The sequence below is a fragment of the Felis catus genome, chromosome A2 (genome assembly GCF_018350175.1).
Source record: "Felis catus isolate Fca126 chromosome A2, F.catus_Fca126_mat1.0, whole genome shotgun sequence".
NCBI lineage: Eukaryota > Metazoa > Chordata > Mammalia > Carnivora > Felidae > Felis > Felis catus.
This window is the reverse complement of record NC_058369.1, coordinates 110,242,491-110,380,180: the sequence shown is the minus strand read 5'-3', so window position 1 is coordinate 110,380,180 and position 137,690 is coordinate 110,242,491. Positions and strand designations below refer to the sequence as shown.

Sequence of the window (137,690 nt, the reverse complement as noted above, 5' to 3'; positions counted from 1 at the left end):
TATAAAGAAATATAACATCCAGTTTTTACTGAGAATGCCCTAAATAATGCTTTGATTCTGATTTGGACTAAGGAAAACTGAAAGCCTTTTTGCTTTTCTTTTTCCTCTCTCTAAAATATGTGTGTGTGTGTGTGTGTGTGTGTGTGTGTGCGCGCGCGCGCGCCCGCGCACGTATATTTCTGTGTATTTATACTTTTAAAATATTTGCAACTTTATTGAGCTCCTGAACACCTAGACCAAGCTAACCTGAACCCATGACTGTGTTGTATTGAAACTTCTCTTGGATCCCTTCTACCTGATTAGTTTCAGGTCTTTAATAGCCTGGAGGTGGTGATAGTTAACATCACAAGGGGCCAGAATATTGGCACATGACTTCAAACAAGAGATCAAAGCAAATTTCCAAAGAAGTTCCAAGTGTGTTCTGTCACTGCTGGCAAAGAGCATCACACACTCATGATTTATTACCTTACAAAAAAAAAATAGAGGGGTGCCTGGGTGGCTCAGTTGGTTAAGTGTCCCACTTTGGCTCTGGTCATGATCTCGCGGTTTCTGAGTTTGCGCCCTGCCTCAGGCTCTGTGCTGACAACTTGCTCAGAGCCTGGAGCCTGCTCTGGATTCTGTCTCCCTTTCTCTCTGCCCCTCCCCTGCTCACATTCTGTCTCTGTCTCTCTCAAAAATAAATAAATATTAAAAAAATAGAGATTTAGTACTTGTCTAGTCATTAATTTGTTATCCACCTATATTGATAGAACACATTAATTTGTTAATGAACAGATCTCTACTTTGCTCTTTGTTTTATAGATGGTCCTAGTATATAGATGCCAAATAGGTTGTTTTGTCCATGTGCACAATTCTTAGGGAGAATTTTGGCCTGTCTAAACATTGCCTAGGAATTGTTTATCATGGCTGACTTAATACTCCCAAAGCATGTATACTATTAATTTCTGCTTAAGAATCTCCAACAAAGCAAACATTTACACAAAGAGGGTGATTCCCTTCTAGCTGCAGGGATGGACCAAGACAGCGGTACCCAAACAGATTATGACTGTATCTAGGTTCCCAAAACTTTAATCACATTTAATGACTGTACAAGTTGTACCAGGAGGAAGGAAGATGTGATGTCCCCCTGTGGCTATACAATACATCTTGCTTTTTATTTCCATGGCTATAGTAGAGGGGCTGTATCGTGGCTTTCCCCCAACTCCATTTACCAGCTATTAGCGGAAACCCATATTTGGTGTATTTAAAAACACTGAGAATAGAGCAAGGCAAAGGAGGAGGAAGGATGTTTGGACAAAAAAAAAAAGTTTCCCACAGGAATTAACAAGGATTTATTCAAGAGAGGAAGTCTTTCTCATTTGCTTCTTGCTCATGGAAATCTTTTTACCTGCCTTGCCAACTTCTTGATACTGATATCTGGGAGGTATTAAGCAATCCAGAAAATGTATTCATCAACTCAGTTCATCTTAATCATGAAAGGACAGAGTAATCAAAGTTACTTTCCTCCTCTCTTGAAGGTTCAGGATTTGTAAGGCCTAATGGTCTGCTCCCTACCAATAGCAAACACATTCATCAAATGTGATATACTGATTGATAAATCACACGCTAGGGCCAAACATATTCTGAGAAATCAAGACTCCCTCTTGACACTATAACTTCGCTCTAAATTTGAACCAGATAAACATCATTTATATGTTTAAATTCCACCTTTGGAAAGTAAATTGAAATATACAGGCAATAAGCGAACTCTTCATCTCTCAAAGAAATCATTGGTTTAAGGCAAGAAGCCTTGTGCTTTTGGGACTCCTCTCTGAAATCAATGCTCTTTTTCAGGGCTTCTGACCCAGTGAGTTTGAATTTGAGGGTAGAATATGTTCTTATGGCTCTGGCTGTTTCAAGGAAATAAGAGAAAGGCATGGAGTCTGCCTTGCAGAGGCAGCTCCTGGTCCAGTGTGAGAAGCATCCTTGTTGCTTGGAATTGAACCTCAGTTCTAACACCTCAGAGACCACCACACTTAAACTGTTGGCACCAAACCATAACAGCCCAGACGGATATAATACACATGACCTGCAGTCATGTTATTTTGGTAACTATGAATCAGCAATGATAGAAATAATCTTTTTTAAAACTATGTGAGATCTGAAGAAAGAGCTGACTAACAACTGACTCATGTGACTAATGGAAGGCTTCAAAGAAGTCACCTAATCAAGACAACATATTGTTTGGCTTTCTATAGGAAAAACAAAACATCTGGTACTTTTCAATTAATAATAAACCAAACTTAAAAGCAGAGTTTTATCTCTCTCTGAATCCTTTAACTTATGAGGATATAATATTAATCTCATTTCATTGTGGGAATTTAGGATTTTAGCTATCTTTATAGGTCACTTTTGATATCTATTTTTAGAAAAAATGTTTATTTGTTTATTGAAAGAGAGAGAGAGAGAGAGAGAGAAATAAAGAAAGAAAAAAAGAAAGAAAGAAAGAAAGGAAGAAAGAAAGAAAAAAGAAAGAAAGAGAATCCCAAGCAGACTCCAGCTGTTGGCACAGAGCCCTGCGTGGGGCTGAATCTCACGACTGTGAGATCATGACCTGATCCAAAATAGAGTCAGATGCTTAACCGACTGAGCCACCCAGGCGCCCTGCTTTTGATATCTTTATAGAAGTTTTCTAAATAGAGATATTTCCAACTCTTATAAATGTCAAAGCCACACTCAGCTGTCTCCTATGTCCTCAGAGATGCTTGTCCCTTGCTTACCACCTCGTTTTTCCTACAGTGTCTGGCTGACCTTTCTATGCCGAAGGCCATGAACACCAGACCTTAGTTAAGAGCCGTTAGAGTATGTGAGTAGTTACCATGTGACAGCAGACCATGCTTGCCAGAGGTGAGAAGCAAGAATTTATGGATTGTGGCAATATATTTGATGAAGCCGATTAAATTTGAAAATCAATTAATATTGTATCTATTGAATCATTCAGTTTTTTTAGCATAAGCATCCCCTGTTTGCGAAACACAATTCTATACTATCTCTTAGTGCCCTTGACCCCATACACTATGATATACCCTGAGTTGTTCCTTGATCACCTATGTTGACAAGAGCCTAGTCTAATGAAAGTAGGAAGGATTCAAGGCAAGAGTTCCAAGTTCATATTTGAGCACCAGTTCTGACTTGTGTGACCTTTTGCTACTTATATTACCTGAATCTCAGATTCCTGATTTATAACATAAGAATAAAAATATCTCCTATTTAAAATAGTTGGGAAATTCAGTTACCTTTTTTGGTGTTCTCATTTTATACACGAGGGAAGAAAGGGAAATGAGAGCAGTAAAAAGGAAATAAATGGGTGTAAGTTTAGAAAATACTGTTTATAACGGAAAATGAAAGACTGATTGTGACAAGTGCAGCTTATATCAAGGTGGGATGGGTTACCTAGGAAAGGACTCTGAAGGCATGCTGCTAAATGAGCCAATTGTATCCCAGAACTGGGGGCTGGAGTTCCCTGCCTGTGTATGTGGTTTGATTGATAAAAAATGGGCCATCCAGATGCCAGAACCATCTGTCATGGTACAGAGCTCATCCTTTATGTATAAGTAAGGTTAGGCTTGTACTCTTGGTGAGAGGACAGGTAGTTGGTATAGAACATTGCCCTGTGCTGAGTTGAGAGTTTGATATTTAGGGTCTGTGTTATCTCAGCCATAGTTGGGAAGCACGCTGTAAAATACCCTTGCATGGCCTTACCTTTCTTCCAAGGCTGCCCAAGTTTATGCAAAACTGAAAAACAGAGGGCTCTAGACAGACAGTTTCTTGGAAGGGAAAGAGATCACTTGTTAAATGTTTCTTTTTTAATTTTTCCAATTTTTATTTCTCTTCATGTGACATAATACGTCTTAATTTGTTTTGAAAAGTGGACATATTCTACTTAGCTGTCAGAGTTAGCACTGATCTGCAGGAGTCCAGCCAAGGGTGAACAATAGCAGTGTGTCAAGTCAGAGCTGTTGGCTAAAGGAAAGTGAGAATGGGCATTTCTGAGATCCACAGGGGTGGGAAGGCACAGAGTATCTGAGTTCAGAGAGTCAGCAAGTGCCTGCTTCATAAATGGGGTTTAATAATGATCCCAGCACAGGATCTTTTTATGTTCTGCTTTATTATAGCCCTTAGGGATGGGTACTGAGGCACAGCCTACAGCCAGAAAGTTGAATACCTACAGGTGCAATTTATCCCTGACCAACAAAACACTAAAATTGCTTCAATTGGCAGACCAGAGGGAATTGAGACTATGAGGAAGGAGATAGTCTGAATGAAGAGAAGGAATTCATAGTGTGTAATCCATGCAGAGGAAATTGAAAATTGATTATGTTCAGATGGTTCATGAAATGTTGATTAATTCCAATAGTGACAGTAGCCAGTTGCAAGAATGATGTCCTTTGGCACATGCATCATGCTAAGAACTAGTTCCCATGCACTGTGCTAAAAACAAGTTGAACTGGTTTCAACTGGAGGGGTGGGCTTAGAATAGTAGATTATCTGGAAGAATACCAGGGAAGGGAGAGCACCCAGGTAAAGACATAGGTGAATAGACCAGTGGATGGAGAATAAGGAAGGTCTCTTCTTATTGTTTCTAATTTTAGTGAAATAGGAAACCTTTGGAATATAAAACAGCAACTGGACAAGAAGGTTATAGGGAAAGTGGTGTCCTCAAAGCAATCCAGATTTCAGATATAGCAAAAAGGTTAAGGGAGCATTTACATAAGAGGTTGAGGATACATGGGCGTTTTGCTGATGAGATAGACTGGGGAGTACCCGAGAACAGAGAAGAGCAAGGAAGAGGAGTGTGGGCTGCAAAAGTGGGTCAACTTAGGGGAAGAACAAAGCCATATGGAGATGACAATCTGGATGATGAGGGCTGACCTGGGGTTTCATTTTATTTTATTTGTAATTTTTTAAAGTTTATTTATTTATTTTGAGAGAGACAGAGACACCATAAGCAAGAGGGAAGAGAGAGAGGGAGAGAGAGAACCCAAGCAGGCTCTGCACTGCCAGCATGGAGCCTGACCTGGGGCTTGAACTCATGAAACCATGAAATCATGACCTGAGCTAAAACCGAGTCAGGTGCTTAACCGACTGAGCTATCCAGGCACATCTGTTTTTGAAAATTTTGAAAAATTGAGTATAGTTGGCCTACAATGTTACATTAGTTTCAGGTGTACAACATGACTGATTCAACATCACTAAACCTTATGCTCTGCCCACCACAAGTGTCCCTACCATCTGTCACCATACAACACTATTACAACACCATTGACTATATTCCCTGTGCTGTGGCCTTTATTCTCACGGCTGGTTCATTCCATAAGTGGACGACTATATCTCTTGCTTCTCTTCACACATTTTGCCTATCTCTTACTCCTCTCCCTTCTTGCAACCATCATTTTGTTCTCTGTATTTATACAACCTGGGTATTTTAGAAGAATAAAAATAGAAGAATAAAAATATTCTTATGAACATCTTTTTGGGGGAGGAATCCAAAGGTTGTAAAATTTAGCTTTATCATCATCATCATCAGACTGGTTTAGCACTTACCAATTTGGATACATCTATATCAGATTTGTTCTGTTAGTTCTATCATCTGGAATATATTTATTACTATTGATTTGCTAGGTATGAAATAATCTCAGAGGCCTTTTAGTTCATACCTCTGTGTGTGCATGCCTGTGTTGGGTCAGTTTTATGGAGTTATACATAAGATAACAACTGAGATTAACCTTTTATCATACATATTTTACAAGTTTTGAAAAATATATGTACTACCAAATCAAGATCTAGAAAACTATTTTATTTTGTTTTGTTTTATCATTTTTAAAATTTAAATACAAGTTAGTTAGTATATAATATAATAATAACATTATAATGATTTCAGGACTAGAATTTAGTGATTCATCACTTATATATGACTCTCAGTGCTCATCCCAACAATCATCTTCTTTAATGCCCCTTGCCCAGTTAGCCCATCCTCCCCACCCAACACCCCACCAGCAACCCTGTTTGTTTTCTGTATTTAAGAGTGTTTTAAGGTTTGTCTCCCTCTCTGATTTTATATTATTTTTGCTTCCATTCCCTTATGTTCATCTGTTTTGTATCTTAAATTCCAATATGAGGGAAATCATATGATATTTTTCTTTCTCTGGCTGACTTATTTCAATTAGTGTAATACACTCTAGTTCCATCCATGTTGTTACAAGTGGCAAATTTCATTCTTTTTGATCACCAAGTAATATTCCCTTGTATATATGTACCACATCTTCTTTATCCATTCATCAGTCGATGGACATTTGCACTCTTTCCATACTTTGGCTATTGTTGATAGTGCTGCTATAAATATTGGGATGCATATGCCCCTTCAAATTAGCATTTTTGGATCCTTTGAGTAAATACCGAGTAGTGCAATTGCTGGATTGTAGGATAGTTCTGTTTTTAAATTTGAGGAACCTCCATTATGTTTTCCAGAGTGGCTGCACCAGTTTGCATTCCCATCAGCAGTGCCGAAGGGTTCCTCTTTCTCCACATCCTCACTAACATCTGTTTTCTAAGTTGTTAATTTTAGCCACTCTGACAGGTGTGAGGTGGTGTCTCATTGTGGTTCTGATTTGTATTTCCCTGATGATGAGTGATGTTGAGCATTTTTTCCTGTGTCTGTTACCCATCTGTATGTCTTTTTTGAAGTGTGTCCATTGATGTCTTTTGCCCATTTCTTCATTGGATTATTTGTTTTGGTGATGTTGAGTTTGATAAGTTCTTTATATACATTTTGAATACTAACCCTTTATCTGATATGTCATTTGCAAATACATTTTCCCATTCGGTTGGTTGCCTTTTAGTTTTGCTGATTGTTTCCTTTGCCATGCAGAAGCTTTTTATCTTGATGAGGTCCTAATAGTTCATTTTTGCTTTTGTTTCCCTTGCCTCTGGAGACATGTCAAGGAAGAAGTTGCTGCAGCCAAGGTCAAAGAGGTTGTTGCCTGTTTTTTTTTTTCCTCTAGGATTTTGAGATTTTCCTGTCTTACATTTAGGTCTTTTATCCATTTTGAGTTTATTTTTGTGTATGGTGTAAGAAAGTGGTCCAGGTTCATTCTTCTGCATGTCACTGTCCAGTTTTCCCAATGTCATTTGCTAAAGTGACTGTCTTTTTACCATTGATATTCTTTCCTGCTTTGTCAAAGATGAATTGGCCATACATTTATGGGTCCATTTCTGGGTTCTCTATTCTGTTCCATTGATCTGTGCATCTGTTCACATGCCAGTACAATACTGTCTTCACGATTATAGGTTTGTAAGGCTTCTTGAAGTCCAGAATTATGATGGCTCCAGCTTTGGTTTTCTTTTCGACATTACTTTGGATATTCTGGGTCTTTTCTGGTTCCATAGAAATTTTATGATTGTTTTTTCTAGCTCTGTGAAGAATGTTGGTGTTATTTTGATAGGGATTGCATTGAATTTGTAGATTGCTTTGGGTAATATCAACATTTTAACAATGTTTGTTCTTACAATCCATGAGGATGGAATCTTTTCCCATTTTTTTGTGTCTTCTTTAATTTCTTTAATAAACTTTCTATAGTTTTCAGTGTATATATTTTTTATCTCTTTGGTTATGTCTATTCCTAGGTATTATATGTTTTTTAGTGCAACTAAAAATGGGATCGATTCTTTGATTTCTCTTTCTGCTGCTCATTATTGGTATATAGAAATGCAACTGATTTCTGTACATTGATTTTATATCATGAGACTTTGCTGAATCCATGTGTCAGTTCTAGCACTTTTTAGATGGACTCTTTTGAGTATTCCACATAAAGTATCATGTCTTCTGTAAAGAATGAAAGTTTGACTTGCTGGTTTGGATACATTTTATTATGTTGTCCAATTGCTGAGGCTAGGACTTCCAACACTATGTTGAATAACAGTGGTGAGAGTGGACATCCTTGTTGTGTTCCTGACATTACGGGGAAAGTTCTAAGTTTTTCTCTATCAAGGATGATATTAGCTGTGGGTCTTTTGCATATGGCCTTTATGATCTTGAGGTATAATCCTTCTATCCCTGCTTTCTTGGAGGTTTTTATCAAGAAAGCATGCTGTATTTTGTCAAATGCTTTTTTCAGCATCTATTGAGAGGATCATGTCGTTCTAATCCTTTCTTTTAATTAATGTGATGTATCACACTGATTGCTTTGAGGATATTAAACCAGCTCTGCATCCCAGAAATAAATCCCACTTAATTGTGCTGAATAATTCCTTTAATGTATTGTTGGATCTGGTTTGCTAGTATTTTGTTGAGAATTTCTGCATACATGTTCATCAAATAAATTAGTCTGTAGTTCTCATTTTTAGTGGGGTTTGTCTGGTTTTGGAATGAAGTTAATGCTGGCCTCATAGAATAAGTTTGGAAGTTTTCCTTCCATTTCTATCTTTTGAAACAGGTTCAAAAGAAAAGGTGTTAACCCTTCTTTAAATGTTCGGTGGAATTCCCCTGGGAAGTCGTCCTGCCCTGGATGCTTGTTTGTTGGAAGATTTTTAATTTCTGATTCAATTTCTTTACTGATTATGGATTTATTCAAATTGTCTATTTCTTCGTGCTTCAGTTTTGGTAGTTTATATGTTTCTAGGAATTTGTCCACTTCTTCCAGATTGCCCAATTTGTTGGCATATAATTGCTCATAATATTCTCTTATTATTGCTTGTATTTCTGTGGTGTTGTGATCTTTCCTTTCATTCATGATTTTATTTATTTCGGTCTTTTCCTTTTTCTTTTTGATCAAACTTGCTAAGGGTTTATCAATTCTGTTAATTCTTTCAAAGAACCAACTCCTGGTTTCATTGGTCTGTTCTACTGCTTGTTTGTTTGTTTTTTATTTGAATATCATTGATTTCTGTTCTAATCTTTATTATTTCCCTTCTGCTGGCTTTGGGCTTTATTTGCTGTTCTTTTTCCAGCTCTTTTAGGTGTATGGTTAGGTTGTGTATTTGAGACCTTTTTTCCTTCTTTTGGAAGGCCTGGATTGCTGTCTACCTCCCTTTTATGACTACCTTTACTGCATCCCAGAGGTTTTGGGCTGTTCTGTTTTCATTTTCATTGGCTTCTATGTGCTTTTTAATTTCCTCTTTAATTTCTTGGTTAACCCATTCATTCTTTAGCAGGATGTTCTTTAATCTCCAAGTATTCATGGTTTTTCCGAATTTTTTATTGTGGTTGATTTTGAGTTTAATAGCGTTGTGGCCTGAAAATATGCCAAGTATGATCTTGATCTTGTTGTACTGGTTGAGGGCTGATTTGTGATCCAATATGTGATCTATTCTGGAGAAAGTCCCTTGTGTACTTGAGAAGAATGTATATTCTGCTGCTTTAGGATGAAATCTTCTGAATATATTTAGTAAGTTTATCTGGTTCAGTGTGTCATTCAAAGCCATTGTTTCCTTGTTGATTTTCTGATTAGATGATCTGTCCATTGTTGTAAGTGGGATGTTGAATTACCCTACTATTATGGTATTATTATCAATGAGGGTTTTTTTATGTTTTTGATTAATTGATTTATATATTTGAGTGTTTCACATTGGGGACATATATATTTACAATTATTAACTGTTCTTAGTGGATAGACCCCTTTATTATGATATAATGTCCTTCTTCATCTCTTTTACAGCTTTATTTTAATTTTTTAAAAATGTTTATTTATTTTAGAGAGAGAGAGAGAGAGAGACAGAGTATGAGTGGGAGAGGGGCAGAGAGAGAGAGAGGGAGACACAGAATCTGAAAGAGGCTCCAGGCTCTGAGCTGTCAGCACAGAGCCTGATGTGGGGCTCAAACTCACAAACCCTGAGATCATGACCTGAGCCAAAGTCGGATGCTTAACCGACTGAGCCACCCAGGCACCCCCTACAACCTTTATTTTAAAATCTAGTTTGTTTGATATAAGTATGGCTACTCCAGCTTTCTTTTGACAATCATTAGCATGATAGGTTGTTATCCATTTACTCACTTTCAATTTTCAGGTGTCTTTAGATCTAAAATGAGTCTCTTGTAAACAGTATATAGATGGGTCTTATTTTCTTATCCATTCTGATAACCTTTGTCTTTTAATTGGAGCATTTAGTCCTTTGATATTTACAGTGTATACTGAAAGACATGAATTTAGTGTCATTGTGTTTCCTATAGAGTTGTTGTTTCTGGTGATGTTTTCTAGTCCTTTCTAGTCTTCATTGCTTTTGGTCTTTTTTGTTTTGTTTTGTCTTTTCTCCACTCAAAGGGTACCTGTGAAAATATCTTGCAGAGCTGGGTTAGTGGTCACAAACTCCATTAGTTTCTTTGTCTGAGAAACTCTTTATCTCTCCTTCTATCTTGAATGACAGACTTGTTGGATAAAGAATTCATGGCTGCATATTTTTCTGATTTAGTATGTTGAATATATCCTGCTACACCTTTCTGGCCTGCCAAGTTTCTATGGATAGGTGTGCTTTGAACCTGATCTGTCTTCCCTTATTAGTTGAGGACTTTTTCTCTTGCTGCTTTCAAAATTCTTTCCTTATCTATGTATTTTTGTGAAAGTGACTATGGTATGCCTTAATGATGGTTGCTTTTTGTTGAATCTATTGGGAGTTCTCTGTGCTTTTTGGATTTTGATATGTGTGTCCTTCCCCAGATTAGGAAAGTTTTCTGCTATAATTTGCTCATATAAACCTTCTACCCCTTTTTCTCTCTCTTCATTTTCTGGGACTCCTATTATTGGGATGTTATTCCTTTATTTATTTATTTTTTTAATGTTTATTTTTGAGAGAGCGAGAGTGTCCATGAGAGGGAGGGGCAGAGAGAGGGAGACACAGAATCCGAAGCAGGTTCCAGCCTCTGAACTGTCAGCCCAGAGCCTGATGTAGGGCTCGAACACATGAACTGTGAGATCATGACCTGAGCTGAAGTTGAGTGCTTAACTGATCAAGCCATGCAGGTGCCTCTTGATGTTATTCCTTTTTAATAAGTCATTGAGTTCTCTAATTGTTGTATTGTGAACTTTTGCCTTTGTTTACCTCGTTTTTTATGCTTCATTTTTCTCCACAATTTTATCTTCTATACCAGTGATTTGCTGTTGTTTCGTCCATCCTTGCCATTGTGGCATCCATTCGAGATTGCACCCCAGTATAGCATTTTCAGTTTCATCCTGACTAGATTTTACATTTTTTATCTCCACAGAAAGGATTCTATGCTTTTTTTCAACCCCAGCAAGTATTCTTACTATTGTGGTTCTAAATTCTAGTTTATACATCTTGCTTATATCTGCGTTGATTAAGCCTCTGGCTGTCATTTCTTCCCGTTCTTTCTTTTGGGGTGAATTCCTTTATTTTGTCATTTTGAAGGAAGAAAATAATTAATAAAATTAAAAAAAAACAAAAAAAATCAAGTAAAGGAAGCTAGATCCTAGATGTGTTTTTATCTGCTTGTTGAAAGAAGCTTTATAGAATAGAGAATAGATAAAAAAGGAAAAGAAAAGGAAAAAAGAAGGTAAGAAAAAATTTAAAAATTAAAAACATTATATAATAAAGTAGAATAAAATTAAATAGAATAAAAAATTTTAAAAATAAGGTAAAAAAGAAAAGTTCTGTGGCTCAAGTTATGCAGATTGTTGTGCTAATTCTCAGATCAATTTCCTAGGTGTTAAAAATTGTTTGGTGCTGATCTAGCTGCATTTTAGGGACAAGACAAGCTCAGGATCTCCATGCTGCTTCACCATCTTAACTCCTCCCCTCTAACATCTAGAACAGTTCTAATAGCTCCCAAAATTCACTCACCCTTATGGTCAACACCTTATTCCTACCCTCAGCACCTGGTAACCACTGATCTATTTTAGTCCCTCTAGTTTTACCTTTTCCAGAATGACAACTAAATGGAATCATAAAGTACGTGGCCTTTGGGTCTAGTGTCTGTCACTGAAATATAATGTAGTAGAAATTCATTCTTGTGTGTATTAGTAGTTTGTTCCTTTTCCTTTTTGTGTGTTATTCCATTATATGGATTTAACATAGTTTATGAATTTACCAGGTGAACGAATTTTCTGTTTTTGGTGATTATGAACAAAACTACTATAAATATTTACATAAAATTCTTTTGGGATAACATGAGCTTTTAATTTCCTTGGGTAAAAAATAAAAAAAAAATATTGTTGAATCAGGTGGTAAATGTATGTTTAACTGACAAGAAACTGCAAAACTATTTACCAAAGTGGCTGTATCATTTTGCATTCCTACCAGCAATGCATGAGGGCTTCATTGCTTCTCATTCTTGCCAGGGTTGGTATTGTCAGTTTTGTGGCATTTTGTTTTTGTTTTATAGTCAGTCAAGTAGGTGTGTAGTGTTACCATGTTTGAATTTGCACCTTTCTAATGACTAGTGATGTTGAGCATATTTTCATGTACTTCTTTGCCATTTATTTGTATATCTTCTTTGTTCAAATGTTTTGCCCAGTTTTTAAAATCGATTTTTTTCTTATTATTGAGTTTTGACAGCTCTTTATATATTCTAGAGATTCTTTTTTTTTTTTTAAAGGCATTTGCTTTGAATTTTTTTTTTCAACGTTTATTTATTTTTGGGACAGAGAGAGACAGAGCATGAACGGGCGAGGGGCAGAGAGAGAGGGAGACACAGAATCGGAAACAGGCTCCAGGCTCTGAGCCATCAGCCCAGAGCCTGACGCGGGGCTCGAACTCACAGACCGCGAGATCGTGACCTGGCTGAAGTCGGACGCTTAACCGACTGCGCCACCCAGGCGCCCCTAGATAGAGATTCTTTACCTAACATTTTTTCAAAAAATTCTTATCAAGTTGTATTTTCATTTTCTTAACTGTTATTTTGAAGAGCAAAAGTTTATATTTGATAAATTTCATTTTATCAATTTCTTTTTTAATCGTTTGGCTTTTGGTTTGGTATCTGACAAATCATTGCTTATCCCAAGTCACAAATATTTTTCCTGTTTTCTTCTAGGTATTTTATTGTTTACAGTTTTCCACTGAGTTCTGTAATCCATTTTAAGTTAATTTTTGTGTATAGAGCAATATAAGGCTCAAGGATTACTATTTTTTATATATTGATATCCAATTTTTCCAGCACCATCTGTTGAAAAGTCAAATTTTTCTCATTTGAAATCATTTTACACCTTTGGCAAAAAATTAGTTGACCATATTTGTGTAGGTAAGATTGTGGACCCTGTATTTTGTTCCTTTGGTACAATTAATACCACACTTCTGTGATTAGTATTATTTTATAGAAAGTCATGGAATCGGGCACTGTGAGTACTCTAACAGTATTGGGTCTTCCAATACATGAATATGGTATATATCTCCATTTATTTAGGTCTTCTTTTATTTCCTTCATCAGATCTTGTAATTTTTAACATACAAGCATTGATTGTCTTTTGTTGGATTTATACCTAGTAATCTCATGCTTTTTGGTCCTATAATAAATATACTTTAGAAAAAAATTTACTATTATTATAATAATTTAATTTCCCATCGTTTATTATCAATATATCAAAATGAAATTGAATTTATATATTTGCTTGGATCTGTAACATTCTACAAGAGTTTTTGTAGAATCTTTTAGGGTTTTCTTTGTAGTCTGAAAATAATAGCTTTTTTTCTCTCTGTTCCAATTCTTAATGCTATTTATTTGTTTGTTTATTTTTCATTTTTTCACAAACTACAACTTTCAGCAGAGTGTTAAATAGAAGTGATGTCAGTAGTTACCCTTGGCTTTTTCATGATCTTAGCAGGAAAATATTCAGTCTTTCTACATTAAGTATAATTTAGCTGTACTCTTTTCATAGATGTAATTTGACAGACTGAGGAAGTTCTCTTTTATTCCTGTCTGAGAATTTTCATGATTAATGGGTGATTACTTTTATCAAATTATTTTTCTGCATCTATTGAGATAATCATATGGTTTTCTTTTTAAATCTGTTCACATGATGCATCAGACTGATAGATTTTCTAATGTTGAACCAGCTGTTTATTCCAAGAATCACCTGACTTGGTGGTGATATACTATTATAGTTTGTGTATAATGCTGGATTTTATTTGCTAAGATTTTGCTGAAGATTTTTACATCCATATTGATGAAATATATTGGTTTGTAGTTTTCTATTCATTTAAATTTCATCTGGTTTTGGTATCACGATAATGCTGGCCTCATAACATGAGTTGGAAAGTGTGCCCTTCTTCTCTAGTGTTAGTGAGATTTTGTGTATAATTCACATTATTTCTTCCTTAAGTATTTGGTAAAAGTTTCCAGTCAGTCCATCTGGTCCTAGAGTTTTTCTTGTTGGAAATTTTCAACTGCAAATTTAATTTCTGTAAGACATATAAATTATTTAGATTACCTATTCTTGATTAAATGTTGGCAGTCTTTCAAGGAATTTGTCCATTCCTTTTTAGTTGTTACTGATATTTATATCTCCTCCCTATCACTTTATCCCTCTCTTTTTTTCTTTTTGTTAATATGCTTTGAGGTTTATTAATTTTATTCATCTTTTTTAGAAACCCAGTTTTTGATCTCAGTGATTCTTTCCATTATTTTCCTTTTAATATTTAATTGATTTTTCTCTTCTCATTTTTATAATTTTCTTCTACTTGCTTTGGATTTAATATGTACTATTTCTAGTTTCTTAGGGTAAAAGCTTAAATAACTGATTTGAGCCCTTTTTTCTTTTTCTAATACAGACATTTAATGCTGTAAATTTCTCTTAAGATGTTCTCTGGCTCATGAATTATTTATAATATTTATGTCTGTTTAATTTCCAAACGTGGGTAGTTTCAATCTTTTTGTTACTGACTTCTAAATTAATTATTTTAGTATCATAGAACATACTTTGTGTGATTTTAATTATTACCAATTGGTTGAGATTTGTTTCATGAATCTGAATATGGCCTATTTTGTTGAATGTCCCTTGTTAACTTGAAAAGAATGGGTACTGTGTTGTTGGATGGTTTGTTTTAGAAATACTAATTACTTCAAGTTGGTTGCTAGTTTTGTTCAGGCCCCATATTCTCATTGATTTTCCTGCTACTCATTTTATCAATTATAGAGACAGAAGGATATTTAAATATCCAGCTCTAATTGTGCATTTGTCCATTTCTGCTCTCTGGTCTATCAGTTTTTGCATTTGTGTTGAATCTGTGTTGTTAGGCACATACACATTTAGGGTTGTAATGTCACTCTTCAACCCTAAAAATATTCCTTGTTCTGAAATCCATTTTGTCAGACATATACATAGTTACTACATCTTTCTTTTGGTTAGGGTTTTGTTGGTATGTCTTTCCTATACTTCGCTTTTAACCTATTTGAGTCTTTATATTTAGACTGGTTTTATTATAGTCAGTGTATATTTACATCTTGCTCTTTTTTCTCTTCTAATCTGAGAACCTGATTTTTATTTAGTTTGTTTTGACCATTTTTCTTTAATATAATTATTGGTTATAATATAATTATGGTTTGATTAAAATATATCATCTTGCTTGTTGTTTTCTATTTCATTTTTTTCTTTGTTCCCCTTAGTTTTTTGCATGTTTTTGGATTGACTATTTTTTAAATTCCCATTTTACATGTCTCCATTATTATAATTTTTACTACTTTTTAAAAATGTTTTTATCTCATGCCATAGCATTGGCAATATGAATCGCTAATTAATTCCGGTCTGTATTCATGCAATATTATACCCCTTAATGTGTTGGCTTGAGAAACGTACCAACAACAGTAGACTTTCACTTCCATTCTCCCAGCCTTTGATTTATTTTTGCCATATATTTTCCTTTCATATGTTCTATAAACACACAATAAATTTATACTGTTTTGCTTTAGACAGTCAATTTTCTTTTAGTGGCATTAAAAATAAGAAAAAAGTCTTTTGTGTTTACTTTCATTTTAACCATTTCCAGATATCTTTAGTTCTTGGTGTAAATCTATGTTTCTGTCTTGTAGTCATTTTGCCTAAGGAAATGTTTACATTTTATAATGTGTTGTGTACTGGTAATTAATTTGTTCATGTTTTCTTCATCTGTGAAACTCTTTAATCTGGTTATATTTTTATTTATTTTCTCATACTTTCAGATGAGAAATCTGTTGTCAGTTTTGCCTTTGTTCTTCTATATTTAATATGACCTTTTCTTTCTTCTTATATGATTTTATTTTTGGTTTTTATTTTTATTTTTTAAAATGTTTATTTAAAAAAAAACATTTTGAGAGAGAGAGCAAGGGAGAAAGTGTGTGCTCAAGCAGCAGAGGGGCAGAGAGAGAGGGAGAGAGAGAATCCTAAGCAGGATCCCTGCTGTCAGTGAAGAGCGGGAGCTCAAAACCATGAACTGTAAAATCATGACCTGAGCCAAAACCAAGAGTCAGACCCTCAACCAACTGAGCCACACTGCTACCCCCTTTTTTTTTTGCTTTTAACACCTTTTATATATGTCTGTTTTCTTTTTAGTTCTATTTATTCGGCTTAGAATTATCTGAGCTGCTGGGATCTACACATTGACCATCATCTCTTCAAATATTTATTCTCTCTTGTCTTCTTCAACTGGTGTATGTTACAACATTTGATATCATCTTGTAGCCTTTGGATGCTCTCAATGGTTTTATTCTCTTTCTCTTTGTGTTTCAGTTTAGGTAATCATTGATGAACTATCTTCACATTTGTTGATTTTTTTCTTCAGCTGCAAGATGTCCATGTAAATGACAGTTGAGGTTTTTCTTCATATCTGTTTCTGTGAATTTGTTTCTAGCATTTCCATTTGACTCTTACAGTTTCAAATTTGTTCATGCATGTTGACCACCTTTCCTGATAGTCTTTAATATGTTTGTTACAGTGATTAAATTTTTTTTAATGTTTATTTATTTCTGAGACAGAGAGAGACAGAGCATGAGCGGGGGAGGAGAAGAGAGAGAGGGAGACACAGAATCAGAAGCAGGCTCCAGGCTCTGAGCTGTCAGCACAGAGCCCGATGCAGGGCTCGAACTCACAAACTGTGAGATCATGACCTGAGCTGAAGTCAGTCGCTCAATCAACTGAGCCACCCAGGCACCCATGTTATAGTGATTTTAAATTCACTATATTATGGCCCAACATGTGGGTCATCTCTTGTTCTCTGAATTGCTTTTTCTCATATCAGTGAGTTGTTTTGTCCTTACTTTTTTGTATGTCTCATAATTTTTCATTGAATTGTGGGTATCATGTGTAGGACAGTAGAGAGTGAGGTAACTAGTATTTATGCTTGGAAGTAGGTTTATATGTCTTCTGCTAGGCTGTTATTGTGGGGTGGTAGGTCAATATGCTCAAAAGTGGCCTGGGTTTGGGTTTGGTTGTTGCTATGGGTGCATTCACTGTATCCCTGCTGACAAATTCCTCTTGCATTAACTTGTGTTTAGGATGGGGTCTCATTTGCCAGTGGGTTGTTCTTAATGTTGTTGTTCCATTCTTAGCAATAGACCATCTCTGTGTATCTCTACTTCAGAGAGTGTTTCTCTTTATTCTTGCGGCTCCCACAGTGGTAGATTGCTGTTGCTTTTTATTTGGTTCTTGCTACCCTTGGCAGGAAAGGTGTTCTTTGTTTTATTAGTGGAGAATCACAGAGCCATGGAGAAGAATAACTGAGATGGTATAAATTCATGATGTGAAATTTCTTGAATTTAAGGAATTTATTAAAAATTTTAACTGGGTGTTTCTAACCCACTTGTATGGCAGCCCTGACTTTCTTCTGTTCTCACCAGTAATCCCATGCTTATATTCTCTCTCTCCTTAAAGACATCATCTCTTCTTAGGCTTTAGACTGGCTGTATACCATATAAACTTTCTTCTCTAGGTTCAAGAAAAATCAAGATTTATAGTTTATCTAGCTTCTTCTAGTTGATGGTGTAGAAGTGACACTCTTTCCTCATTTCTACATCCCAGGATGAAGCCAAAGGTCTGTATAAGCTTTTAAATAAAAGATTTGTTAGCAATTTTCACTTGCATTCATACCAGAATGGTATGAATGAGTGTAGAAGTATTTTGATCTCAATTATTTTGGTATTTATTCTGATAAAGAAGAGTACAGATTATGAAGCTCTGAGCCCAGCCTGTACATTTTCACAAAGGAAACAACTGTACATTCTACAGAAGGTGATTACACATAAAAGAACCACATCCTTGGGCAGTGAGTTGTCTCCATAGCCAGTGGGGTAATCTGCCCCTATTTACTGCCAAATTATGGGCATAATGAGTCACAGGCGCATTTCTAAATATATCAACAGCTCTGCAAAGTGTTTCAGGGGCACATCCATCAATTATGGTCATGAGAAAGGTCATAATAGTACAGGCTTTCATCATAATTCAGCTCTCCCTACCCAGTTTGCCTTGGGTATGTTGAAATACTGTGATTGTTCACTTAGAAGCAGTGTTCATTTTTGAGAAAGACTTACTGGAAATGAGTAAAATATCTGAGAGAGGCCATCCCATTTAAAGGCCTACTTTCTCATTCAAAAGCTTTTTGTGTAATAAAAGTTTCTCAAAAACTCTTCTGTGAGATTCATCAACCTCATTCCTTCTGAGCCACTGATTAGAATCCACAACTTCAACTGAAGAAAAGATTAGCTGTAGACTTGGATGCCAGTCATTTTCACTGAATTCCCTCTTATATATTCCTGTTAATAACAAAAGCATTGTTAATAACATTGCTGTGCCCCTTCTTCCAAGTATGGTGGGTATTTCTGATAGTGTAACATTGGCATCGTTGGACAATCCATAAAGTCCTTTGACATTTTAATGTGACTATAAAATAGAATTGAACCTTATAGAAAGCTACCCCAAAAATTATGCTTGAATAAAAGAAAATTGTTCTAAATTCTGTTACTTTGAATAGTTTCCCATTCCTACCAAAAACAATTATCCTGGCAACTTCCCACAGCCTATATAAGCAAACTCAGGTAACAGAAATCAGGAAATCATAAAACATTTCAGAGTTAAATATTAAAAGATCTTCTAAAGTCAGAACTGTTAATCTAGCATTTTTTTTTGGTTTTATTTTCTTCTGGGTAAGCTATAATGTAAAGCATTTCATACTTTGCTAACTTTTAGTCCAAAATCATATGGATTTGTCAAACCTTAGCAGAGTGAGTATTCATCAGAATGTTTAATTTCAATAACCTGTTTCAATGTTTTACCCACATTATGGCATATCAGTTTCCTCCTAAAGATTGAGGGTCATATTTTTCATGGACTATTTAGATAAAGAATTCCAAAAAGAAGTTATACTTCTTTCTTGTCTGCTTACCATTTGCAACTCATCCATTTCCCTCTCCAATTAATTTAGAGGGTTTTTTTTTTTACAGTACTTCATCATTTATTAGTGTTCATTCTCAATGTATTTACACTAACAATGAGTAGTGAATTTCTTAAACTACTAAGTTTATGATCACTCACAACTCTATAAAGGTCTGGAACCACATCATAAGTCTTTTGACACAAAATTAGAACATATTTATTTTGGAAGAAAAGCAACATCAGTGAAGACCAAACCATTTGGACATATTTTTGTTTGTACTAGAAGTAAATTAATCAAACCAGAAAAAATTGCCTAGCAACATTTGACATTAAAAAGATTCCATAATAAAAACTAAACCACATGGAGGATAAGATAGAAGACAGCCCAAGCCTCCTCTAGATAAGAGTAACAGTCTTTAAATGGAGCTGCCTTAATCTTAAAAAGAGAAGATAGGAGAGAAGTTAGCACTAGATATGAAGAAGAACTAAATTAATATAAGCCAACATACATTGAGTGACTACTAGATTTCATATCCTGTGCGAGAAGTGTTCTATATCTCATTTAATTCTCACAAAACTGATTATCTTTATTTACAGAAAAGCAGATCAATTTCAAGACCAGTCAACTCTTAAAGAACATCTGTCTACTTAGATTCTTGCTAGATCTTCATCACTTACAGATGAAACTAGGCAAATTAATTATCTTCCACTTGTAGCCAGAAAGTAGTATTTTTTGGGGGGAATACATACATACAAAATATTGAAGTAGAAAGAGTTACACAGAATGTTAACTAGAATGTCTAACTTTTCAAACTTTCTAATTGAGTTATTACTTTTGAAACAGACACATAGGTGATTGGTCATATTCGGGCAGACTCTCACAGAGGCAGCACTGATGGACAAAGCTGTACATAGCTGCTGTCACTTAGGGAGGGTGATTTTGATAGTGTGAACAAAGAAGTGATATTTAGTGCCAGATTGGAGAGTCTTGCCAAGAATAAACTTTATTTTATTTTTTTTAAAGTTTACCTTTTTTAATGTTTACTTATTTTTGAGAGAGAGCACAAGCGGGGGCAGGCAGGAGAGAGAGGGAGACAGAAGTTCCAAAGCAAGCTCTGTGCTGTCACCAGAGAGCCTGATGAAGGGCTTGAACTCACAAACCATGAGGTCATCACCTGAGCTAAACTTGGACAGTTAACTGAGCCACCCAGGTGCCCCAACTAAGAATAAACTTTAAATTTTGTAACTAACAGAATTAAAGTTATTTCCTTTCTAATGAAAAACAAAATCATATAGAGAGATCAATATCAAGTTGTAGCAGAGGAAAGAAGATAGAAGCTAAAATTAAATGAAGGGATTTTTGTAGATGCTGCATTCTACTGGGGCATGGAATGGGGAATATGTGTGGCCTAACATTAAGGCATGCTTCAGTAGCAGAAACTCAGCAGTGTCAATACTTTGTGGCATAAATGACCTGGTTTCTGAGATATTTGTTTTATAGCACATTGATTTCTCTTCCATTTTTTGTGAGGCTATGGGGGAAGTAGGCATTATTGAAAAATGGGAATTTTGTGAGAATTGTGCACTCCTGGGTGATCTTAATATTTGTCATTTTATTGTTAATGAATCCTTTGTCATTTTGCTTTTAGAATGACTTGGCAGGCTGTATAGTCTTTTCTACATGGCAACATTCCTGAGAATGCTAATAGAATATACCAGAGAAGAAAGTAATAATCTGCCTAGGGTTTTCTGAATCTTTGACTATGATTGGCTTTCAACATGTGATCATCCATCTTGTGATTTGCATAGTTTTGGTATTTATATGGATTTCTTTGGATAGTTATGCTTTTGGTTAGTGGGTGCGAATGTTTGTGTGTGTAGTTGTTTTTTCCCTGTGTTCCATGATCTAAGCCACTCAACACCTTACAGATTTTTACCTTGCTGTTCTCAAGGAATTATGAGGTTCAGAACAAATTAAATTTATTATTATTATTATTATTATTATTATTATTATTATTATTATTTTATCTTTCAGAGAGGGAGAGAGAGAGGACAGGTGAGCAGGGGAGAGAGGCAGAGGGAGAGAGAGAGAGAGAGAGAGAGAGAGAGAGAGAGAGAGAGAGAAAGAAGGAGGGGGAGGGAGAGAGAGAGAGAGAGAAAATATCTTTAAAAAATTTTTTTTAAACGTTTATTTATTTTTGAGAGACAGAGAGAGACAGAGCATGAGCAGGGGAGGGGCAGAGAGAGAGGGAGACACAGATTCCGAAGCAGGCTCCAGGCTCTGGGCTGTCAGCACAGAGACTGTCGCGGGGCTGGAACTCAGGAACCGTGAGATCATAACCTGAGCCAAAGTCGGATGCTTAACTGACTGAGCCACCCAGGCGCCCCTAAAAAATAGCTTAAGCAGGCTCCATGCTCAGCGCATAGCCTGATGTGGGGCTGGATCTCACCACTGCAAGATCATGACCTGAACCCAAATCAGGAGTCTAATGCTTAACTTAGCCACCCAGGCACCCCAGAGGCTCTGAACCAAATAAGAAGGAGCAGACAGTCTTATAAAATTACCACCTTCTTGGTATACTTGCTTCTTCTTTACCAACCCCATTGCCTCTCCTAACTGGTTACCCTATTTTCCATAGAATAAAACTAGACTTTCCTTCAAACTCTTTGGCAATATACATGGAGCTGTCAAAAAGTTCATTTTATTCAGGCAAGGAAGCAAAGTCAGAATGAGTTAGGAGTGGGATCTTAGAAATTCTTAATGAGTTTAATTCTGCTCTTCAAACTTTGCAGGGGAAATATTTTGTCTCTCTTGGCAAAAGGGGAGAACATTCTCTCTGGTCATCTTCATATTGAATTCATCAAGAATGAACAGACTAATGAATTGGCTCCCCTGAGAAACACTTGGCCTAACTTCTAAGAGTATTATGAAAAATGTATTCTTTCTACTGAATCTCCTCAGCTTTGGTCTTTCTTCATCCTGCTTTGCACTTTCTCTTCCCTGAAAAACATACCCAAAGATATTTCCCTCATAGATAAAACATTCCACCCTGGGTCAGTGGATGCAGGGACACAATTCTCCCCTTCTTCTATCACTCAGAGTTATCTACAAGTACCCTTGGCAAGCTTCCTAGATCCTTTATCCAGAACTATCCTCAAGGAGTCTTTAATTCTCAAATTTATCCTAAGAATATTATAGAACAATTTTCAAGGTTATCAAAGTTTCTCTTCCAAGAGAAATCTAGTTGTTATGATAGTTTGGTAGCATGCTTTCTAAAAAATTACATAAAATCTAAAACATGCATATTATCCTCATGGGTAAAAAATATTTTTACTTTTATATGGATAAGGAAAAATAGTTTTCTGTAAGCAGAGATCCAGAGAAAGTTTGTCCTTGAAAAGGAAAGACTGGCAACATTGGAAAATGTTCAGTCACGTTTTCTAAGAATCCTGGGATTTTCCTTTTACTCCTGCTTTATTCATTTGTTTATTTTATTTTGTGATAATAACACTTAACTTAGGATCTACCCTCTTCACAAAATTTTAAATATCCAATACAGTATTGATAACTATAGACGCTATGCTGTACAGAAAGTCTCTAGAACTTACTCATTTTGTATAACTGAAACTTTATACCTTTGACTGATACTTCCCCATCTGTCCTTCCTTCGGCTCTGGAAACTACCATTTGACTCTCTGCTTCTATGAATTTGACTATTTTAGATTTTGCATATAAATGGTATAATATAGTATTTGTCATTCTGTGTGGCTTATTTCATTTAGTATAATGTCCCCAAGTTCATCCATGTTGACACAAATGGCAGGGTTTTCTTCTGCTTAAAGTCTGGAGAAACATATACACTGTATGTATATACCATATTTTGGTTTTGCATATGTCTATTGATGGACATTTAAGTTGCTCCCAAGTCTTGGCCACTGTAAATAATGCCTCAGTGAACATAGAGGTACAGGTTTCTCTTCAAGATCCTGATTTCAATTCTTTTGGATATATACTCAGAAGTGGAGTTGCTGGGTTATATGGTTGTCCTATTTTTAATTTGGGGGGAGAATTTCCATACTATTTTCCACAGTGGATGCAACAATTTATATGCACCAATTTATATTTCCAACCCTTTTCTCTACATCCTGCTATTGAAGGTTACTCAGAGTAACTCATCATCACAGTTCAGTAGAAACTTGGATATTTTAAATACTGCCATGTGGAAAATACTTTGAAACTTTACATTTAGATAGAATTCTGCATGCAGTGGTTGATTTCTAGAGAACCAGTTTGAGAAGGACTTATATACAGTGGGACCAGCTGTATGTCAGTGTTTGGGCCAGGCAGGGTAGAATGGGAAAGTAGGTGATGTTTGGTCTTGTCCCTGGACTGCATCTTTGTGTACACATTTGCTTCTCTTTCTTAGCAGAACGTTGTCCTTCCCAACAGTAATCTAAGAACTTCAACTAGAAGTGCCACAGAGCGGGCAGCTGGGTGGCTCACTCAATTAAGGGACTGACTCTTGATTTGGGCTCAGGTCATGATCTCATGGTTCTTTAGATAGGGCCCTGCGTCAGGCTCTGTGCTGACATTGCAGAGCCTGCTTGGAATTCTCTCTCTCTCTCTCTCTCTCTCTCTCTCACTCTCTCTCTCTCTCTCTGTCCCTACACCTCTCACGCATGTGCTCTCTCTCTCAAAAATAAAATCAATAAGCTTAACAAGAAAAGGAGTTCCAGAGAGAAGATGAAAGATAGCATGCTCCTGTCAGCATAACTGTGGGTGCCAAGCATCTTCAAGTCAGAATCTGGACCTTTCTTATTCAGACCCACCTCTGGTAATAAGTGGCCTTATTACCCACTAAAGATTTCTCTGGAAGTGTGTTTGTGTGTTATGTGTCTGTGCACACATGTGCAGATTCAGAAAACTGAATCATGGGAAATGTGAGGAAATAGAATAGTGCCTGTGATCTTCACACCCAAATGTTTATTAAGTGACTGTGGCTTTATTTTTACAGTCTTCACACACACCCAGGAGAGTAGATTTGTTAAGCACAGCACCACAGGCATGTTGGTTTTCTGTTTTCTTATTGCCAATTGACTAGGGGCTAATTCTACCTGGAACCCAGTTCAAACAACATAGAGCAGGTAGGTTGATGGCTTCGTTTGGTGAGGAGGACATAACCAACCCGTAAGACCTATTCTCCCTGTATCTAGACCTTTATTTTTTTTTTTAATTTTTTTTTCAACGTTTATTTTATTTTTGGGACAGAGAGAGACAGACCATGAACGGGGGAGGAGCAGAGAGAGAGGGAGACACAGAATCAGAAACAGGCTCCAGGCTCCGAGCCATCAGCCCAGAGCCCGACGCGGGGCTCGAACTCACGGACCGCGAGATCGTGACCTGGCTGAAGTCAGACGCTTAACCGACTGCGGCACCCAGGCGCCCCTCTAGACCTTTCTTAATCCCTGCAACTGAGGACACTTTTGGAAAATGTATCAATAATTACAACTGCATTCCTTAGTCACTGACAGTCTTCTTTTGCAGGCAGATACACTGTCATATTGATAATAAAGACCTTTTTAATGATGCTCATAAACACTACTCATTTTTTTTCTTATTCTAAAAAGAATAAAAGTTTAACTCAGAAAATTTAGATAATGCTAAAGAATGGAGAGAGAGAGAGAGAGAGAGAGAGAGAGAGAGAGAGAGAGAGAGAGAATCTCAGCACCCAGAAATAATTTTTATTAATACACTCGTGACTATCTTTCCAGTCTTTTTTAAAAAAGTCATTTTCTTCCTCTTTCTGTGGTTGTGTGTGTAAACAGAAATATTTGTCACAATGCTTTGTAGCCTCCTTCTTTCATCTTTTAGCTCATTGTGGACATTTTCCCAAGACCATAAATATTCTTTCATAACAGTGATTCCTAACCAGGCAGTTTTTACCCCCTGAGGATATTTGGTAACATCTGAAAACAATTTTTCCTTCTGGCATCTACTGGGTAGAAGCTAGGGATGCTGCTAAAACATACCACAGTGCATGGGACAATCCCCACAACAAAGAATTATGCAGTCCAAAATGTAAATAATGCTAAGATTTAGAAACCCTCCTTTATAATATTATTTAAAATAGCTACCTATTATTTTATCCTAAGATAGAATTATGCATTGCTCCATTGTTGGAAATTTAGAATTTTTTCCACATTCTTTTGCTATTATTTATAAACAATCTGTTGAATATTCTTGGTCACACATATTTGTGTATATTTCTGTTTAGATTGAATTAGAAAAAACTCTTAGACATGAAATTGGTGGGTCAAAGGAAATGAACTTTTTGCTTCTTTAACAACCATTCTCAAATTTTTTGTAGAAAGGTGATTTCAATTATTATTCCCACCAGGATGATATCCCTATCTTTAGGCCTCTTTTTTGTTACTAAAGTCCACCATCTTAGAATGTGTCCTAGTTTATTTGAAGGGACTTTCTAGCTTTTGCTCCATTCTTGCAAGATCCATTCAAGCAGGACAGGGAAAGTTAAGTAGCATTTCCAAGGCCCTGATTCTACTCTGACCACACATGGGGACTTCTGGGGAACAAAGAAGGTATACCTAGAGGTTTGTGACAATCTTATTAATTTCTGATCCACCTTTTGAGTTAGAAGATTGACTGTCTAGACCTTGCTATGGTCAGTGGGCAGGAAGAAAAATTGTTTGACCAGAATTTATGTATAGGCATTTATCAGACCCAAATCTAAATCATCAGATTAAAATGGAAAGACATGTATCAAGTGCTTGGCATAGAGCTCCTGAAACATAAGTGCTCAGTAAATTTTGTCTACTATTCCTTTTAAGGCTTAGAACAGTAAAGTTCTCTAATTTACCAAAATGTTTTCTTTTGGGTCCTACAGCAAGTCCATACCAGACCTCATTATTCCCTTGGTCAATATTGATTATTTCCATGGTCATTGATTATCCTTTTAGGAATGACACCTCTCTTAATCAACATCTTCCTTGCCAACCTGACTCAAAACACTGATATGTGCATCTGAGCTTGAAAAACGTTGACCATAAAACAAAATATCTAGCTTTTAAAAACACATTCTCCTATGATAACACATCATATATTTACAAAAAGACCAAGTGAATATAGGTATGTTTTTCTACTACCAAATTAGTCTTTTAAAATTTATTTCTTCAAATTATTAGTTTTCATTATAATCTAATTATATTTCTTCATATTTGTCTAGGAGGAACATATCTAGGAACCAGGCATAGGTTTATCATATCAATATTCACTGAAAATTCATTTTGGTATTAAACTTTTTAACATGGAGTATTAATAGTACTTCCCAAAGTGTCTCTTAACCTGTACTCACATGTCTGTAAAATGCCTTTTTACTTGCCTAGAGGGCAATATGCTTCCAATTTCCACTAAATTCAAAATCCCATCGGAGAATGATTCTTGTCTTTTCATCTTTATACCCGGTGCTCAACACTGCGCCTCAAGTATCGTGGGTGCTCAGTATGTTTATTGAAATATTGATACATCCCAGCGTTTCTAATATCACACATTATACAAATTTAAATAAATTGGAGAAAAATAGTTCTTTACTTTTCCTTAGCTCATTGAATTAATCTTTCTATTTCCCTCCTCCCTCCCCCATCCTCCCTCCCTCCCTTCCTTTCTGGCTTCTCTCCCTTCCTTCCTTCCTTCCTTCCTTCCTTCCTTCCTTCCTTCCTTCCTTCCTTCCTTCCTTCCTTCCTCTTTCTTTCTTTCTTTCTTTCTTTCTTTCTTTCTTTCTTTCTTTCTTTCTTTCTTTCTTTCTTTCTTTCCTTCTTTCTTAAAAAAACCCATTATTATATTTCTGGGATTAGGCAGTCAGCGAAATGTAGTAAAAACTCAGAATAACTGATTCTTTGTTGTTTACATTTAACCAGTTGTGTTTATACTGGACCTCCAGAATCATTTTAAAGTTACTGTTAAATATTGTTAAATATTTAAATACTGTTAAATTAAATACAATATTCATTGGCTACAATTTATATCTGTTAAGTATTTATATATATATGTATATGTGTATACATATACATATATATATATATATATATATGTATATGTATAGATATTTCCTTAAAGGATGAAGAAGCACTGACCACACACAGACCAAATTTTTTCAGTGTTCTGCTGTAGATTCTTGCCATTGTATTCAGAATATGAAGCCAGCCAATTCCAAATAATTCAAACTATTATCAGAAATAATGCATTGCCTAATCATGCACAGTAAACAAGGTTTACTTTGCACTGCAGAGATTGTTGGTAAGGTGTTGATGTTCCCTTGAAACAGCTTTTCTAAGGATATTGGAACCCCACATAATTCTCTATCCATTGCCTAAATGCAATGTAGAAACCCTCGTTGGTGCAAGGTAAGCACTGTGCAATTGTTAACCGCTGTGGGATGACAGCAGGCATACTTGTCTTATTGTTGGTTTTATGAAAGGAATGCATTCACAGTTTACCTTCAAGCACTTTATTGGACATAGCTTCCTTCTGTAGATACAATTGGTCAGGTTCCTTTCTATTCCAATATGCTTACAATTTTTCAAAATCATGGATGCCACTAAATTTCTTCTAATACTTTTTGTGCACCTGTTGGAATGATTAAATGATTTCTCTCCTATAATCTGTTAATGTATTCAATCATTGGTTTTCTTAAATTATGCTAACCTTCCATTTCAATCCAAACTGGTGATGATATATAGACTTTTATATGTATTGCTGGATTTGGTTTGCTAATATTTTAGTTAGGTGTATTTATGTTCAAGGGTGAATTTGGTGTCTAATCACCCTTCCTCTTAGAGAATTTTTCTTGTTTTGGTCTCACAGTTTTACCAATTTCAGAGACTAGTTGGATAGTATTCTTTGTTTTTCTTTTTTTCTGGATTAATGCTTGTTGGATTTATATATATGGACTTTAAAATGATTGGAGACCTTGCCTGTCACATCATCTACTCTTAGTGTTTTCCTTGTGGGATGACTGTAAACTACTGATCACTTAATTTTAATTTTACTGCTTTAATATTTTTAATATTTCTTCTTGAATTGATTTTGTTGAATTATTTTTAAAAATTTATTCATTTTAGCTAAGTTTTGGAATTTAGTGATATAAGTTGTTCAGAAATCCTCTTAATAACCTTTTGATTTCTGTCATTATGCCCCCCTTTTCCTTTCTAATATTTGTGAACTTCCCTGTCTTAATAAATATTCTCAGTGTTTTTCTATTTGTTAGTAATTTATTCTAAAAAGTTTCTAGACATTTGATATCTGTATTGTATCTGTTTTCTATTTAATTTTTATTCATTTCTGTTCTCATTAGTTTATTTTTACTACTTTTCTTGTGTTTTGTGTGTTTTGTCATATTGTTGCTTAGTTTATTAATTTTTAATTTTATATTATAAAATTTCTTAAGGCAATCAATATTTAAGTAATGCTTTACTTATGCTCTACAGGATTTGATGTGTGATACTATTGTATTTTATTATCTTTTAATTCTAAATATTTCCAATTTCCATCATGATTATTTTTTTATTTATTGGAAGTATGTTTTTAATTTCCACATATATCATGGCTTTCTAATTATTTCTGAATTAATGTGTTAAACTCAGGTAATGTGGTCTGCATGATATAAATCCTTTGAATTTTGGGGGGGCTTGCTTTCTAGCAACTTTTATAAATTTATCTTTATAGATAAAACATTTGTTAGGTATAATGGATTTTATGTGTCCATTGGATTAAAATAAGTAAATATGCTGTTCAGATCTGTAGCTTGATATTTTTTTTTATTTTTTTTAAATTTTTTTCAACGTTTATTTATTTTTGGGACAGAGAGAGACAGAGCATGAACGGGGGAGGGGCAGAGAGAGGGAGACACAGAATCGGAAACAGGCTCCAGGCTCTGAGCCATCAGCCCAGAGCCTGACGCGGGGCTCGAACTCACGGACCGTGAGATCGTGACCTGGCTGAAGTCGGGCGCTTAACCGACTGCACCACCCAGGCGCCCCTGTAGCTTGATATTTTTGTCTGCTTAATCTAACAATTGCTGAGACATTACAGAAATCTCCACTAATGGATAACTATGATCTTGTAGTTATTTTGTAGTTTTGTAAATTCTTTATATATTTTGATCTTTGTTATTAGTTGCATAAAACTTTACAAGTTTTGCATCTACCTAGTGATTTAAATTTTCTATTATTATATCATCACTTGATGTATTTCTTGTAATGTTTTATCTTAAAATCTATCTTATCTTTCATTACTTTAGCTAATCCAGATTTCTCTTGGCTTATGTTTGGCTGACATATCTACCATTTGCAGTTAATATTTGTTCCCATCTCCATGCACAAGTGATGTGTGTTTTCCCTCCACAAATTTGCCTGATAGGCATTTTCTATAATGCAATCATATACTATGCAGTTTTTTACATCTGGTTTCTTTTATGTCTGGTTTCTTTAACTCAGCATAATTTTTTGACATTTTTTCATTTTGTAGCAAGTTTGCTTCTTTTCATTACTGAATATTATTCTGTTTCTGGCTGTGTTTAAGATCTTTTCTTTGCTTCAATATACTATGATAGTATTATTTATCCTGCTTGAGGTTCACTGGGATTTGTAAATCTAAGATTCTCCAACTTCTGTAAAATTCCCAGTCATCATCTTTTTGAATACTAACTTCCACCCTATTCTCTCTTTTTTGTATTACTGGAACTCTGATATACATTGATATTAGGCTTTCTCATTTTATCCCTCATATCCTTTAATTTTTCACCATATTTCCTATCCTATTCTATTTTCTGGACTATTTCTTTATATTTTTCTATGAATTCATTTGTGTTCTCATCTTCCATTTTTAATTTCTTGTTAAACAAATTTGTTGTTAATTTTTTGAGGTGTCTCTTTTTCTTTTTCTTCTTTTCTTTTTCTTTCTTTCTTTTTTTTTTTTTTTTGAAAGGGAATGTTACAGAGGCAGATGGGGAGAGAGAGAGAGAGAGAGAGAGAGAGAGAGAGAGAGAGAGAGAGAGAGAATCTCAAGCAGGCTCCATCCTCGGCAGAGAGCCCAGTGCAGGGCTGGACCCCACAACACTGGGATCAAGACCTGAGCCAAAATCTAGAGTCAGTCACTCAACCAACTGAGACACCCAGGTGCCCCGTACACTGACTTTTTATATTCAAATATATGTATTTTTAATTTCTACAAATGTTATGTATTTCTTTGTTAAACTTACTGTTTTTTCTTATTTATACATTATTTCTATTTCTAGTTTCTTATACATTGTTTTATACACTTTATATTTGATGTGATATTTGATGTGATGTGATAATTCCAATATCTGAAATTTTTGCACAACTAAATCTGCTATCTGTTGTTTCTGATAACTCTCACTCATGCTGCCCCATTTCCTCATATGCTTGGTAATTTTTTTTTTTATTTTGAGGCCATGATCCTTGATTTAATGAATTCTTTGAGGTGTGACTGTAAATGTATTGCTTCAGAGAATATTTGCTTTTGTTTGTTCTTGGCAAGTTTGGTTAATAATTCACTCAAGTGGTGGAGGCAGGTAACTGTAGAGGGAAATGATATTACCGCTATCAGATATGGAGTTTTGTTGCTTCTTTTTTCTTTCTTCTATCATTTTCATGTTATGTAACCATAGTCTAGGAAAACTAACATCATATTCTAATTTTTCCCTTATCTGAACTTTAATTTTTTTCGTTTCTAATTTAATGTTCTAGTTATCATAAAGAAGCAATTAAAGACTTTAAGCCAGCTGAGGGAGTTTGAGGCCAACTATGTATTACTGGTGAATGCCTTAAAAAGCCAGTGTTGAACAACTTTAACTAAAGGCCAGACTTGATGATGAGCTAATGAAACAGACACTTGTCTCTTTACTTTATAGGGCATGGCTAACGACTGTAATTTCCTCTTTATATCCTGCATGTTGTAATGGGTGATGTCATCAGAAAATAATCTCCTTCTGCATGGAGAGGTATTAGCCCTTGGATGTTACTCAACCCACAAGCTAATTAAATCCTTATCGTCTGTATCTTTTCTTCTCTTTCCAAAATTATATAAACCGTTTAAATATATAAATATTTTATAGACCTTATTGTTAGGGACATCATATAACCAAGTAGTTTTTTTCCACCCACTTGCCCAAATGTAACAAAAGCAGCATTTTATACATGGATTGCAAATTGTACTTTACAGTAAAAAGAAGCAGAAGGACAGCATTAAATCTGAGTCAAATTCACAACATTTCCTATTAATTGCTTACACAACGCATGTATTTGAGTACTTCTCCAATACATTTCATGATGTCTTCTGGGAGAAAACATTTCTATATTTAAGATGCTATCATTATCTGTAGTTTAGGGACTACTAAAATTAGTACATTGAAAACCAATGCTGTCATATATTATAGGTGTGATTTTAAAACAACCAACACAAGTGATTTTCTTCCACCAAAATCTTTCTTCCAAACAACCTAAATTTTTTTTATGAATTTGGGGGGTTTTCATTCCTGTGTTAAAAAAAAAAAAAAGAAAAAAAGCCTGGCCCAATGTAGGTGTTGAATAAACTTAACTTTTGTAGTTAATTCATGGGAATTCATGTTATATATCTTACCTGATATCACAATTTTTGAGGCATAACTTCAAGTTCTGTGGTTTCAGGAAAAATATTTTTTAATTCAAATAGTTATTCTTCACAATACCTGTAGTAGTAGGTGGTGAGGTTGAGGTTTGGGGGAACCCTGCCTGTTACGGCATCCCAAACTAGGACTGAGGCTCTATGTAGAAATTAGATATAGTCCCAGCCCAAATTGTTTTCCCCCAGACCAAAAGAATATGTCCATTTGAATATGTGTTTAAACTTATTCATGTACCTGATAGAAAAAGGAACAAATATTTCAAATTCTTAAAGTTGTCCATTTTGTTTAATTTTTGAATGGATGATCCTCACACAGCAGCGTAAATGTTTCTTTAAGCATGTCAAATCTCACTCTCCATAACAGGGTACCTAGTGAGCACGGATTTATTTCTTGTTATCTACTTAGCAATATATCTGCCATCTTTGGCATAGTGAGGGGGGGGGGGAAGGGCAGGGCAGGCTACAGGGGTGTTGGTCACTGACAATTTCAACTCCTGGAAGTGAAGGCCCCAGAGGCCAAACCATCTTGAGTTGGAGAAAATTACTAGGATTGACACTTTATTTACACTAATGTAGTCAGGCATCCGCCGCCACCTCAGAGTTTTTAAAAATTATTTTTGTTAAAAATTTTTTTTTAATGTTTATTTATTTTTGAGAGAGACAGATAGAATGTGAGTAGGTTAGGGGCAGAGAGAGAGGGAGACACAGATTCCGAAGCAGGCTTCAGGCTCCGAGCTGTCAGCACAGAGCCCGATACAGGGCTCAAACTCATGAGCTGTGAGATCATGACCTGACCCAAAGTTGGTCGCTCAACCGACTGAGCCACCCAGGCACCCCTGCCAACCTCAGCTTTTAAATAAAAATGAAGTAATCTTATGTTTGAATGCAGATAGTGTGTCCTGGTATGTTATGGTTTCAGTTTAGCAATATGAGTGGAGGTGAAGCTAGTTTAACTATGATTTCAAAAGGGAGAAGACATGGTTTACTGAAAAAAGGAGATTATGTTAGATTGTTATGGACAGAGGATCATTTAAGATGGATTAAGCACAGAGAGCCTGGATGGCTCAGTGGGTTAAGTGTCCATCTCTTGATTTCAGCTCAGGTCATAATCTCATGGTTCGTGGTTTCTAGCCTGGCATTGTGCTCTGTGCTGACAACATGGAGCCTGCTTGGAATTCTCTCTCTCCCTCCTTTCTCTGTCCCTCCCCTGCTCCCACTCTGTCTCTCCCTCAAAATAAATAAATGAACATTTAAAAAAAAGATGGATTAAGCAATACTTTGAGGAATATACCACTTGTGATAAGGCAAGTTCCTCCGTTTAATCTTCTAGTTCTGCAGCCATATTTATAATAGTCAACCGATCTATTAAATTATTTTAAAAAATCTTTTTCTTTTTCATAGTAGCATCTCTACTTTATGACCCCCTCTCTAACCCCTTCATCCCAATCCCCCTGTGTCTTGTTTCCAGTATCCTCTCTGTATCTTTGAGGATATTTTATATGCTTACTTTCAAATATTGTGTTTGGTCTACACATACATAATTTTTCTTGTAATGATTATGCTCCTAAGATGCCACATTGCTCTTCTCTTTGAGTTCATGTTTCCCAGAGCACATTAGCTGCCTTAGATGGTCATGTGTGAAGGGACCCTCTTGATGAGTTTAGTTGGTGAGGTGGTAGTGGTTGTTATTTTTCTCTACGAGAGCTTCTTAGGAAAGTCCTTGGGATGTGGAGGTGGGGAAAGTGGGAGGATGGGAGGAGGAAGCACTTAGGGGTGGATAGATTTGCTTATTCATGTTGTTAATACTTTACTTCTCAGGCCAGCTAGAGCTGTGCCCTAATCACTCTCTACCACCTCCAGAGGACACTGGACTGGTTCCTGCTTTCTTGACTCATGGTGGGGATGGGCAGGGCAGCACTCTGCCTAGAGAAATGGAGGAGAGAGAAAATCCTTCTCTGTCCTCTGTCCTGTGTCCTTAAGTCTCAAGGGTTGTCTGAGTGCTAATGGAAGAAACTGGAAAGATGGGGGATTGTGAGACACAGGAGAGGGGCAGCTGCTGGATGACTCAGTGGTGTGGCTGGACCTCTGGCGGAGCAAGGAACGAGGAAGTGCATATTTGTGCAGTACACACCACTACTTCCTGGTTTTTGTTATCACTAAATTGGTTCCTGAAAGTACTCCCTCCTTTATTTCTCTTTCAGTACCCTTACCTGAATAGCATGTTCTAGCCTGCCTGGAATGAGTGAACAATTCCAGAAACTTTGCCTTGGACCCTTACCTTCATTGTCCTATCGTCCACAGCAGATTATGTATGTACTAGTGGATCTTTTGTGTTTCATCATTTATGTTCTCGTCTGATGAGTAATCTATTTTATTTTTGAGGCAGCTGATGTGGCATTTGTATCAACAGGCAGTTATAAAAACCAAGCATCTGTAAATCCTTCTGATAAATATTTGTGAAGTTTCAAAATCCTCAGGTCTGATAAGTGTAAGTCAGTCTGCAAGACTGTCTCCTAGAAAAGCCTTCTGGAGACACAGTAGCACTTTCTGGCCATGGGACCTTCCTTGTGGGGGTAAGGGGTAGGGAACTCCAAAGAGGCTTCAGCAAAGACAAATTAGCTTTCAAAGAAGGCAGGCACTTTGAGATACTGATAGTAAACTTGATTGAGATCAGCCAAAAAAGCCTCACTTTTGGGAGTGGGAGAGTTGGATGATTAAAAGTCTGGTTCAAGTCTGGCCAAACAAGAGTCCAGAAGAGAAGTCCCTGAGGCTTGCTCTCCTATTCTCATAGGACAGAGGCAAAATTCTATATAAAGTATTATTATGAGGAGGAAAAATTTAAATGAAGATTATATAAATTTAAAACTATAAATATACAAAATAAGTATACTTTATTTTTTTTTTAATTTAAAAAAAATTTTTTTTCAACGTTTATTTATTTTTGGGACAGAGAGAGACAGAGCATGAATGGGGGAGGGGCAGAGAGAGGGAGACACAGAATCGGAAACAGGCTCCAGGCTCTGAGCCATCAGCCCAGAGCCTGACGCGGGGCTCAAACTCCCGGACCGCGAGATCGTGACCTGGCTGAAGTCGGACGCTTAACCGACTGCGCCACCCAGGCACCCCATTTTTTTTTAATTTTTAATGTTTATTTTTTTTTTTTGAGAGAGAGAGACAGAGTGCAAGTTGGGGAGAGGAAGAGAGAGACACACACACACAGAATCCAAAGCAGGCTCCAGGCTCCAGGCTCCAAGCTGTCAACACAGAGCCTGATGCAGGGCTTGAACCCACAAATGGTGAGATCATGACCTGAGCCAAAGTTGGATGCTTAAGTGACTGAGCCACCTAAGTGCCCCCAAATAAATTTAAATTAACTATAACCTTTGGGATATTTTACTGGGTTTTGAACATGGACGGAAATATCCCCCTTTTTTATTCAAGCCCTCCCTAAAACTAGCTGACTTATTAGCTAAAAAGAAAGTAAAATTTAAACTGGATCAACTAAATGGTCAGGACTCAGTAATGTAAGATTAAAAGATAGCTTTATTTTTTTTCCTACCATTTTTGAAAACTTCTCTGTCAGATATTCCTTCTTCACACCTAGATGGTATTTTCTGGCCACTTTCAGTTTCATTTTTCAGGGATTAAAAGAGCAGTCTGATCTAAACTGAACTTCTCAGATCCATTTCAGCACTTTTCCTTTGCTCTTGGGCCTGACCCAGAAGGTCAGGAAGCGGTGTGTTGAGTCTTCTCTCTTTCTTAGTTTATATCTTCCTGACTTCCTGACTTCCATCCTTTCCCTCTGCATCTCTCAGAGTTAGATGGGACAGAGGAGTAAGACATCTGGAGCAAAGAAGAATCTTATTTAGTTGGTGCTGCTTGGAGATCTTACTCAGCTCTGTCAAGTGCTCTCTGGTATGGCAGACTCCTAATGCTGGATTTTTCTTTTTTTTAAAAAAAAAATTAGTGTTTATTCATTTTTGAGAGACAGAGAGAAAGAATGCAAGCAGGGGAGGGGCAGAGAGAGAGACAATCTGAAGCAGGCTCCAGGCTCTGAGCTGTCAGCACAGACACAAGGCTTGAACCCACAAACCATGAGGTAATAACCTGAGCCAAAGTTGGATGCTTAACTGACTGAGCCACCCAGGTGCCCCTAGCTCTTTCTTTAATAGGGCATCATTGGGCTGTTTTATTGTCAACACTCTGCCCCTCCCCCATCTGTGACACTGCATAGACTTGCTGTGAGAGATGTTCTCTCTGGCTAACCCATTTCATTTTGTTTTCTTTGCTATGTAGTGGTACCCACCATTCCACAGCTTTACTTGTTCTGGGCTCACTCAGATATGGCAAGTGAAAGATTGTCCTGGGTAAAGCTCCTTCAAGGTTATTCAACCTATTGGCCTCCTATAGGCTTCGCACTCTGGTAATCCAGCACCCTCCCAGCCAAGAACTTTATCACCCTTTCCATTAATAGTGTCTTGAAACAGCAGCACAAGTTTCTCCAGCCTAGGAAGTAGGAGGGTAGCAGAAGTGTGTGTATGAGACCTCAGCAGTCTCCCCTTATCCAGTCAAATCCCATAAAAGGTACAATTTATGTGAGTTGAATAAAGCATATACAAAAAACTTGGAGACATTTACATAGTTTTAGTACAGTATTAAGCCCAAAGGGTAACATTAAGTTTTCACTGGACAAATATGGATGGGATGGGAGTGTGGGAAATCATGATGACAAAGCATTTGGTGAAGATTAGTTTTGGAGACAAATAGATGCATTTAAGATTCAGGTGAAACTACAATAAGGTCCACCTTCTACAAACGACTATAATAAACACTACTAATCACCAGTCTGAATCCACACAGGGGTTCCTGATTGGGTCAAAGCAAGTGTTTCAGTTACAAGAGATGAGAATGTTTTTCTCTCAAAGTGCCTGTAGATGTCACTAAAGCAAATGATTCTTTTATCCTTGATTTGATAGTGGGGTGCAAAAAAGCCCACAAAAAGAGTAAAAAATGCTACTTTGTAAAGACCATCTATGTGGTTACATTAATGGCATCATAAAACATAGTGAAACACCATTACAGTTCACAGTAAGTTTGCAAACTTTTCTTCCATTTTAGACCTGTGATTTATTTTAAACAATGAAAGTATATTCAGCAATACTCTAGTTTATAGCAGGAAGGAGACATCACTCCTTCATTCTCTTTTCCCTCATAGATACCTCTTTTAGGGCTAGTGGCACATCTCTTCTGTACCATTAGAGACACTGTCCTTAAGCTAAGAACATTGATGCCTCATGAAAGAAAGAAAACATCACACAGGCATTGACTTTGAAAGATCAAAGGTGGAGAAAACATTAAAAATGTGCTCAGGCCAGCATTCAATTCTAAAAGCGTTATTGTTTTTTCCCCTGCACTGGTTTTAAAGACAACTATAAATTTAAATAATGTAGAAATTTTGATCCCTCTCCTTTTAGCCAGGGAAACATAGTGCACAATGATGAATGGAGAACCCCATCCTTGAATTTTCATAGCCACAGAGAATATTTAATAACATGAGTTAGTATCATTACCCAGGAAGCATGTAGCACCTGTATTTTCATACAGTGGAAAGTATACTTTCACCTGGACCATATTCTCTGTGTCATTCTTCTCATCAGGAGGCTACAAATTTCATCACAAGCTGGCCAAGAATGAGACCTAGTGAGGAAAGAAAGCTCAACAAAGAGTTACTGACAGGGATTTGGGGCCATGTTAGCAGAGTGTGAACAGTCCTTCTTATTGTAGCAAGAATTTTGTAGTCCTCTCTGGAAAAGAATCCTGTTTAGAAAATTTTGGTGCTTAAAATGAAATCCAAGCAAGTATAAAAGTAGACACAGAGAGTAAGTTCTCTGATGATAAGCTGTGTATTAATGAAAAATAGCTCAGGGCAGGAGAGATATAAAACACTCAAAGTTATCAAAAGAATCTAGAAGAAAAAAGGGTCCAGACAGAACAGAGACTACTCTGGTCATTATTCTAAAATAACTATTATTATCTGTTCCATGTGGGGAATAATTGAACACTGAAAATGTATATTTCTTATTCTTTGTGATGAATAAACATATGCAACTGGTAAAATGTAATATATATTTCAAAGTAATATATTCAGATCCTGATTCTAAGTAAGGATTTAAGCATTTTTTACTGATGATCTATCTTGCCCTCATAAAGTCCTATGCTAAAAAAGTCTTTCCGGTATGGTTACTTACAGATAGTTGAAGAGAATGGACCCTAACTGGCATAATCTGGTCATGATTCTGGTGTCCAAAGTGGAGAAAAAACAAATAAAAATTATGTTTTACAAAAATTCTGTCTAAATAAGATTTATGCCTATATATTTTTTGTCCTCGGTAACATTACTATAAAAATTATTCCATTTGTTTGATATAGTGAAATTAAAAACTTATGTATTAGTTTGAAGATTTCTCCAAAAATTAGCCATATAATTATCACATGGCCCGCAGGTCTATAGCTAGATCTGTGTCCAAGAAAACATATCTGCATAAAAACTTGTACACGGGGAGATGAGGGAAGATGGCGGCGTAGGAGGACGCTGGGCTCACCGCGCGTCCTGCTGATCACTTAGATTCCACCTACACCTGCCTAAATAACCCAGAAAACCGCCAGAGGATTAGCAGAACGAGTCGCCGGAGCCAAACCCAGACGAGAGGCCCACGGAAGAGGGTAGGAAGGGCGGCGAGGCGGTGCGCGCTCCACGGACTGGCGGGAGGGAGCCGGGGCGGAGGGGCGGCTCGCCGGCCAAGCAGAGCCCCCCAGTCTGGCTGGCAAAAGTGGAGGGGCCTGACGGGCTGTGTTCCCACAACAAGCGCGACTTAGCGTCTGGGAGGTCATAAGTTAAAAGCTCTGCTCGGAAAGCGGGAAGGCTGGAGGACAAAGGGAGGGAGAGCTGCTGAGCCCCCTGAAGACAGAGCTCAGTTTGGTGGGGAACAAAGGCGCTCGCCAGCGCCATCTCCCCCGCCCATCCCCCAGCCAAAATCCCAAAGAGAACCAGTTTCTGCCAGGGAACTTGCTCGCTCCACGCAAACACCCAACTCTGTTCTTCTGCGGAGCCAAACCTCCGGCAGCGGATCTGACTCCCTCCCGCTGCCACAGGGCCCCGCCAGAAGTGGATCACCTAAGGAGAAGCGAGCTAAGCCTGCCCCTCCTGCCCCTGTGCACCTTGCCTACCCACCCAAGCTAATACGCCAGATCCCCAGCACCACAAGCCTGGCAGTGTGCAAGTAGCCCAGACGGGCCACACCACCCCACAGTGAATCCCGCCCCTAGGAGAGGGGAAGAGAAGGCACACACCAGTCTGACTGTGGCCCCAGTGGTGGGCTGGGGGCAGACATCAGGTCTGACTGCGGCCCCGCCCACCAACTCCAGTTATACACCACAGCACAGGGGAAGTGCCCTGCAGGTCCTCACCACGCCAGGGACTATCCAAAATGACCAAGTGGAAGAATTCCCCTCAGAAGAATCTCCAGGAAATAACAACAGCTAATGAACTGATCAAAAAGGATTTAAATAATATAACAGAAAGTGAATTTAGAATAATAGTCATAAAATTAATCGCTGGGCTTGAAAACAGTATAGAGGACAGCAGAGAATCTCTTGCTACAGAGATCAAGGGACTAAGGAACAGTCACGAGGAGCTGAAAAACGCTTTAAATGAAATGCAAAACAAAATGGAAACCACCACGGCTCAGCTTGAAGAGGCAGAGGAGAGAATAGGTGAACTAGAAGATAAAGTTATGGAAAAAGAGGAAGCTGAGAAAAAGAGAGATAAAAAAATCCAGGAGTATGAGGGGAAAATTAGAGAACTAAGTGATACACTAAAAAGAAATAATATATGCATAATTGGTATCCCAGAGGAGGAAGAGAGAGGGAAAGGTGCTGAAGGGGTACTTGAGGAAATAATAGCTGAGAACTTCCCTGAACTGGGGAAGGAAAAAGGCATTGAAATCCAAGAGGCACAGAGAACTCCCTTCAGACGTAACTTGAATCGATCTTCTGCACGACATAGCATAGTGAAACTGGCAAAATACAAGGATAAAGAGAAAATTCTGAAAGCAGCAAGGGGTAAACGTGCCCTCACATATAAAGGGAGACCTATAAGACTCATGACTGATCTCTCTTTTGAAACTTGACAGGCCAGAAAGAATTGGCACGAGATTTTCAGTGTGCTAGACAGAAAAAAATATGCAGCCGAGAATCCTTTATCCAGCAAGTCTGTCATTTAGAATAGAAGGAGAGATAAAGGTCTTCCCAAACAAACAAAAACTGAAGGAATTTGTCACCACTAAACCAGCCCTACAAGAGATCCTAAGGGGGACCCTGTGAGACAAAGTCCCAGAGACATCACTACAAGCATAAAACATACAGACATCACAATGACTCTCAACCCGTATCTTTCTATAATAACACTGAATGTAAATGGACTAAATGCGCCAACCAAAAGACATAGGGTATCAGAATGGATAAAAAAACAAGACCCATCTATTTGCTGTCTACAAGAGACTCATTTTAGACCTGAGGACACCTTTAGATTGAGAGTGAGGGGATGGAGAACTATTTATCATGCGACTGGAAGCCAAAAGAAAGCTGGAGTAGCCATACTTATATCAGACAAACTAGACTTTAAATTAAAGGCTGTAACAAGAGATGAAGAAGGACATTATATAATAGTTACAGGGTCTATCCATCAGGAAGAGCTAACAATTATAAATGTCTATGCGCCGAATACCGAAGCCCCCAAATATATAAAACAACTACTCATAAACATAAGCAACCTTATTGATAAGAATGTGGTAATTGCAGGGGACTTTAACACCCCACTTACAGAAATGGACAGATCATCTAGACACATGGTCAATAAAGAAACAAGGGCCCTGAATGAGACATTGGATCAGATGGACTTGACAGATATATTTAGAACTCTACATCCCAAAGCAACAGAATATACTTTCTTCTCGAGTGCACATGGAACATTCTCCAAGATAGATCATATACTGGGTCACAAAACAGCCCTTCATAAGTTTACCAAAATTGAAATTATACCATGCATACTTTCAGACCACAATGCTATGAAGCTTGAAATCAACCACAGGAAAAAGTCTGGAAAACCTCCAAAAGCATGGAGGTTAAAGAACACCCTACTAACGAATGAGTGGGCCAACCAGGCAATTAGAGAAGAAATTAAAAAATATATGGAAACAAACGAAAGTGAAAATACAACAATCCAAACGCTTTGGGACGCAGCGAAGGCAGTCCTGAGAGGAAAATACATTGCAATCCAGGCCTATCTCAAGAAACAAGAAAAATCCCAAATACAAAATCTAACAGCACACCTAAAGGAACTAGAAGCAGAACAGCAAAGGCAGCCTAAACCCAGCAGAAGAAGAGAAATAATAAAGACCAGAGCAGAAATAAACAATATAGAATCTAAAAAAACTGTAGAGCAGATCAACGAAACCAAGAGTTGGTTTTTTGAAAAAATAAACAAAATTGACAAACCTCTAGCCAGGCTTCTCAAAAAGAAAAGGGAGATGACCCAAATAGATAAAATCATGAATGAAAATGGAATTATGACAACCAATCCCTCAGAGATACAAACAATTATCAGGGAATACTATGAAAAATTATATGCCAACAAATTGGACAACCTGGAAGAAATGGACGAATTCCTGAACACCCACACTCTTCTAAAACTCAACCAGGAGGAAATAGAAAGCTTGAACAGACCCATAACCAGCGAAGAAATTGAATCGGTTATCAAAAATCTCCCAACAAATAAGAGTCCAGGACCAGATGGCTTCCCAGGGGAGTTCTACCAGACTCTGTTTAAAGCAGAGATAATACCTATCCTTCTCAAGCTATTCCAAGAAATAGAAAGGGAAGGAAAACTTCCAGACTCATTCTATGAAGCCAGTATTACTTTGATTCCTAAACCAGACAGAGACCCAGTAAAAAAAAAGAAAACTACCGGCCAATATCCCTGATGAATATGGATGCAAAAATTCTCAATAAGATACTAGCAAATCGAATTCAACGGCATATAAAAAGAATTATTCACCATGATCAAGTGGGATTCATTCCTGGGATGCAGGGCTTGTTCAACATTCGCAAATCAATCAACGTGATACATCACATTAACAAAAAAAAAAGAGAAGAACCATATGATCCTGTCAATCGATGCAGAAAAGGCCTTTGACAAAATCCAGCACTCTTTCTTAATAAAAACCCTTGAGAAAGTCGGGATAGAAGGAACATACTTAAAGATCATAAAAGCCATTTATGAAAAGCCCACAGCTCACATCATCCTCAACGGGGAAAAACTGAGAGCTTTTTCCCTGAGATCAGGAACACGACAGGGATGCCCACTCTCACCACTGTTGTTTAACATAGTGCTGGAAGTTCTAGCATCAGCAATCAGACAACAAAAGGAAATCAAAGGCATCAAAATTGGCAAAGATGAAGTCAAGCTTTCGCTTTTTGCAGATGACATGATATTATACATGGAAAATCCGATAGACTCCACCAAAAGTCTGCTAGAATTGATACATGAATTCAGCAAAGTTGCAGGATACAAAATCAATGTACAGAGATCAGTTGCATTCTTTTTTTTTTTTCAACGTTCATTTTATTTTTGGGACAGAGAGAGACATAACACGAACGGACGAACGGGGGAGGGGCAGAGAGAGAGGGAGACACAGAATCAGAAACAGGCTCCAGGCTCTGAGCCATCAGCCCAGAGCCTGACGCGGGGCTCGAACCCACGGACCGCGAGATCGTGACCTGGCTGAAGTCGGACGCTTAACCGACTGCGCCACCCAGGCGCCCCAGTTGCATTCTTATACACTAACAATGAAGCAACAGAAAGACAAATAAAGAAACTGATCCCATTCACAATTGCACCAAGAAGCATAAAATACCTAGGAATAAATCTAACCAAAGATGTAAAGGATCTGTATGCTGAAAACTATAGAAAGCTTATGAAGGTAATTGAAGAAGATTTAAAGAAATGGAAAGACATTCCCTGCTCATGGATTGGAGAAATAAATATTGTCAAAATGTCAATACTACCCAAAGCTATCTACACATTCAATGCAATCCCAACCAAAATTGCACCAGCATTCTTCTCGAAACTAGAACAAGCAATCCTAAAATTCATATGGAACCACAAAAGGCCCCAAATAGCCAAAGGAATTTTGAAGAAGACGACCAAAGCAGGAGGCATCACAATCCCAGACTTTAGCCTCTACTACAAAGCTGCATCATCAAGACAGCATGGTAGTGGCACAAAAACAGACACATAGACCAATGGAATAGAATAGAAACCCCAGAACTAGACCCAGAAACATATGGCCAACTCATCTTTGACAAAGCAGGAAAGAACATCCAATGGAAAAAAGACAGTCTCTTTAACAAATGGTGCTGGGAGAACTGGACAGCAACATGCAGAAGGTTGAAACTAGACCACTTTCTCACACCATTCACAAAAATAAACTCAAAATGGATAAAGGACCTGAATGTGAGACAGGAAACCATCAAAACCTTAGAGGAGAAAGCAGGAAAAGACCTCTCTGACCTCAGCCGTAGCAATCTCTTACTCGACACATCCCCAAAGGCAAGGGAATTAAAAGCAAAAGTGAATTACTGGGACCTTATGAAGATAAAAAGCTTCTGCACAGCAAAGGAAACAACCAACAAAACTAAAAGGCAACCAACAGAATGGGAAAAGATATTCGCAAATGACATATCGGACAAAGGGCTAGTATCCAAAATCTATAAAGAGCTCACCAAACTCCACACCCGAAAAACAAATAACCCAGTGAAGAAATGGGCAGAAAACATGAATAGACACTTCTCTAAAGAAGACATCCAGATGGCCAACAGGCACATGAAAAGATGTTCAGCGTCGCTCCTCATCAGGGAAATACAAATCAAAACCACACTCAGGTATCACCTCACGCCAGTCAGAGTGGCCAAAATGAACAAATCAGGAGACTCTAGATGCTGGAGAGGATGTGGAGAAACGGGAACCCTCTTGCACTGTTGGTGGGAATGCAAATTGGTGCAGCCGCTCTGGAAAGCAGTGTGGAGGTTCCTCAGAAAATTAAAAATAGACCTACCCTATGACCCAGCAATAGCACTGCTAGGAATTTATCCAAGGGATACAGGAGTACTGATGCATAGGGCCACTTGTACCCCAATGTTCATAGCAGCACTCTCAACAATAGCCAAATTATGGAAAGAGCCTAAATGTCCATCAACTGATGAATGGATTAAGAAATTGTGGTTTATATACACAATGGAATACTACGTGGCAATGAGAAAAAATGAAATATGGCCTTTTGTAGCAACGTGGATGGAACTGGAGAGTGTGATGCTAAGTGAAATAAGCCATACAGAGAAAGACAGATACCATATGGTTTCACTCTTATGTGGATCCTGAGAAACTTAACAGGAACCCATGGGGGAGGGGGAGGAAAAAAGAAAAAAAAAAAAAGAGGTTAGAGTGGGAGAGAGCCAAAGCATAAGAGACTGTTAAAAACTGAGAACAAACTGAGGGTTGATGGGGGGTGGGAGGGAGGAGAGGGTGGGTGATGGGTATTGAGGAGGGCACCTTTTGGGATGAGCACTGGGTGTTGTATGGAAACCAATTTGACAATAAATTTCATATATTAAAAAAAAAAACTTGTACACGGATATTTATAGAAGCATTATTCATAATAATCAAAAAGTAGAAACAATCCAAATGTCCATCAGTTGATGGATGGATAAAATGTGGTACATCTGTACAATGAAATATTTTCTGGCAATATAAAGGAATATAGTACTGATCGGCTGTAACATGGATGAACCTTGAAAACATTACAGTAAGTGAAATAAACCATTCAAAAAAGACAAATATTGAATGATTCCATTTAGTTGAAGTGTTCACAGTATGGAAGTCTATAGAGATAGAGTGTAGGTTAGTAGTTTCCAGGGGTAAGGGTGGGGAGGGGTATGGTGATGTTTAAGAGGTGACTGCTTGTGGGAATGGGGGCTACTTCCATTGGAGGTAATGGAAACGTTTTAGAATTAGTGATGATTGTACAATATTGTGAATATACTAAAAAATCCTAAATTGTACACTTCAGGGTATGTTTTATGGTATGTGTATTATATCTCCATTTGAGACAGAGAAAGACAGAGATAGAATGTTTGCTGGGCATCATGAAATCAGTTTGAGGTTCCTTTATTAATGCTGCCAGGAAAGGAAAGTTTCTCATTTGCTCAGTTCAAGAGTAAAATGATCATTGGTAAGATTGCACCTCTCTCCTTTTTCTTGAGGGGATAGAGAAAAATATCTGGGAGAATATATTTGGATAGAAAGAGGGATATAGTCTTTTATTAGTCGCTCTGAAAAGGACCATTTTTTCCAGTGCAAGCTGATCAGTGAATACAAATAAGTTACTGTCCAAAATAAAAAACAGTCACATTAAATTTGGGGGATGGAGGGAATCCCAAAGTCGACGGTGGACTCATAGTAAACAGTTACACATCTCCAACGTTTTGTAGGTATGTGCATAAGAATTATATGAGAAACCAATTTAAATATTTGTTTCTGTATTTGTTCTTTCTGTGCAGAATGCAAATATACCCAAAAATGTCCTGATAAATCACTCTTAAAAATTACAAGGATTTTAAGGACAATTATGTTTTAGTAAAAATCAGGTTAAAATGGTTTCCAAACAACGTGAAGAAATTACATTCAGGTCAAGACAATCTGTCATTACATATTGTACTCTAGTAGCTTTGGGTAAAAATGTGCTTCTGAAAACCCAATGGATTTTTATAACTAGCAAAGCCCAAAATATGCTCCTAAGTACAACATGTGTTGTCCAATCTAGACTGATGCTTTGTAGTATTTTCCATAGGCCTCGGACTTTGTTTGTGTTTTACCATGTGCTGTTGCTCCTCCAGTTCTGGATATAGTCACATGATTTGGCTTTAGGCATCAATAGTCAGTGAATTAGTAACTATACCTGTGATGGCACTTATTTTTATGTTTATTTCACTTCCTTTGTAGTATTTTTTAAAAGTAGACTTAAAAGGTGCTTAAGCATTTTCCCCCCTTCCGGAACAAAATAATAAATTCAAGAACAAAATTTTTACATAATTAGTTGTATCAAACTCATATAAAAATAGGGGTCCCTGGGTAGCTCATTTGGTAAAACATCTGATTCTTAATTTAGGCTCAGGTCATGATCTCACGGTTTGTGGGATTGAGCTTCGCATCAGGCTCTTCACTGACAGTGCAGAGGCTGCTTGGGATTCCCTCTCTCCCTCTCTCTCTTCCCCTCCCTGCTCTCTTTCTCTCTCTCTCTAAAAATAAATAAATAAAATAAATTTTAACAACAAAAAACTCATTTAAAAATATTAACTGAGTTATCATCTCTCTTATTTCCCAAGTAAAGTACCTACAAATTATTTCACTGTGCTTATATCAAAAGATAAAATAAATGCCATACAATAAATAAAGGTATAAAAACACATAAATGTATATATACACAAATAAATGAAATATAAAAGAAATATTAAATTTTTAATCCAATAATGAATCATTTTGATAGATTTTAACCAGACCATGCAAGATTCTTTTTTTTTCATTTTTATTTAACACTAAACAATATTTTTGCTTTAAGATGATACACTTAGCACAAGTCTGTCTATTCCCTTCCCTATTGAAATCCCAATATATGATATCAAAGGAATCAACTCAAAAAATAGAATGGGAGGAGAAATACTCTTGGAAAAGATTCCAGTAAATTTCTACAAGATTCAAGGAAGGTAAACCTCTGTCGACAGATTTTTTTAAAAGTAAATCATTGCAGATCAGAATGCACAGGACGAAATGCAATAATAAAGAGAAAGTTGAATTGTACAGCTGAATTACAGAGATGATCCTGGCCCAGGAGAAATAAAAACACAAATGAGAAGGAAAACCAAATTGGGAGATGAATTGAAAGACTAACCATTGAATGAAGAGTAGGATTGCAACACTCCTTCCTCCCTGCCCTTTCTCACTCCAAGATGGTGGAGCTCAGGCATTTCTAAGCAGCCTAGTATATAATTTGAAGGAAAAACCAAAAAGAGACAAAACAGTAACAACAAAGCAATCCTAAAGCCACTTCTCTAAAGAAATCAAATGAACTGCAAGTATAAAATTAAATCTTCCAGTATAAAACCCTCCTTACTCTGGAATTTGGAATCTCTGTCTTCACCCCAGCCTAAATGCCTTCTCTTTTCTTGCCCATCCTAATATGATGTCTGCCAGCAGACTAGTTCTGCCTATATGCACTGATCTTTGAGCTAGGCATCATCATTGTATCAGAGAACTAGCCATACATTAAAATATAGAAACAATCACCTAGGAGACTCATAGTTTTTAGCTTAGAAATTCAACTGTCCACTGTTGTTCTTTATAAAAAGTAAGCCAGAGATCATAAAAAAATTATGAATAAAACCAGCATCATGAAAGAACAACTCAAACAAGAACTTTTGCTTCAGAAGAAACATAGATTATTAGGGAAAAAGAAGAGAACTTTAAAAGAAGCTAATTCTCATCCTAATGAAAATTTCAGAGGATACTGCATCCAGAAGTAAGAAAAAAAACTATAAAAAAAGAAACAATGGAGAACAAAAATAAGTTTTTTTTATTGAAGACATGATTGCAAAAAATTCGATAGTTATGAAGATGAAATTAAGAAACTCAGTAAAAGAGAAAAAAATGTCATTAAGTAATGAGGAAAAAGAACATGAAGGATCAATGTTAGGCTTCCTGCATTGATCCAGTACGATTTCTGGGGGAAGAATAGGAAACAGAGAAAAATGGAGAGGAGAAAGTTAGCAATGAAAAAAATTGAAGAGAACTTTCCAATACTAAAACACAAGAATTCTTTAGATTGTAAATATCCAGTGAATTTCCAGGATGATAAAAATCCATACCTGAATTTTCAGAACAGAAGAAATAAAAATGAACTTTTAAGTTGGGATGCAGGGGACATCTCCTATTTATGATTCATGAAAATGAATCAGATTGACCTCAGACATCTCACCAACACTTTTTCCTAGAAGCAGTGAAACAATGCCTTTGGAGTTCTGAGGAAAATCTCTAGGCTTAATCACAATGGCAATCAAATATGATCATAAAATGGAGCTATTTCCAGACTTTCAGAAACTTTCATGGAGGTTACTTTTGAACTTTGCTAAATCTATGAACTTTTATGAACTTCTCTATGGAGGTTATTTGGAGATTTGCTCCAGCAAAACAAAGGTTCTAAACAAATGAAAGCTAAGGGGTCAGGTGAGGTGGAGTGGGAGGAGAACTGAAGAATCAATGAAAACATTAATTATATGGATAATCTGGAAAACTATTGGTCCCAGTGGCAGTCAGGTATAGTTATGACAAAGACTGACAAGCCTATTATCAGAGTAATGCCTAGGGCGACAGGAAAGATACAGAAAGAACCAAGGGCAATGGCAAGAAAGGAGGTGTAGAGTTGTAGGAAATAAGTTAAAATTCATTCAGATCGTGTAAGTTTTCTAAGAGTAAATGTAGGCTAAATATAAAAACTGAAAATTATTGACAGGTAAAGACAATATATTGATAAGAATTAGACTTGAAAGTATGTGACAGCAAAAATCCAAAATTAATGGTGGCTTAAAAAGAGGTTTTGTTTTTTTCTATAAACCAACTCCAGTGGTAAGGGTTCTACTAAAGAATTTCCGTGAGTTCATCAAAGTCCCAGGCTCCATCCAGCCTTTTTCTCTATATCGGAGATACGGCCTTTGATAGTACTGTCTCCATTCCACCAGGTAGAAAGCATAAGACTGAAGATAATGTGCATAGCTCTACCTTGGTGGAAATCACTCACACCACTTTTGTGTTCATCTCATTGTACACAGAACTTGTTCACACAACTATACCTAAGGGCAATGGTGGGGGGGGGGTATACCTGCTAATATTTGGTGAGGCTATTTTTGAAGGAAGAATGAAAAACAGATAATTGGGGACTATAGAGAGCCTTTTCCACAAACCCTAAGGAAAAATCTTTATAGGCCTAATGGCCATATTTTATTACCCATTACATTTCCTTTAAAATTTCTGTATTTGGACAAAAATTCTAATTTGAAGAAATAGATGCACCCCAAGGTTTATAGCAGCATGATCTGCAATAGCTAAATTATGGAATGAGCCCAAATGTCCACTGACTGATGAATGGATAAAGAAGATATATATATATATATATATATATATATATATATATATATATATATATATGTATACACACACAATGGAATGTTAGCCATAAAAAAGAATCCAATCTTGCCATTTACAATGACACCAATGGGGTTAGAGGATATTATGCTAAGTGAAATAAGTCAGAGAAAGACATATATCATTTCACTCATATGTGGAATTTAAGAAATAAAAACAAATGATCATAGGGGAAAAAAGAGGCAAATCAAGAAACAGACTGTTAGCCATAGAGAACAAATTGATGACTACCAGAGGGGAAGTGAGTGGGGAATGGGTTAAATGAGTGATGGGGATTAATGAGGGCACTTGTGATGAGCACCAAATGTTGTATATAAGTGATGAATCACTAAGTTCTCTACCTGAAAGTAATATTACTCCACGTTAACTAACTTGTATTTAAATAAAAATTTTTTTAAAAAGCAAAAAAAAATCAAATAAAACTTCCTTTGTGTTTGGGGAGACATGAAATGCAAAGGTCTTCAGAAAGTGAAGAGATTTGCTAAATCAGGGCAGTAGGCTTTTTAGAAGAGTCAATGAATTGATATGAGTATAAAACATTTTCATTAGATTAAGTAATATCTTAACACATTTAGGTATTACTAATTTTCTTTTTTTTAAGTTTATTTATTTTGAGAGAGAGAGACAGAGAGAGAGAGAGAGAGAGAGAGAGAGAGAGAGAGAGAGAGAGAGAGAGAACAAGTTGAGGAAGGGCATAGAGAGAAGAAGAGGGAGAATCCAAGCAGGCTCTGTGCTGCCAGAGTGGAGCCTGATGCATGGCTTGATCCCACAAACCATGAGAACTGACTGAGCCACACAGGTGCCCCTAGATATTACTAATTTTAATGTGGATACACTTCTTACTCATAAAGTAGAATATCATTTAACTGAATTTATTGTAGTTTACTGTTGTATAAATCATCAATGGATACTTGTTAATTACTGTTATCATGGTTGCAGGGCATGGATTATAGTTTAAGGGTGTGAACATTTCTGATTTTAGAAAAATCAATCTCATCCTAAAAAAGGCTGGGAACCATTCTTATCAGATTTTATTGGGAAGATGTATTTGTCTGTTATTCATTTTCAGTTTTGTTTCATAAGCTGTAACTTGTTTTCTTTTTGCCAGATTTCTTTCACATTTCTTCTAATTATTATCATCATATTGCAATGTTTCTATTTTATTTTTTAATGATTTCTCATATTGTTTTTGGAACAAGGTGAATATAAACACAAATTCTGATAATAGCTTTCTTTCTTTCCATAGCCAGGTTATGATTACTGGGGTCAAAGACTTTCATATCTAGAAAATGCTTCTCATCAGGTGTAAATTTTAAAAGGCTTCTCAAAGTGTGTAAAAGACGAGTTTTAATTGTACTGGCATCAGACTTTGGATGCTTAAACGCAATTTGAACCCATATTCAATTTTGCTCCCTTCTTTGAAATGACTTAAAACTTGTCATGAGTGTCTAGGTGATTTCTCGTTTCTAGTTTCCTGGAATTAAGGTTTCCTTCAAAGTCTTTCTTTATGCTCACTGTCCCAATTTTGCAGTGCCTTCAAGTTCTTCACCATCTTACTGACTATAGCTTTTGAGTATTTAGATTCCCTTCATCATTTTTTCATTTTTGTTTTCTGGATATTTAGGATTGCTGTCATATATGGCCAATATTTTGAACCCTGAGTGGTACTATTTATTAAATTTTTTTTTCAACATTTATTTATTTTTGGGACAGAGAGAGACAGAGCGTGAACAGGGGAGGGGCAGAGAGAGAGGGAGACACAGAATCGGAAACAGGCTCCAGGCTCTGAGCCATCAGCCCAGAGCCCGACGCGGGGCTCGAACTCACGGACCGCGAGATCATGACCTGGCTGAAGTCGGACGCTTAACCAACTGCGCCACCCAGGCGCCCCATGAGTGGTACTATTTAAATGGCACTGTTTGCTTTGTCTCACTCTTCTTCTCCTATGATAGGTGTGAGATACTCAGTGTTTTCCCCCAGGGATTGTCAGTTCTCTTTTAAATTTATTTTTAGCCTACTCTAGCGCTATTAAATCCAGACTTCCTCTCAGTTAATCCTGTTTCTATGGATTATCTCATCATCATAACCAAACATGACTGCCAAATATACAATCTTCATCTTGGCCTGGGTCAATTCTCCTGAACTTTTATGAGCTGCACTGAGACCTTTGAAGTACTAGTTCCTCTCCCCACTAATGGCAGCTGGCAGAGATCCAGGGGGATCTGGGGGGATGGGCAGGCATCACTGCCAAATAGCTGTGGCATCATAAACAGTGCAGATTACCTTGTCAAAACTACACATTGACCTTGTTTGGCTCCCAGAGCGATGTGGTAAGCCTATTGATGTTTGAGATTGTGAAAGATTAGACAACCATCAAATACTTAAGATGATCTTTCATAGCAGAGTATGCAAGACATTTTTGAAGGACCCAATGATTTTCATTTTGCACAAGCTGGATTTCCTTTGGGCTTGAGAAAGCAGACATTTGCAGTGATTTATCACAATCCGTATGGATGGGCCCAAGCTGAATGAATATAACCTGAACTGTGTAGTAGTAGTTCCAATCATCTCCCTAGATAACACAGGACACACAGAAGACACAATAACAAGAGGAGGGAGCATATGGAAAGATAGAAAATATACACGGTGCTTAATGTCTACAACTTATTTTATATGGGGGGGGGGGTTGGGTTTTGCTGGGTTAAGTGATAACCCAGGTACTTATCAACAGTGCAAAAGTCCAAAGAAAGCCAGGTGATGAGGAAGTCCACCCTCCATCAGTGGCTAATACAAGTGTTTCTTTTTCTTTTTCTTTTTTTTTTAATGTCTCAGTGGACAACCAGTGTGGGAATTACCATAATAATTGTAAGAAATTAGCTTTTGTTAGTGAAAGTGGCAGCTTCTAGATCAGCATAATTTCACTGTAGTAAGATTAAAAGTTTTCAGGAAAAATGATTTGTTTAAAACATTTTAGGGATGCTCTGCACACTTATATGAATGTAGAATAAGAAATCAGCAAGGCCTACACTCTTTACCTCGAAAATAGTGCCTAATGCTTGATCCCCAAATGGTCTAGTGAGTGGCCAACCATTGGGTTAAGAAAATTTCAGGTTGTCTGCAGTTGACTGCTAGAATACTAGGTCCTGCTTCTGGGAGGCTGTCAGATCTGGCTTCGGTTAATTTTTCATGTAGGTGAGGGTCTTACCAATTAAAAGTACAGAGGTGGCATTTTAGTGAAACTACAGTACAAGCTTTTTTTTTGTTTTTGTTTTTGTTCTTTTGCTGTTTTTCTGTCTACTTGTTAATGAGTATTTGTTTAATAATTCTAAGTGTGGGAAAATGTTCTATGAGATTTGCTTTCATTGTAACCTAGTAGATCATTTTGCTAAATTGTTAACTTCCAAACTGACTTCAGAAAACATAAGAAGAAAGTATTTAATATTGGCTGTTTTATTGCTAAAATTTCTATTTTGAAAAATAAAAAGTTATTTTCTTAAAATTTTTTACTTCTATGATTATTATTAGAAAGGGAGAACATTATTTTTTATTATTTTTTAACGTTTATTTATTCTTGAAATGGAGTGAGACAGAGTGCTAGTGGGGGAGGGGCAAAGAGAGAGTGAGACACAGAAACTGGAGCAGGCTCCAGGCTCTGAGCTTTCAGCACAGAGCCCGATGTGGGGCTCCAACTTATTAACTGCAAGGTCATGACCTGAGCTGAAGTAGGATGTTTAACTGATTGAACCACCCAGGCGCCCCAGAGAACATTGTTTTTAAGTTTAAGAACATGTGTATTTCCAGTTTTGCCAATGTTAAGTTCGTGTTCTTTGTTGATTAATCTTGCAAATATTTTATCCAGTTGTTTTTCACTCCTAAAGTTTATAGGTTTTTTTTTTATTGACAGAATTTTGAGTGTTTTAGATCTTAAATCTAGTAACCTGTTCCTTTGTTTTTGAGTTTACGTTTTTCTTTCTTTCACAAATGGAGAATTTGCTTCGATAAATTTTATTATTTTTTATGATGTAATTTATTTTTTTTCTTTCCTTTTTTTCCTTTCTTTCTTTCGTTTTTAGGGCATTTGACTTTCATTGTCTTAGAATCATTTCAGAACTATTTAACCAACAAATCTCCCCCCTCCCTTCATTTCAAATGTCTTATTACATATTTAATTCTTACATAGTTGGCAGTACCATGCTCGTCACGTTATCTAAACTTTATAATTTAATGCTTTAATATTTAGTAGGATTAAAATCCTTTTACTCATTGTCCTTGTTTCAAAAATTTCTTAACACTCTCATCATTCATTCTCTTTTATATTAAATCTAAAAATATGTTTTCTAGTTCCAAAAGAAGCTTCTCTTGAAAGTTTGATATAATTGCTTAATATGTATAAATCGATTTTAAAAGAAGTAGTATTTTAATAATATTCTGTTTTCTCATCCATGAACATGGGATATTTCACTGTATATTTAAGTTAACCACTGGGTTACTATATATTTATATTTAGTATAAATTTAAGTTTATATATTTAAGTTTTTAGTTATATGAATAATCCAGAAGATATATACATGTGTTTATTTATTTTGAGAGAGAGAGAGAGAGAGAGAGAGAGAGAGAGAGAGAGAGAGAGAGAGAAGGGGAGAGGCAGAGAAAAAGGGAGAGCAAGAGAATCCCAAGCAGGCTCCATGCAGCACCCAATGCTGGGCTTGATCTCATGAACCATGAGATCATGACCTGAGCAGAGATCAAGAGTTGGAAGCTTAACCAACTGAGCCACCCAGGCACCCTTACATGTACATGCCTTTAAAAGGCTATTTCCACGTACTGTATGTTCTTTTCTGCTACTGTGGTTTTCCATCTTATTTTTAACAGTCTCCTGCTGAGTTGCCAAGGAGTGATTGTTTTTCTTTTTTTTTTATATTAATCTGACTTACTGAACTTTCTTATGAAATATAGTAACCCTTCAATTGATTATCTTGGATTTTCTGGGTAGAATATTACCTCTGTTCTCCAACACTGGAAACTTCAAGTTCTTCCACATATTCTATATTATTATCTGAAATACCTAGGAAAATTCTACATGTTAGTGGACACTGTGAGCATCCTTTGTCTATCCTGGGTTTCTTTTTTTTTTCAAAAAATTTTTTAAATGTTTATTTATTTTTGAGACAGAGAGAGACAGAGCATGAATGGAGGAGGGTCAGAGAGAGGGAGACACAGAATCTGAAACGGGCTCCAGGCTCTTAGCTGTCAGCACAGAGCCCGACGCAGGGCTCGAACTCACGGACCGCGAGATCATGACCTGAGCCGAAGTGGGCCGCTTAACTGACTGAGCCACCCAGGGGCCCCATATCCTGGGTTTCAATGTATGGAGATCCCTAATAGAGTTTCTTTGTTAAGAAAATGACTATTGACTCTAGGTAGGTTGATATTTTTCACAAAAATAAAATATTTTTCATCCCAGTTTTTAAAAAAAGATTGAAAAACAAGAATGGGGTTGACTTTTACCAAAATGATTTTTAACAGCTGTGTTGAGATCATCAAACATTTTGTGTGTTTGTTTTGGGTCTTTTGATAGGATATGTCACATAAAACACTTCCCAGTTATCAAACTCCATTTATTCAAAGAGATGTTTCCAAACTTAAACTCAATGAATCCCAGAATACATAACAACTTATGAAATCTTTTGCATAGAGATAAAAATATATATTTTTTAAAAATGAATTTTACCTAAATGTTTCCTTTTACTTTCATTAAACAGCTCCTCAATCAGACGGTAAACCTGGAAAGCAAACACTTTTATTCTTTTTCAATATTAAGACTGAGCTTTCCCCTTTCATTTATTTATTTATTGCCTCAGGCTCAGAAATGGATATTTCCTTTAGAAAGGTTTTTCTCTTTTCAATTATATTTGGAAATTTTTCTGTTTTATAAAATGACTTGCTAATGTTTTTCTTTCACATAGCTATTCCTTCTTATACTGGTTTCAGGAAATTATCTGTGGCCAGGGCTGGTTTTTTTTTTTTTTTGCTTTGTTTTGTTTTGTTTTGTTTTAGTATGTGACTCACCTCATGTCCTTCTATCTCCCTTCCTTCATTTAGTTTTAAACAAGCTTAAAGGGAAAGATCAAGGGATTGAGTTCATGCAGCAATATTAACAATTAAAAATAATAAATGTATAAACATAAAAGAATCACTTAATAACTTTGTTTTTTGTACAAATGCATTATATGTAACCAAAGTATTTTGTAAGCAATCATGGACTTAAAGATTGTAATCTTTTAACATTGAGATTTGTGGGTTGAGGTTGTTAATATCACCTCCCTAAGGGGAAGCCCAAATTAATCACACCTTTCTTGGGGCTCAGCCTTTGTGTCCCTTGGTTGGCATTCTGTAAAAATTCAGTATAAGTAAATGAGAAGCAATATATGTCTTAGCAAATCTCTTCATTAGACAGTATACCTGGGATAACCTGAAGATTCCAAATATTTCTGTAGAATACAAAATATAACTCTTTAATACGGTAATTTGCACCATTATACATGGACCAATTATCTAGAAGATATTCATTCCGTAGGTAAACTGTATATATTAGTAACTGGAATTGAACATGATATAGATTAAATCCATTATAACTCTGGGGTTATGAAGTAATTAGGAGAATGAACAGTTACTTAAAAATTAGAAGCTAATCATAACATGAGGAAAAGAAATTCAACATTGTTATTATTTATTTTTTTCCAGATTATAGTTTTAAAATAACAATAATAACAACTTCAGGGATACTGTGTCATCCAATGGAAAGAGTAAGAGAAGGCAAATGTCTACCATGTATCCATGTAGTTGGTCACCTTAACCTCACTCAACTGCAGTTTACTTATTGATAAAATAGAGAAAATAACCATCTCATAAAATTGTTTTCATTATTTCATGAGTGTGTGTGTGTGTGTGTGTGTGTGTGTGTGTGTGTGTGTATTTTATTTTTCTAGTCCTTTTCTGCTTAGAGAAGTTCCAGACCGGTGGTATAGACATCAGTTGGAACTGGGATAGAAATACAGAATCTTGTCCCACCTACACTTACTGAACCAGAATCTGCATTTTAACAAGGCCTCCCAGAAAGTTCCTTTGTACATTAAAGGAAAACACTACTCAGTCTAGCACAGACCCTGTACAGGGTTGTGCTCCATTAATGTAGTTTTCTTCCTTTTAAATTAAATGAGTTTCACACATGAACTTGCCTCCCCTTCTACATTTAAAAACAACAATAACAACTAATACTACTACTGTAATCACAGAAAATGAGATTGGTACATTCTCTAATTTGACCTTGTTTCTGGTAATCCTCCCATACTGAATATGTTTGTGATGCCCTCCTCTTTTTCATAATTTGTACTTACTTCTTGAAAAGGATGCTAAAATTGATTTTTGAAGAAGACACCGAGACGAAATAAATGTCGATTGTAAAAGACATCATAAATTCAGAATTCACCACTTTCACACCTCTTGTGCCTTCTACCAGTTGAAGGATATAGAAGTGAGTGTGGATTAAAAGAATATGGATTTGGGGCAGAAAGTATCTTCAGAGAAAGCTGTGCTGTGAGCCATACTCCCTTACAGGCAGAGTGTCTGCTCCCCTTCATCAAACCTTATAGTGAGGAGACTTCCCAGGGCAATTACAAAACTTGATATGTGACTCCTACATTGGGGATTGCTTCCTTCTCCTTCTCCTTCTCCTTCTCCTTCTCCTTCTCCTTCTCCTTCTCCTTCTCCTCCTCCTCCTCCTCCTCCTCCTCCTCCTCCTCCTCCTCCTTGTAAATTTATTTATTTTGAAAGAGAGAGAGAGTGAGCAGGGAAGAAACAGAGAGAGAGGGAGAGAGAGAGGATCCCAGGTAGTGCAGAGCCTGGTGCGGGGCTAGAACACACAAACTGTGAGATCATGACCTGATATGAAACTAAGAGTTGGATTCTTAACCAACTGAGCCACCCAGGCACTCCTACATTGGGGCTTTCTGTGGTCTGGCTCCCACCAAGTATATTTAGAGGGCAAAACCATGCCAGCCGCTTTGTTGGTAAAGGAGCAAGTAGAAGAAGCAATGTTGGGATTTTCCTGTACTTCTATAATTTTCTGGGGCAAGGGATTTAAGTGTTTAAGGGTTTTAAGTATTCTCCATAGACCCAGTATTGTGCCACAGAAGGGATTCTCCAAAAACAAAAACAAAAATAAAGGCCATGCTCCTGAGACTCCCAATTTGTAGCATTTGTTTATTGCTGTGGTATAAATATCACCATTATGACCAATTTTAAGCTATCCACGTGGCATCATTGAACATGGAGTTGGAAGGAAATGAATACAATCTGCTCTTGTAAGCCTATAGGAGACAGTTTACATACCCACTAAAGAGAGAGAGAGAGGTGGCTGAGGAATCCCAACCTCAGTAAAATAGAGAATCCACAACCCTTTGGAGTAAAGGTATACCCTTCCAGAGCAAAGAAACTATAAGTGAAGCAGCTAATCAGAGACTCTTTGGAAACTTCATCGGAACGCTCTTTGAGAGAGTCAGCTTTAAAAACTTACAGGTCCAGATGGTGTGAAGCTTGATAGCCACAGGGTCATATAATCTTACCTGTTCTCTTTCCTTACCACCAACCACCAGAAGGAGCAAAAACAGGCCAGTGATCTGGGGGAAGTAGGCCCAAGGTGGACGGAGGACGGAGGATGGAAGACATATTGCTAAATCCAGTTCAAAATTTTGATTACTGTCTTGGACTAGACATTCTAATTACTAAGTTAAATTTTTGTTTGTGTTAAAGTGACCATTGGACTACTTATCATCTAAGAGTGAGCCCCTGAATTTTCCATCTTACTGAACAAAGTTTAAAGGGTTATTGTAGGAATAAAAGCATATTGATTTTTTCCATTAATTCATGAATTATGCTAGTTCAGCATACTAGCTACACACATGCCTTCTACTTCCACCTTCTAGATCAATATTTAACCTATAGGTCAAATTTCATGTCATACTGAATACTCCCTGACTTAATTATCAATATTTTTTGTAGCATGTTGTATAGTAAATCTTTTATATGCTCTTGAGTTTAAAATTTCTGAATGAATGTTACCCTCTAATCTTAATATTATTTCTTCTTCTTTGTAACTTTCCCTTCTCTAGTAAAACCTTCTAAAACTCATTTCCTGGTAAAAGAATGGAATTAAATTTATTTTCCATTATTATTATTTTTTGGTTACTAAAGCAAAAATTGTTGAAAATTCACATCGAAAAGAAACAGTATAAGTTGCTTTTTATTTCAAATTGGGCCCTTAACAGGAGGCATATTACAGAGAAAAGTAAGACTATTTAAAAATTCTCTTTTTGTGTTCTTGAAATTGGCATGTTTGCAATGGACATGGGTACTGAAAATATAATTTAGAAATTAATACTTTTTAGGTTTTTAAATTTCAATATTTCATTTGAATAATATCTTCTTTCATCCTGTCCTCCAAATGAACAAGGAAGTTTTAGGTCCATAATGCTGGGAAGTAAGGTCTGTAGTAAAAAGACATTTTATGCTATATCCTAAACATATTTAGCAATATTTAGTATTAGAGATTTAACATTTTTTTACTAAATTTGTATTTATTTTAAATATTATGATATGAAATGTTAGAATTTCTTAAAGATCTGGCAGGCCGATTAGCCTTCACCATAGCACTAAGAGTAGTGCTCTGTGCCTTGCCTTCCATTCGTAGTCCGTGCTCTACAATGTTGAATATTCTCTTAGCTTTTCCATAAATATAATAGAATGAATGTATATGTTATATATAATTTATAATAGACATAATTTTATATATACATATATGTAATGGCTGTCCTCAGAATTCTTAGAGAACTAGAAAGGTTACTTTGATAGCTCTTTGAGTAGGATGTTAGATCTCAAGAACTTTGTTCAGGGAAAATTGCACCAAGGTTCAGGGAAAAAGGCAATCAATAACTTTACTGAAGAGACACCAAGAAAGAATTTGTGACTTCTTCAGAGAAGGAAAGAGGAGATGAGAGAACATATACAATGAAGGATGGAGAGAAACAACAAGATGAAGATAGAGATTACATCAAGTGAAAAGTCATCACGATCCCTGGTGGAGATATGATCAAAGAGAATTTTAATGTAGATGACACTTACTATTTAATTTCCAGTTGATTATGTGGCTGAAATATAAATCCTTTTCTCCTTTCTATTTCAGAAATCATTTAGCAGCCTACTGTGCCTTCAAATTCTTATCGTGTTGGATTATTTACTTTTGTTTTGCAAAAATCGAAGAAGATGTACTTGAAGTTTGGGTTGGGGCCAAAGAGAAATAGCAAGGGTAAGAGCAGAATTCTGGATCTACAAAATGAAGACCTCCATCCTCTCTTCCCAGGGCTTATTAAAGTTTTTTGAGAAGATGAAGAGGATCATTTATTGCCAAAATACATGGACTTATTTGGAGTGAAGTGGTAAGTCAACTTAAAGGGCATTGTGAAGCAGACATTTGGGTTACAGAAAAATCTTCTAGAATTGCCTGTTTATGTTTTGGTTTGTGTTTTGACATTTCTTTCCTTTGAAGAAGACATCTAACAGACTTGTAAATTCCATGAATACATCACAACAACCTTTTTTTAAAAACCATTCTTGAAGTCAAAGCATTAGGAATTTTTCTTGGGAGAAGCTTGGCTCAGATATCTTGAGTCATCAGTTCAAATGAGAAAATCTTTGAGTAGGAAATTAATGGCAATAAGTAATTACAAATCAGATTCCCATGTTAGCAACATGACACAATGCCTACATCTGGATCTTTATTGTACAAAAACAATATCTTCACACACACAGATTAGGAATTGATGAACTGGAAAATTCTAGCACTATTATGCAAGTCTTAACAAAGTTAAGTTGTTCTGAAATATTAAAATAAATTAGGCACTATGAAGGAAAAAAGACAAGTTTTATCTTGTAAGATACACAGTATTTTAAGGCTAAAAAATGAACTTCCCTCAAAAGTTTTTTTTTCCTTTTATATATATATTTGTATTTTCACTTTGACATAGTCAATGTCATGCAGTAGATATGGGAAGGAATAAGTTGGCTAGAAATAAGGTATGGGTAATTGCATCTCTCAGGTGTTTAGTGACCATATTTGTGAAGGAATAATAATTTGAATACTTATAGTATATAGTACAGTAAGGTATATAGTAAAAGAAGTATAGTATAGCATAAGTAATTATAAAATAAGTATAGTATAGTAAAGAAAGAAATCTCAACTTAGAAAATTATAAACAATTTTCAAATCTACTGCACATGGAAAAAGATAATAATTGTCCTCCCAAAAAGAAACAGAGCAGTAAATTGGGGTTACCTTAAATCTGGGGTGGAGTTACCCTTGGACTATTTTAATTTGGTTTGTAAGAAATTAGACATAAGGAAACCACATGTGTTATATAAGGAAGTTTTAGGTAGGCCAAAATTAACTACTGTTATATAATTCATTTATTTCTTATTCTGTTTTATTGCATTTTTATAATACTAAAACTGGAATCAACATTTTTCCTTTGAACAAGAGTTAGATTTTAATCATTAGTATAGTATTTAACTTAGGAATTTTTAAATAGAAAGATTAGGTATATTTCCTATCTCACCTTTAGAGTCCATTATTTTTAAGAAAATATTTTAAAACTCCTTTTTCAGTAATTGATACAATAAGTGAAATGAAAATCAGTAAGGATGTAGAAAAATTGACTGGCATTAACAGCCACCTAGACTTAATTAACATTTTTAAAGCATCCCACCAGACAACAGCAGAGTATGCATACTTTTCAAGTGCCCATGTGTCACTTACCAAGATGTACTGTATTTTGGATTCTAAAATATGTCCTAACATATATATATATAAACATTGGAAAATATATGGAAGAGTTGAAATCATGCAGAATTTGTTCTCTGATTACAACAGTTAAATTAAAATAAAAAGCCAAAGGATAATCTGAAATATCTTCAAATACTTAGAAATTAAGCAATACTTTTCTTAAAAAACATAAGACCAATGGAAAAAAATCACTTGTATATTTAGAAAATACTTGAAATAACATGAAACACAACACAACATATTGAAGTGTGAGATATAGCTAAAGCAGTGATTACAAGAAAATTTATAGTTTTAAATGCTTATTAGAATTAGAAGGAATTGTAAATTAAAATCTCTATTCACCACCCCCTTCTGCACTTTTAATAGTCTAAAAAGAGGAGACCTACCTAAAATTAGTAAAAGAGGGAAATAATAAAGAGCAAATCAGTTAATTTGAAGTCAGGAAAACAAGAGAAAGAGAGAAAGGGGAAAAATAATGAAACAAAGTATATTCTTTGAAGAGATCAAAAAGTAAAAATCTCTAGGATGTTGGATGAAGAAAAATGATAGTACATAAACTACTAAAATCAGAAACTTTAAACAAGACAATCACTATAGAGCCTACGGATATAAGAAAGAAAAGTGAGAGGAAGCCAGCACTATGTACTGTAACCAGACAAAGACATTCAAGAAGAAAAAAAAAAAAAAAAAAGACTAGTATTCTTTATGAACAGAGACACAAACACTCTTAAAACATCCAGCAATATATAAGTGGGATAACACTTCATGCCCATGTAGGATCTATGTCAGAAGTTCAAGATTGGTTTCACATTTGAAAAATCAATCAAAGCAGTTCACACAATTAACAGAATAAAGATGAAAAGGCCCACAAGATCATCTCAATAGATGCAGAAAAGGCACCTGATAAAATTTAACACCTATTTGTTATAAAAACATACCTAAAACTAGTAACTAAAGGAAATTTTATCTACCTGATAAAGGTGCCTATGAAAAACTTATAGTTAACATCACTTTTAAAGATGAAAGACTAAATGCTTAACCTTCATGATCACAAAAAAGGCACACATGCCAACTCTGAACACTTCAAAATTTTCCTGAAGTTTTTATCCAATGTAATAAGGCAAAACAAAACAAAAAAACCCTCAGATTGAAAAAAAAGAAGTAAAATTTTTTATTTGCAAGTAATACCACCATCCATGTAGAAAACCCAATGCCATATACAAAAATGCTAAAACCAGTAAATAAGTTTAGCTACTTATCAACTGCAGTGAGAACTTACCAGAACTGTGATTTCAAAACAGAAATGTCAGAATTGAGTTTATTTGGATGTTGGTTATCTGAATGCTCCTTTTCCTTCATTTGGGTATCTATTTTTGACTTCACCATATCCTATGCACACTCCACAATTGAATTAATTTTACCTCTATATAAAAGCTCAACAACCTGACTTATGCCCATGTGTATATTGTTAGCTGACAAAACTATCTGGTAAATGAGTTGATGAATACATTTTGGATTTATAAAATGTATGCAATACTTCTAATCCTAGACCTGGTTGTTATTTCATATTTGTACATAGAGGGAGAATGAAAGGAGACATTATTCATTTAGGTAGAATTATTCTCTGATAGCGAACACTATTTTTTCTTGTGTTTTGCAATGTAGAACAAGCATTGTTTTTAGTATAAGAATCACCATATTGGTATTATTTTTCACTAAGCACATTTGTACTTACTATTTTGGCCTGTGTCAGTGCTTGAAGTTAATAATACATTCAAAACACAAAACCTGGGGAACATAGCATGATATTATCATAACCAAGAGAAAAATGTCTTAATTGCTTGGTTGCATCAATATTTGTTTATTTTTATCATAACTCAAATACAACATTTTCAAAAAGACTAAACTCCAAACATCTGTGGACATTCCCAGCATCTATTTCTGAAAATAATCACTGTGCATCTATAGTTTATAACTATTGGCATAGAATCTGATTCTCCCAGTATTTATGTATTGTAATTCTGCCAAGCTGCCTCAGAGTACATGAATCCTCAGTATTTGAAGGGATAAAGAACTAAAGAAGAGAGTTAATGGTTAGGAATTGGTAGAAAGTTAAAAGCTTTCTTGTTGGAATGAGAGGAAGTATTTTAGAGCGTAGCAACAAAAAATGAGTTGGATTGGTGCTATGTCACTTATTTTCTGTTTTAAAGAACATTTATTTATTTTGAGAGAAAGAGAGAGAGAGAGAGAAAGCATGCAAGTGCAAGCAGGAAAGGAAGAGAGAGAGAGAGAGACAGACAGACAGACACACACACACACACACACACACACACACACACACACAGAGAGAGAGAGAGAGAGAGAGAGAGAGAGAGAGAGAGAGAGAGACAGAGAGAGAGAGAGAGAGAGACAGAGAATCCCAAGCAGGCTCCCGACTTGGGGCTGGATCCCATGAACCATGGGATCATGACCTGAGCTGAAATCAAGAGTTGGATGCTTAACCAATTGAGCCACCCAGGCACCCTGGTGCTTTGTCATTTAATTGTTCCTATTCTATTGTAGAATATCCACATACTCATAAACATGAATCCAGCTTAAAGGTGAAGAATTGAGAGTATGGTAGCAGTTTATAAATATTCAGAGAGTATACATGTCATGAAAAGGCAGTCTTTAACATAAAACATGAAAAAAATGTGGAACTGAAAGAAGAACCATAAATTTAAGGCAAATGAAAATGTAGTTCAAGTATTTAGAAGAGACGTTGTTCCGTGAATGATCGTGTCTGTTAATTATTTTGATGTGACATGCAAAATATATATGTTCCTAACATATTAAGGAATATGGTACTTCCCTTGTGTATATCCTAAGTCTCTTCTTACTCTTTAAATTGTAAAAAGCTCTGGCCCATTTAGAGGCATAACAGCAAAATGAAAGACGTTTGAGCCTCACAAAGCTATGCTAAAGCAGATTAATTGGGTATCTAATTACAAAATATTCCATATGAATAGAAAAAGCTTTTGGAAATACAGTTCTGGTGCTATTGCCAATAAAACATGGGGATGTTTATGGAAGAGGAGAGTAGCATTTTAAAATGCTTCATAACTAGATAAAACTCCCTATCATTTATCCTCTGAGATTGCTTATCTCAAAAAAAAAAAAAAAACCATGGAGCAAGCAAATGAGCCACCAAAATAAAAATTCTGCAAGGTCTTACATGTGTATACCTATATAAGCTCTTTTGTCCTTACCACAATTATGTCACACTAGAAATCACAGCAATAGCCAATGATGGTTACAAGCTCCATTAGAGATTCTACCCTAAGCAGTCAGATTAAAGAGGAAGCCCGCATCATTCAGTGTCAGTACAACCAGACCTGGATTTTGTAACTATATTTAACTATTTTTATTTTTCCCTGAACTTGAAGTTAAAATGAATTTAATATGCAAGAAACATTCCGTACATTACCTTAGAAAGAATGTCTATGTTCTTCAATTATTAAATATGAAGTGTTAGGTCTCTTTTTCCACATCATCTTATATCATTTCTTTCTTATGAAATCATAAGTTTTGCAGGGTGTTTGAGATAGTATTAAATGTTGATCTTGCAAGTATAAGGAATCTAGAGAATTTTGAGTTAACATTTTAAACAATTTAATATTTTGGTGACAAATAATTACAAGTCACCTAATACTTCTAATGACAAATCTCTCTTATCATTAAAAACCTACAGATCAATCTTGTAACTGGAAGGTAAAAATCCAGTTTTTCTAAAGTAGGGGTACACAGACTACTGGTAGCAAATCCAATCTGGTCTGCCAGGCTGGTAATAAAATCCTATTGGAACATGGCCATGCCCATTAGTCTAGGTATTGTCTACTGCTGCTTGTGTGCAATGAGTAGCTACAACAGAGAAAGTACTGTCTGTAAAGCTTAAAATGTCATGTCCCCTTTTATAGGAAAAAAATTTGCCAACTTCTGCTTGAAAATAACATTAGAGTGTTAGTTCTTTAAGTTATAAGCTAAGTGGGAAAGTGAACTTAAAGTAATCCTTAACATTTGATGTCTGGATTCCATTTATGCCGGACCCATTCTTCTGTTGGTTTTAAAATGTAAATTTTGCAGCTGCATTGACTTGGATCTTACTTACATTAAGCTCTCATAACTCATTACATCTTCAAATTCTGTTCTTGTAATCAAGGCTAAAGGTAGTTAAGTGAAAGCTGAAAGTAGTCATAAGGCTCTTGGCAGAGTTGTTATGGTTAAGAATAAAGTAACAGGGTTATCACACTTGAAACCTACTAGATCCTAATGTAAAGCATTGACGAGAGGGCAGAAACCTCTCAAGAAGTTATAACAGAATCCACTGAATATCTGAAGGTAGTTTGTTGAGAGCCCCTTGACCTATCACAGCAGTCCCAACCCTTAAAACCTAGGCTTTCTGGTTATGTTCCCAGACTTGGAAATGGCTTTAGCGAAGTTCAAATTGAGTGAGAAATAGTCACTTTAACTGTGGCCTAAGAAACATACCCAGGGTGACAGTAGGCAAAGACAAGTTCACTATTAAGCCTTCTGTGACCCATTTTTCTTGATTTAAAACATAAATGGGGTTTCTATTAGTTACCATTCAAATTGTTATAATTCTAAGTCTCACTGATTAAATGTTTTGTTTTGTTTTGTGTTTAGTTAATTCATAGTTACTCCTAGGAAAATGGCCCATAATAGAATAACCCTCTCAACCCCAATCATGTGTGTAGTTTGGGAAAATGCCATTAATAATTCTATTCAGATTTTTTGAAATCATGTTTATGTTGATGCCTAGCATGCACAGAATTTATCAGATTTTTGAGTTGATATCAAAATAATCTTCATACACTTTATAAGAGGAGTATGACTATTAGGACAGACAAAGAGCAAAGGAATAGGAATCAAAGTAGAAAATTCAGTTTTGAAATGAATGGAAGCTTATTAATATCTTGCAGCACTTTCTGCAAGAAATTTTGTAGTGAAGTACATTGCCTAAGTACAGCAAGCTCTTGGGACTCTGTGATATGCAGGATTTTCATTTGCATAATTCATTATTTTATTTACCCTTTCAATGTCCCATTTGTATTAAAAAAAAAAACTTCTATGTATACTTTTTACTATTGTATTTCGTGCACTCTTGAGAGTTCCTATAATTTGAGGGGGGGGGAAGTGAGAAATAAATTTTTAAATGAAGTAAAAATCGTTTTGAAAACAGCTCTCCAGGGGTGGCTGGGTGGTTTAGTTGGTTGAGCGTTTGACTCTTGATTTTGGCTCAGGTCATGGTCCCAGGATTGTGAGATCAAGCCCCACCTTGGGCTCCATGTTGATCCTGGAGCCTGCTTGGGATTCTTCTCTCTCTCTCTCTCTCTCTCTCTCTCTCTCTCTCTCTCTCTCCGCTCTCACTCTTGCCCCTGATTTCTTCTCCCCCAATTGTGCACTCTCTCCCTCTCTAAAATTAAAAATTAAAAATAAAGGCGCCAGGATGATTCAGTTGGTTAAGTGTCTAAGTGTCTGACTTCGACTCAGGTCATGATCTCGTGTTCAGGCCCCGTGTAGGGTTCTGTGCAGACAGGTTAGAGCCTGGAGCCTGCTTCAGATTTCATGTCTGTCTCTGTCTCTGCCCCTCCCCTGCTCACGCTGTGTGTCTTTCTGTCTCTCAAAAAACAAAAAAATAGCTATCCTACTTTGCCAGGTTTTTCCACTCATAAAGCTGGAAAAGTAAAGAAACTCAAAACTAAGATATTGAAAGAATTAATTTTCTACTGGCAAATTGTTTTAGACAGGTTACTATGTTAGGGTCTTTGCATTACAAATTCTTCTCTGTTATAGGAAATGGAAAATGCATTTGAGAATATTGGGCACTCATCATACACCAAAAACATAATAGATACCTTGCACTCATGTTCTCATTGAATTGTTCCAAGAACTCTACTATTATTTCAAATTTATAAGTGGAGAAATTGAAGCTTAAAGCAGTTAAGTAATATCATAACAAGTTGAGGAATAGCATCTACTTTCCAAAGCTTTTAGATAGGTTGTAGCTGTTATTGGTAGCTATGGCTTAAATTACTTCACATTCACCCCAGCATTCAGAAGATTGAATTAAAAAAAAATCATGATAAAGTCCACCCGAAAAATTCCTAGTGGGAGCATCCCTTGCTTCCTAAACCAATATCTTTTTATGGACATTATAATTATTTTACTTAAAAGTTTTGCATATAAATTTATGTCAGAACTACAGTTTTTATTACTAACAGGTTTTTAGTATAAAAATAATGTTTTTATCAAATGGTTTGGGAAGATTTCATTTTTTATGATCCACAGTGATCTAAATGACACTTGAATTGTGTATTTTTATATTTTTGAAGTATCAGTGGAACTAAATCATAAAACCAAGTGGTGCTGGTATCTTTTTAATAGAGGACTTTTACAAGTAGTGTAATATCTTTTTATTTATTTTTCTTTTTTTAATGTTTATTTATTTTTGAGAGAGAGAGAGAGAGAGAGACAGAATGTGAGCAGGGGGAGGGGCAGAGAGAGAGGGACAGCATGTGAAGGAGGCTCCAGGCTCTGAGCTGTCAGCAAGGAGCCTGAGGCGGGGCTCGAACTCACGCGATTGTGACCTGAGCCACCCAGGCGTCCCAGTAATATCTTCTTTAGTAATGATATATTCATACTTTCTACCTCATGGGTTCTATTTGGAAATTTATATTTTTAGGGAGATATATTGAAAATATTATAATATGACTAAGTAACTTTCATTCCAAGAATTTTCAGATCAGGAAACCTCTCTATATAGTTCATTGCAATAAACAACTTAAAGCATAAAAATCCAAAGTAAATAATTATGAGAGTAGCTGTCAGTTGTGCCTTAGTACCTGTTCTACACATCTTCAATGATAACAAAAACGTCATTTCTAGCCAAGTATGTGGTTTCCCAGAATAAAGAATGCATTACCGATGTCCAACTTCTAGTTCCACCTGTAAGAAAGTTGCTATTCCACACTGACAGCAAGTAAAGACTGAAACACTAACAACTGTACTTGGATCCATAAGAGAGGGGAGGCCACAGGGCACACCATGGCCCCAGAAACTGGAGAGACAGGTGAGTTCAGGGTGCTGCCACTTACCTGAGCAGACTCACAACAGAAAGGGCTGCAGGAACCAGTGCTGAGCTGTAGTATAATTGCTAGAGGTTCAGTGTGGACAAATCTGAGAGTTAAAAATTCCAGATGAACCCAGTAAAAAGCTCTCCCACCCACCATGACCAATATTGTGAGATTAACTTTTAGGAGCTTCACCAGGTTCCCACCAAAATCCCCTTTTGCTTTTGTCAGGGTTGCGGGGAGAAAAGGAACCATTTTGAAATTGGTCAGAGCCCTCTGTTCTTAACAAGGACTGTACTCACAGGAAACAAGTTAACCAGAGCCTAACTGACCTGGTGGAAGGGGAATATCCAACTCCAGCCCACTCTAGCCATCCTGAACCACCTAGGCAGGAGAAAAAAGCTAAGGCACACTTGTGAAGTTCACAGTCGGAAGGCTCAGGCTCACCGGGAGAGACCTAATCACAGGCTTGTAGAACACTTCTCCTCCCCCACCATCTCATCACAGCATTTCTAAAAGCCTATTTACAGGAGTTCCTTTTACTCAGTACATCATGTCTGACTATCAAGAAAAAATTATCAGGCATTCCAAAAGGCAAACAAAAACAAAACACAAAACAACAGCAAAACAGTACACTATTAGAAGAGACAGAGCAAGGGGCGCCTGGGTGGCGCAGTCGGTTAAGCGTCCGACTTCAGCCAGGTCACGATCTCGCGGTCCGTGAGTTCGAGCCCCGCGTTGGGCTCTGGGCTGATGGCTCGGAGCCTGGAGCCTGTTTCCGATTCTGTGTCTCACTCTCTTTCTGCCCCTCCCCGTTCATGCTCTGGCTCTCTCTGTCCCAAAAATAAATAAACGTTGAAAAAAAAAATTAAAGAAGAGACAGAGCAAGCATCAGAACCAGGATGGAAGGTATGTTGAAATTATCAGGATATCAATTTAAAATAATTATGATGAATGTGCTAAGGGTTCTCCTGGATAGCTAGACAGCATGTAGGAACAGATGAACAATGTAAACAGAGATGGGAAGTGTAAGCAAAAAACAAAAAGAAATCCTAGAGCTAAAAACACACTAATCAAAGTGAAGAATGCATTTAATGAGTTTATTAGTAGACTGGACACAGCTGAGGAAAGAATCTCTGTGTTTGGGGATATGTTAATAGAAAAGCAAAGAGAAGACTGAAAAACAGAACAGAATAGGTAAAAACCGTGGGGCAATTACAAAAGGTGTAACATATATGTAATGGGAATACCAGAGGAGAAAAAAGAGAGAAAGGATCAGAAGAAATATGTGAAATAATAATGACTAAGAATTTCCCTAAATCAATGCCAGGAACCAAGCCACAGGAAGCTCAGAGAACATCAGGCAGGATAAATGGCAAAAACTACACCTAAGCATATCATTGCAACCTACAGAAAATCAAAGAGAAAGAAAAATACTGAAAGAAGCTAGAGAAAGAAAAAAAAAACAGCTTATCTATGGAGGAACAAATATAAGAATAATAACCAACTTCTAAGAGTTAAGAGAGAGCAAATAAGAAGAGAGTGAAGTATTTCAAGTGTTGAGAGAGGAAAAGAAAACAAAACAGAAATCCACCAAGGTAGAGCAAGAGTAATGGAAGTCCGAAACTCATATCTACATAAAGGGGATGAGCATTAGAGAAGAAATACATGGCGGTAAAATAAAAACTTTTGAGGTGCTTGGGTGGCTCAGTTGGTTAAGCATCCAACTCTTGGTTTTGGCTGAGGTCATGGTATCACAATTTTGTGAGTTCAATCCCGTGTTGGGATCTATGCTCACGGCACAGAGCCTGGTTGGGATTCTCTCTCTCTCTCTCTCTCTCTCTCTCTCTCTCTCTCTCTCTCTCTCTCTTCCCCCTCCCTCTTTCTCTCTCCCTCCCTCTCTGATTGCCCCTCCCCCACTTGCGCTGTTTCTCAGAATAAGTGAACTTAAAAAAATAAATAAATAGGGCACCTGGGTGGCTCAGTAAGTTAAGCGACCGACTTCGGCTCAGGTCGTGATCTCACAGTTCAGTTAGTGGGTTCCAGCCCTGCATGGGGCTCTGTGCTAATGGCTGGAAGCCTGGAACCTGCTTCAGATTCTGTGACTCCCTCTCTCTCTCTGCCCTTTCCCTGCTCATGCTCTGTCTCTCTTTCTCTCTCAAAAATAAATGAACATTAAAAAAATTAAACATAAATAAGTAAATAAAAGCTTTTCTTTTTAATTGATCTAACAGATAAGTTTGTTCAAAATAATATCAGTATGCTTATGTATATATCTTTGGTGCATATGTATATTTATATGCTTATGTAGTCCTATATATAAGTGCAAGGAATGATAGCAATGACACAAAGAACAGACAGGAAGAATTAGGATTTTTGTAATGATCAGGACTTATACTACCTGTGAAGTGGTAGGGTGCTATCTGAAAGTAGACTTGGGTTTGTTGTAAATATATATTACAAACTGCAGGGCCACCACTAAAAAAAGTTAAAAAAGAAAAATAATCAATATGTTAACAAAAGAGAGAAAATGGAATCTTATAAAATACTTATTTAAAACCACAAAAGGCCTGGGCGCCTGGGTGGCTCAGTCAGTTAAGCGTCCGACTTCAGCTCAGGCTTGCAGTTTGTGGGTTCCAGCTCCGCGGTGGGTTCTGTGCTGATAGCTCAAGAGCCTGGAGCCTGTTTTCAGATTCTGTGTCTCCCCCTCTGTCTGCCCCTCCCATGCTCATGCTCTTTGTCTCTCTGTCTCTCAATAAAAAATAAACATTAAAAAAATTAAAACCACAAATGGCAGGAAAAACAGAGTGGAAAGCTGTATTTCCCAGTCTCCCATGCATTTAGGTATGGCCATATGACATAACCAAGTTCCGACAAATGTAATGCAAGCAAAAGTAGTATATGCATCTTTTTGCAAGGTTTATCGAAAGAAAACTTGCCCTTTCCTTTTTTTATCTTCGTCTTCGCGTTGGCTGGAATTAAAATATGGTAGTCGACCTCGAGGCAGCCATGGCACCACCTGTTGAGGTGGCAGAATAAATAATAGGAGAGTGAGTCCCAATGATTGTGGGTTTGTCATACCAGTTCTTGACTTACCACCTTTGTACAACACAGGAAAATAAACTTCTCTATGTTTTAAGCCACTGCTACTTTTGGTTATCTGCTCCTTGGAGCTGACCTTGACCCTATAGAATACAAGGCAGAAAAAGAACTATAGTTCCCAGAATGAGACTATAGTTCAGCAACAGTTCTCAAAGTAGAGAAAGAATATAAATAATTTGAGTGAAATAAAGATCATTCATCAGAAACCAACAGCTAACATCTTTCTATATGGTAAAAATATATTTCAATTAAAGTCAGAGATTAGATAGTTTGACAGCTTTTGCCATTGTATTGATGGTCCTAACAAATGTAGTAAAACAAAGGAAAGTTAAGAATGTTTTCTTTATAGTAGCAATAAAAATATGGAGATGAAATGGTAAACATTTCACTCAAAATAGTAATGAAAACTATAAAAAATATTTAGCATTAAATTTAACTAGAAAAATTCAGGGCCAGTTGTATAGAAATTTTTTAGGGGTGTCTGGGTGGCTCAGTTGTTTAAGTGTCCGACTTCGACTCAGGTCATGATATCGCAGTCTGTGAGTTCAAGCCCCGCATCGGGTTCTGTGCTGACAGCTCAGAGCCTGGAGCCTGCTTCGTATTCTGTGTCTCTTCCTCTCTCTGCCCCTCCCATGCTCATGCTCTGTCTCTCTCTGTCTCTCAATAATAAATGTTTTAAAAAAAAGATTTTTTTAAAGGTCAGAAGAGTGTTAATCTTAGTTGAAGGCACAGTTATTCTTGGATGGGTTTGCTAATAACAAAAATATCAGTGTTATATTTATATGCTGTATAAATGTAATATAATTCCTATTAGAATCCAAACAGTTTTGTGTAGTGGATTGCATAAAGTGATTCTTAAAAATTATGTGGAAAATTAATGTCCAAGAATAGCATATAATATTTTGGAAAAAGAAAATAATTATTAATGAGAGAGGAGCTGCCTTACCAGATATTAGAATACAGAATAGAACTACCTGTGAAATTATTGTAGTTTTGACATACACGTAGAAGAGATTTTCTTCTTCCAGAGTCAAAAAGTGATCCCAATTATATGTAAAAAAAATACATTTTAATTCAGTGGGAAATATATGGTTTATTTATTAAGCTGTTCCCCACACTGACTATCCTCCTGAAATAATATAAAGTACCGGTCTTAATTTTCACCTATTTCATACCATGAGGGACTTGAGCTCATTTCTGTGAATACGCCAGCCCATATTTTCAAGATTCATCCACATTCCCCACAAACAGCTAACCTTTGACTAACTCTCAGGCAAAGGGGTATATGCTCCTACAATTTTGTCTACCCTCAGAGGGATGAACTCAGGGAAGAGACCACCCACAGAGCGCATTTGGGCAGGAATTCTAGGATCCCAATACCTGCAGCACAGTCCAGAGCGGTGTGGCAGGGAGGCACATGGACATAGAGAGGGCATTGCCCTTGGCCCTTTAGACTGCCTGTCCCATTAGGAGGCACATACTGGGGAGGGCCACCTCAGTGCTTTCCAAAGTGTGGACTAGGGCAGGGTACCTCTTGCCTAGATCTTAGCTCAGTGGCAACACCATATTTTTCCTTCTGCCACCATCACTGCAACAACCTCCCCATGAGCCAGGACCTAAGAGTAAAGATAACTAGGAGCAGAAATGCAGCTGACTTAAAATGGGAATATATCATAATCAAGAAATCACTGTTGTTTATATTTGGGGGTCATTTGTTATAGTGGCGTAACCCAGCCTTTCCTGAGGCATATGTATGTCTATGCATATGCACACATGTGTATATATGTGTTTGTGAGTGTATATATAAACATAGAAGTTTTAAACTAGTTTGTTAACATGGGTTGCTGGTCAGGAATATGTAGAGAGGTTGAGAGAATAGAATGAAATGGGAAAGGGTAAGATAAGCAAAATAAATAAATAAATAAATAAATAAATAAATAAATAAATAAATAACTAAAACAAATTATAAGAAAACAGAAGACATGTTTAAAAAGCACACAAGATATAATGTCATTGATCTAAAATGACATATGTCCATGGGTATTTGTTCATAATGAGACAGATGAAAAGATGGGTATGAAATGTCAATGGTGATTATTTCAGGGTGGCAGCATATTGAGTGAGTTTTCACTTGCTCGCTTAGAACTTTGTCATTTGAATTCTCTATATGATCCTATCCTATTCTATTGAAGTATCAAGAGAAAAACAATGAAGCCATTCTCCTTATAGAAGAAAAAATACAGGTGCGTGGGTGGCTCATTTGGTTAAGTGTCCAGCCTTTGGTTTTGGCTCAGGTCATCATCTCACGGTTCATGAATTCGAGCCCTGCATCAGGCTCCGTGCTAACGGTGCAGAGCCTGCTTGGGATTCTCTGTCTCCCTCTCTCTCAGCCTCTCCCCCACTCCCTCTCTGTCTTTCTCAAAACAGATAAAAAAAACTAAAAAAACAATTTTTTTTAAAGAAAAAAAGAGATGTAATCTGGAAAATATGAGCCAATTTCTTTCCTTAACTTGAACTGCCTGACTTCCTTCTGGTTGCAACTCCTATGGCCTTCGTTCTCCTGATAAACAGGGTTTTTTTTCCCAGAATTTACCCAGAATCCAACAGTTTTATAGAGCAGAAATGATAAAGTTTTCTCACAGTTTCTTTAAATGGATTGGCTAATTTGTGAGGGAAGACTACTGTAATTTGGTTTTCATGTGTACTGTCCACAGGGGTGTATCATCTTTATGCTGACGGGATATTTTGGATTGTAGGCTGCTTGGGTTACGTCGCATAAAGGGTTCAGGATGGTAGTCAAACTCTCTTTTCAGACTTATTTCACAACCAAAAGATTTATCTTGGGTGGGAATTCAGGAATTAATTGTGGAGCTCTGGAAGAGACGTCATATAACCCTGAAGAGGGAAAAATATCTCTCAACATTCCTTGTTTAGGGCCTAGATTGACCTCCGAGATGCATCCTTTTAGCCAATATTTCTGCCTGCCATTTGTAAAAGTTGAGTAATATTTGAAAGAAAACAAGAATGATATCTTAGATGATAAAAATAACAAAGATAACATAATCAAATAAACCAGTAAGATAAAGTGGCATAAAATAAGCCCTATAAAATGGCAAGAATAAAGTCAGGAATGAATAAAATATGACAAAAGTTAGATGGGACCATAAAAACTGGAAACTAAAAGATGAAAGAAAAGAAAACTTAGAGTTAAAAAGAAAATAATTTGTCACAGAAACAAATTAAACCCATAATATAGACTATATAAATTAGCTTGGAGAATATAATAACAATGGTTAGAATAGTACATGAGGACAGAACCTAGGGATTAATTGGGACACTTTGGGCGGAGGCTGCTTCAAACCGTTCCTGAGCTTCATGCTCCATTCTTCTTTTGAGGCTGGGATTGTGTTGGAGGGATTTCTGGGACTTGAGGCTCCCAGATGGATGATTTCAGGAGAGCAGAGCACTGAGGTTTTGGCCGTGAAATTCCTTCTTATATTCTCCCTTTCATGACCCCACCTATCACATCCAATCAGGAGAAGGTAAGCCTGACAGCTCCCCAAACATGATTGACATAACCCTTATTTTAATACATACTCAAATATTTGCTTGTTTCTTTGAACTTAGTACTAGTTTCTTTGGGCAAGGGGAAAGAATACAATGAATCTTCAATTCAGCAAAAGCCCCTCAATTTTACAAGTAGCACTTACTCCCATTTTCAACAGAGAATCACTCTACATATTAGATCCTCCCAATTTGTAAAGCAGGTTTAAATTACTTCTGTACCATTATCAACTCATATGACAAAGTTATAATGTTTATTTCACATATAGGAAGTTCTTTAAAATCTCATTTCTTTCCCAGTACCTGTATGATGCACGTGGCAAAGTCTGGTTTGGGTCCCATAAATCTATGAATAATTTTAAGGCTTGAAGTCAGCAGTTTGTTTTAGTTCTTGAAACAAATAAAAACAATCTTTTCTTAAGTGAAATTGATATTACTGAGAAAGGAACAATGGTCATGATTTTTCTTGCCTGGAATAGCTTGAGATCATTTTATTTGATCAGCCTGCAATTATTATGTCATCAGCAAAATGATTTGAAATAAACACATGACCTTAAATAAAAGTTCACCTTGACTTAATTCCCACTTGTTGAAATCTGTTATAGTAAACCTACATGTTGCATATAAGCAGTGCCGCGTGCATGTATTTCCTATAAACAGGCAACAGATGTTAAACATCAAATTGAAAGTGACATACAAGAACAAATAGTGGTTTAGAAAGATCTTGAAATTTGAAACTTGGGCAAATGTGATAAAGCCTGTTGTTCAGTAGGAGAAGGCCAGCAAGGAGGCCTTTTGTAGAGTAGACATTCAACATGGTCTCTGATTCACTCATTTCTGAGTTAATAACCACCTTCCCTGAGGTAAGCGTTCAGCATTATAATCTATCATACCTCTTCAGGTGTACTTATTTATTTAAGAACAACAAACCTGGGATTGTCTTTAAGAACTAGCTCAAGTTAATATTTTAGTTCAACATTTTAAACCTTCTATGAGCTTATCTCAAAATAGTCCTTACTTATCTAAACAGGGTTGGAGGTCTTAGTTCTAAGGCAAGCCTATGTATTGGTGCGACATTTTGGAAGCTGAGGAAACAAAAGGCAAGGTGGTGCCACCATATAGACTCTGTGATATTGCTGCCTGGTAGAGCTCTGGAACTGCCCTGTAAGAGCTGCAGAACTCAGCGTGTAGTGAAGGGTCACTCATGCTACCAGGGACATTGGCACCCTTCTGTGCCATGACTCACTTTGCTGAACCAGGTTAACATTGATTTCAGATGCTTCTGAATCAAGCATGCTTGAAAAACCACATGCATTCCTGATCCCTAAGCACTTTGGGGAATGGTATTGTGAAAATTTATTTTTGATACCCTTCCATTGAAAGTTCTTGACACCATCATAGTTATGCTGGCAGACTGACCATGAAGGTCCAGTTTACCGTTTTATAGGACATTATTGATCTCAGACAAAACACTACACTTCCTACAGAAAACATTCAGCTGTACAGCATACTCAAAACTGTTATTTGGATGCTGGGCACCTCATCATGCCTTCATTTCAGAGGCAGCACCTGGAAGAGTTTGGATAATTACTTGCAAAGTTTTACACAGTCTGAAGCAGAACAGACTCTGCCTCTGGGATTGGAGGTGTTACAGGTGTCACCTGTAACTTCCCTGTTTTTCTCAGTGAACCTGGGTTGTGTCCAGTGCTTAGAAAGGTTTCATGTCGCCTCTGGTTTCCTGACTTGACTTTTGGCCCCCAAATTCTGATCATCTCTTGCATTTCCCACAATATTTCTACAAAATTATAGTTAATATTGGCCTCCTCCCCCTTCGATCTCATCTCTATATTTTCGTGCCTGTGTACCGTTCTTGCAGAAAGTGCATTGTCTTATTTGACAGTCAGGCATTGGACAAGGCTAAGACCATGAGAAAATTGGTGAAAATGGTTCAATCCAATGTAAATTAATTCAAACCAGTTCTAACTTTAACAAGCCAGGTTCAAAAGGATTCAGATTAGGTTAGAGTAGTTAAAACTTACCTTTTAAGCAACTATCGTATTTGGAATTGGAGATCTAATCCCTGTTTATCTAGTTTCAGTTCTGGTCAGTAGCCTGTTTAATATGGAATAGGAATAAATTTGAAGAGGAATGTTTTCTTCTTTTGGCACCATAAGGTCTTGTAGTTGTGAAAGAATTATTTACTCCCACATTTATCATATTTATATCATCAATCTATTTTGAGCCTAAGATAGTAATTTTATTTCAAGAAATTCCAGGTGGAATAATTTTATCACTCAAATACGAAGAGGTTACCTGAAGTCTTAGCAAAATGTAGAGTAGAATATACATAACTCTTTCATCATCATTTCTTTGAATTTCTCAGTTTAAAGGCAAAATCATCCATGTCGGAGAATATGAAGACAGAATAACTTCAAAATCCAATATTATTAAGGGAAATGGGAAAAGAAAAGAGAATGTGGAAACTATGCAAAGTATTTCCATTTGAAATGAAGTTCTTAAACTTCCAAGCTTTTCCCTACACTTCTCAAAATATCAACAGCAAAAAAATATATATTTTTAGGCATTAAGTTATTCCAAAGTCTAAAGAAAGGAGTCTTTTTCTATTTAAAGTCTATAAAAGTATGGTGCAAAAGTTATTTTCCTTTCAAGCAGTGCTCATATCCAGGTTTTGTGTTTTTTTTAAACCTACCTAAACATCTTTTCATACACCATGTTTTTTCAATCAGTTTTTGGCAACATATCTTAAATTTAGAATTGAAACTGTTCCATTGAAGGCTCCCAGAAAAGAGAAAATGAAAAATTAAGTGCTGATTTCAGGCTTATTGAAGTCTCTGCCTAAATCTGCTTTTGAGAATTAATAGTGCCAAAGTTATTTCATTTGTGACTTATTTACCATTTGGCCGAAATGCAAGAATAGAAATCATTATCTTATCACATCTTTGCCTCCAGGGCCAGTAATTTCCCTTCAGTGAGTGCCTCCTGAGACAATAATTTTTTATACAAAAGAGATGTTTATATTAGAAAGCAGATATTCTCTTTGTCTCTACTGGAGATGTCTCTTCACACTTAATGAATGGGTGACACTTAAACTTTGTGCTGTCCTTTGTGAAAAGCTTAGTACTTTTGGTACTTCTTATACACCATGCAAAACAATCAAGTTATTGTGTAACTCTTTGCCATTAATATGTGGCCTAAGTAGTGAGAATATATGGTATCACCATATGAATCTAAGTGATTTGAGGGCACTTGCCTTGGGAAGGGGGAGAAAACTATACATTATTGAATTGGAACATTAAGGGATGGAAAATGATCTTTAAGATCATTCAGTCCAAACTTATTTTAGTTAGAGTCAACAACATTAAAATCTAGATAGGTCTGGCTTGTGCTCCAAATCCCACAGATTGTTTAAGGCAAAATCAAGCCCAGCTTTCAGAGTCCTGTTCTGGAAATGAATAAAATAAATGTCCACAGTGTACTTTCAAGCAAAAAAGGAATCTCTGAAGTTGTTCAGTTGCCCACAAGCACTGTCAGTCAAGCTGTATATTGTGAATATTATGATTTAGTTAGAAAAAAAAAAACACTTCTGTTTTCATTTGAAGTTGGGCCACAAATACTCAAACATGCGGTTGGCAAAAAGCTAAATTTCCATCCAAGAATTGTGTTTTGTTTAGCTGATTTTTCCCATCTGATCCAATGGCCAACCCAGCAAATTCTGAACTTAATTTAAGGGCCATACTGGATAGCCCTAGATGACAGTGATAATAGTTACTACAGGTGATTTAAGAAGTTTATTACAATTCTTTGTGTTGAGTTTCATTCTTGGGATATGGCTAAAGCAGTAGTTTTCAACCTTGAGTGAACACTTGAATCACCAAAGGGTGATTTGAAAATACAAATGTCTTGGTTCCAATCACAGAAATTTTTATTTGATTGGCTGGAGATACAAGATGAGCATCAGATTCTATTTTGAAAGCTCTCTGTGTGATTCTAATGTAGAGCTAAGAACCACTGGGTAAGAAAATGGGGTGACTGACACTGTAACTGATTGGAGGCCCTTGGAAGTCTCAGCCATTTTTCCAGTCCTCTTAAGAATCTCTTGTGTCTCCAAACTGATGTGGTGGGCTACTGTGTTAGGGTTCTCAAAAGTATGAAGTGATCCCATTTCATCTTTTGACCTTTAAGAACTCTGTTCCTGAGGAGTTCCTATTTGGATTCTAGTATTTTCCTGTCCTAACATAGCCACGGTGTGGGGGAAATGAAGTGCACTGCGATGTTGGGTCAGAATCTCTCATGTTCAGCTACCTGGCCATTAGCAGGGACACAATATTGATATTTTACAAGCATTCACCTTCAACAAAGCAGTGCTGTGACACCTCCTTTTTAAATTTCTTTTAGACGTTGAACACAGTTCAATATTGTTTTACATATTATTGTTATTTTGCGTGATTAAGGTACTTAATTACATGAGTGGCAAAAAGAAAAATGGGTAATGTGACAATGTGAAAGTACCTCCCACCTCCCAAAATTATTTAAGGGGCTTGTTAAATTTTTCCCCACTCTGAAACTAACTGGAGAGTAATATTTGTTATATTTGTAAAATATACCCCTCTAGACTACTCTAATTTTATATGGAGCTAACCTCCATATAGTGAGTAAATATATCCTTAACTTTAAAGCTCTCTGGATAAAGTGACCTATGTGAGATGGGCCCAGTGTATGTCAAAAGCTATCTCTGGGACTTTCAAGTTGGGGTTGTACTGAAATCATGCTTTTGTTTTTTTGTTTTTGTTTTATTTTGGCTCATAACATTTTATATTAATGTCACTTCTTTACTGTTTGTCTGTCTCCAAATCTCTGTTGCTATCTCAGTTTTGATTTCCAAAATTATTATACATGTCACATGAACTGGTTTTCAATCAGCATCTCAAAAATATCTTCCAAATTGGGGGAAAAACTAACATTGTTGTGGTGTTGAACATAGAACATCTCAACAATGAAGTTTCTATGCACATAATTATATTTATATTGATGATAAGGTAATCCCCTTAATCACCTTCGCAGGTTCTTACAAACCAATGACCTTTTTCTAAAACTATTTTGTATTCTTTTACTCGTCTGATATGAAATTCATTTGACTATACAAATCTACTTATACATAGAATTTAAACTAATATGGATTACCATAATATAAAGGATCATGAAAAAGTGCCTTATAGCAAAACCATATGTATGCCAATATGTAAATGCAGAGCCACTATTTCACTAAAAAATAGACACAGTCTCACACACTTTCCAAAGGCATCAGAGTGACTTGTCTCACCTCCTTGAGAGGTACAGCCTACAACACGTCCTTCCTACTCTAATGTCCAACCCTGACTCTCCAAAATTCTCCATCTTTTAGTTTTCAAACCATCTTACTTCCCACCACTATGTTCAGTTCTTCTCTTTGCACAGAAGCAATAGACTTCTTGCTCCAGCTGCTCCTTCCAGTGCTGATAGACAGCCAGAGTAGTTTCTTTCTCACGCTGGAGTTTGATACCCTAACAGTCTTCTAGAGAAAAAGCCATCAAAAAAAGTTTAAGTTCTTAGCTTTCCCTTGTCTGGCTTAGTGTGATGGAGCTGGGAATCTTGGTTTCTACGTGCAAGTTCCCATTTCCTTTGCTAGGTTTCTGATTTGACAGCTCTGGATGTAGCAGACCTAGGCAGCCAAGTTTCTTAAAATTTGAACAATCTGACTTCTCTCACAGAAAACAAGCTGACCTGCTATACATTGAAAGAGAATACATTTGAGACCCATGTGAATCACTGTTTTTCCAAACTATTTACTCATTATATATTTAAAGGTCACCAGTACACATCAGTGTTTCAACTTTCTGGGAATTTATTCACTGCTGGTAACTTAAATGAGGCTGCCCTGTTTTTCATTACTGGTTGGTATTTTTAAGTCCATGAGTTCTGAAATTCTAACTTAGAAGCAGAACAGAATAACTTGGTTTCAGCATTCTGAATCATGGCAAGGAGGTTGCATATTCCCAAGATGACCGTAGGAACTGGATTTGATGTTATCCCCTTTAGTAACACACATTATCTTAAACAAGAGCTTCATATTTTTGCCACATTGGGCAAAATCTAATGGGTGTAAGATGCAGTTAAAACATCGCCAAGTTTCTGTTTGAGCAGGATAAAATGATCTCTCTCAATAATTTATTTTTATTCTCTCTTTAGAAACATTGTTATTTGATGGAAGAATAAACAGTTATTAATAGTTTTTTTCCATATGGTAGGATCATGTGTGGTTTCTATTTGTTTGATTAGGCTTTGCCAGATTTTAAAGCTTGTCACTATAAACAAGATTATTTTTAATAATTAAAAAGAAATCTGCCACATATTATCACAATTATAATCAATATTGTTAAATTTCTTTTCAAAGGAATGTTTTATCATCAATTGTTCTGGGCAAGGGTTGGAGGAGGAAATTTGCTGAGTCTTGTGCCTCTTACACTTTAATATGCATAGAAATCACCGAGGATGTTATTAAAATGTAGATTCAGATTCAGTAAGTCTGAAATCCTGCATTTACCTTAGAGAGTCCTCGGTCGGGGTGCCTTGGTGGCTCAGTCAGTTGAGCGTCCAACTTTGGTTCAGGTTATGATCTCCCCCTTTGTTCATGAGTTCTAGCCCTGCATCAGGCTCTCTGCTGTGTCAGCACGGAGCCCTCTTTGGGTCCCCTGTCCCCCTATTTTTCTGTCCATCCCTCGCTCGTGTGCTCTTTCTCTCTCAAAAATAAAACACACGCACACATTTAAAATAAACAAAAAACGTCCTTGGTGATGCTGATGTCGATGCTTCTGGTCTGATAACAACACTTTGAATGAAAGTTCTGACCAGTGGTTTCAAACTTTAGCTCACATGAGAACTACCCAAAGCTGTTGTTAAAAGAGCAGATTGCTGGGCACCTGGGTGGCTCAGTTGGTTAAGCATCTGACTCTTGATCTCAGCTCAGGTCTTAATCTCAGGGTGGTGCTCCTAGCACTGGGCTCTGTGCTGGGCATGAAGCCTCTTAAGAGAGAGAGAGAGAGAGAGAAAGAGAGAGAGAGAGAGAGAGAGAGAGAGAGGCGGGGGGAGAGAGAGAAAAGGGAAAACAAGGGCAGATTGCTGTTCATCCCCACCCCACTGTTTCTGATTCAACAGGTCTGGTGTTGGGCTCGAGGACTCGTATTTCTAAGCAAGTTCCTCGGTGATGTGGATGCTGCTTCAGGAATTTAATGATCACTGCTCCAGGATCCTGTTAATCCAAATCCGGTTCCTAGACCACATACGCCTCAGCATCCCTGGGGAGCTTGTTAGAAATCTTAGGCCCCAGAATCTTAGGCCCCACCTCAGACCTGGTGAGTGAAAACCCATATTTTTATAAGATCCACAGGTGATTCATACATTCAAATTTGAGAAGCACTACCTAGACCATCTCTTAATTCCTATAAATCAGTGACTCTCAATTTTAGCCACCATTGTAACCAACTGTGGAGCTTTTAAAAATCCTGATGCCTAGGCTGAACCTCTAATTACATCAGAATTCGAATTCTAATTTCATCAGAATCTGTCAATGGAGCCAAGACATTGTTAGTTTCTAAAACTCCCCAGAGGATTCCAATGCGGAGTCAAATCTGAGAACCACACCATAGATGGCACTGGAGAATAGAAAGGTAGAAATCAAACAAAAGAAGGTCTGGAAGCATTCCTTTTCCCTGTTGACACCCTGTTAGACAATGTGTCATCAGCCATTGAGCCAACAGGAAACACGCTGGTTCAGGGCATTAAATTGCTTGCTCCACTGGATTTTAGGAAACTACATACATATTTGGGCTCTCTTGCCCCACTTTGCTCTAGCTTTGTCATATGCACACAGAAGCTAACTTATCTTGTATTTTGCCATCTCTGGGCTAAGACCTTAGAAATACAGTCCATTAGCATTTAGGTTGTTGTCTCCCTGCTTTCATTCAACAGTGTTATATTCTGTTCTCTGTTTAGATTCTAGTGGGAACAGAAAAACTTCTGCATGGATAGAATGTACCAGGATGCAGATTAAGCAACTTTAGAGAGATAAACTGCACATAATTTAACAGGCACAAGAGATAATTTATGTGATAGATTAAGGAGAATAAAATGGTATCCTTGGCCATATACAGGTCATTTTCTCTAAAAGTATAGAGTGGTCTTGTGTAGGCATGTGAGCTGGAACACTTGCTATTCTAAGTCTGTTCTAATATTCTTAATCCTTTAAACCTTTTCTAGACTAGCCAAAGGTTTGTGGTTGATTGTTGACTTTGGAAAAGAATCATGCATTACTCACCTATGAAGAAGTGTTAGATTATTATTTCCAAGGGTAATAAAGATTGCTCTTAATTCTGGATAATATTTCTTAATTTGATGTTCCAGGAAAGGGTGAGCTCCATTTCTTTGTATATACCATAGGAATTTCTGTATGCATAAGGGCCATCATCTATTTTGTTCAGGAAAGAGAAGCATAATTGATGAAGAGGATGAAATTTATTCTAAATTCCTCCTCATAAAGGAATATGGTTGAGAGTTTTCTTCCTTTGTATCCTTGTCAACTTTTAAATTTATTTAAATCTTTTTGATTCTGTTACCTTTCAGGTTAAAATTCCCATAAATTTGCCCCCTATTGTCTGAAATAATATTCCTTTCATTTGTCCTACATTTTCTTATCCTAGTAAGGCAGGAGCTGTTGATTTTCACTCCTCCCTGCCTTCCTGATTCCAGTCCGTATAGGAGGCCTCTCCCAATACCTCCCATATCTCCTTTATCATGTGGATTGTCCCTGTTGGGATGTTCCCCATCCTATGTCAACTTTTCTGAGGGAAGCAGCATAATTACACACAGAACTCCAGATGGGGTTTTGATTGAGGCCAGGGCAGAGTTTTCTTATTGGTTCCTAACATCTTTCTGAATGTGCCCAGGTTTGCGTTGACTTTTGCATAGAGTTTTATTTTCATGAGGGTTTATTCTGTTGTACATTTTACATATGTCAGGAACAAATTGATTTATCCCAGGTCCCTGGTATAGCTGAGAGTCCAATATCATCACCCTGCAAAGACAAGAGGCATTATTCTTCCCTAACACTATTACCTAGCTCAGTCAATTCAACCACATAATTACCAAATGGCTTTTCTCTGTGGCTGATGGTACACAATCATATTTCCCTAGGAGAGGAATAAAGTTGAGTGGTTGTGTAAGAGATGGATGAGTACACAACACCATTTCATCACTTATAGGTATTATGCTGCACAGCAGATTTCTACAATATATTCGTCTAGCATAACTGAAACTTTATACCCATTGAACAAAAACTCCCCATTTGCCCCAAACCTTAGAAACCACTATTGTATTGTCTGCTTTTACGATTTTGACTATTAAAAAAAATAATTTATTTGCTCTTTAAAAATGTATTTATTTATTCTTGAGAGAGCAGGTGTGGGGGAGGGGCAGAGAGAGAGGGAGACAAGATCCAAAGCTGGATCTGCACTGACAGCAGAGATCCTGATGTTGGGCTCGACCTCATGAACCACAACATCATGACCTGAGCCAAAGTCAGATGCTTAAATGACAGCCACTCAGACACCCCAGAGTTTGACTGGGTTTGACTGGGGAGTTTAGATTCCTCGTGTAAGTAGAATCATGCAAGTATGTGTCCTTCTGCAATGGGCTTATTTCACTTAGCATAAAGTCCTCCAGGTTCATCCATATCACACATGGTACAATTTCATTCTTTTGTAAGGCTGAATAATATTCCATTGTGTGTATATACCATGTTTTAAAATCCATTCATCAGTTGGTGGGCACTTTGGTTTTCATATCTTGCTTATTGTGAATAATGCTGCATGAACATAGGAGTGCAGATATCTCTTCAAGAGCCTAATTTCAATTCTTTTGGCTAGATATTCTGAAGTGAGATTGCTGGGTCATACAATAGTTCTACCTTGAATCTTTGGAGGGAACTCACACTGTTTTCCAGAGTTACTTCAGGGTAATTCTCATATCAAGTCTCCTTGAGCACAAAAAACCTCAACAAACAAACAAAGGGACATAAGGAAATTTTGGGAGGTGTTCAATAGGTCTACTACCTTGGTGGTGACGGTATCCTAAGTGTTTGCATATGTTTAAATTATACACATTAAATATGTGCAGTTCTTCATATGTCAGTTGTATCTCAATAAGGCTGTTAGAGAGAGGTGGGGGAGGAGAACCGATTCTGATGCATGGTTTGTGCGTATGGATGAGAGAAGAGATAAAATGAATATCAAAGGGAAAGAGTCAAAAGTTCGAGGGAGATTTGGTGCATGACTATTGCCATCACATTCCAATGAATATGGAACCCCTGCTGAGGAAATCCTGTCAGTATTAAGAGCTGAGAGCATGGTACCAGTTGGTAAGTACCTGGTTAAACACTCGTACCTCATAGTCCCTAAGACCTTTCTCTGCCAGGCATAAAAACATAGACCCAATCCTTAAACCACAAAACCTTGCAGGGACACCATTTTAATCAAGTTGAAAACAGTATCTCCACCACAAACCTTATATAGAAACTTACTGAATAAAACAGTAAACCATGGCACTCTTATTACCCAAAACACTCAAAATAAAGGTCCTTAGGCAATACTCGTCTCCTCCATAAATGTTAGTAAATGTCTAACAGTCATGTTTGGAAGCAGTGAGAGGATTGATTTGTAGCATTTGTTATTTCTGTGGGATAACGAATCCTATCATGACTGATTTCAAGCTACTGGGTAGAGATGTTCACAGCAGATTCTTGTAAATTGTCATGAGCCAGCCCAAGCCCACCATACCACTGCATACGGGCTACCAAAACATTTGTGATTTTTTTGGGCTTCCAGATCTCATTTTCCTTTCACTTTCAAATAACACAGAGACTTACTAGTCACAGGGTGTCTCATAGAAATATTTTCCCCTGCAGATGTTATCTTCAAAATTTACTGCTGTACTGCTGTTTATTTCAGGAGGGCTTTAGAATCATCTCAGGAATCTCCAGCAAAGTGTATTTTCCCATCTGGCCAGGGTTCCTAGAATTCCTGCAAAACTCTGAGGGGGAAAGAAAGAGGAGGAAAGAAAGAAAGAAAGAAAGAAAGAAAGAAAGAAAGAAAGAAAGAAAGAAAGAAAGAAAGAAAGAAAGAAAGAAAGAAAGAAAGAAATCAAGAAAGAAAGAAAGAAATCAAGAAAGAAATCAAGAAAGAAAGAAAGAAATCAAGAAAGAAAGAAAGAAATCAAGAAAGAAAGAAAGAAAAAAGAGAGAAAGGAAGGAAAGAAGGAAGGAAGGAAGGAAGGAAGGAAGGAAGGAAGGAAGGAAGGAAGGAAGGAAGAAAGAAAAGAAAAAAAAGAAAGAAAAGAAAAGAAAAGAAAAGAAAAGAAAAGAAAAGAAAAGAAAAGAAAAGAAAAGAAAAGAAAAGAGAAAGCAAGCAGTCTAGTATGTTCAGGAGTCAAGGTACAAAGCCTGAACCGTAAGTCACAGTACTAAGAATGTTTAGGGCTGATTTAAAAATCATCTCAAGCCCTGCTTCTCAAAAAATATGTTTCTTCTTGTTAAATCCATGTGTCCAATAGCTCTGAAAACTAAAGAAAAATGTGATGGCCTCTAGAAATGTTATGTCTTCTGCCTCCTAGTTGAAACCACAATTCTATCTGTGAATACTGACATGAGTCAAGATTTTGCTAGTTTTTACAGCTGTAATTTCATTGTAATGTCTTAAAAATCTATTATAATATTCAATATGCCTTCTTAAATATATATACCCTGCTCACTGTACCCTCAAGGTCTGAAATGTTTGTGAAGGGGAGCACCTGAGTGGCTCAGTCGGTTAAGCGTCCAACTCTTTTTTTTTTTTTTTAATTTTTTTTTCAACGTTTATTTATTTTTGAGACAGAGAGAGACAGAGCATGAACGGGGGAGGGGCAGAGAGAGAGGGAGACACAGAATGGAAACAGGCTCCAGGCTCTGAGCCATCAGCCCAGAGCCTGATGCGGGGCTCGAACTCACGGACTGTGAGATCGTGACCTGACTGAAGTCGGACGCTTAACCGACTGCGCCACCCAGGCGCTCCAAGCGTCCAACTCTTGATATTAGCTCAGGGCATGATCTTACAGTCATTAGATTGAGCCCTGCATCAGGCTCCACACGAAGTGTGGAGCCTGCCTGGGATTCTCTTACTCCTTCTTTCTCTCCTCTCACTGCCCCTCCGCAACTTGCACATGCGTACACACACTCTCTCTCTCAAAAGAAATAAGCTTAAAAAATTTTTAAAAACGCAAACCAAATGTTTGGTAAGGAATGAAGAGCATTTTGATAGATCTCTACTCATGTCTCTACTGCTCATTGAGAAACTGATCTAAAGACTGAGCACACTGCCAGCAGTCCTCTAATATAATAGCTAGTAGGGGCAGCCCTTTCCCAATTGTAGAAACAAGTAGACCACCCTCTGATAAAGTAGACTTCATATTAAAAATTGATGTGTACCTTTATTGATGAAAGAAATTGAAGATGACACCAAGAAATATGTAATAAAATATCCATACTGCCTAAAGCAATATGCACATTTAATGTAGGCCCTCTTAAAATATCAACAACATTTTCCTCAGACCTAGAACAGACAATCCTAAAATTTGCATGGAATTACAAAAGATCCTGAATAGCCAAAGCAACACTGAAAAAGAAAAACAAAAATGGAAGCATAGTAATTCCAGACTTCAAATTATATTACAATGCCATAGTAATCTAAGCTGTATGGTACTGGCACAAAAATAGACACATAGATCAATAGAACAGAATAGAAACCCATAAATGAACTCAATTAAATGGTCAATTAATCTTTGACAAAACAGGAAAGAATATTCAATGGGAAGAAGAATGAATGTCTCCTTAACAAATGCTGCTGAGAAAACTGAACTGTACATGCAAAAGAATGAAACAGGATCACTTTTTTACCCCATTCACAGAAATAAATTAATAATGTACTAAAGACCTAAATGTGAGGCTAAAAACCATAAAAATCCTAGAATAGAACACAGGCAATAACTTCTTTGACATCAGCCGTAGGAACTTTTCTCTAGATATGTCTCCTGAGGCAAGAGAAACAAAATACGTAATAAACTATTGCAACTACATCAAAGTAAAAAGTTTCAGCACAGTGAAGGAAACAATCAACAAAACTAAAAGGCAACCTACAGAATGGGAGAAGACATTTGCAAATGACATATCTAATAAAGGGTTAGTATCCACACTATATAAAGAACTTAAAATATCCAACATCTAAAAACCAAACAATCCAAATAAAAAATGAATAGAAGGCATGAATAGACATTTTCCCAAATGTATAAATTTGTATAAATTTATAAATTTCCCATTTGTATAAATGACCAACAGACACATGAAAATATGCTCATCACTCCACATCACACATCAGAGAAAGCAAATCAAAATTACAGTAAGAGGGATGCATGGATGGTGCCATTGGTTAAGTGTCCAACTCTTGGTTTCAGCTCAGGTAATGATCTCATGGTTATGAGATAGAGTCCCATGTCGGTCTTCGTGCTGGGTGTGAAGCCTGCTTAAGATTCTCTCTCCCTCTGTCTGTCTGTCTGTCTTTCTGTCTCTCTCATAAAAACAAACAAACAAACAAACAAACAAATAAATCTACAATAAGATAACACCTCGCACCTGTCAGAATGTCAAGTCAACAACAAAAAAACCAGGAAATGTTGATGAGGATGTGGAGAAAAAGGAACTCTCTTGAACTGTTGGTGGGAATGCAAACTGGTGTGGAAAACAGTATGGAGTTTCCTTATAAAGTTAAAAACAGAATTACCCTATGATCCAGCAATCACACTACTAGGTATTTACCCAAAGAACACAAAAATACTAATTCAAAGGATATATGCACTCTGATGTTCATAGCAGCACTAACTACCCTAGCCAAATCATAGTATGGTTTGGGAGAGAGGGAGAAAGAGAAAGAGAGACAGGAGAGAGGGGGAGAGGGAATATATATAAAATATTAACCATAAAAAAGAATGAAATCTTGCCATTTGTAACAACATGGTTGATGCTAGAGAGTATTAGGCTAGGCAAAATAGGGAAAGAAAAATTCCATAGGATTTCACTCATATGTGGAATTTAAAAAACAAAAGAGCAAAGGAGAGAAAACAAGAGAGAGGCAAACCAAGAAACAGACTCTTAACTATAGAGAACAAACTGAAAGTTACCAGAGGGGACGTGGGTGGGGAAATGGGTTAAATCTGTGATGGGAATTAAGGAGTGCACTTGTGATGAGTACTGGATGATATATGAATGTGTTTAATCACTAAATTGTACACCTGAAGCTAATATTACACGTTATGTTAATTAACATGAATTTAAATAAAAACTAAAAAATTAAAATATTTATATTTCATGAAAACATTGATGTGTACCTTTATAATATTTTGTCCTTCTGAATGGTAAAATCCTCTGAAAACTAGTTCAATAATTTGGAAAGTAAAGCACTGAACCTAAAAAGTCCTTATGTTCTAATGCAATGTCTTTGGCTAGGTAAATCTCTGTCAATAACTCATACAAATACAGTTGCATAGAAAATTAAACACATTGGATATTCTGTGGAATATATTATATGTGGATTAGACTAACACTAACATGGCATTGAATTCTCTGGCCGCACAATAAATAGCCATACTTACCTGAGCAGGGTAGCATGGAAGTCCTAGGTTGTCAATAAAATATTCTATACCAAATCCAAATCTGCTCATTGTTTATTTGATGGCATTGTTTGGGCATTTCTAGATTCTTGGGGGATAGCAACTAAATTATGTGAAAAAGACACAATAATGTGAAGTAATCCACTAATTGTAAATATATATGTGTGTGTGTGTTTAATAAATATATATATTTCAGAATAACAAAGAATGTATGCATGCTGCTTCACATAAGTCCTAGGTTTTGCTGCTGTTGCATGTACTGGCATTTGAACTTGTGAAATGTGAATCGCTATCATTTTCACTAAAGGAAGTACAGGTGAGTGAACTCTCATAAGAAGGTTGTGGTTAATACTTGTCTAGATGTGAGTTTCCCATTATACCACAGTTGTCTTGTTAGTCAAAACATTCTCGCTACTAAGGAGGAAAATTATTATTTGGTGAGCCATATATTGTATGTTGTTTTCTAATGAACATATTCTAATTCTGGTTAATCTTGCCTTAACATAGAGGCCTTCTCTATCAGCATAAGGATGGTAGAGTTGCAATGCAATATTTTGGAGGCAAATTTATGCCTCCAGGGTTGGCGTGTTTTCTGACTGAAACAAGCATTCCTGCAATCATCTTTTGACAACTCAGTTTCCAACGATCTATGAGTCACATTATCTCTCTCTCTCTCTCTCTCTCTCTCTCTCTCTCTCTCTGTATGTATGCATGTAAATTGGTGTTCTTCCTTTAGGGTTGTATAAACTGGAATTTGAATTCTAGCTCTGTCACTTTCTCACTAGTGACCTTTGGGCAAGTTATGCTCTATTTCTAAACACTATTTTCTTTTTAATCTGGAAAATGGGCCAAACAATATTTGCCTTGTAGGTTTGTTGTGAGGGTTACCTGTGAAAATGTACATAGAACAAGTAACTAAGCCCTGGCACTTAGCATATAATAGATTACATATACATATGAACGTAAAGGCATAGAAACATACATATAGACATGCATGTTCATAGAGAAACAGATGTAAACATAACCCCATGTACATTCAGGATTTAAGCCTTTTGCACAGTCCCTGCACAAGTGGACATATTTCCCTGGGAATCTTTTGATAGCTTTTAGAGCCTAACTGTCATCAGAGATGATTTGAACTGGTGGGGACAAGGAGGAGAGTGCATTAATTTTTTCATGATCAGGAAATAATGCCTATTGGCTATAGGCATGGCAACATGTTATAGCACAGTGACTTTTTTTTTAAATCTGTTTCCAGCAAACTTGTTTTGTAGATTCTTAGATGTCCAGTGAGCACACAGGCTGTATATGAAAAGTGATCATCTGGTCCAACTTCATTTATGGAGGAGGAAACTGAAACTCAGAGAACTAGAAAAGTTACATTTGAAGTTTCACACACTGAAATTGAATACAGAATCACTTGCCTTTTATGGTGGCAATCCTGAAGAACTCATTTCTTGTTAGGGCTTGCATGATCATAACCCAAAAATATTTTGAAGACAATGTGAACCATCCAGTCTGGAGACAAATGGAACAAGTTTCTAAGGATGAAATATCTTCCAACCTACTTAATATTTAATTAGAAGCATAGCAGCATAGCAGAAGCAATAAAAGATTTAACCACTTCATTTCAAAGGTCGTATGTGGTGGTAGATTAATTAATATGAACTTTGTGAAGGTAGGAATGGTGTCTAAATGTTTTGAATCCTGGCCAATAGGAAGCAGCTCAGAAATTTGTATTGTGAAGCACCTAGAATACTATAGGTTCCCAATGAATGTGTGAAGCACTTAGCATATACTGAATAAATGTGAAATGAAATTCGGAGGTTGTAGTCATGCCAGGTCACTTAGCACAATGGTAATGATTTTTGCAACAACTGAGCTATAAATTCTCTGTGGAAGCACAGAAAGGAAACAAAGAACAGGATAAGTAAAAAATTTTCTCACCTCTGCCTTATTAAAGTACAATTTATATACAAATGCAAAACATAGAAATAACACAAAGGAATCACATTTGTGACATCATTAAAGAAAAGTCCATTTGTAATGGGTGATCGAGTTTTATTCTTGGCAAAACAGAACTTCTTATTTGAAGGATAAAAGTCTTATTTTTCAAATGGCTTCAAATGCAGTGAATCTCTTTGAGACTCTTTAGTGATTAGAACAATTTAATAGATTAATATAAGTGAATGTGAAATATATGAACCTGACTCTTCTGGATTCCCATTTGATTCAAAATGAATGGAAAAGATACTTTCATAAGTATTTTTCTATTTTTAATGGATTCAAACGGTTCTGTAAGTAGTCTGCTATATGGTGGATCAAAAATGCGTCTCAACTTGCATATCCTTGGTTAAACAATCGTTCATTGCTTCTACACACATTCATCGAAAGCCCACAGTGCCCCAAGGCAGCAAGCAATTATTATTTAGGAATTGGACAACACTTCCTTTGAAAGGGCTTGAAGGTTTGAAATCCATATTAAGAATATGTTCTCTTAATTCTTTGTATCTTCCTGTTCCTATCCTTTGTGTGGACATAATTGACTATTGTATTCCAAGATGCAAGAGTGATAAGTTAGTTCAATTAGGCATCACTGTGCAAACAAGGCACTGATGTAGTCTACCTTCCATCAGCTATTTGGATAACTCTTTGATATATTTGCTGCACTTGCAATTACAGATACCTTGTTTTCCCTCCTTGTTTTGGTTGTAGTCTAAGGCCTTTCCATTAAGTAATTGTATTTTGTTTGTTTTTTGCATTATATGGATATCTGTTAAATCTGTGTTAACTTTCTGAGATGTTTAATTTCTCAGGTGGAAGAGATCACATAAACTCTAATGAACATTTGCAAATGATTGAGTGCCCTTAGAAACTTTAGCAGAACTAGAGGTCACTGTTGCTATGAGTCATTCTAAGAATCAGAGATACTTTTTATGTGTTCTAAGTGTGCTGAAAAATCTCGGGTGCTGGAAGAGTTGAGGCGTGGCTCTTTTAGAAATAGGAAAAACACATTGATGTTCCCCAGCTCCTAATATAAGAATATAGGCTGGCCCTAATCTATGATCACAAAACCCAAGATCACATTCTCATCGAAGAAAGGTATCAGAGCTAGAAAGGTAAATGTGACTAGGGAAAAAAAATCAAAAAAAGGAAAATGGAGCATATATTTTAGGGCAAACAGTAGATAAGAAGATCATCCAACAGGCTACAACTTGGAATAGAATATCCCAGGGGGTAGATTTGCATTGGGTCCAAACAAAGAATGGAGCTACAAAAGCATGGAAGTTTAACCTGGAGAGTCTGGATATTTTTAGTGTCAATGATCTTCTGGTTGGGATCAAGCGCTTCTGCTTTGGGTAAGAATTAAGGATATTGCTTAAAACTCTTATGACAGTGGTTTAACACATAGGGTTATTTTCATCCTATAGTACAAACTCAAGGGGGGGGGATAGCATCAAGCACAGGTGGAGCTATTTTAAGGACCCCATCAAAGACCCAGCTTTCCTATTGCATCATCCTTAGCCCAGACCTTCATCTTTACGAATACAAGTGGTCCATCTCTATGCACAAAGCTCCACCTCCATCCAGGCTTACAAACACATTCCAGTTAGTAGGAAAAGTATTCAAAGGAGGAGGACAAAAAGGGAGGCGAGGGGGGGGGGCATGCAGAGAAGGGAAAAGGAAGAAAGGGAAGCATTACTTTCCTAGAAATCCTCAACTGAATTCATCTTGGATCTTACTGACCAGAACTGTGTCAACAGCTACTACTCCTAAATGCAAGAGTGAGGGATGCTGCTTTTTACCTGGATACATTGCTGCCCCCTTGCCATATAATGGGATTCTGTTAGCAAGCAAGGAGGGAAGAATGGATAGGTATTGTCTGCCACATGCAACAGGGGCTAATCCCAGAGTGACCAACCCATGAAAAATAGGTCATTGAGAGCACCTGCTCACAGAACAAGTACGTGTTTTCATTCCTTTTTTACAGCTGAGGATACTGAGGCCCGGAGGGTGAGCAAAGAGCAGGACTAAGAGTGACACTCCAGTCTTCTTGACTCTAAAGTCAGATTTTCCCCCATGACTTCATGATGCTCTCCAAGGGTAAGTCAGCATATGTCACTTTTCCTCTTCAAGTTTTTATTTACAGCTCCATCTGGCCAAATGTTTTCTTTCTTTTACAGAATAAGAGTCGTAAACATCAGTGAGTTGATGGCTTTCAGATAAATGGGCATGAGGTTGAGGAAAGTGAAACTCTTCAGGTCCCGGAATTTAAATTCTAGAGAAAAGGCAAGAGGGAATATCATAGTTTTGGCTTCTCTCTGAAGGTTAAAAAAGATAAGAGGATCTAGATTAGAATATATGGGGAAGTCCAATGCCACCATTGGGCATTTCTCAACACAAGGGCCACAGGCCATGTAGATAAGAATCACCTCTTGTTTTCTAAAAATTTCATATTCTAGATAAAGCTCCTGTCATAGGAGATCAGAACCTCTGGGGATGGGGCCTGGGAATGTGAATTTAACAACTGCCCAGGTTAATGATGATGCACAGTATAGTTTGGGATCCATTGCTATTAAGTATAAATAATAACATTTATTGAGCACCCACTTCAGCAAACTCTGGATCAGACACAGATATATATTGTTTAATCCAAACACTTTCACAAGATCCATCCTCTTATTCTCATTTTACTGTTGAAGATTCCAGGTTCAGGGAGATTAAGTATCTTTTCAAACTTAATTGGACCTTAACTAGTACACCTGGGATTCTTTCCTGGTATTCGTTCCAGCCATCTTTCTCCTGGGCACCAGACTCAGTAAGGATAGTGGGATCATTCCATGTTGTTTACCCCATCCTACTAGATAGCCCACTTAAATATTTTTCTGGATCCATAAGCAAATTGAATGTGTAGTTGAGGAAAAAGACACATAGACAAATGCTATTGAGGTGTGAATAAAGAGAATCACAGGTGGAAACAGTCTTCTTAAACTTCTATATTCTCACTTTGGGGTTACGCTACTGTTTCTCAACCTTGGCATGAGACATTGATAATTTGTTGTGGAGGCTCTCCTGTGTCTCATAGGATATTTAGCAGCATCCCTGGGCTCTACCCAGTAGATGCCAATAGGCCCCAATCCCTCAGTTCCTCACCACTTGTGACAACTAAAAATGTTTTCAGACATTGCCAGATGACCCTGGGGGCAAAATTGTCCCTGATGGAGGACCACTGGATTGAAATATAAACTGTGGTAGAAGCCTGTCCTGGGAGCTTTGCTGATACAGAATTCTACTTACACTCGGAAATAGGAAACGAGACCATGTGAGAGCCAGAGCAGACCCTCCAGGGTGTTGAGACCTGCTTGACTCCAGCCTTGAGAGTGCATGTTGAAGCAGGCTCCTTTTTTTAACTGGGGGGGGTGCTAATATTAGGGAAGGGCGAAGAGCAGGAAAATAGCAGGTATGCCAGAATCTGCCCTTGAATCAGGGCCAACACAGAGCAATGAAAGAGTAGCAGAGGCACCAGAGGAGAGCTCTCATTTGACTTTGAGATTGTCTTCTCTGGGAGTCCCCACTTTTTTTAAACATTATCATTTCATCTGAGTTGTGAAAACAGTAAATAATTAAGCTAATTTATTTGTGAATGTGGTTCAAAGAAGCCTGCAGAAATTGTGGTGCCATAATTCTAAAGTGCAAAGCTAGGCACAAAGGCGAAGCCTCATCAGTGTAATGTGCTGGATGAGGGGCTGGGGAAGGACTGACATGAATTATTCATCCTCGACATCTGGAAGGTCCATTTGGCTTTTACAATTTGATTATATTTTGGATTAGTGCACACTTTGTTGTCAAATGTTTCTAAAGCCACGATTAACTATTTAAGCACTCTGCAATTTACTTATATCCTCAGCTAACAAGTCCATCGATTTAGGCTGTGGACAGTGACTACAAATGGACCCATATTTCTTGCATATTCTCTCTGCCCAAACCAAGTTACCCTTTCTTTTTTTGTCTTTTTCCATTTATTTCTTTTCTTTTAGTTATTTTTAAACTCCTTTGACATTCCACCTCCTGCTCTCTTTGTTCTTGGTTGTTTTTGTTTGTTTGTGTTTTCCTGTTTAGGTGCACTGTTCCTTATTTACGATTCTGTACTGCCCTAGGGGTTCCTAACAATTGGTCTGTGAAGCCCTGGGCAGGCCATAGAAGGTCTTCCCTGGGGTCCTTGAAACCCTTGAAATCATGTGCCACATTTGTGAGGATGGACCTGCTTTTGTCTGCACAGTGTGTCCTTAAACTACCTCAGATTCCCAAAGGGTCTTGACCAAAAATGCTAAGGGTCACTGAGAAATCTGTGCTTTAAGATTTCAGCATAGAAGGGGAAGGGCACATGTATGGGGGAGCCTGCCATTGGGTAGGCTCTGTGCCCTGTTTCCTCATTTAACCCATATACCCTCTAGAGAATGTAGGTGGTGTCATGTTTGTAAATAGTTGAAGATGTGAAGACTTGGAGAGATTGGATAATTGCCAAGGTGATCCAGCTTTCAAACTGGAAAGCCTCATTTCAGGGCTTGAGTAAGATTGGGCAATTGATAATGAGGCTGGAGTTGAGAAGAGGGAAGAAATGGAGACAGGACACATATCCTTATGCCACCCCAAAGGACATGATAAGCAGGATACAAGTGGGCTGTGGTCAATTTCCTAGAAAAAAATACATTAATGTTTTAATAGTCTGCACTATAAATATCTTTATACTTCTGAATGCTGTGCTAACAAAAAGTTCTGTGCCTAACACAAAAGGCTGATTTCACTAGATACTGAAAAAGGATTCATAATTCAGTTTTACTAATTTGTAGAAACTTTAGGTTTTTTTAACTCAGTTTTTAACATTTTTAAATTTATTACAAAATGTATTTAGCAAACCCTTAAAAATAATTAATACCAACTAACTGTCCAGTATAAGGTAAAGGCAGGTTTTTAAATAGTGAGCCTTAAAATTGCAATTTCAGTGAATGATCTCACAATTTGCAAGTGGGGCAGGTGGACACTAATTCCATCCATGGGGAGGAAGAAAGAGGAGGGGGAGAGCGAGAAGAGAATGTAGGCGTCTCTGGTCTCCTGCCATGTCTATCTCTCCTTCTTAGTCCAGAGCACTTTGGCCTGCAGCAAGGGGTGAGCAATTCATGAAGTTGTAAAGGGTTGGGATGGACCCCTTAGACCTCACAGATAGAGGACAGGAGCCTAGTTAAATGCTGAAGGCTCTTGAGCTCTTATGTGAGACAGTAGTAACCTTAGGCAAGTTACACAACCTCTTCCAGGCCCCTTTCCTGAGTGAGAAACTGTGTTAATAATAGCTCCCACTTTTGAAATTGTTATAATTAATCTATAATTCATTTAAGGCACATAATACAATGCTCAGTTAAATTAAGCTATGATGATTAGTAGCTCTACTGGTGATGTTGTGCCGGAGATCTGAAAGTTTTCTTTTTCCTGACACCAACTGTGTTAATGTTGACTTTGTTGTAACTCACTGCCGATTACATTTCTGTTAAAGGCAGAACCAGTGCAAAAAGAACTGATTGGGGAAATGCATTTACTATACATATACATATACATATACATATACATATACATATACATATGTATATATAAAATGTATTATAAATAGTATAATTATATAAAATAATTGTATATACTAATATAAAAAATATAAACATTAAATATATAATATAAAATTAAACAGATGAAACTACAGACACTAGATTCCTCATGACAGTTTTAAGTTTCACCCATGGTGAGTGAAATAAAATCTAGTATAGTTGAACAGTTGACAGATAATTTAGTACAGTCCAGTCATTGTTTCTTTTTTTTTATTTTATTTTTTTTAATATATTTTTTTCAACATTTATTTATTTTTGGGACAGAGAGAGACAGAGCATGAACGGGGGAGGCGCAGAGAGAGAGGGAGGCACAGAATCGGAAACAGGCTCCAGGCTCCGAGCCATCAGCCCAGAGCCTGACGCGGGGCTCGAACTCACGGACCGCGAGATCGTGACCGGGCTGAAGTCGGACGCTTAACCGACTGCGCCACCCAGGCGCCACTCCAGTCATTGTTTCTTAATGATACAAATATCTGGATGTACTAAAAACTTGTAAAATAGAGGTAATTCCATTAAGAAGAGCTGCTATTTCTGGAACTGGACGTGAGGGTAGGAGTTCTGTAAAACATAAACATTTGGAATTTTAGTGCCATGTGCCAGCACAGTGAGATAGAAGCTACTCTCATCGAAACCAGTAAACTGACTTCTCTGTCGAAAAAAAATAAGTGGTCTGACTAAATTATTCCCTCTTTATCTGTAAAAGGAGTAAATTACAAAAAATCTGTAAGCATTACCAATTCCAGAATTCTGTGATTTTGATATTCTAATTTGGATACTTACTTTAATGATGAGGATAAAATTGTCTAAGAGAAGTATCGAATACATTAAAATTGGCCTGCAGGCAGAAAGTTAAAGCTCTCCTGTTCCATGACACCATCAATACTATTGATACATAACTGGCACAGTTGTCCCCTGTCACTCTTTTTTTTTTTTCCTCCCATCACTCTTGCTGGGACCAATAATCTGTAAATACTGACATCAATTTTTGTGAGATCCAGAGGAGCTGACAAGTCCAAAGACCATACTCCCACCATAAACTACCAGTAGAAACTTCCAACATATCTGTCACCTGCGCTCTTAAGGTAAACACTGTAAGCTGTCAAAGCATTCAATTTAGAGTAGTCAGATAACGACAGCTTGATTTTGATAAGGATAATGACTTTTTATTGCCTGTAATCTTTCATCTGAAATAACTTAAAAGAATTCTTTCATAAGAGAAAAAAAATCTATCCAGAAATTTAGTCAAATCCATGAGGCGTTATACCTAACAACTTTAAAGATTGCACTATAATTCATATACCACAAAGTCACCCTTTTAAATGTACAATTTGATGGTGTACAGAACATTTTTAAATGAGGTAATTTAAATTGGGTCTGGTACACAATAGCCACTTCATAAATATTTGTTCCCTTTACCTGTTCCTATATTATTACATTTTTAACTTGAAACAAATGAAATGAAGGCACAGAAGACATTGGGGGTGGTTCTGTTCTGTCTTGTTCCCCTGCCTTGTCATGCTGGTGCTCACGAGAGCTGATTGTGTCCACCCCTTGCCAGTTCTGTGTTTACTGAAATCACTTTGGTGGATTGAAATGGCCGTAGAAACATTTATACCATGGAAACTGGCCAGTTCTACAGATCAGGGCTGTTCTGTTGTTGTTTGACAATCACCAAACATTCCCCAGCACACACTGTGGGTGTCTATCAAGGTCTTCAGCACTAAATATTGCCAGTATTTAGGAATACGTGAAGTGCATCATCTCCTAGTCATGGTCTAGAAATTTAACTAAGTTTTCATCAATTGGAAACGGAGAATCTTAACTGGGTAAATACTACATTCTTAACTAGCAAGTTAATTTCTGTGTGACTCTGCGGTGGGTACAAAAACAAAAAACAAAAAACATGTAACAAAATTTACCAGTTTACACATTCATATGTGTATAGTTCAGTAGTGTTAACTGTGACTTGCCTTTTTTTTTTCTTTAATCTTCTAACCATGGTGTGGTAGACGATGGGTATGATTATAAAATGTCTAAATGGTTCACTACTTCATCTGGAAGGAGGTGGTTAAACTCTATTTTGATCAGGTTCATGTTTTCACAATTAGCTTTTGATTGATTTATATCTGGCTGGTCTTTCAGAATCCCTTACAACTATTTTCACATCGTGGTCACTGGGGATCCTGGACCTCCTTCGTGGAGCATTGCAGCTATGCAATTCATCTTTAATAGTCCCTGCAGTCTCTTTGAGTATCAAATCCAAATCCCAGATTTCCAGAATAGGACTGGGATTCACCAAGTTCGGGTCCACAAAACAGTTGCATGTATGCAATCCTGACTCCACTGCAAGCATTTTGAATGATGTGCTGGTGGAGGCAGAGTTCAGGAACTATTCCTTCATGCAGAGAGATTATGGGCAGTTAAAGAATCCAGTCTTGTGCATAGTGCTTTATATATCCGATTATGATAAATGGGGCTTTCAATAAAATATTTAATCAAGATAAGGTATTTTAGCTAAGGATGTCTAGAATATTGAAGTACAGTGTAGATAAAATTAGCATAAATTTTCTAAATCTTTAGAAGCAAGAAAGAAGAGAGTTAACATAAATCATTTAAGACTACATCTGGCTAAAATTTTAGTTATATAATTATAAAACTAATTCCTTGGAATTAAGCAGGCACTGTTCTTTTTGACAGTTGCTTGTGTGATTTAAGCATTAACACATGTATTCTCATATTGTTCAAATGAGAAGAGAGTTTCAGATTTTTTTTAAGTCTTCCTCACTCAAGTTTTTTATTTTTATTTTTTATTTTTTAAGTAATCTCTACACCCAACACAGGGCTCGAACTCATGACCCCAAGATCAAGAGTCACATGCTCTAACTAACTGAGTCATCCAAATGTCCCTTTCAAATATTTTTAACCCCACTAAAAGGGGACAAATTATGATGGAAACAGTTGAATGGAATAGTTTCCCGGCATACAACAATGCACAATGAAGTCTATAGTCTTCTAAAGACCTATGCCAGCATTTCCCATAAAGGAAATTATGGCATAGGAGAAAAAGAATATAATTTGGCAATAGTATTTGGACTATGAATCACTCATACCATTTTTATACCACTCACTATCTATGTGATCTTGGGCATGTCATTTTAAAATTTTCTGAGCCTTAATTTCCTGTCCATAAAACAGGGAGAATAATATCTATTTGATAGATAGAGTTGTATTGAAAATTAAGTTAAATAGCATATATGAATGTCCTTGTAAACTATAATACTTTCCACAAAGTGAAGCATTAAATGTTTCCGTCAGTTTTTACTTAAAGTATATCTTTTTTATGTATAACCAAACATTTATACATACCTAATATCACTTATTAGTTATTAGTTATACATACCTAATATCACTTATTAGTTCATCAACTATTTTCAGGACCTACTATCTGGCAGATAACTGTACCAGACATTGGGATACCAAGATCCATCTAAAATGATCCCTGCCCTTAAGCACCCAAACCCAAAGCTATTTGTTATTTAATCTTAGTAGTTACCACAATGCTCACATTATAAAACCATGCCTAGAAAGCACTAATCCCAAATCCGGAAACATTAGGTATTTGCACATGATCTTCAAATTCATATGTCAGTCCTTATGGTGAAACATATAACAAACAGCTACCTTTGGGGATGGCCTTTCCTGGAAGGGTATTCCTGGAGGTGTATTCTTTGCAGCACTGAGTTTGGGTAAGCAGAACTTCACTCCCGACTAGATATTTTCTGTACAATACATACGAATTTTAACTCATCAGAAACCATGTTCTTTTGAAATATAGATTTATTTGTAGGACTACAAATATAATGTATTGGAGTGGACCCTATGGTACACTGTGATATCCCACCAGAATTCCTTACTGAATTGAAAGACTTCTATCTCCAACTGCTTAGAGTGCCATAAAGTGTCACAAACTGGGTGGCTTAAAACAATGGAAATGTTTTCTCTCATAGTTCTAGAGGTTGGAAGTCCAAAATCAAGGTATTGGGAGGGCCATGGTCCCTCCAAAGCCTCTAGAGATGGATCCTTTCTTGCCTCTTGCAGTTCTGGGAGCCTTAGGCGAATCTTTGGCTTGTGGCAGTGTAATTACAATCTCTGTTTTCATCTTCACATGGTAATCTCCCCTCTTTGTCTGTTTCTATATTTGTGTCCAATTTTCCTCCTCTTACAAGTCACCAGGCATATTGGAGCCCGCCCAAATTCAGTATGCTCTCATCTGAACTTAATTACATTTGCCAAGACTCTATTTCCAAATAAGATCTCATTCACAGGTACTAAGGGTTAGGACTTGCATATATCTTTGGGGGGATACAGCAATCTATAATACCTGATTATTTATATTATTCTTATTAATAAGATGTTATATTTTTAATAACCACTGGCACATGGTTCATGAAAATTCAGTGTTGTGTAATCATATTCTCCTTAGTGAATACATGGTCAGGGAAGAAGACAGTAGGCTTATTCCTAGCTTATAAAACATCTGAGAAAATAATAAACTTAATTAAACTCACTAAACTGTATAGTACAAGCAGAGTTGTTTGGTCTTCTAAGGACTAAGAACATATCTTGAGGCCTCTGCAACATTGCATCTTGTTTTAAGAGTATGAGTTCACTGATTGCTTCCGAATATTTGGAGGCAACAAAAGCAAAAATAAACAAGTGGATCCACAACAAACTAAAAAGCTTCTTCACAGCACAGAAAACCATGAACTCAGTGAAAAGGCAGCCTATGAAATGGGAAAAAATATTTGCAAACACATATCTGATAAGGGGCAAACATCCAAAAATCTACAAGGAACTCCTATAACTCAATTACAAAACAAACAAAAACCCACCCCCACAATAAAAAAAAAAATCAGAGAATTTCAAATGACACCACAATGTGATATCACGTCCCACCTGTTAGGATGGCTATCATAAAAAAGACAAGAGTTAACAAACACTAGGGGAAGATATAAAGAAAAGGAATCCTTGTGCACTGTTTTTGGGAATGTAAGCCCCTATGGAAAACAGGATGGAGATTCCTCAGCAAATTAAAAATACAACTACCACATGATATAAAAATTCCATTTTGGGGTATAGATCCATAGGAAATGGAACCATTATCCTGAAGATACATCTGTATTCTCATGTTCATAGAAACATTATGCCTAATACTCAACATATGGTAACAACCTAAATGTCTGCTAATAAATGAACAGATCAAGAAAATGTGTTACATCCTTACAATGGAATATCATTCAGCCTTAAAAAAGAAGGAAATCCTGTCATTTGCAATAACATGAGTGAAACTGGAGGGCATTATACTAAGTGAAATAAGTCAGACAGAGAAAACAAATACTCATGGTGCCACTTGTGGAATCCTAAAAGAGAAAAAAAAAAAGAAAAGTTGACCTCATAGAAAAAGAGTAGAAAAGTGGTTGCCCCCCCTCAAAAATAAATAAACATTAAAAGAAATTTTAAAAAGGGAGGGGACACCTGGGTGGCTCAGTGGGTTAAGTATCCCACTTCGGCTCAGGTTATGATCTTCTGGTTTGTGAGTTCTAGCCCCGTGTTGGGCTCTGTGCTGATAGCTCAGAGCATGGAGCCTGCTTCAGAGTCTGTGTGTCTCCCTCTCCTACCCCTCCCCTGATTGTGATTCATCTCTCTTTCTCAAAAATAAATAAACATTAAAAAATCAAAAAGAAAAAAGAAAAGAAAAGTGGTTGCCAGGACTGGGAGTCTGGGGAAATAGACAGTAATTAGTAAAAGGGTATAGACATTTAGTTATGAAGAAGGTCTGAAGATCTAATGTATAACATGGTGTCTATAGTCAATAACACTATATTGTAAAATTGAAGTTTACTAAGAAAGTAGAACTTAAATATTCTCACCAAAAAACAAAAACAAAAACAAAATTTGAGAGGGTCCTAAGTGTCCTTATTGTTACTAAATGTTACAAGGCACATTCTAAAGCTATTTCATAGTGTGGTCTTTTGAACTATGGCATATAAAAACAAATGTCAACACCAGTAGGCTACCGCCAGAAGTGGCATTTGGTATGGTGGAAGATGAATTACAAAGCTACCACAGAACCAGCCACAGCAGAAGCTTCCCCTCTTAGGGTTACAGGAGCCTCTTGCCTCTCTGCTCTCCTCTTAAACAATGTGCTACTGTGTCTCTGGGTGCTCTGGTGAGAGCAAAGGCTGCGACATCTAGCTTCCAATGCTTCGATGTGATCTTTCTTCTCCTCTTGTCTCTTTGCTTTTTCCTTACAAAAAGCAGCACTGAAGACGTCCCTTGAGGGGGAAAATGACATCAATCATCCCAAGTGGAAATAAGTCAGCTAATGGACAGGAGAACCTGATCTGGAAACTAAGGGCTAATATTGTATGTAAAGTGAAATCTTTCATGAAAAGTAAAACGTTTTGCTTTGTTTTACGTTGTTTTGATATGCATTTTGTTTGAGTTTAGGCCCTATGATAATGCTCCCTGAATTTGATGAAAATAAAAAGTAGTGTACAAAACCTTAATGAGATATAGGAGAACTTCTAAATCTGGAGTCTCCTGAGGTAGATGTAATGAAATGTACTGAACCTGGAAATAGGGAACCAAGTAGAAATTATTGTCATTATATGATTATTTTATCATGGCATTTAGTGGTCGTTAATAGTGACAGAAAAAGCAAGAACTTGACCTTTAATTGTGTCAGATGGTTGTAAAGCTTAGAACATCTTCCTATATGTCAAAAGAATATTTGTATTCTAGACTAGGAGATGATGATATGAATTGACAACTTTGGACACTAAGCACGAATTTTTTTTAATCAAGAAAAGATGCATTTTTAACAGAAATTACTGGCTCGTGACACATGAATACATAATATGAGCCCCATTTTAATACAAGTGTAAATGAATGAAAAACATATGGATTACATCTTTCCCCAAATATCCAACCCCCCAAAAAACTAAGCAGAATATGTGCTTGACAAAATGATTGAGTGTATTTCAAGTTACTAATACACATACCCACACATTCTGGTTGGTTTAGCCAATCCAAATGAATTTCATGCTTCTATTTGGGGAGTTTGTTTTCTGTCTTTTATATACCATAAAACTTGTCTTAATTTTAGAAGCCCTACAAACATCATTTCATAATATTTAAATGAATTCAAATGTCTCCTTGCATTTCATTTTTTCAATGCTTTGCTAAACCTAAAAGGAATGGAAATAGCCTATTCAAAATACAAGGAGTTTTGGAGTGTTTTAACCAACACAACATCTTACTCCTGTTAGTAAGTCTACCACTTTTTCATCTCCTTCAAATTCCTGTTGTCTTAGGTAAAATATATTTATGGTTTTTTTTGCCTGATAATTCCATCTCCAGCTTCAGGTACTTTTCTCAAATGACTTCTGTGCTGAGAACATTTTTTGTTTTTTCTTTCTTCAGGTCTTTCTTTGGTCTTGCAGTTTGAAAAGCATTCTTTATTCTATTACTTAAACACTTCCTAAAATATTACTTCCTCCATTAGAGCTTTTTAAAGCTATTTAGGAAAGCAGATTTATTGTTGCATGTGTATTTTCTCAGGGAGATTACCTAACTAATGCTGGTCAGGAAATTCCTGATTAATTTAAGACTCCATTTCTGGGAGGGCTGAAAGTGAAATTAAGTTAAGCCTCAGTTTGGTAAAATGGGGCTTAGCGTAAGTGACTCCATTTTAGGACTGTTGTCTGGTTTTTAACAATTTTTTAGTTACTACTAAGAAAATAAAATAGGTTAATAATTATTTCAATGTGATTAACATGTTTTGGTTTCCTCTATCATTGCCCCCGTGATATTTGAACTATATTAGATCATTTAATAAATACTTTGCATATTAAAATTTAGTAAGAGTTTTTTGAATATAACTTCTAACAAAAATAGTCATTGTTATTTATCTCATATAAAAATAATCATTAGTGATCAGATAAATATTTTTCTTTTCATTCATTATCACATAACTTGTAAATTCAAACCATAGGGAGTCCAAGTTTTGACTGAAAGTCAGATATGTTTTCACCTTGGACAGCAACTAAGAATTTGCTCCAGAACAAACAGAAAATGGAGTTAGTTGCTCAGAGAGCACTGACTGGAAGGAGTGAGAGAGCGAGTCAGGGCACAGGTGAGAGAGAAAGGTGAGTCATAGGAGGAGAGGAGTCCTCCCTCCTGCAGGATGTATCAAATGCTCCTAACTAGTAAGACAATTTTAGAACAATGCCCAATATCTCAATGTCTGAGTCATTTCCCTTGATTAGGATATTCCCTTGATTAGGAGGAAGTCCAGGCTTTCTTCTGGACTTTTCTTCCCAGGGGTCTGGCATGTGGGCATGGGAGGGATAGAGGAGAAAGAGGTTGGCTCTAGGTCTTTAGCACTGATCTGTGCTGCCCAAAGTATGCCTCTGACTGTGGTCCTCATTACTCTCAGCACTAGAGCTAGCCTCCTCTCTCTTTGGGTCAGTCTCACCCTTCCCTGCACCCTCCCCGGTCTGCTGCTGTTGATCCCTTAGATTCATCGACTCTCCAGGGCTTCTCTCTATCCATAGAGAATGAAGAGAAACTCTCTACCCTTCGCATGGCCAGCTTTCTCAAAGAGGGAATTTCACAGTAGGACTGGAGACCCTCAACTGCATAGTCTTCTCCTTGCCAAGGTAAACAAGAATGCTGGTCAAGGAAGGAAGAAAAAATTATTATGGGGTGGTGGTGGTGGTGGTGGTGGTGGTGGTGGTAGGTGATTTCCACTGTACCTAAAACTACTGCTTTATGTGATTTACAAGTCTATTCGGAAAGACTTTATCTTTCCATCTTTATGGACAGATATTTTTTTATTTTGTCCTGATTTTCATTTTTTTTTCTTTTCCTGAGGCTCTTTGTTGTTTGTCTTCTGTGTACCTTGTCAACTAGACAGCCCCAAAGATAACACACTTGTTGTCAATGACCATACAGTCACAAAGGGAGTTGAGTGTAACTCAAGAATTGGGGCATCTATAAATTATCTCCCCTGAAGTAATTGCATTTAAAATAAGACAGTTATTTAATTTTTTTTTACATTTATTTATTTTTGAGAAACAGAGTGAGACAAAGCCTGAGCGGGGGAGGGGCAGAGAGCGAAGACAGAATCCAAAGAAGGCTCCAGGCTCTGAGCAAGCAGTCAGCACAGAGCCTGATGCGGGACTCGAACCCATAAACTGTGAGATCATGACCTGAGCCGAAGTCAGAGGCTCAACCGACTGAGCCACCCGGGTTAAAATAAGGCAATTATTTTAATAAATGGTTACAATATTAATGAATCATTAATTAAAATAATTGATTACATTAATGTTTAGTGATAGTTAACTAAACTTGTGGTAGTCATTTCTCATTATACACATAAATCATTGTTTTACACTTTAAAGTAATACAATGTTATATGTCAATTATATCTCAACAAAACTGGAAAAAATATCCATTCTACCTTCATAGGCATTTATTCGTTAAACTCTTCAAAATGAGGGGTGCCTGGGTGGCTCAGTCAGTTAAGCATCTAACTCAATTTCATCTCAGGTCATGTTCTCACAGTTTGTGAGTTCAAGCCCTGCATCTGGCCCTGTGCTGACAGTATGGAATTTGCTTCATATTCTCTCTCTCCCTGTCTCTCTGCCCTCCCCCCTCCACTACCACTATCTCTCTCTCTCTCAAAGTAAATAAATAATCTTAAAAAAACAAAATAGTCAAAATGCAATTGACATCTGTGAACATATTAGGTATGGCTTCTATCAGCTACTCCTAAATGTTTTGTCATTGGAGAGGGACAAAATATACATTTTGAGTTAAGAAAAAACTGTAGCAGTTATTTCAAAAATGTTCTTTGGTAATATTTTCCAAATAGTCATGCCCTCAAAAAAGACATAAAAAGAGCTTTGGACTCTATTTCTCATAACCATAGTTTTTTCCTCTTATTGCTTGTTATAGGTCTATAGAGGTAATCAGGTTAAAAGAGAGAAATCTTAATGTTTATTTGGTAATCATGGGCATGTTTCTGATATGTTTGTAAAGGTATTTGTTTAAAAGATTGTGTTGGAACTATTTAATCATTTTGAAGAGGATAGTTTTGAGAAAAGAATTGTGACTATGCTTTCTCCAAAGGTGGTGAATTACTGATACTGAATGTAAAACTTCCAATCAGTAGGCACTCTATTATTATGATTCTTTTTTCCATACAAGTAAGTTACATCTGAAAGTAATAAATTATTTTAATCCTCATTTTAATAAGCCACTTGATGACAAAATCTCATCCATCTATTTTTTTTTTTTTCATTTATTTAAGACTACTTCTTAAGCACCAACTCTGTGTAATGGAGAACTTGTCCTTGACTGCAAGGAGACAGCCTGGTTAAAAGAGAAATTTCCTCATGTGGGGTGTGTGCTCTGTGGGAGTAAACACAAGGCATTATGAAACCACACAGAGGGGCCTAACACCATGTGGATAGGAGATGGACAAGGGCAGGGGAGGCCTGCTTGGAGGGGGTGCTCTCCAACAGATGAGTGGGAGTTAATCAGGGTAACTAAGGTTGTGGATAAGAGGTCAGGGTGTTTCTGCCAGAGAAAACCGTGCAGAGGGGGAAGTGATAGAGTTCACTGGGAGATTTGTGTTTTATTGTCTTGAGGTGAGTGTGTGTTTGTTGGGGGGTTGGACAAAAAAGAGAAAGAGAGTTCAGAAGGGGGGCGAGGGAATGGTAAGGGGTGAGACTGAGTTGTAATTAGGGGCTTAATTCTGAAAAGCCTTAGATTACATTATTATATTCCTTAGATTACATTGTTCAATATTTAGACTATAGAGCACTTATTCTTAAATAAACAATCAATTTTTTACACAACCAAAATAATTTGGATTGTCTTTAAAAAAAAAAAAAACAACACTGAAGTTCATCTCTCACTCCTTCCCTCTGCCTAGGAAAATGGATCAATTTGGTACAGTTAAACTCTAGGATAGACAGTTAAACATTTAAGCACTTTTTTGCTTTCTTTGTTTTTCTCCTTTTGGCTATGGGTAATTTAGTTATTATAAATTAACTGTCAATGTGTCTTCCTTTAAAATTAACATGTTAACAAGCATTTCATGGGATATTATGAAAAAGGCCCTTTAATTTCTAGGAAATACAGTGTTTGACATCATCTCACCCCACAGGTCTCTCACTTCATAATTGGAGAGGTAAGACATACACAGAGGAAAAAAATCCATAATAATACAGAGTAATTTGTGATAGATACCAAATAAGTGGAACTGATATGAAGGTGATTAGGGAAAACAGGGAACACTTCAGTCATGATGTAAAAAGAAAAAAAAAAGGTTATGTTTCATTCAGTGACTATTTTTTGAGAACCTTTTGTAATAATGGCATCAGCTAGACAAAGTGCCTGTTTTCATGGAGTTTACTTTCTTTGAGGGAGATAGACATAGCAAAAGTAAATATAGTGTCTGGTAATAACAGGTTTGATTTAAAAATATGAGATAGCACAAGATAGACGGAGGGATTTAGATGCTATATAATCAAGGAGGTCTGTCTGAGGAGGAGACAGTTAAGCTGAGACTGAATGTCAAGAAGGAGCCATCCATAATCTGTGGAGAGAGAATTCCTGGCCAGTCTAAGATAAGTTCAGAGTATTCAAAGTTCAGAACGGGAGTAGTGTGACTGGAGAGAATGCAATGAGTGAGGAGAGTAGGGCAGAAAGTAAGGCTGGATGTATCTAGATCATGAAGGATGATGGAACTCGAGAGAATTTTTAGTTTGTTATAAATGACATGGAAAGCCATTTTGGGATTTTATGCAGGGGAGTCAAAGAATATGTCTATATATTAAAAAGATACTTTTACTGGTGAAGGGAGTAAGGGGAAAACTCAGCTGTGAGTCTGAGGTCAAAGAAGCGACCACTGGTCTTAGCAATGTGAAAGTCATTGTGATCTTGACAAGAGTCATTTCCCTGGAGAAGCAACAAATGAACTTCCACAGTATTTGGTCAAAGAGAAAAATCAAGATGAAAAAGTGGAATCTGTGAAACACATCTTTGTGAAAAGTCATTAAGTGCCTTAAAATATGGTCTGCTAAAATAGTATCACCTTTCTCTTAAAAACTTGGTAGAATATAGCGTACCTCCAAAACAACGTGTTTTAAAGCAGTATGGCTTTAAAGTTGGAACTTTAGAGATGATCCAGCCCAACCTTCCATTTTATAGAAGGCTGAAATGAGGTCTGAGGAATTTAGTTGTAGAAACAGAACCAGATGCCTAACTAGCAGTTTGTTGGGGTGTTTGTTTTATTCTCCCACACTGCTACTAATAAAGAACTAGTATTTATTGAGTGCTTACTAGGTGCCAGGTACTATTCCAAGAACTTTACATGTATTCATTAATTTAATCCTCATACTACGTCTATGAAGAAAGTTCTATTAAAATGTCCATTTTACAGCTGAGAAAACTAAGGCACAGAATACTGAAGTATCTTGTCCAAAGTCATACCATCTATAACTTCTGTGGATCCCGGGTTCAAAACTGAGGTATTCAGATTCAGGAGGCCACGTTCTTAACTATGCTATTCTATTTGTTTATTCTATTTAGTTCCATGCTTTAAGATTCTATGTAAAATGATTTTCTTCATAATTAGCTGTTAAATTTTTGAGGTCTCATTATATGTCTAATTTCATTTAACCTCAGTACATCCTACCATTACTCTTTATAGAAATGCAATTTATGTTTAAAGTTCTGCTTGAGTTTTCTTAATTTTTATTTTTTTTACACAAATGGCCCTCAACTTACGATTTTTCAACTTTATTATGGTGCTAAATAGTGTGTATTCAGCAGAAACTATACATTCGATTTTGAATTTCCTATGCTAATGATATGCTGTCACTGATCTTGTGTCATGATGTGGGGCAGGCACAGCTCTGTCACGTGATCACTAGGGTGAGCATACACTCACACCCATTCTGTTTTTCACTTTCAGTACAGTATTCAATAAATTATATGAGGTACTCAACACTGTTGTAAATGCTTTATGTGGGATGATTTTGCCTTATTGTAGGCTAAGTGTTCTAAGTACATTTAAGGTATGCTAGGCTAAACTATGATGTTTGACAGGTTATATATATTAAATGTGTTTTTGACTTAGGATATTTTTTATGTATTCTGGGTTTATCATACGTAGGATGTGACCTCATCTTAAGTCAAGGAGGATCTGTAAATAACAACCATAATTGGCATAAAATCATTGCTCATTGAAACAAGCTTTCTATGAAATTGGTTTGCCATTAACTGACCACTGTAAGAAACCTATTTGTGAAGCTAATGTCATTACTCGTGTGTGCTTGCCTGTCTCTGAACTTGACCTCCATCGGATTACTCATTAAATTTCCTCTTTCCAACGTTTAAATTATGAAAGAAATAAGATCTTTCTGAGGACAACTTTAGAGCATCTACCGCATGGTTCTAGGCAATAAGGATTCAATGTTTTTCCTAAAAATAAAAATAAATAAATGGGATTTTCTCCTTTTTTAACCTCTAAAATAAAAACAGTGAAATTTCAGGAAGCAATATTACTTCTCTCATGTCCCTTTCTTTTTTAGAATCTGAACTTAAAAGATTCAACTGGATTTTTATTGAAATTCACCATGCTCCCCTCACAGCTGTGATCTCAAAATACCATTTTTGCATTTATTTTAGCCCATGGAATAACTGCTCAGAGAAACCACAGAGTCAATCAGACTCAAAATGCCCCAAATCCTTCCTGCTTTGGAGTTTTCCATCTTCAGATCAAAGCATTTCATGCCCGTCAGCAACTTTTTAATGCATTTGCTCCTCGCATGCACAACTTCCATTTAAAGACTCTCCTTGGCTGACTTCTCTGATGAAGTTGTCTGCTTGCCAGGAGATCAACATTAATACAGAAGTTACAGAGGGCCGTTCAGGTCCTCTTTGACGGTGACCTGATGTTTCACATCACCTGAAGATGATGTCCAACTTCAGGTGTAGAGAAACCACTGGTGTTTGTGCCAGTGGCAAAGGAATTGGTTTTCGATGTGTGCAAACTATGAAGATAACAGAGACAGATATAAACTGCTTAAATGAGAACATCATTTAAGAAGACAAATACACACTAGAAGCAATTACTGGAATCTACCAAAATAATGTCCTGTCATTAATACTGGATTTAAGAGTAGTTTTGTTTTAGTTGAAGCTTGTATACGTGCCGTGGGGTTGATAAGGTTTTGGAAATGATTTTCTTTCTTACCATCTTTTTTTTTTTAACTCTGAGTTTATTAGAATTAGTCTGAATTGCCTTTCGTTAATGAGGGGCTTATACATGTAACAATAGATTTGGAAGAGAAGAACTGAAATTCCCAAGGGTGGTGATCTTTTGGAAACAGTTAACATTCATAAGCTATGGGAAAGTAATGAGAGCCAACACATCACTTTTCTTTCTTCCAAGTGTTCAACTCTGCCTACAGTCAAACCAGACCTTATAATAAAATCATTATTACTTTTAAAAGAGGGGAGGGAAGCAAACACATGTTATTGAGCCTGTACAACCTCAACAATAATAAACCTAGGATGTATATTTGTGTACCTTAAGCTCATATGAAGTCTTCATGTAAAACTTCCATTTTTTAAAGCAGCTTTTTTCTTTTGTCAAATCATAGTATTGCTGTACTATAAAATGGACTTGACTGAAATTTGGCCTAAGTATCCTTCTTTCATTTCTGTATTTGTCCTAAATCAATATGCCAAGGTTCAGATTCAATTATTTGGTTGATAATGAGTAAACTTGCTAATTTATTTATTGAATGTTCACTCTGTACCATGTTGTATTTTTAACTGTGCAAAATATAGAAATAATTTCTTGCTTTTCTCAGAAATTTCTAAGAGTGCTAGGTTAAGCAGATCTAGGTCAGCTTTTTGTCTGTCTTCATGTTTCTTTCCTAAGGAGGAGAGTGTATGTAGTTTATGAAATGATGGACAGTTTTTGGGAGGAGAATCTTATGAAGGAGGAGAGAATGAAGAAGTGATTAGAAGGGAGATCAGGGTTTGGCTTGGCTTGGCAGTGTGGCAATTCAGTGAACAGTGAGAGAGAATCTCTCTCAATTTTATATACAGTTCTTCCAGGAATAAACACGTAGCGTTGGGATGTTTCTATCTTGTTCTGACACAGCAAAGAAGAAAATAGTATATTTACAGGACCCCTTTTACGACATTTAATGTTCCCTTAGATGTATTTCTTTTATTTGTTTAATGGAATTAGAAGTCTAAAAAGTATGAGAAACTTGGGTCTACAAATAAAAGCTTAACTCATAAGAGTGAATCTCATTCACAGGTGAGAAAGAGATGTAGTATGTAAGATGTCAGATGAAAGTGACCCCAAACTAACTGCTGATTAGCCAAAAAACATACATATATTTTCAGCAATTAGTGAAGAGAACAATAGAAAACCTATATATTTAGCTATTTATATGGTTTGCTTTACTAGAACTGAACTGGGTATCTCTTCCACTGTGTCAGGTTTTTAGGGCTCCACAAGTTTTATCTATAGGCATATATATATTTCCTTCGTTTTGATTATTCAGAAAAATGAGAAGAATTAGGATAACATACAAATCATTTCAGCTATGTTGCTAGAAAAACAATTAAAGTATAACAGGTATTTTCATTCCTTAAGTAATAGGAATTCTGGAAACTCTATTGGTTTCAAGTGTGTAAAGTTCACTGTTTTAATTCCTTTACATACTACAGATAATACGTTAGAAAGAGCTGATTTCAGGAATAGTGGCAAGTTCAGACTCAGTACTTAACATTCTGTAGGGTTGAATTTCAATTTAATCAAAACTCTAAGGAATCTTGGGCAAAATGCATATCTTTTTTCCATGCCCCACAGAGGAAGCCATGGCCACAGCAACTATTTAATGCAAGTTACCTCTTGAAGCCTGGTAATAAGGGGTTGCTTTTTCTATTCATGAAATATTAGTCTTCTCTACTTCAAAAGGCTACTTAGAAATGTAAGGAAGAGAAGTTGCACTTCTTTCTAAACCCAACTATCCACCCCTTCTCTGATAAAACGCCAGCCAGGTACCCCTTCTCTCTGCCAGGGCTCTTTAGGTGTCTGGCAGGCAAATCCATCATAGATAGCTTTGTCTTTATTACCGAAGCAGAGATGCTCTATTGGTATGGTTAAGTGGTCCTTGCTATCAATTATTTTGTACCTGTTCTTGATATTCTCTCCTGTAGAGAAATTTCTAATCACAATATATAGTCCTTACTTTTTTAGGAGGTTACTATGAAATGATGTTTCTCAGGCAAGAAAACCTAAATATCACAACTCAGATGTTATTAGTCATGTTTATGTAGCAAAATAATTGATACCTTCTCTATCAAATCAATAATATTCAGTCAGGCATTTTTCTCAGGATGAAGGTGAAATCTGTTTCAAGAAGAAGGAGGAGTCCTGTGATTCAAAATAACAATGAGGCTCATGAGCATTTCATCAAGAACTCACTGTTGACAATAGGACAGTTTATTTGAATTGCTCTGTCTTTAATCAACCTAAGAACTCATGGTGCCTTTTTTTTTTAGCTTCTTCAATAACCATAATTAATCACAGAATTCTGGCATTAATCTTTCCACCAAGGCCATGAATACTCTTTGAATGAATGACGATTATTTCTTTGTGTTAAGTCTCTCTGCCCCAAGGCTATCAAAATTTTATAGTCAGTTTCTCCATATTCTTCAAAGCTTTCTCTTTCAACTTTTGGCTAAAAACAACATGACAGAACAAGATTCATTATCTGGGTCTATGAGTTAATCTGCATTCAAATGCCTGGTGATTATAGCACTTAAACCTGTGAATCAAAGCACATGGCTTTTGGAGAGAGTATCTTTAAAAGTTGTGCTTATAAGAAGAGTTGAAAAGACTGACTTTATCTAAGCATTTACATCAGGCAGCCATCCAAGCACATATACTGTTGGGCTAGGGTTAGCCACCGACAGAGCAGCTGAGTTTATGAAATGAGCAAAAAGAGCCAAAAGATCAAAAATTGTATTTGTTGTTTATTGTTCTGGGATTGTGTTTCTAGATTACTGTGGGATCAAAGGGGCTTTCTTCTCTTTCTGTATTGATATCTAGAACTTAATTCCCAGCAAGTGTGGCAGGATTTTTCTGGCAGGGATTCAGCATTTTATGTTAGGCTCCTACTTAAACTTCTTTGTGCAAACTGGGTCTCTATCTTCCCATTCCATCCTCTTGAAATGGAAACCAGCCAAAACTCCTCTCTCTTGATCTTAATCTCTTTGTCTTTTTCTGGCAACTAATCATCACAATTATTACTCTTTCTACTCTTCTGTTCTCCAACTTCCCTTAATCACTCCTCAGTTCCTTTCTTCCTTTCATTTCTCCCTCCTTCCTCATCTCTCCTGTCTACCTTCCCTGCTCTTGTAGTTCTAAATTCTCTTTGAAAAGGCTCAATCACTTTCCATGCCTCTCCTAGTCTTTGTCAGTTGGCACAGAGACTCCCTGCTTCCCCAAAGACTTCTGAACATAGAGAAGTATATGATAGAAGAGAAAGGAAAATGTAGTCAAGCAACTTAGGGAATGGAGAAAGTGCAAAAGAAGGTTGCAAAAACTCTGGGAAAACTTTAGAGGAAATAGGGTAACTTTATTGAGACAGAGCCAATGGGAGCTAAAGACTGTTGTGCAGTACATCGTTGAATTACAATGCCATGTGAGCAAAAATAACAAACTAGTCCCTAAAATGATATGTGGGAAAATACGGTCTAATTGTCATTAAAACATGTTTTGGTGACTAGGAAGACAAGAGGTAAAACCAGATCCAAATTTAAAATGATTCAATCATACATGAAGATAAATGCATGGAAGCCCAAGCAGAATAAATCCTCCACAGGAATTGGTGTTCATTGCATTTTAATGTCATGAATTTGGACAATTGCCTCAATGCCTAATTAGTATGGTTTTGCAAGGGTTTCTAGATCCATGTTGCCTGTCCTCCTGTCCATGAGGATTATTCACTTTCATTAGTACTGTTGTTCATTCTGTTATGTGTCAGGTGCTAGACACCTAAGGATGGTCCTGAAATTAACTGATACCTCCCTGTACCAGGTTCCACATCAGATGTTTTATATCTGTTATTGTAATTAATCCCCACAACTACCCTGAGAAGTGAGCTGTGTTACCTTCATTTTACAAAGGATAAAACTGAGGTTCCTGGTGGTTAAACAAAAAGGTCACATACTAATAAATACTAAAGCCTGAACGTCAATTCAGGCATGTCTGACTCCATTGATCAGGCATTTCACCAACTGTATATATTTACCATTCTAAGTCCATTATCAAAAACCGTGTCTTGCCAAGAGATTTGTTTTTTTTTTCAATGTTTGTTTGTTTTTGAGAGATGGAGAGAGACAGAGTGTGAGTAGGGGACGGGCAAAGAGAGAGGGAGACACAGAATCCAAAGCAGACTCCAGGCTCCAAGCTGTCAGCACAGAGCCCAATGCAGGGCTCGAATTCATGAACCATGAGATCATTACCTGAGCCGATGTCGGATGCTTAACCAACTGAGCCAGCCAGGAGCCCTGAGATTTGGGGTTTTCAACATCAATTCCAGGAAGGCTCAGGGATATATAATATGAAAAGAAAGTTGTAATTTTTTAAGTGCTGTCACAGGATCAACAGATTAGAGAATCTTTATTCACTTACCTTTGCCCTTGATCTTAGCCAAAAAACTGAGAAGCAATTTTTTTTCACTTACCTTAAGCTGACCCTTTTGTGATGACATGGCTAATCAGGGTCATCCTTCCTGGAATAAGGTAAAGAACAGTGAAGCTTACTTTACTTATTAGCTATTTAAGGATCAGTCCTCTTTATTTATGTACTAGTACAGTTATGGGCAACCTACTATATACAGGGCAATGTGATGGTCAATGGGGATATAGAATAAATAAGAAATGATCTCAGACCTGAGGGTCTTTTTAGTCTCAGAGAAGGAGTAAACTTACAAATAAGTGCAAATAAATTTCATCAAATTTAAGAAAGCATTGTTTTTTAATTTTTTAAATTTTTTAAAAATGTTTATTTTTGAGACAGAGACAGAGACAGAGAGAGAGACAGAGCGTGAGTGGGGGAGAGCCAGAAAGAGGGAGACACAGAATCCGAAGCAGGCTCCAGGCTCTGAGCTGTCAGCACAGAGCCTGACGCGGGGCTCGAACTACGAACCGTGAGAACATGACCTGGACCAAAGTCGGATGCCCAACTGACTGAGCCACCCAGGCGCCCCAAGCATTGTTTTTTTAGATGTATTATTGTTTTATCTACCACCAAGGGAAAAAAGATGTCAGATAAACTCTATCATTCCACTGTAAAATTTGAATATGCATAGAGATCTCCCTTTACTTACGATGGGGCTATATCCCAATGAGCTCATTGTAAATTGCAAATATCCTAAATTGAAAATGCGTTAAATACATCTAACGTACCAAACAGCTTAGCTTAGCCTAGCTTGCCTTATATATGCTCACAGCACTTACATTAGCCTACAGTTTAGCAAAATCATCTCACACAAAGCCTATGTTATGATAAAGTATTAATACCTTATGCATTTTATTGAATACTGCTCAAAAGTGGAAAACAGAATGGTTGTATGGGAATGGAATGGTTTTAGGTGTATTGATTGTTTACCCCTATGATCACGTGGCTGACTAGAAGCTGAGGCTCACAGTGGCTGCCCAGCCATGAAAGGGGATAGGACCACATACTGCTAGCCTGGAAAACAAAATCAAAACTCAAAATTTTAAATACAGTTTCTACTGAATACATATCACTTTTGCAACACTGTAATATTAAAAAAAAAGAAACTGAACTCTTATAAGTCAAGGACCATCTGTATTAGAATCAATTAAATTGAGTAAGTGCTATGCTATATGGAGAAATGTGTACAGTGATGATATTGGTGGGGATGAGGATTCACAAGGAGGAAAATCAGAAAACTCTTTCCAAAGTGAACTTTGAATGGAATTTGTAAAGGTGAGTTGGAGGTAGTGCAGACAAAAGATATGAAGGATATTCCATGCAAGAAATTGAAAGATGAAAAAGCATGCCTGTGTAGCTGGGACATAGTCAGTTGCACCCTGAGATGATGAGTAGACAAGGTGGCTGGAGCCTTGCTGGTGGGCTGGAAAATGAGAAACCGAGGCAGTGTGGTGGTTAGCAATGCAGCTCCCAAGGTGCAGGCCACACTAAGGGTCTTGAAAACTAGGCTAAGGAGTCTGCCTGTTGCCCAAAGAGGAAGCCACTGAAGAAATTCAAGTAGGAAATCAAGTCTATCTTGACATTTTTTTTCTGTTTTCCAGCCCTTCTGGCAAGGGGTTTGACAGCTGCTTTTATATTAAATCGTTGCTGCCTCAGACTTCTGTTCTCCCCCAGGTATACAGTAGCTCACCATCATTATTTACTTTTACTTTTTGAGCTGTCATATTATTGACTTTATCTTGATTTATGTTACATGGCATATTTTTTCTATGGAACAGAGTGTTTTGAGTGTAGTGATGGCATCTGGTTTTGGTAGTGGTGGAATCTTAATGTCTTACTTATTCTCTATCATATCTCTTTTGAGCTCAGTCTCATAGAGATGGCATAACAAATAATGTGACAAGATTCTGCTTTATGTATACCCTAACCTACCCTGAGGAGCAATGGGAAGAACTGACGTGCCCCTATGTTTGTATCCTTGTCAGTGTGACAGCCAGCCTCCAAGGCGGCCCCCCGTGTTCCCTCAGTCCTGGTATGCACACCCTGGTATGCTCTCCCCTCAATGTTGTACCAGGACTAGTTTGTGTGAACAACAGAATATAGAAAAAATGATACGTCATTCTGCAATGAGGTTGTAAAAGACTGCAATTACCACCTTGAGCTCTCTCTCTCTTTTTTTGGATCACTTGTCTGGGGAGGCAGGCCGTCATGTCATGAGAACACTTGTGCAACACATGGAGAGGTACATGCAGCAAGGAGCAAAGATAGCCAGACAAGGGCCAGGGACAGGAGTAATCCCAGAAATGGATCTGCCAGCCTCAGGTGGCTGCAGACCTGGTCAACAGACTAACTGTAACCTCAAAAGAAACTTTGAGTCAGAACCACCCAGCTAAACGTCTCCTGGATCCTTAACTCACAGTAAGATAGTGATTGATCTCCTGTGAGATATGGATTATTATCTTAAGCTTTTAAATTTGGGGGTAATTTGTTATGCAGCAATACATAATTAATACACACAGTAAATGTTCAAATTTTATTTCAAATGTAGGTCTTACACCTTTATTTGAGTGAGGATTTGAGTACCAGGTTTAGAAAACCAAGGAAATTACAATCCGATTTCTAATAATAAATGTGTATATTGTAATTCTGCCTTCGCTCAATTTTAAGATAGATCTGTTTCACAGTTCATATTTTGCCATTCACTGGTTTGTTGCCTGAAATGTGCAATGATGTATCTAGTCCCCTAGGAACCCAAAGACAAGACCGGGCTGGTGAAAAGAGAGCTAAGATTCTCCCTCTAGGAAGTAGGTTTGTGTACCAGCTGGTCCCTTACTATTTGGTTAGCAAATGGGGCAATTTATTTAATCTCCTTTAAACTGTGGTTCCACGCCAGTAGAAGAAATATAATAATTCATACTTGGTATATCTTGAAGATTAAATGAATTAGTGTGTGTAAAAGAACTTTGTAAACTGTAAGACATCATCTGAACAGAAGGTGTTGTACAAACTGTTGCTGATTGGCTACTGGCTCAACGGACCCAGCTTACTAAATCAGCAGAAGGATAGCCATTTGACAATGCAGATTCTCTCCTGTGGAGGCATTTGGCCTGCTGGCCATGTGGGTGCCAGGCAACTACCTGCCAATCACAGACTTCCTGGCTTACCCTGGCTTCTTCCAAGCTTCCCAGTCTCTAGCTCTCTGTATCAAACTTGACTTGGAGAGGAAGCCACCACAAGAGTTCAGAACAGCATATGCTCTGCTGGGGGTGAACTTGATGCCATGACTTACAAAGCTAGGAAAATTTGGGGCTTTACACTTGAGGCAAGAAAACTGTATATACATATATCACAAAGAGAATTCCAAATGTATTACAGTGACTGGTTTCTGAGACTGAATTATAAAAAAACAATGGAAAAATAAATTCACATTTATATTAAGCTTCTAAATAAATACATTAAATTATCCATGGAATAGACCCCAGCTTGTTCTATCATAACAGGTTAAAAACGAACATTTTCTACCAGAAATTTTGAGTACACATTTCTTGTAAATATTCATAATTTACAATTTACACTATTTAATAATTTACACTTTGTTCCAGCCGTAGTGAGATATAATTGACACATAACATACAATATGATTTGATATATGTATATGTTTTGAAATTATTACAATTAGGTGAGTTAACGTCCATCACCTCACATAGTTATGGTTTCTTACTTATGATAGAATTTTTAAGAACTACTCTCTTAGCAACTTTGAATATACGACGTAGTATCATTAACTATAGTCCACATGCTGTATATATATCCCCACAACTTATTCGTCTTATAACTGGAAGTTCATACCTTTTGACCACCTTCGTTCGTTTTCCCTGCTCTACAACCCCTTCATCTGACAACCACTAGTTTGTTCTCCATTTCTATGAATTTGTTTTTTTTTAGATTCCCCATACAAGTGGGATTGTATAGTATTTGTCTTTCTCTGACTTACACTTAGCATAATGTTCTCAAGTTTCATCCATATTGTCACACATGGCAGGATTTACTTCTTTTTTATGTTTGAATAATATTCTTGTGTGTGTGTGTGTGTGTGTGTGTGTGTGTGTGTGTAACATTTTCTTTATCCATTCATTCATTGATGAACACTTTAATTGTATGTCTTGGTTATTATAAATATGCTCCCATGAACATGGGGGTACTTGAGATAATGATTTCATTTCCTTCAAATATATACCCAAAAGTGGAACTGCTGGATCATCTGGTAGTTTTATTTTCAACTTTGTGAAGAACCTCCATACTGTTTTCCAAAGTGGCTAAACTAGTTTACGTTCCCATCAATAGTGTATAAGGTATCCTTTTGTCCCCCTCACATCCTCACTAACATTTGTTATCTCTTGTCTTTTTGATAATAGCCATTTTAACATGTGTGAAGTTGTATTTCATTACAGTTTTGATTTGCATTTACGTGATGATGTTGTGCACCTTTTCACGCACCTGTTGTCTATTTGAATATATTCTTTGGGAAAATGTCTATTCAGGTCCTTTGCCAATTTTTATTTATTTTTATTTATTTTTAAATTTATTTTTTTAATGTTTATTTATTTTTGAGACAGAGAGAGACAGAGCATGAATGGGGGCGGGTCAGAGAGAGAGGGAGACACAGACTCTGAAGCAGGCTCCAGGCTCTGAGCTGTCAGCACAGAGCCTGATGCAGGGCTCAAACCCACAGATTGTGAGATCATGACCTGAGCCGAGGTCGGAAGCTCAACTGACTGAGCCACCCAGGCGCTCCAAGCCCATTTTTAAATTAGATTATTTGTTCTTTTCTATTGAGTTACATGGGTTCTTTATGTAATTTGGATGCTAACTCTTAATCAGATGTGTGGTTTGCAAATACTTTCTCCAGTTCTTTAGGTTCCTTTTTAACGGTCATTTATTTTTGCTGAGAGGAAGCTTTTTAGTTTGATGTAGTCCTACTTGTTTAATTTTGTTTTTGTTGCTTGTGCTTAAGATGTCCTATCTAAAAAATCATTGCCAAGACCAGTGTCAAGATGCCTTTTTTCTATGTTTCCTTCTAGAAGTTTGATGGTTTTAGGACTTACATTCAGGTCTTTAATACATTTTGATTTATTTTTTGTGAGAAGTATTAAATAGGGGTCTGGTTTCATTGTTTTACATCTGAATATCGAATTTTCCCAGCACCATTTATTGGAACTTTTTTTCTCCAATGAGTATTCTTGGCTCCCTTGTCAAATATTGGTATACACATGGATTTATTTCTGGGCTCTTGATTCTGTTCCTTTGGTCTGTGCTTGTTTTTATGCCAGTAGCATGCTATTTTGATTACTAAAGCATTTAGTATAGTTTGAAATCAGAAAGTGGGTGCTCCAGTTTTGTTCTTCTTTCTCAGGATTGCTTTACCTATTCACGGTCTTTTTGTAGTTCCAAGTGAATTTCAGAACTTTTTTCTTCTATTTGTATAAAAAAATGCCATTTGAATTTTGATGGGGATTGCACTGGATCTATAGTTGGCTTTGGGTAGTTCAGCTATGTTAACAACATTAATTCTTTATAGTACACTTTTTATAAATATTCAATGCTAGATGTAACTTTTTAAAAGTATTTATTTATTTTGAGAGAGTGAGAGTGGGGGAGGGAAAGAGAGAGAGGGAGGGAGAGAGAGAATCCCAAGCAGGCTCCATGCTCAGCACAAAGTCCAATACGTGGCTCAGTCCCACAACCATGAGATCATGACCTGAGCTGGAATCAAGAGTTGGGTGCTTAAGCAAGTGAGCTACCCAGCACCCCAATATAACTTCTTGATAAAATTATTTCTTTGTAACCAAATAATGACTTGCTTTTATTTATCAATGGTTTTTATTTATCAATCAATTTATCAAATTTATCTATAAAATTTATTAGAATTTTTCTAGAGGCCTGAAATCTTAAAACTATGATAAATATGACAATCACCTGTCCATTTCCCAAAAAGAATGAATGTTCATTAAGTATTCTTGTCTGAGGCCTATTTATATCCAAAAGCTTTAGGACATGGTATTGCATAACTTCTTTAGCAGATGCTGTTAGTGCCCCACCTTTAATTCCTCAGTGCCAAATAGTTAGCTTCTTAATGCAGACTTCTGCAACTCTCTGCTATGAGCTTTCTCTGTTGGGAAGAGGGCAAGCTCAGCTCATACATGTGTGGGGACGTCTGGAAGATCTGGGTAGTGAATATCCTTACAAGCAGGTCTTGACCAGTGATAGGAGTTGGATAAACACTCCAGCTTCCTCGTGCCTCCAGTGGGACAACTCTGAGATGTGTTTACCCAGAAGGATTGAGCTCTCATTGTCTAAAGTGGTAACGTATTAACATATCCTCTACCTTCTCCTACAAGAACTTCTTAAGTTCATTTTTCAGATAAACTGTGTGGACTCAAATCACTGTCTCAGGGTCTGCTTTTTGGGGGGCTGAGGGGGGATACAACCTGAAAACTCCCTCAATTAAGTTTTCAAAAAATATTTCTAACCAGCTCCAAATTACACATTAGAATGTTCCTTCACCAGTGATATTTACATAATGCCTGGATGCCATTTCAGAAAACTTCACAGTTATCTAAGCCAGAACAGTTGATCAGAATCACATTTTTCACAGATATCTGTTGGCTGTATAATAAAACAGACAACTTATTCTAAAAATAAGTTTTTCAAATTAAATTAAATAGGCTTCTTAAAAGAATTTCTGCATCTTATTACATAATAAAAGGAATAACGTTTTTCAGGTAACTTTCATGACTTAGTGTGTAATGTTATGACTTTCAACTTCTTCTGGCTCTGATGAATTATTAATTGCTTCAGGACACAGGAGGGGAAATAGTGGAAGAGAAGAAGGAGATATGGTGGTGTTTCATGTATTTGTTAGTTTCTGATGCCAGTTAGTCTAATGGTAACTTGACTGCATTTCCCCCTGGTTGAGAGCTAGTGGTGGAAAGCAGTAGATTTGTTTGCTGGCAAAGAAATTTATTTCTTTGCTACCATCCTAATTTAGACCAAGTAATTTCTAACAATAACAGAATTGAGTTGAGGATGGAGATGACCTTGCATTTTACAAACTTGTATCATACTGATTTTTGATAACCAACAGTATGTATCTTTCATTGATCTCTAATTTGTTGCTATTTCCTATTGATTCGTCTTAGGTCAAATTCCCTGAAAGCAGACTCAGAGACAGAGGTTTGCATGGGGTGTATTCTGGGAACAAGACCATGGGGTATGCAGGGAGCCAGAGAGGCTGAACTGCAGTGCAGAGACTTAGCAAAGACCTCCGTATCATGGGGGGGGGGGGGGGGGGGGGGGCTCTGGAGCTGATGGCCCTTCAGAGGTATCTTGAATTGAGGCCAAAGGGGGCTGTTCTTCCACCCTGTATCAACCAGTTGCTAGATGCTCATGCACCTGTGAGGGGGCATAACTTTAGTGGCTCCCTCCAACCCAGGGAAATTCCCAAAGAGGAGTGGCTCTGAACCAAACTGCAAATAGCTTGGAAAATGCAAGCCTCTGCCTCGAGTGGGGGGACTGGATGACACATCACAGCATCCACTTCAATGACCAGCTAATGTGCATGTTTGTCAGAACGTGAAAACTGCTGTAAAAGAAAACAGAGTATTTTGTTACTCTATATGCTGAGTAGTAGTAAACAAAGTGGCTTGATTATCAAGTTTCAAATCATTAGAACACAACTAATACACTTCAGGCCAAAGCTCTGTGAATGATAATTTAACTTTTTTTTCTGGCTGATTCAGATGGAGGAAGAAATAATTCAAAATTTATACAGCCCTTTATTTATTTATTAGCTATTTATTAGCAAGGAGAAACATAAAAATTCATATTTATAGCTTCCTGACACATTATAGATAACTGCTTTATCTTACAGGAACACTTAAACATTCTATTCATAATATCACTGCACTGGCCTTTGTGTCATTTTTTTTTTGTCTTTTGGTTGCTATTGTTTCCCTGGCTAATCCAAGACTTGTTATTTGTGCCTCTGGGAGGCAGGCATTTGGATGGTGGCTCTCTCATGGGGCCCCTGAGAGAGAAAGTCCTCCTGGATGAGTTCTTGGGTACATAGGTGGATCTACAAAGGGAAGCCTGCCCAGTGAATAATTTTCTGAGCTAGGTTCTCCATTCTGCTTCCTTTTTGGCCCAAAGCCCTCTCAGCTCCTGTGATACATCCCACAGGATCTTGCTGCTGGTTCCTCCTACCCACTTTGGGGTGGGATTTCAACAAAAGCACTCCCACCTAGATGCATTCTACCTCTGGTGTTCTCAGGATACCCATGCCTTCTCATGCAGCAGTAAAGGGAATGCAGAACATTCCACTGCTGCTTTGCCCCCTGGATGTCCATCTTTCTCATTCTCTAGTGCACATAAGTCACCAAGTGTACTGCAAGGACAATTCTGGCATGAAGGGAAATTCCCACTTCAGTATGTCTATAGAAATAGACATGTCTGCTTGTGAATTATCTGTCAGTTAAGCCTCAGCATTTAATACAGGGTCTAAGAGGAGGAATGGAATAAATAGTGGTTGAATGAACAAAGATTTATCTGTCTGACAACTCTTTCGAAGAAAAAATTTTTAACTCTTTAAAAAGATTTTTATCAAGTTAGAGCCAAAGTGCTCCCATTCCATCTTGTACCATTTTGACTGGGGAACAACATCTGCTCCCCAACCTTTATAAGGCATATTATATACAATAAGACTGCAGTTAAGTCACCCACAGCCTTCTCTTCTTCTTGGCCAACCAACATCATTTCCGTGATCCTTTCCCCTTGGGTTTCCAACCCTTTAATCATCTCTGCTCTCTTCTAGATCCAAATGTCCCACTTATTTTTAAACTTGTAGAGACCCAAATGGAAATCTATCATAATGATGCTGTAAAAGTCTGGCAAATTTCAGGGAAAACCAACATCTGTTTGGTCCTTCCTCATTATCTTCTTGCTGCCTTCTCATTAAGGGATTCTTAGGAAAATCTGTAAAATTTATTTTTAAAATGAATTCAACAATGTCCCTTCTATTTGTATGCACATAATTTGTATGCAAAACTGGATTCACAACTGGAGGATGTTTAAGCTCACAAACATAAGCATTTGTGCAATATATTCAAATGTTTCTTGCACATACATTCAAAATCTAAATGCAGAATACCAGTCTTTTTTTAACTCTCCTTAAAATTTTTCATTTTTATGTATTAACAGTGGCATTGTTTTGGATGAATTATTTTTCAACTTAAAGTTTTCTCTGTTTTTACTTGAACCTTTACTATGATCTTGGAATACACCAACTGAATAAAAATAAGAATAACTAGTATTACATAGCCCTTGCTGTGTGTCAGTCAAGTGTTTTAAATGTATTAACATCTTTAATCTTCATGCCAATCCAATGAGCCAGGTACTATCATCACCCCCATTTTTTCAGATGAAGAATTTGAGGACAGAGGGGCTCAAGACTTGGCCAAAATAGCACAGTAATTGAGGTTCAGACCTGGGGTTTAAACACAAGAAACCTAACCCTAGAATTTATGCTTTTAAGACATGCTGCCATATATTTATGAATACAGGGGTGGGCTGGCCCTTTTGTATAAGGTTTCTTTTTATCAGTGGTCTCTAATAAGCACTAGCAGAAGTTTTCTACGTGTTTAAAGATGATTTTTTCCTATGCAGTCATTATACTTGAGTACTGATACTGGTTTGACTAAGGAAATGACTCATGGTAATGTCTTCACTAGTATACTCTTGTTGCTCCCTCACATTAAGGAAGGTTTCATTTACTTTTTGCTTCGAGAATATGAATCCTGCAGTTGCTAAATATAGGCAAATCTCACTTCCTTTAGGTAGGATATCGAGCTTATCTTGCCATCACAAAGTACAAGTGTAACCTCTAGGATCCCTATAAATGTGCCCCCAACAGCTGTGAGGTACCTCTTGGTTACTCACAAATATAGAAGAGGGCTTGATCTTCTTATCCCAAGTATAATTCATTTCAGAGTCTGTTTTCCAGAACAGATGGTTCTATTGTTACCATTAAGGTCTTCCTGTGGAGCTTTGGAAACTGCTGCCTTTTCAGAGAACACTTGAGATCTTTCCAAGAGAACTGTCTGAACTATTAAATTGGGGGTGGTGTGTTGGGACCCCACTAAACTTGTTCCAGCTCTGGCTGTTTGGGTTGTTCTTTATATGTTACATTTAAACCTTGAGGAAAATAATTACTTGCTGAAGAAAAATAATCACATCCCAACTTATTTTATTTGGGCTGATAAACTGAGTATAATATTCAAACCTGCTTAAACAAATCCCAGTCCCACAGGTTAACTATACCTATTTAAGAGGGGAATTTATCAGAGAATACGCATGGGCCTGTTTCCAAACATGTCTTTGTCCTTATTCTGTACACAGGACAGGAAAACACTGTTTACAATCCTACTAATGCATTTTAAAGAAATTTCAATGTGCTTTAATCACTCCCTAATGTTATGAAATGTACCCTAAACCAGTGATTTCTCAGGGTACTTGAGTGGCTCAGTTGGTTGAGTGGCTGACTCTTGATTTCAGTTCAGGTCATGTTCCCAGGGTCAGGAGATCGAGCCCTGTGTTGGACTTTGTGCACTGAGTATGGAGCCTGCTCTCTCCCTGTCTGTCTGTCTGCCTGTCTCTTTCTCCCTCCCTCCCTCTGCCTTTACCCCCTGTTCTCTCTCTCTCTCTAAAACTTAAAAAATAAAATAAAATAAATATTTCAAAAAACCACAATGATTTCTCTTTTTAAAATATGATATGTGTATATTAAGAAATACTTAAGCAACACATATATTTCCTAGTGTGCCATGATTTCTAAAAGAGGGCAAAATATTGACAGTATTTATCCCCTAGGAAATGGAATGGTGACCACTGGTGATGGAGATGACAACTTTTCTTTTTATTCATTTCTTCCAATGTCTGGATTTCTTTTTAAACCCTATACATATACTTTCTAATAAGTGATTATCTGAGTAGTGAAATTACTGTTTTTTATACACTTTCCTACCTCAAATGGAAATATTATTTAAAAATTCAAAGTGTTTCTTTAGCTCTCTTAGGAAAGTTTAATCACTCAATGTATTTAGATAGTTGGTTAGTTTCATTTGGAAAAGGAAAATTATTTTAGAATTTTAGTACTGAAAGGATCTAGCCTATTGCTTTATGAAAATAACTGAATTTAAATGAAATTAAATTATTTTCCCAAGTTTACACAGCTAGTAAGTAGCAAAATTGGAAGTAGAATCCCGGTCTCCTATTTCTATCCAGTACTTTTCCTATGAAACCGTCCCATCTTCCCTGAGTGTTATTTATATTTTCAAAATGATATTATAATTTGCAACTGTAAAAATTTGCAAGTATATTCCATTAATTTAATTATATCATAAAGCCAAGATTTAGAAGAGGTAAAAATACATGTAAGAGATAAATGTTATGATTCGCAAGTCAAATGAATTGCCACCATGTTAGGTAAAGCCTTAAGTACTAGAAAATACACTCACTTTAAAAACAAAATGGTGCTCACTTGGGAGAAAACTCATTATTCAGGGATGGAGGATTCTAGATGAAAATAATGATCTCATATAATGACTTATATGCTGCCATTCTTGCATTAGGATTGCAAAGAGACCTTCTAATTAGACCTCATGAAAACTCCTTACTACTAAGTATCTTCCTATCAAAAAAAAAAAAAAGTTAAGAGACACACATGTTCCTCTAAAAGCCTTATATACTAGCTGTTTTATTCAAGGACTTTGTAGTTATGAAAAGAAAACACCCACACACTAGGTAATTCCAGGCTATGAGAAGCAAAAAGCATGAAAAATGATCAGCCTTGATGCTGAAATCTAATTCAAAGGCAGACCTTATTAAAAATACACCATAGTAAAGGAGAATGTGAAATCAATGCATTCTTCTACTGGAATCATAGTCTAATTATTTCCTTTTGCTATTTATAAAAGGGCTTAGCTCAGCTCTTGGAATCATTGAATAGAGATGTAGGATCCTTGGCATATCCTTTTTCTGTAGTTGGGGAAACACATGTGCTCTGCTCCTTGAACAGATGACCTCTACCAAGTAAGGGAATGTCTCAGAGGAATACTTCCTTTCTATATAGAAGCAGTGACATAGCAGCAAGATGGCACTCATTAAGTATTTGCTGGATAAATTAATCAGTACCTGGTACTGCTTTCTCCTTTCTACTCTTAATCCATAAGGAAGCGTTGAAAAGCCTTGAGAAAATTTATTTTTTACTTCTTTCCATTCTACTATTTTGAACTGGAAATGCATAAAGAAAAATAGAACCTGGATAATTTCAGTCCAAATTAGTAGAGAGAACAAAAATGAGATTAAATAAATTTTCCTATTTGTAGCTGCCTGGATGTCAAATTTTTGTGATAAAATGAATTCTCATTGTTTTACCAGTGCCTCCTTCCTGGAAAAGATTGTCATTATTAGTAACCCTCATTTGTATGGATTTTTTCCACTTGATATCGTTGAGTAGGTGACCAATGATGTGTTATTTTTATTTTCATTTTCATTTTTCTTAAGTGGAAACAGGCTTTGAAAAATTAAGTAACTGGCCACATGAAAAAGCCACTATGTCAAGGATAGGGCTGGTTAAACGGTTTAAAGAACTTGGATAAGGAGAGGTAGGTGCTGAATCCATGGAATGCGCGAAGTTATTGGCACTGAGCAAAGAGACAAGCCCAAGAGAAAGAAGGCTGACTCACCAGGAAGTGGAATTAGCACAAAAGGTCAACTTTCTCTCACAGATAAAGGAAAACTCACAAGTCATATGCCTGATATGATAAAAACAAAGCTTAGACACTTTGGTAAAAACATAACGTGCCCAGAACACAACTTTTCTAGAAAAGTTTGAGTAAGATTTTGAGGAAGACTTAAATATGGGAAAAACATTTTTAAAACTGGGTACCTATTGGGTCCCCGGACAAATTAAAGATTCGTTCTAGAGCCCTTGTCACATCTTGGTATCACTGAGAGGAGGAAAGAGAGAAATATTTTAGGAGTTTTCATTTCAAAACAAGCAAACAAGAAACAAAGGAAAATGAGAAAGAACTGTGTGAAAGTAATAATGCAAAATTAATTTTAGATGCAAAATATCGTTGCTGCCATTTAAACTAAGGAATAGCTTTTCCAGTACTGCTAGCACAGGCTCACTTCCTTACAACTCAGGGCAGGGGCTGAGATGTTAAAGACACTAGACAAAGAGAAGAGTTAAATATGAAAATCTTCAGGAGGATGTGGGGAAACCATTAAAATTCATTGGTTCAAGCAGTCCATTAAAACATTTTCCAGCACTCTTATTGAGGCTGTGGAAAAACTGGGAACTCGTATTTCTCACTCTAGGATGTGGAAAGTTTAAATTACATGAAGATGAAAAGGAAGGAAATGGCAAAAAGAAGGAAAACCATGATTCAGTTATGGCTAATCTAAATTTATTGGTATTTTTCAATTTAAGAAAATGCAGAGAAGATCAAACAAAAGGATGAGGATGATATGAAACTGTAATTAATTTATATACGAAAAGAAGAGGAAAAAGGAGGATTTGTTAAAATAACACTTGTAACAACGAAGAGAAGCACTCACTAGTCTAGACTGTATATCATTTGTTTATTCACAATTACAATACATATTTGTTGAGTATGCTCTCTACATCATGTTTGTGCCCATAAGAGGGCATGAAAAAGCCACTTAACCATTCTGAAACATGTCAGTATCAACTCAAGTGGAAACTATCTCTCAGCATCAGAATTGCTACTATTTATTGTTTCCCATGTTCTACGCACTACGCAAGACAATTTATATTATATTTCATTGAATTCCTCTCACTGCTCTGTGAAGCAGACACCCCAACAGACATAGTAGGTGAGAACCTTGAGGTGCAGAGAGAGCAACTCACCAAAACTCACATGACTAGTAAATAGAGGAGCCAAGGTTTATACCTAACGAAGTATAAGTCTCACTTGATTCAGAGCTCATGCTCCTTCTACTACGCCATGCTTGCTTGCACCTGCATCTTACCCAAGATGGTATTTTCAGTTTGATGAGAAAGAGAATGTTTTCTGAACACATAGAAACCAAAGGCAGTTCTTTTGGGGTAGGAGGGCCAAATAAGAGAATCTTAGAGAGAGTATATAATGTGAGCACCAAGCCCAGTGCTTGGTGTTTTCTTAGATGTTCAATGTATGATGATACTGATGGAAGATGATGAGAAGAAAGGTGACACAGGGTGGATGGATAAACAATTGGCCACATATAAAGATGTTTCTTTTCCTTTGAGTGAAGCTTATAGGGGAATGTGTGGAGTCATAATTTCAAAGAAATGAAGAGAAGTATACACAACTGAGGTCATGCCAGAATTAGGGTTCCTACAGCTATGGAAAAGGAATATCCCATCAACATCTGAGGGTTGGAGGCATGGTCTCCCAAACTCCCCAAATAGAGTACATCCTTATCCCTTTAGGCATCATGCAAGAAGGGTGAGAAATTTTAAAGATTTGAGGTTTTTAAGAGTTTAGAGTACACTATATTCTTTACAATTATTTGTTTTTCATTTATTTCTGTTAAACTTGCAAATCCACCTCTGTGTTAAAGGTGTTTGCCAGGGAGAAAGTGACTGTCTGGTTTCTTCTCTCAAGCATATATAGGTCATAGGAGGCTACTCAACATTACGAGTTTTTACCATAACCTTTGAAATAAGTTTTTCTTTCTTTCTTTTCTTTCTTTCTTCTTTCTTTCTTTCTTTCTTTCTTTCTTTCGTTCTTTCGTTCTTTCGTTCTTTCGTTCTTTCGTTCTTTCGTTCTTTCGTTCTTTCTTTCTTTCTTTCTTTCTTTCTTTCTTTTTCTTCTTTCTTTCTTTCTCTCTTTCTTTCTTTCTTTCTTTCTTTCTTTCTCTCTCTCTCTCTCTCTCTCTCTCTCTCTCTCTCTCTCTCTCTCTTTCTTTCTTTCTTTCTTTCTTTCTTTCTTTCTTTCTTTCTTTCTTTCTTTCTTTCTTTCTTTCTTTCTTTCTTTCTTTCTTTTCTTTCTTTCTTCATGACGCACCGAAAAGATTTAAGGGCCCTCATAATGCCTTGGACATATTTTGAAAGAAAAAACATGGACATTTGAACTTACAGAAAACCTTAAATATTTAGAGATAGTAGATTTTGATCACACAGATTCTTGAGTGACGAACTCTAGCTAAATAGCATGGCTGTAGAAAGAGGCCATCAAGTATGAAACTCCAGGTAATATTAAGTATAAAACCAAATAATTTTTTTAAATCACATTTCTTAAGGTATCTTAAGATGTCTGATCCATACGTAAGCCAGTCTTACCAAAGTTGCAACTAAAAACCTGGCTGAATTTCTTCAGTCTATATCTCAGATGTTTCAATTCACACATTTCTAGTGTGTAATTTTCTTTAGTCTCTTTCCCTTATATATTGGTAGCAAATTATATTTTTCAAAAATATATGTATAAGTATTTTATGATCCTTATTAATGTGAAAAGTAAGGCATTATTTTCACCTTTCCAAAAGTAAAATAATAAATAAGCATGAACCTAAATTGGCTAACTACAGAACAGTATAAAAAAATAAGACACAGTCACCATCCAAAGACAACAATTCTGAATATTTTCTACAGAGCTGTTTGTGTGTTTTGGGTAATGGAGAAGGATGATAAGCATCAACTGAACTTTTTTGTAGGCTGCCAAGATCATGACATGTACTGTTCTTGTTCCCTGGGACTATTGCCTTTAAGAGAAGCATGGTCTAGAAAATTCACAGCAGTATACTTCCCCAGGAAAGAAATTATTTTCTCCACTCTACAAAGTAGTAATCCTTTTCTAGAAAATAAACAATTAATTATTCACATTATAGAATACATTCAATGGGTTGAAATTATCCAAACTCAATCTGAAGAGTTTTGCATAATCATAATTCATAGATGACTCCTTGGTGACCTAGCAGTAACCTCTCTTTTCCTACTATGGGCCTGGTTCTCAGATCCCTGGTCTCATTTTTCTTCCACAGAAGATGCACCATGAAATTATTTTCATACTTAAATCTAAAGATACCAGGAGGGTAGGGAGGGGCTAATTATTCCCTATTCTAAAATGAATCCCAGGTACACTTTTCTTAAAGAAAGGTTTTATTTATTTAAGTATTCTGTACACCCAACATGGTGCTTGAACTCATGAACAAGATCAAGAGTTTCATGCTTTTCTAACTGAGCCAGCCAGGTGCCCCAATATACCTCCCCTTTTGTTAAAGTAATTCTTTCACCTAGGCATTTAGCTGCATAACCTTACTTTCAACAATTATTTAGACAGGTATTAGCTTTACTGGTTCCTTGCTCAACCTTAGTTTTTATTTCCATATGTCTTTTCTAAGATTTATGTTTCATTTGTTGGAGAATGTTCACAGGTGGGTTTTTTGTACATCTGAAAAATTGAGATCAGCTAGTTTTTGTAGAATACCTGTTAACAGTGCTTCAGAACAGTGTTTCATAAAGTACACTTTGAAAAACCATGTATGAGTTTTCTTAAGCCAGATTTGATTATTAAGTACTGAGATTTCTTAAGCCAGATTTGATATTAAGATCAAACTTTCTTGGGACAAAAGAACCTCTATAAATATATTAATATAGGACATTTCAGTCATACATTCCCCCCCTGTCTTACCCAGTTGCTGAGTTATAGACAAGTAACAGAAATGAGAACTTAAACATGTTTCACCTAAAGTTTTAAAGAAAAATAAAACAAACTTCTCAAAAAGGCAAGACAGGCTGTAGATTTATTAGTATCTCCTATACTCCGCTCCCCCTTCCCTCCATAATAGGTAAGTTAAATCATAGTTATGTATATAGGACAAGAATATAACACATCCTCTTCTTGTGAACCAATATTACCCCTCTTATATTTTTGTATTAAGAAAATTACTTTTGTTACCAATTTGTGGAAAATGAGAAAATAATGTTTGGGTAAGAGCAAATGCTAGGGTAAGGAATGAGTCTAGAACCCTAGGCCAGAATAGCAACACTCTTCTGAAGTAAGATTTCTTAAATAAGTACTTTTCATTTAGAGCTGGAAATTTCTACTCCCCACCCAACCCCCACTCAATTATTTATATTAAAAATTCATTGCCAGAGATTTCAATCTGTAGTGTGAGGGTGTTTGAAGAAACATAAAGACAATGAACTCCATTCTGGAAATTTAGAGTGAAGTTTAAAAGACAAATCTTTTATTGGACATTGGTTACATTAGATTTTGCTGGATGTGGAAAATGAATACAAGAGGCTTCTCCTTTATATCCCGGAGTAGTCTTACCGTTCTCGTTGGAGTTTCTACTTGAGAACTTAAACTGGATTTGGTTTCAGTCTCCACAATGAATACATATGGATGCACAAATGGCTTTTAAACCTTTTGATGTTCATTAAGCGGAAGGAGTGGGGAGCTGTTTCCTGGAAGAGTATGGGGCACCAGGGAGCATTAAAGAAAGAAACAATGGCAGAGGAAATGTCAGTCTTTTGCACTCATAATGTTTCTGTGAACAATACATTTCATGAGTTTGGGGGCCTTGAATGGACGTGTTACAGGTTCCAGTCCTGTTCCCACCACTGTCTTGGGGAACATGCAAAATACCTTTACACTTTAGTTTTACGCTTGAAAAAACAACCAACATTGTACCCGCTTCCCCTAGTCATTTAATGGGGATACTAGTTTCTTTTTATTCCAGACAATATGAAAAGCCTTTTGGAACATATGTAGTCACAAGATCTATTAAAAGATATGATTATATCAAGTCTTATTCTTTCTACCCTCCAATTCCCCCCATTAATTATCTCATTCATTCTTAAGGACAGAAAATACTAGAAAAATAAAAAGAAGAATATAACAACCCTCCATATCCTCATCCACCAAAAGCAACCTGTTTAACTTGCAACATGTATCCTTACAGTCATATAAATATGTACATGTGTTTTGTTAAAGTAAGAATTAAAATTTCATAAATTATAACAAATGGAACTTATTTTTTTTTGTTAAGCACAGTTAGGCAAATAGAAGTCTAGAGGGATTTTATTTCCCACAAAACTTTGTTTTTGTTAAACAACTACCCAAATGTTCATTTTTTTCTGATTTTAAGTCACAGTAATTCTTAAGTTTTTAAACAGATTTTTGTATGATTCAAACATTTCACATGTATTATTGAGCATATACTGTCCAAACCCTTGGATAGTTCCAAAGTTACAGAGAGAGAAATCACAGTAATCTGGAGAATGCCTTACTCAGAAATTCATACATGAACTGCTCAACTGACAAGGCCCCAGTCAGAGTCTAATCTGCTCTTAAGCTTATTACCTTAGGACTTTCAATGCTGAATTTGGCTGAACAGCAAATAATAAAGTAGCAGTTATCTATCACCTATAATTTCTAAAGAACTGAGTTAGAGACAAAAAGTATAAGACATGTCTCTATAACAAAAAAGGAATGGCTCCTCATCCTGTCATAGTTTTAGAGAAATCTCTGAAGAGAATTATTCTATACCCAAACTCCACTGTGACACTCAGTTAATTAAACCATTCAGGAATGAGAGGTATTTAAATTTCAGGTATTCCCAGACTTGGCTCTGTTCTCTCCATTCCTCTTATGTCTATATTTAGAACTGTGCATTATTTCTAATCCCCCCTCCTTTTTTTCCTAATTATTGTCACAGTTTTTATTAATTGAGCATTAGGCTCTTGGTAATACTCTCTATTATCATGTGCCCAGCACTTCTAAAAATAGCTTATTTAACCTTTACATCTAGCTTTTGAGATTGGTATTTCTGGTTAGTAGCTATTTGCCCTCAAAAGCCCATTCTCCCCTTTTTCCTGGGTATATAGCCTCCCTGATTGAGATTACATTTCTCAGAATTCCATTGGTGAGAATTTTAGTCACATGACCAATGGACTGTGAGGGGAAGAGCCAAACCTCTGCATGCAGGACTTTCTTAAAGCAAGTTGCTCATGCAGGATTTCCTCTTTTCACCCTCCATGCAGGCTTCCTGGATTTACTAAGACCCAGCTTTTTCCTCGTGAATGTGGAATACGTCCTACAGAATGACCCATTGGCAAAATGGAAAGTGTCTATGCCCTTCAATTGCTTAGAGGAGCAAGAATGCCCACCCAACTTCCAATGCTTACCTTAACACATTTACATAAGAAGCAAGAAACAGACTTCTAATCTAAGCCATTGTCTTTTTTAAAGCATTATATTTTGAGATCTCTTTCTTTCAGCAGCTTAGCCCTTACCTGAGCTAATGAAGAATTATTCGCTTCATTTTACAGATCAAAAAAAGTGAAGTTCATGGGCGTAAGTCACTCATGTCTTAGGATTTTTCCAGCTTCCCTGTCTTGCTCAGTGGAGCATATTTCTGCTGAAAATCAGTCCCTCAAGAATGGGGACAGAACAAAACCAAGTGGGCCCAGGACCAGAAATACTCAGCCCCAATAGGATCCAAGTCAGAACAGTCTTTAATCTTTCCATTTCTGGATCTCAAGTGAGCACCATTTTGTTTAACAGTTCTCCTCGAGAGGTTTGCTTTCTCAGAACAGCCTGTCCTCACTGCAAGAAGTTCAAAAAAGGGCTTTCCAGGGTTGTTGGTTATGTGGCATCACACCAGCTTACCTCAACACCTATGACAAATGACTGCGGAAGAAACGATTCTTTCCACATGAGTTCCTCATCAGTATCTACCTCTTAAGGTGTATGTTATTACTTACAAAAGAAATCCATCATCTTGTTCTACAAATAAATACAGTTATTACCAAATTTGTGTTCTGCTGACCAAATAGCACAGCTGTAGAAAGAAAATCTTCAGGAAATAAATGAGGAGTCCTCCTCTATAAGTCAATACAACCAAAACCTTGAGAGTAAATGAAGACAAATGGGAAGCCAGCTGGAGGAAATCAAATAGGCAAAGCAGGTGGGTTAGCCTATGTTTGAGAAGATGAAACACAGCATGAGACATTGCACATTTACACAAAAGCAAGATCTATAACCTTTGTCAGGCTTTGAACTAAGCTAAATGCATGACTTATTTAAGAAGAGCTGGTAGCTGGGAACCGGTTGAACTAAGGGTGTCAAGACCAATTCTGAAGATGTTTTCTTATACTTAGCCTGTTTTCATGTTCTCTGAGGATTGCCAAACAGCCAGTAGCAGATGGTCCTTCATATAAGTGTGATTTTAAGTTCTGTCAGGATGGCATGATTGACTATTTCCCAAGAGTAGCAGGAAGAAGAAATTCTTGTAAAAAAAAATGCCTGTGTTATGTCGGGTAGCTATAAAACAGGCAAAGGATGATTATACCTTTGACAGGCTCTTCCTTGTTAGGACAAAAACAATACTGGGCCAGACAGCCCTCAATGACTACAACACTTATCTGTGGACACTCAAAAGGGGTAAAAGCTCAAAAACTGAACCACATAACCCCCTGGAATATGTACTTTAGGCAACATAATCATGTATCCACCAACACCATAGCCTTTTCCAGAAAAGCCTGCCTTGCTGTTGAGGAGATAGATTTAGATATCACAGTTGATTCCATTTTGGCAGGATTCATGAAGCCAAAAATAATTGCCTCCTTCATTTTGGGCCTCTAAGAATGCTTCTGAAGTTGTAGCTCAAGCATGCAAACACACACACACACACACACACACACACACACACACACACACAATAGCGCCAGGAGTCTGATTTCCAGTAATGTCTGGCTAATATCCTCAGAGTCAGCCTCTCCTGATTTCTCACACAAAAAGATAAAAACTAACAAAATCCAAAACCTTGAATTTTTAGAATCTTGGAGCTCTTACATCCAACTGAAAGATTTATAGAATTGGATCGAAAAACACAACTGAGAGCCACTGATGCCAAGTCTTTGCAACACAGCAAGCTGCCTTGCCTGAAGAACGTAGAGAAATCCCCGCACCATTTGTCCTTTGGCTCAGAAACACCAGAACTATACCAGTGAATAAACTGAGGTGTCCCTCTCCTGCATGGGCGTACTGCCTGATGAAGCAGTCAGAGAGCCTTATGTGCCTCACATGTACTCACTACCATGAGTGAGACTAGTGAGTACTCACATGTACTCACTATAGTTCTTCCTATACAAATGAGAGACTGATCCTCCCAGAAAACAACCTGAGAGTAGTGAGGAGGTTTGCCCAATTTAGCGAATACTAACAGA

The 137,690-nt window shown here is 36.8% G+C and overlaps 1 long non-coding RNA gene across 1 annotated transcript; it reads left to right on the top strand.

The window, feature by feature from the left end:
* The first annotated feature begins 90,082 nt into the window (after positions 1–90,082).
* On the top strand, positions 90,083–137,153 carry LOC123383895. Its single transcript, XR_006594253.1, has 3 exons — positions 90,083–90,200; positions 93,876–93,988; positions 135,504–137,153. It is a non-coding gene; the product is annotated as an uncharacterized LOC123383895 (long non-coding RNA).
* Positions 137,154–137,690: the final 537 nt, after the last annotated feature.